This window comes from Ostrea edulis, chromosome 5 (assembly GCF_947568905.1).
Source record: "Ostrea edulis chromosome 5, xbOstEdul1.1, whole genome shotgun sequence".
Classification (NCBI taxonomy): domain Eukaryota; kingdom Metazoa; phylum Mollusca; class Bivalvia; order Ostreida; family Ostreidae; genus Ostrea; species Ostrea edulis.
The window spans coordinates 53,720,771-53,853,322 of NC_079168.1; the positions used below are offsets into that span (position 1 = coordinate 53,720,771).

General features: G+C 35.2%; 2 protein-coding genes across 4 annotated transcripts; both read left to right on the plus strand.

Annotated features, from left to right (window-relative positions):
• Positions 1–34,526: 34,526 nt before the first annotated feature.
• On the plus strand, positions 34,527–86,141 carry LOC125649695 (uncharacterized). The gene is made up of 17 exons (XM_056166101.1): positions 34,527–34,596; positions 37,809–38,009; positions 38,198–38,362; positions 38,569–38,897; positions 51,164–51,250; positions 51,355–51,738; positions 51,820–51,969; positions 52,116–52,334; positions 52,648–52,862; positions 67,267–67,645; positions 77,276–77,431; positions 78,479–78,665; positions 78,777–78,964; positions 79,129–79,377; positions 79,524–79,728; positions 80,107–80,201; positions 81,911–86,141. The coding sequence occupies exons 1-17, from the start codon at positions 34,527–34,529 to the stop codon at positions 82,106–82,108; spliced, it is 3,477 nt and encodes a 1,158-aa protein (XP_056022076.1). The 3' UTR covers positions 82,109–86,141.
• A 6,429-nt stretch (positions 86,142–92,570) lies between these two features.
• On the plus strand, positions 92,571–113,580 carry LOC125649699 (solute carrier family 28 member 3-like). Of its 3 annotated transcripts, none has more exons than XM_048877405.2 (11): positions 92,571–92,671; positions 102,112–102,503; positions 102,691–102,835; positions 103,073–103,264; positions 103,788–103,949; positions 105,265–105,390; positions 109,733–109,863; positions 110,616–110,799; positions 111,967–112,215; positions 113,197–113,377; positions 113,477–113,580. In XM_048877405.2, exons 1-11 carry the CDS (start codon positions 92,609–92,611, stop codon positions 113,491–113,493), a joined length of 1,842 nt encoding a protein of 613 aa, XP_048733362.2. In that variant the 5' UTR covers positions 92,571–92,608; the 3' UTR covers positions 113,494–113,580. The 3 variants fall into 3 exon arrangements, 2 of the variants coding, with proteins under 2 accessions (XP_048733362.2, XP_048733363.2); XM_048877406.2 differs by having other exon boundaries at positions 111,967–112,101; XR_008802883.1 differs by lacking the exon at positions 113,477–113,580 and having other exon boundaries at positions 111,967–112,783; positions 113,197–113,327.
• Positions 113,581–132,552: the final 18,972 nt, after the last annotated feature.

Genomic DNA, 132,552 nt, shown 5'->3' on the forward strand with positions numbered 1-132,552 from the left:
TGATCAGTATTTATTTTTACGTTAACGGGAGATAACTCGCGTTTGTTGATGGCATTAATCATCTACAGGTAAGACCGCGACGAGGACAGCGGGACCGCGGGGGCGCGGGATATGCAGGGTTACCTGAGATATACCGCGGTAGCTCTATCCCGCGGGGGGAGCGCGGAAAATACAGGATCCGCGTTGGCCGTACTGTACGTAAATGAATTAATAATAATCAAATGCCAAATCTTTCTGTGACACAAGAGGCGAGTATTGCTCGATTACACTATATAGGTAGATATACATGTACATTGTAATGGGAAATCAAAGTTGCTTGACCTACATTTCCCCCCATATTTCATAACCTACTTCTTAGTTTTATTTTCATTTACCGTGAAAAAGTGGAATAACACTGCAAATTTTGAGACGTTGACAGAGGTATATGTGAGTGTAAGAAACGATAAATCTGGATAGAGGTTGTGTTTATTAAAACAAACTTTAAATCCTCTTTACTCAAGGAGACCGCCGCGGTGGCCAAGAGGTTAGAGCGTTCGCCCCGCACCGCATGCGGAAGGCCGGGGTTCGAATCCCGGCCGCGACAGACCTAAGTCGTTAAAACAGGTAGTGACAGTTCCACTCGAGAATTTTTCACTCATATGGAGACGTCACCAAGACCGGTGACTGTAACAGTGGCAGTTCCACCGCTAAACGCTCGGCATCAGGTGTGAATGTCACGGGTCCTCGGAGATGACCTTAAAAACGGATGACCCGTGTCACAGTAGGTGTGGCACACTAAAGAACCCTCACTGTTCAATGGCCGTAAGCGCCGAGCATAGACCTAAATTTGAAGCCCTTCACCGGTCTTGGTGACGTCTCCATATGAGTGAAAAATTCTCGAGTGATACGTTAAGCAAGATACAATCAATTAATCAATCAATCTTTACTCAAGGATGATTTGTGCCAAGTTTGGTTGAAATAGGCAAAAATGCTATTTGTAATATAGATATTTTATTTTGAATAGAATAAAGTTTACTTGTGTCACAGAAATCCCAAAAGATTTGCCAAAGAGAATTTACATTGCAATTTTGAAAATGTAGACAAGGGAAATATGTATTTTTCTTTGTACAAAAGAAGACGGCTTTTGTTTTCGAAGGATTAAAATTTAACAGCCATTGTTTAGACCATCGTTCAAGCCGAAGTAAATCATTATTCAGCACGCATTGGATATCATAGATATTGGTAGAACAGTTCTGCAAAGAATTATCATCAGCGTAAAGCCTACATAAACTTGACATATTTTCAGCAACATCATTGACATATATCAAAAATAAAAGAGGAACTAATACGGACCCCTGAGGGACTCCAACATGAAAAGGTTTGAAATTAGACATTACATTTCTATGCAATACCCTTCGAGTTCTGAAATCTAAATATCTTTGAAACCATTGTAATAAGTTACCACCAACTCCATAAGTTTGTAGCTTAAAAAGAAGTCCCTTATGCCATACACGATCAAAGGCCTTTGACAAAACACCATACAGCAACATTTGCCCTCATCAACGGATTTTGCTATATGATCATATGTTTCAATAAGCTGATAGGCAGTTGAATGACCAGGTACAGAACCAGCTTGGTATTTGTAAAAAAGATCATTTGAGTGGAAATAATTGTATACATATTTAAAAATAACACGTTTTTAATATTCAGAAAGTGATGTGTCTACTTTGACTTTTAGTAATTTCCATTGTGGTATTTCAGAACATGATGGGGGTTTTACGATGTCCGTGGGTTAGTTAAAAACATGTACATGTTTTTTTTAACACGTAGACAGATTGGTTTTATACACATCTTGTTTTGTCATATAAATGTTCAAACTGCGGATGGAAAACGCAGTTAAATGCAGGATTGTTAAAATTAGCTTTCAATTGAACAATGTATTGTAAGATAAGTTTTATTTTACGTAGATAGAGAGGTGGTTCATTTGCCTCAACATTCAAACTATCGAAAAGCTCCAATGCACAGTCGAAGTCCTTAATGGTGGATTGCATCAAGGGCTTTGATAAAGGATGTTCTTGCAGGACCATATACTAGTCGTAGTACTATCTAATTGTAATTGAGGATCATCGTGGTATTTCCGTTTAGAACAGTCCATTACATATTATCCCTTTGAGTTATGTCTAGACAAAATTCAAAATTGGGCTGATGTAAATGGTTTTAAATTTTCCAGAATTAAAACCGCATGCATGCATTTCTGTTCTAAACGGAAATACCACGATGGTCCTCAATTGCAATGAGATAGTACAATAAAATGGATGGGTGTTCCAGTTTCAACTTCTTCTATTTTTTGTAATTTCATTATTTATTAGAAAGTATACATATTATTAGTTGGGATAAAATATCCTCGGATACTCCCGCATAATTCTCACCAATGGTGCCAGGGGCCTATTGGATTGAATGTATTTTATTATGATTATTATTTTATATAAGGCATATATATAATTTATATAAAAATACATAATATCACTATATGTATGATAACATACATCAAATATTTGTTACAAGTAGTTTTCAAAGTCATAGAAATATCATATACAACGTTGATGTAGATATAGCAACATTAAAATAACATAGAAATTAATTACTTAAGGAATAATGTATAAAGTATGTAGTCGTAAGTTGACCATATAGTTATAATGATAAATATTTAACGGATAATATATACTGGTCTCTTCACAGTTGCCAAATTACATTAATTTACAAAGATGTTCAAAACAGTTATGCTCTTTTGCAACTTCAGTGAATGCTGTCTTAATGTTTTATTTAAACTTAAAAACTTCATATAAAAATTCTTAAAAATCACTAGCTCCCATTCAATTTCCGTGGAATCTTGATCTAGTAAGCATAATACATGTATGATATATGGTGAAAATATGTTCAGCTTTTATATTCAAAGGTTGTATATAGTGAATTAAATCACCAAGAAAGACAACTCTCAGATATTTTTTGCGACGTTATGACATGAAAGTACCGTAGGAGTTGCATTTCTTCTTGATACAAGGGTTCGATGAAAACATTTGAAGAAAAAAATGTACAAAATATACACTGTTATTTAGGCCTAAAGTAAAATATACAAATTGGACCCCTTTTAAGAAGTTGGACCTCATCCAGTATGGGATGGGTTCCTTCTTGGAAAACAATTTTAGATCTGCGTATGTCTTCACATCACTATCTAATTTCTGGGAGTATTGCACCTCGGTTTTTCCAGATTAGAAAGGCCCAGTTTAACAAGTCATATCCATAAAGTCTATGATAGCAGAAGGTTTCACAGATACTTGAATATCCTTTGGCAAATCTAGAGGCGGGAGAGTAGGGTTAAGTTTTTCAATTGGAAATGTTTATCAGAAAAATTTGATTGAACTCATTTTCGATGTTGCAATCCCCCTTTTTGAATGGATAAAGCACCACAAGGTCGCAACACCCCCTCCCCCTCCACTTCAAAATTTTCTGGGCTTTCTCGGAAAATTCTTTACCACTTTTAAGCTCCATGTCAAATATTTACTCATGTGAATCAAATAATATAATATATATAACCCTGTTTGAAATATTGAACATAAAAAATTCCATGATTGTGACACAAATTAAAGATAATCACAAATGCAGCCATGGCAAACAAAATAACGACCACATTCTAACTGATTACCAAGAGCAAGAATCATAAACTCATTGATATGATTAGTGATACTACGCCATAATGATATCAGATAAAGGTTTCGAAAGGTCAAACAGCTGGAGTTCTACTGAATATTTGGAGTTTATAACTAAATATGGCAACCACATCCTCTAAGTTGGAATGTGTTATGGAGTCCGAACGATTTATAATTGAAGAGGTAAGCAGAATTATTGCATTGATGTGCGTTAATGAACATGCGTTGGCAGTAAAAAAAAAAAATTCCTGTTTTTTAAAATCTTCCCGCACGACGACACGTTTGGGACTTTCCTGAGAAATCATTTGTAAGGGAATGGATATGCAATGTAGTAACAAAAACTAAAAACAGTTCTAACAGTGTAGATTTAATGAAAAGTTTTATTGTTCTATAGTTTTATTGAAGAAATGGGATTTACTTTATAGATCATGAGGGGAAAAAACCCTCTAGGTTTCATAAGATTATCTAGGTTACTTAAGGTCAGAGTAATTATTTTCTGTTTTGCATCATGTGGGGCTTGAAAGACCTGTCAGTCAGCGAGAAAGAAAACCAAACCATTACAAAAACAAAAGATACAAAGAGATAAAATTATCAAGTCTCCTCAAACATTCTGAGTATGGCCATACACTTTCGTTCTTCATATTCAAACCATATTTTACTCATTAAATGAGCAGGATTTGGGCAACAAGCTACGTCATTCATATCACCCCCTCGTATTTGTTTTGCGCGATCTCGTAAGGATAACCGATATTCGGCGTCAGTTATCCGAATGTGAACGCAAATCACTAAAAAACCAACTCACTTTTTGAACAATCACGTGTAAAATCAACGGCAGATGGCGCTTCTGTTATTTGTATATGTAACGTAACGGTGGTATTCTCAGCCATTCTGTCTTAAAACGCAACGAAACAAACCTTTCCTGAAATGTGTGTATTAGTGTTCATATAAAAAGTTAGAACTGGCGCACTGTATGGTACATGTAAAGACCGGATACTATCCCGATGGACCTGTTTAAAATTCTTATGCTTTATCTAAATGGTGACGAAATTAATTTAGTGGGTACCACTAGTTGAAATAAAGCTATGAATGGCGACTACAGAAAACCAGCTTCCATCTCATATTAACCTAAGTTTGTTGGTAAAGAAAAATGAAAATATTATTCGATAAAAATCGGAAGGAAAGCGTGAAAGTTTTCATTAACGCTTTATATATGACGCGATAAAAATGAAATTGGTTTTTAGATGTATGTACAAGTGTAAATGGCATATTATCAAGACAGGTCATCTCTCCATTGCCCCCATCGGTCGGCTGGCCCCATTAACCTGCATGCAAATGTAAATAATTACCCAGAGGCCTTTTCGACACTTTCATTTCTTCTGAAGATGCCAACGGTGAACGAGACTCAGGTAATAACGTTTTTGTCACATTTTATCTGTTTGTGGTTAATTGTGTCATACACATGCGCATGAGATGTACATGTATGTACATCGATAACGACTAAAAATTCTCATTTTATTCTAGTATGAAAAAATAACCCACTGTCAATATCATAATACTAGTGAAAGGTCAACAGGTCACCATACAAGCTTATTAACATATTCATCATATCACAAAATTCCTCATTAAATTTACGATACATTTTGCAGTAATTTGTACTAGAGAATATCGCATGTTAATTGCTGCGATATTTGATCTCTTCCATTTGTATTCTATATTTGAACATTTGAATTATATATTATATATTTTCATTTTGCACTCTATAATTGTGAATTTGCATAATATATTTTCTATTTCTATTATATAATTTTCTATTTGTACTCTAAAATTGTCCATTTGTATTGTATATTTTCTATTTGTATACTGTAAATGTCTATTAGTATGGAATAGTTGTCTATTTGCATTGTGTAGTTGTTTATTAGTATTCTATAATTTCTATTTGTATTCTATATTTTCTATTCTTATTCTATAATTGTCTATTTGTATTGTATAATTGTCTATTTATATTCTATAATTGTCTATTTGTATTGTATAATTGTCTATTTGTATTCTATAATTGTCTATTTGCATTGTATAGTTACCTATTTGTATTGTATAATTGTCTATTTACATTGTATAGTTGTCTATTTGTATTGTATAATTGTCTATTTACATTGTATAGTTGTCTATTTGTATTCTATAATTGTCTATTTTTATTGTATAATTGTCTATTTGTTTTCTATAATTGTCTATTTGTATTGTATAATTGTCTATTTGTATTCTATAATTGTCTATTTACATTGTATAGTTGTCTATTTGTATTGTATAGTTGTCTATTTGTATTCTATAATTGTCTATTTGTATTGTATAATTGTCTATTTGTATTGTATAGTTGTCTATTTGTATTCTTTAATTGTCTATTTACATTGTATAGTTGTCTATTTGTATTGTATAATTGTCTATTTGTATTCTATAATTGTCTATTTGCATTGTATAGTTGTCTATTTGTATTGTATAGTTGTCTATTTGTATTCTATAATTATCTATTTACATTGAATAGTTGTCTATTTGTATTCTATAATTGCCTATTTGTATTGTATTGTTGTCTATTTGTATTGTATTGTTGTCTATTTGTATTGTATAGTTGTCTATTAGTATTCTATAATTGTTTATTTGTATTGTATAATTGTCTATTTATATTCCAGTTTTCGTTGTTTATATTTATGTTATTACAGTAGCAATATTCCATTCTCACCTACATATATTATTATGATGTTTATGTCTCTTTCCCGCTGTATGATACGTTATTATACAATAGAAATAACGAATATACTAGCAGAATTCAAAATCATATAACACAAATAGAAAATGTACAACACAAATGGACAGTTATGTAATACAAATAGAAAATTATATAACACAATTAGACGTTAAATACACAATACAAATATACAATTATAGAATGTAAACGGAATAGACGGAATATTGCAATACTAGTATATTACATGCCAAAAAAGAAGTGCATGAATGGTTTAGATTTAAAACTTGTAATTAAAAATGATATAATTATGTTTGACGTTATAATTATGCATATACTATTCATGTACATGATGTGGTACCTATCAATAGGTTGTCCCTAAAAACCAACCTCTGCATAGTTTTGAGGCCATTGGTTACCCCTTGTATAATTAATAAAGAAACCCACGAAGAGCAATGCATACTAAAGAAACCGCCATTGATCTTCTGGAGCAATCAGACACACAGCAATGGATGTAACTATCCACGGCTAGTTGTATTCGGCGCATCCGCGCGTTAATCATGGTCAATGTTTTCCAGTAGAATTTGCTGTGGTAATAAACACTCAAATGAGGTTGAATTTCTTTACTTTTTAGCTTTATCGTTTTTTTGTTTGTTTTTGCTTCTTTTTTTTTGGTTTTTTTTTTTTTCTTTTTTGTTTACGGAAATAGCTTACGCAAATATCGAGCCCAATCAAAGTTTTTTTTTTTCAAAGACAACAAATTAATGATATTAAGTGTCTTTTAGCTATAGATATATATTTTGCCTTGAACTGTTTATATCTATATGAGAATTCACAATTTTAGGAGCTAGGATACAACCCACAGTGGTTTCCACTTTTATGACAAATTATTTCTTAATAAACATTCATACCTGATGCTCACTACCTCATGTACCTGTTTTAACGATTTAGATCTGTCGCGGCCGGGATTTGAATCCCGACCTTCCGCATGCGGGGCGAACGCTCTACCTCTAGACCACCGTGGAGGTCGGGTAGGGATAGGAATGGATGGTGTCATCCAGGATTACTGAGTGAAAAATTTGAATTGGGTAACAAGATCTTTTAAATGACCATAAAATAATCATACATGTACTGAAAGGAAAGCCCTACTTGCTACATCTGCAACATCGTAAACCAAAAGTTCTGATTTTTCTTATTTTAGGGTACTCGGGTGACATTTAAGGCCCATTGACCTATTTTTGAAACCTGCTTTTTTGTATTTTTAGAAATTAACGAATGTACAAGTTCTCCTTGTGTACATGGCTCGTGTATTGATAAAATTGATGACTACTTTTGTGTGTGTGATTCGGGATACCACGGGAGAAAGTGCTCTGTTTGTAAGTATCGAAGTTTAAATACCCAGTTTGAAACATTAATTGCATGGGCATAGATTAAATTTTATACAAAATGATAGGAGGGATTGTCATACTATTGATATATGAATCGAATTTAATTTTTGTTTTAGCTCTATGGGATCTGTGGTTGTTGTAGGGACATGACAATATAACAGTGAAATTGATTTTTAATGCAAATTTTATTGAATATAACTTAGTTTGGTTATATCCAACCGTTTTTGTTGACCCTGAAGGTTTGCTATAACCGTGTTTTACTGTATGATGTACACACATTTTATATTATATTTTGTGCAATTCATATCTTTTTGTAACTGAGATGAGGAAGGACAGAGAAACATGTTTGTTCGTTTTAGCCCCCGGAAGCTCCTGGATTTTACAGATTTTATAGGGTTTGAAATATGTCTCCTATTTAAGTTATTTGTACTATTTTCTATCATTCTTAATAAGCACATATCTCGCCGATTTCCATGCACCTTACAGAAATTATACTGTATGTGAAGGATTTCGGTCCTTTTGCTTTACAAGGTAACAGAAGAAAGGTCGAGGTCACTGAAAGGGAAATATGTAGAGAACCCCCCCCCCCCCCCTCCGAAAAACAACATTTTATCCATTTCCCCCCAGACATACAGGTATGGTATAGAATTACTTATAACATATGTACATATGTACATAAATCTTTTGTACAGGTGATAAGTCACAATATTTGAATGGAAATACTCTGATGTATTTGATAATTTTAGATGTTTACGGTTTTCAGTTGAGTTCTCCTATTTGACACCGTTATGGGTGGGATTACTGGTTTTGCTTTTCACCATTATTCCATTGATTTTGTGGAAAAAATCCAAAAGGTATGCAAATTCAGTGTTTCATTTTAAATAATTCACAAGTACAGTAGCGATAATAGGTGATTTTTTCAAAATCTAGCTTTATCATGTTAAACGTAATTTTATGGAATACGGAGTATCGATATGTCTTTCGAACATGAAGTGACAAACTCGTTGAAATCCCTTATAATATGTACTTTTGTGAAATGTAGTCAGGAGAGCGAGAGGAGGACAGCATTAGGAATCATTCACTTTGATGACGTAACTCTGGGCGCCAGTAAGAAATCTTATCGTAATCAAGAACCTCTTGTATCCAACTTTCTGATGATTCGCGGTTTATTATCCTTAATATGGCAAAAAGACAAGTCATCTCGAAATCTGTGTCGTGGCCCGTAATGAGGTATTTTTAGAATTAAAAAAAGAGAAGATATTTTTTGAATTTCTTTTTATGTACCTGTTTTTAATTCACACTGTTATACCTTTCCTTCAATGTTACCATCTCTAGAACGTTTGAAGGATTATTTTTGTTCCAATTTTTCAAGGTATAATTACTTTCAAATCAAACATTTGTGCTAATTGATGCCTGCTCTTATAGTGAAATGTGAATAAAGGGACTGGTTTACGATTTCCCCCCAAATTTTGTTTTTTTTACTTTTAATGATCAAAATCTTTTGTCGAATATGTTTAAAAGAATTCACATAAAAAATAAGGTTAAACATTATCACTGAAGCTCATTTTAGAGAGTTCATTATTTGTTTGTAAACAAAAATTGCGGTATGGTATTGTTTACAAAATGTTCAAAAGAAATGGATATCAATCTAAGTTTATTATATCTTTCACATTTCAAGCATTCTTTGGGTAAAATGTGTCATCATCTAAATGATAAAATGTGTGACTATGCAAAATTAAGATGCTTTATATTACAATTTTTTAAAAATTTGTAATATTTATTCAACTATCACATTTTATATCAAATTCATATATCACATATTCATCTCCATACATATTCACATCTCCATACATATACGTACATGTACATATATATACACCAACACACACATAGAAGATATGTACACGCGTTAATGTGAAGTTTTAAATATAGAAGAAAAAAGAACAGAAAAAATAAGAATGGAAAGAAGAGAAGAGAAGAGAGAAAGTTAAATAAATGAAAAAATACATGTATTGGCAATCATAGAATTTGCGAAATACTGACTTTAAACGACACTGCTGAAACCCCTGCATCATCAACTTGTTTGTCAAGAGCCTGTCTTAATTTAAAAGCTGACCTTACGCAGAACAAGCTCTTGCGTATCGAATCAGTTGAGAGATGTAAACACCATATGTGATAATGGAATATTGCTACATAAATATGGGAAGTTGACGATGGAGAAGCTGAAATCATCCCGTTTATCATAAAGTTGAGTTGTTAGTTTGGTGTTAATGACTATTTTCAATAAAATATCGAAGTATGAAGCAGAAATGGACAACTCAGTGGGGTTTTTTTTATTTCAAGTTCACTGGGATATATCGATTCGACATATGAATGAAAATTATTATTGTTATTATATAAAACGTCGTCGATGTATGTAAATGTTGCATTGAAAGCCACAAGATTTTTCTTCTTCTCACGTGTAAGTTTTTGAATAAATTCTGTTTCATATGAATATAAAAGTAGGTCAGCTCACAAAGGAGCACAATTTGTGCCCTTGGGAATTCCAACAGACTGTATTAATATTATAGTGGAACATGAATATTGATCTTATAGTAGAATATGAATATTTACCTTATAATGGAATATGAATATGGATCTTATAGTGAAACATGAATATTGATTTTATAGTGGAACATGAATATTGATCTTATAGTGGAACATGAATATTGATCTTATAATGGAACATGAATATTGATTTTATAATGCAACATGAATATCAGAATCATAGTGGAATATGAATATTGATTGTATAGTGGAACATGAATATTGATCTTATAATGGAATATAGATATTGATCTTATAATGGAATATGAATTATACTGAACTTATTGTAGAATATAGATATTGTTCTTAACGTATTGTAGAATGTAGATATTGTTCTTGTCATAAAAGATGAATATTGATCGTATAGTGAAATATGAATTATGTTGTTCTAGTAGAATATGAATATTGATCTTAATTAAAGCAGAAAATGAAAATGAAAGTGAAAAATAAATATTGATCTTATAGTGAAACATGAATATAGATCTCATAGCTAAATGAAAGGTAAAGATAACGAACAGTGATCAATCTCATAACGCCTATAAGCATTACAAAATGAAAGGTGAAGATAACGAACTGTGATCAATCTCATAACTCCTATAACCAATACAAAATAGAGAGTTGGGCAAAAACAGACCCCTGGATATATCAGAGGTGGGATCAGGTGCCTAGGAGGAGTAAGCATCCCCTGTCGACCTGTCACACCCCGCCGTGAGCCCTATATCTTGATCAGGTAAACGGAATTATCCGTAGTCAAAATCATTGTGCCAAGAACGGTCTAACAATCGGCATGAAACACGTCAGACAGCATTTGAGGCAATGATAGGTTGTATTGGCAAACTAGATAATTGCATGTATAACGACCATAGAATGTGAGAAATGCTGACTTTAAACGAGACTGTTCGAACCCCTGCACAATCAACGTGTTTGTCAGTAGACTGCTTCGATTTAAAAACTGACCACAGGCAGAACAAACTCTTGCGTATCGAATCAGTTGAGAGATGTTAACACCATAAGCAAGTGATCATGGAATATTGCTACATAAATGTGGGAAGTTGACGATGGAGAAGCTGAAATCATCCCTTTTGTCATACAGTTGAGTTGTCAGTTTGCCGTTAATGTCTGCTTTCAATAAAATATCTAAGTATGAAGCAGAAGTGGACGACTATGTGATGTCTTTCATTTCGAGCTCACAGGGATATATAGAATCAACATGTGAATGAAAGTTATTATTGTTTTAATAAACAAAACGTTGTCGATATATTTAAATATCGAATTGAAGGCCACAACAAGAGATTTTTAGCTCTTCTGAGCCGAAGGCTCAAAGAGCGAATTATATGGTGTGCGTCAACTTTTTGAAAAAAGGGCTATATCTCAAGAACCCCTTGGACAATTTTTGCCAAATTTGTCACAGGGTATCCTTGGTCCAAGGGCTTTCATTGGGTTGTGACCCTTTAACAAGGGGAGATAATTAGGAAAATGCAAACAAAAGTAGTGGTTGCTAAAAACTCTTCTCAAGAACCACTGGGCAAATTATCACCAAACTTATGCATAAGGATGAGGATAGGTTGTAGATAAAAAAAATTGTTCAAGGCATCATCCTGGGGCAAAGGGTGTGGTCTCTAGGTCACTTCCAAGTTGACCTTAAATTTTGTTTTCTTAAAACTTTGATATTTTGCTTAGTATAAGGACTAGGATCATCAAATTTTGTCAGTTGATGCATTTTAGGATCTAATATCATGTTGTCTCAAAAGTAGGACATGGCGACATACTTTTTCAATTTCGCAGGTAATTATGATTAAATGGATTTTGATGCATATCTTGGACACTTTTGAGCCTATGATCATCAAAAGTTGTCAGTTGATGGATCATAGGACCTTGAAGTGCGACATGTAAAAAGTATGTCACCATGACCTACTTTCTGAATTTTATGGCTAATCATTTATGAATACATTTTGGGTTGTTATTTCAGATACCGAGAGGTTTAGAATCATCAAACCTTGTAAGTTGATGCGTATAGAGGCCTCGAAACATATTTATAAAAAATGTAGGTCACATTGACCTGCTTTTTGAATTTTGCGGACATTCAAATTTCACATTTTCAATTTTAGATCCATCCTTTGGACATTATGAAAGCTAGGATCATCAAACTTTGTCAGTTGATGCATCTTGAGTCTTCATAGTTTGGTGATCAAAAAGTAGGTCACCGTGACCTACTTTTGGAATTTGACGGCGATATTTTAATATTTCAGATACTATTTGACTTACAATTATCAAACTTTGTCATTTGATGCATGTTGAATCTTCAGAGTGTGTTGACTAAAAAGTAGGTCACCATGACCTATTTTTGGATTTTGACAGCTATATTTGAATATTTCAGATACTATATGATTTACAATCATCACACTTTGTCAGTTGATGGGTCTTGAGTCTTCAGAGTATGTCAACCAAAAAGTAGATCACTTTGACCTACTTTCAGAATTTAACGTTTATATCTGAATATTTCAGATAATATTTGACTTCAATTATCAAACTTTGTCAGTTGATGCATCTTGAGTCTTTGAAGTGTGTCGACCAAAAAGTAGGTCACTGTGGCCTTCTTTGGGAATTTGACGGCTATATTTGAATACTATTTGACTAGTCAGTTGATGCATCTTGAGTCTTCAGTGTGTCGACCAAAATAAGGTTACCGTGACCTACTTTTGGACATATACATTTAAATTTTCAGGTACCATTTGACTTAACATCATCAAACTTTGTTAGTTGATGAATCTTGGTTAGTGATAATTTTTGCCTGTTCTACAATGTATCAGAAGAGCGATTCTAGGCCCATGGGCCTCTTGTTTCTTCTCACGTAGAAGTTTTTGAATAAATTCTGCTTCATAGGAATATAAAAACAGGTCAGCTGATTAAGGAGCACAATTCGTGCCCATGGGAATTCCAACAGACTGTTGGAAGACCTGATCACCAAAGACCACGAAGATAATGTCAATGACATGATTACCCAAGCATAAAGATTGGACTTTGGGTGTACTAAGTGATTTGGCACGGGCAAAAATCTTTTGTTCGAGGTGTGAAACATGTACTAAGGTCGGTTGCATGGAATCATTCACCTATTCAACCGTGATATTGTCTATAAAAAGGCTTTGTCTATAAAAAGGCTCTTACACAAGTTCTCACTTCATTTTATAAAAGGAGGGAAATTGTTAGTTACGGTGAGGGTGTAGATACTGTTCTCAATGATATTATTTTGGGATGTAGAATCTGAGAGAAATTCAAGTACATCGTACACAGCAAAATTTGACCTGATAGAGATACATTTAATGAAGAATTGGTAATAGATTCAAACGGAGTTTTTAAATGATTCCAAGTAGAAAATACTAATACCTTTTTGAAAGAAAAAAGAGAATACTACTAACCTTGTTGTTACACCTTTTTCTGATACATCTTTGCCCCATCGCTTGAGGACCAAAACTAGCTAAGACGAATGATACACAGATAAGCCCATTGGAATTAACATAATTTCTTAAGTTGCGATAAGCATGCGTAAAACACTGGCTTAATGGGATTTTATTCTAATTCAATAAGAACAACTGCAGTCACTAAATTTCTGCTAACTGTCGGAACAATTTGTAGTGAAAAACCCCGTCGCTGTTCTGACAAGTAGCAGTGAACAGGATCAAGAAGTCAGTGACGTTATGCATGGGATTGATCGTACATGTAAAGTGCAACGTGTTTGAATGAACGTGATATAAGTAATACGCCAGTTCGAGATACGAACTCTATGTAGGAGGTGCATTTAGTGAAACTTTGAATGACAAAGTGGGACAGAGTAAACCTACAGTCAGCGAAGAAGACGATGAAATGCATTAAAAGCGGCTTCTCTTTTAATATGTAAATGTGGGAAATACAAAATTCTGTCGAAAGAAATGTTTTACTAAAGTGGAAACATAAAAACAATGTCATATTTGCAAGTACTATCTCAAATATGGTACTTATGACCAACGAAATAACGTGATATGATAAAAATTATATGTATTTAATTACTCCCTAAATACTTATAACTTACTTAGTTTGTGTATCAGTCGAATTCGGGTGATGTAACAGTGTATGAGAAACTTACTGAGTACAATGACTTACGCAGTGATGAAAATTAGTCCCACTCCCGCGTGTAAACAAATTGTTTCGCGCCTCACTATATACGAGAGTTCTCCAAAGGGAAATAACTCGGGTGTATCTCGAAACCGGCTTATTATGTGGATATATCAGCTTAGTATGTAATGCAAATCAAGAAAGATGTTTTTCTGTGTAATTTAAAATGTAACTAAATTTACATGCAATCTCGAGTTTTCTCGTTTGCAAGCTTTAATTAAACTAACGGTTAAATAGTTATCTATTCAACAGTAAACCGTTTACTATTCAACGGTTTAGTATTGAATAGTTAACTATTCAACAGATAAGTTTTGATTGAATATTCAATAGCTAAACACAACTAAATTTATTGATGTACTAATTATCGCCGACTTTCGATTGTCGGTCGCTATAACTGAAACGATGTGAATAATCGATTGTCATTTCGAAAATCGCCGCCGACGATATTTTTTAATAATACGAATATTCCTGCCGAGATTTAGCTAAAATCAAAATGGCTGACGAAACTGAATCATCCGTCAAGATTGAATTTGAATATTGTTTAATGTCCCGCTCGAGAACATTTCACTCATATGGAAACGTCACCATTGCCGGTGAAGGGCTGCAAAATTTAGGCCTATGTTCGGCGCTTTAATAGTCTTTGAGCAGGGAGGGATCTTTATATACCACACCTGCTGTGACACAGGGCCTCGGATTTTGCTTCTTACAACAAGCAAGACTCTATTCTAACCCGGATCCCACAAGAACAACAACAAAAGTCAAGAGATCAAGAGATATATCCCTATCCCGGGAAAACCAAATCAAAAGTATCGGATTATTAACTTCAAATTTCTAATGATTTTAGATATCTCCATTAGTGAGAAATTCGATCGAGAGAGACGTTAAACAAGATACGATCAATCAACCTGATGATTTTATTCTAATTAACTTAATATTTAGGGTAAAAAAGTAAATTCATATATTTATGCCATAAATTTGAAATGAATAAAATTCGATTATTTTTCGATTAATCAATCGAAAAGGTGGATCCGATTAATCCGATCATCGATTATTTTTTTATTCCCGATTGTACATCACTACAAATAATGACGTAAATTAAACTTCAAAGTACAATGACAAGAATTCAAGATATTCCGAATGTATACATGTAGTTGGTCTTGCGTTCACCGTGCGTTGACCGTTCAAGTGGGAAAGTAGAACATTTCAGGGACTATCTGTAGCGTTTAGCTATTCTATCACTTCTTCTGACTACGGAATTTCCTTGCTGGACTATTATAACACTTCTCTTGACTACAGAATGTCCTTGCTGGACTATTCTAACACTTCTCTTGACTACAGAATGTCCTTGCTGGACTATTCTAACATTTCTCTCGACTACAGAATGTCCTTGCTGGACTATTCTAACACTTCTCTTGACTACAGAATGTCCTTGGTGGACTATTCTAACACTTCTCTCGACTACAGAATGTCCTTGCTGGACTATTCTAACACTTCTCTTGACTACAGAATGTCCTTGCTGGACTATTCTAACACTTCTCTTGACTAAAGAATTTCCTTGCTGGACAATTCTAACACTTCTCTTGACTACCAAATTATCAATCTTGACTATTCTAACACTTCTCTTGACTACAGAATGTCCTTGCTCGACTATTCTAACACTTCTCTTGACTACAGAAGTTCCTTGCTGGACTATTCTCACACTTCTCTTGACTACAGAATGACCTTGCTGGACTATTCTAACACTTCTCGATGACAATCAGCAAGGTACACATTACCCCACACATTTTGTGTATTTGTGTCGAAAGAACCATGGGAACATTCCACAGACAAAAAATTAATATATATTCCATAACCCTTCTATTTCCGATTTTGGAAATGCAAAAAGAATGGAGACCTAACCAATATATGACCACGAAACAGCACATTTCGATTGTCAGTTTTTTTTCTGAATTGACAAAATTCCTGCAGCTGCTCTAAACTGAAGCCAAAGTTTAACTGCTCGTTCATAATGTCATTCAATATTCGAGAATGAGCCCCATTTTTGTTAGCTACGTAACACAAAACAAAAAACTGGGAAGCAGAATATTCCAAAGAGTTGAGCAGTGATTTTATGGGTCCTAATGCTACGACTATAATGCTTTCCTTCTAAAACATTTTGAGCAGCAGCATATCCAAGCAATTTACATCCCATCTAAAATTTATACAAAACAGAACCTAGATACATTTCACAATGCTGATAGCAATATACATGCATCATATTTTGCACTCTGCAAGTCCATATCACTTACAAAAAAGATTGTAATGTTGAATAGCTTCTGTTGATTTTATTTTGGACAAAGTATAAATAGCTCCAATATGACTTTCCTGCAGAACGCGCTGTCGAGTAAGAATGATAGTTAAATGTAGACGCAAAAGGCATTTCATCTCTATTTATTTTCAGACTTGGATTATCTTCGAGGAGACTGCTTTTTGTTTCTGTTTCTTTTATAGATTTGAGATGTATAAATTCACCGTGACATTTCTTGAGACAGAACTTTATCAGGTATACTCAACTGTTCTATTCAGTCAATAACATCATAGTTTTTAACATCCTTAAACTTTTCACGACGTGATACCCTCTCCACTATTGTTCCGATTGACTGACTGCTTTTAACTACAAAATATCTGTTCACATTGAACACCCATCAATGAATTACTAACACTATGCGTTGTGCAATATCAGATCATTAAAATGACACTATTATCACATGCACATCAAATCTTTTTAACTCGAATCACAAATTTGTAGATCACGCTTTTTTATGTTACATTGTATATGCATACCGGGTATTCTATTTATTTAAACATCCCTATTCGTGTGTATAGGGATGATTTTTAAATATGCCCCTTGACCATCTTTTCCATCCTTAGAAGCACGGTGATTTAAGAATAGGTCCCCGGTACTTGTCGTCAAAAGACGGGCCAAAAAACGAGAATTCAATATAACCAAGACACCTGTCATTTAGATCAATTAATCGGTAGTAACAATCTTTAAGAGCTTAGATTTAATAGCAATACATTGATTTATGCATTTAATGACGTGAACAGTGCTTTGTTTTGTTTTATTTTCCGTAAAACAACTCAGAATTAAACTGTGTAAGTTAATTGTGAAATTCCCGTTCGCCATTTTGACCAATTTAACACCATTTTCACGAAGACCGGCTAATTTTTGTTCGGATACAGCATACCAGAATTAGGTTAAAAACTGTGCTGGACCAAATGATAAATATTTACGTTAAAACCTATTTCCAGCGTCCTTTCTGAAAATCAGGACTGCGCCACTCTTAGATAAGCAATAACAACACAAAACCCGAAATGTTGTATAAGTAGGACATAGAGAACATTCCGCAGTATTTAGATGGCTCTTGGCCATGGGCTACGTCTTTATTATAGATCAGTAGTCTGGGGTCATAGAATGTGATGAGATAGATACAACTTGATATGGCAGTCCAAACGGTTTCTAAAAATCTCCTTAAAAGCACGGAACATCCATAATGGTGGAGAACAAACGCAAAGTCAAAAATATTTTTAAATATCCACGTGCTTATTGAGAATGCATACTGAATCATCCGTGTTATATAATGTTTCATATGTCCTTGGCACCATTGATTGTATTCTATTTACTGCCTGGTCGACGACAATTGAAGACGTCTGATTGGTCTTTGAGCACAGCTAGGAAGCAAAAGACGATTTACTATAAATGTGAAAACAACTTTTTAAAATTTATTTAACCACTGTTTTGAATGTTTGAGTTGTGTATTTTACTGAAAGCTGCTCGTCATTTTCTGACAACAGAGGATATGTGGAACAGTGTGATATATTTCACTTTCATTTCTACCATTTCACTCGTGGTACCTGCATCGGGTATGTTTCATTAATTGGTGTTTCATTTACGTTCAGTGTGCAATTTTATGCTTGTGTAAAGTTACAATTTTCCCAATGTATGTAATATAATACCTTGTGGTTGTGTTAACGCATGCATTCTGATTAATTACCTTTGCTTGTTTGTTGTCGTTTTAATTAATTAGATTTACGCTCTTAACAGAAGTTTACGCTACAACTTGCGCATGTCGTATACATTAATGTGTTTATCACAGTTTTGGAAGTTTTAGAAATTGCAGTATAATTCATAGGTGCTCGAGTCATGGATAATCTAAATAAAGACGATATAGCTAGAGAGAAAATTCGAACTATGATCATGAGATCTTTCTCCACTCGAAGATGCGGATATTTAGTTTTGCACATTATATACTAGTATGCTGCAAAAAATTAATTTTATAAACGTTTAAAAATTGACTTCACCCACAGTAACTAAAACTAAACAAAGCTTGTAATTACATGGCTTTACCTAAGTCCCCTTTCGTACCCCACGAGAAGTAATTCACCATGAAACCGACAAATTATTCGCTTATTCTTCGAAAAGTGAGACGTGTCCATTCAAAACTAAATGCTGTCCGAAGACAGTAATACCTGCACACATGTGTTTGCCACCCTCTGTCATAATTGTTGAATTATTGAAAACAATTGAGGTGATGACCCCTAAACCATATATATAATCCTGCTGCATTGAGTATTCTGATGGGGAAGTGCTCCAGGATCATCCCAACCCTCACCATTTGATTTTTGATTGTTCAAATATCTTTAAAATGGTTGAGATTTCAACCCTTAAAGCAAATATATTCTTGTTGCACATGATGCAATGCACTGGGCACCCGGTTTTTGTTTGTTGCTCTCCACCCCATTTGCCCCTGAAGGTAAAAATAAAATTCCAACAACTTATTGCACATCATAGAAAAACGTCGTTTTTAAACCTTGAATTGGCCTCCAGGGTGAAAATGAAAATTCTTAAACCTCATTGCACATCTATATGTCACCACCAATTATCTTCCAAAAGAAGATTTGGTTATTGCGTCAAATATGAGTTCTGGGAACCAGGGTTTTTTGTTGAAAAAAACTTCGTTATATAACCCCCATTTGGGCCCCAGGGTGAAAATAGTTGGTTCAACACATTTATTCAATTCTTTTAGTCAGGATTTTACAACTGCCCCTACATCCCAACCTGACCAGCGGGTATGGGGACTCAATGCTATTTACACAAACACTCACTTTCATACTAATGATAGGCTTTCATACCAAAGATAGAAGTAAAGAGTAAGAAGATAGAGGGAAAAGTTACTCTGGCTGCTGAACAAATACATAAAATAATGGGAAATAATTGCCAACATAGGTGATGTTGTTTTCTTTACCCTGTGCACAATCTAAAAGTCTGAACATTTTGGTATCAAAATCAGTAGAAATATATATTCATGCACAAATTATGTTGATGTAATGTAGCATCTATGCCTATAATATACTTATACACAATGTAATATAAAATCCTTCATTCAGTTTTTTAAACAATTTCCATTTCTCCTCAAATAGTTCTATACAACTCTTCTTAAGAGCTATGTGTCTTTCAATATGATATACATTTATCCAGATATTCTTAAATTTTACTAAAAGCAGTGGACTTTCTTTACATCGAGAAGAATATATATAATGTTTCAAATGAAAATTTATGATATTAATCAATTCATTCTCTGAACAGCCAAGTAAAAATGTTTTCTTATCTGTGACAATATCAAATGTAAAAGATTCAAAAAACCAATTATAAACAATACTTAAAAAATTCTGCACTTTTTCACACTCATATAGAATATGTTATAGTGTTTCTTTTTCTCTAACACAAAAACTGCACGTCATGATTGATTATTCTAATTTTTTTCAAAAAAGTATTTGTAGTTAATATTCTTTGGTTTATTCTATATTGTAACCACTGTATTTTTCTGTCATTTGTAAATTTAAAAACATTTAGATTAATTTTTTTCCATTCCTGGTCTGTAATTGTAAATTTTTTGTTCCATTTCTTTTGACCTGTTGGTGTTTCACCACTGTAATTGAAAATCTTGTATATTTTCTTATTTCCAGCATTAGCAAAGACAAATGGTAAAATATGTAATGGCATTATAGGTTCATCTTCTTTGCTCAAATGATTAAGAGTAACATTTTTACAATGTTTCTTAACTGCTTGTAATACACTAAAAAATTCTAAAAAGTTTGTATGCACCCCAACATAAATATTTGTAAATTGATCATATGATGAAAATGTTCCATTCTCATTTATCAATGAGTTTACCAAAAAAAATTTCATTTTCATACCATGATTTTAAAAAAAATAGGTTTATTATCTACTTGTATATTGTCATTATACCATATTACACTTTTACACATTTCTTTAGTAGCATTGTTTTTATCAAAACATATGCAGAGTTTTTTCCAGGATTTAAAAACATCCATCCAGAAATGATTGTTAAAGGTTTTAATGTTTTTTAATGCAAAGTTTGGTCCTAATTTAATTATTTTGTAAATATCTATGCTTGCTCCTAAAATCTTCTGCCACTTTGGTGTACTTGTAGTTTGTAACAGTTTTTTGATCCATGAAATTTTCATACTTGCATCAAAGTTTTCAATATCTACCATTTTTAAACCGCCATCTATGTATTCTTGAGTAACTACTTTTTTTTTTAAATCTTAGCCTTTTTTAAATTCTTGTAGTTTAATAGAAAAAGTTACCATAGAATGATCTGACCTGTAACTTGCTTCAACATAACAATCATGGACACTATTAAACAAGGAATTTGACACTAAAAACTAACCTAACCTCGCTAAATTTGTAGGATTCTTATGTCTCCATGTGTATCGCTGCCTTTCTGGATGCAATTCTCTAAAAATGTCTAAAATATCTAACTCCTCCATGGCTTCTATCATAGTTCTCCTCGCATTAGGATTGTTTATAGTATTTTCTTTGTAATGCTTACAGTCTAACTTTGGATTCATAACAAAATTAAAGTCACCACAAAAAATGTAATCGTCATTTTCAAAATCCTTTGCTTTTTCTACAACATTTTTAAAAAAATCCGGTGAATCTCTATTTGGCCCATATAAATTCACCAATGTTAATCTTTTATCTTCAATTGTCACATCTAATATAATAAAATTACCATTGATGTCTTTTTTTTTCTCTATGTAAAGTAAAATTAAATGAATAATTAAAAAGAATTGCAGTACCTCTTGCATTTGTTGCAAATGAACTGAAAAAACATTTGTCATAACCCCATTCTTGTTTTACAATATTATGAAGATCTTCAACAAAGTGGGTATCTTGTAAACAATATATATCATACTTTTTTGTTTTTAATAATTTCAAGACATCTCTCCTTTTTTCTTGACTACATAATCCTTGGCAATTTACTGACACAAATTTTATCTCATCCATTGACATTTAAAATACATCTACCATGACTAAATTTTTTTTAAAGGAAATTCAGTCAGAGTAAGAAAGAGCAAATAGTAAATAAGAAAGAGCAAAATACAAAAGTGACAAAAAACATTGTTCATAAACTTTAAAATTATGTGTTGTTTTAAACATGGCAATATTGTGGTGTATATATATGAAAAACCACTTACCGACAAAAAGGCTCATTTGTTTAAATATGTACATGCAATCCAATCATTTGGGAAAGTCAAGCCCGATTCTAAATTTTAGATATTGAGCCCCCTTGTCAGTATACATGTTTTATATATATAGGACAAGAACTAATGTATAACGTTGCATTAAGTAGAATGTAATGATTATAAATTATGAGTATAAAATCATATAAGTAAATATTACAAAGTTTTTCATCAGTTCCTGTGGCCATATATATATTTTATAGGGAGTCTTTGTGCATATGTGGTCGCCTCTCAAAGAGCCACACAGAAGGTGTAAATGTTACTGTATAAAAAGTTTGTTTAGTTCACATGTTTGAGAAGCACATTACCTTCTCTTATCTGATTCCTCCTGAATGCGTTGTTCAACATTGTCAAATAGATCGATTTTCAACTGGAGTCCTGATTTTGTTCTCCCATACACACAGGTGTTGTAATACCATGCCGATTCCATCTTTTCATTTTCACGAATGTTCTTCATCAGATCCAGATTTCGTTTTGTAACGTCATCTGCGAATCGAACACTGTTCTTCAGGTTTTTCTTCTGTCTCATTATCTTTTGTTTCACTTCAGCAGATGCAAAGCGCACAATGATGGGGTTATCTCGAAGATTTGGGGTTTTTGATGGAATCCTATGGATTGCTGAGATGTCCATGGGATCAAGTTGCAAATTAAGGTCACATTTTGCAAGGTTCACCAGGTCCTGTCGAAGATCCTGTCTTGATGTTGTCTTTAGGTTGAAGATTTTAATGTTGTTCTTTCTAGAATACTGTTCAATGAAATTGGCAGCCTTTATTGCTTCCTGGGAAGTTGCCTTATTTGTATTCACTTCTCTTTTTAGTTTCTGATTCGTATCTCTCACTAATTTGAGTTCCTTTGCTAAGCTATCATTTTCCATCTCTAGTGCCTGTATTTTATTCTGATAGTCCTCTCTCAGATCTTCTATCCTTCTATCCACTTTTTCATGCAATCTTTTTTCAAATGTTGTAAGTACTCCTTTCACAATATCTGTAACCAATGACTTTAACTCATCTTTCCATACTAATGATTCCCTCAAAGAACCAATGTCTTTTTTCGTTGGAAGGTCAAGTAATTGGCTTTTTATAGAGACCAATTCTTCTATAAGGTGTCCTGAGTCAAAATTTGTTTCACTTATGCTGGACACATCAGAGAGGGCATGCTTGACTGATTTCTCACTGACCTGTGTTGTTGAGGTTTTTCTTGAAGAGTGAGTACTTCTAACACTTCCTGACTGTGTGACTGTTGTTTTTTCTTTCCCTCCAGGCATAACTCAAGATTTGGATAAAATAATATTAGAAAATCCCTTAAATGCACCTTTTTTTCCTCAAAGTTTGAATTTCCAATTGGATAAAGCTGAAGACTAAACCTTCTCAATCTCCTAACACTAGAAACATTGAATTTTGGAATCACAGAAACTCCCTTTTTCACCACATTATATCACCCAGCAAGTTTACTCTGTTGACTGCTCGGCGGCCATATTTAATCCAAATATGAAAATGAAAATAGTTCTAAAACCTTATTGCACATATACAGGACACCACCAATCGTCTATCAACATGATTTAACTACTGCGTAAAATGAAAGAGGAGTTCTGGGAACTAGGTTTTTGTACAAAAACGTTTTTCGACCCACATTTTGTCCCCAGGGTAAAATTGAAGCTCCCCAGAGTGAAAATTCAATTTCCGAAACTTGATTACACTTCTACAGGACAGCACCAGTCATCTTCCACAAGATTGATTGATTACTCTTTAAATAAGAGAGGAGTTTGGGTAGGAAGAAAATGTGACAGACGGACAAACAGACGGAGGGACGGACCAGGCTAAGGCCAAAAGATATCTATGTTTACAGTCACCCGACCGTATGGGATATGCTACGCAGGTGACCGTTAAGGTCTGTGGGTCTCTTGTTAATGAAAGGTGTTGTAATTTAGATTGTCGATATATTAGAGGACTCTCTACCGATCTGTGTGGTTAAAATCACCTAACAACACGAGCAAGCATGTGTTGTAAATTTTGAATAGATGGTCAAAATCACTTTTTTCAACGCGCATACACGTCCCCATAATTTTGATTGGATGATGCTTAAACGTAGAATTTTATACCATTTGATTTATTGATTTTACATCGGCAAACTTGGGTACCCTATATTTAGAGATCTATACCTTTACTTTTCAATAGTAAATTCGAACCCAAGTGATACAATTGCCTCTCTGACGTGTTTCGTACATATACCAATTGTTTAATGTTGTACAGTTACTCGCCAGCTGAGTAAGTTTAGGTGTCATCTGCTGAACTGTAGATCGCGGGTTGGAGTGAAGCACTGGTTAAAAAAAATTAGATTACTTTCTACGAAACTGGATTTTTTTTACTAAATAAAGAAAATTTGAAAGTTTTTGATTTCAAAATACTGTTGTACATAGCATCCACTTTTCATCCATATCAAAAATCTTTGATGTAGTATTCTTCCTTAAAAACCGAAAAATATTTAAAAGTTTGGTACTTCATCGAAAACCTCGTAGATAAAATGAATGAATTGTTTGGAAAGTACCATAAACATTTTTGATTAACAGACAAGCTTTCTTTCACCTACGCCTGTATTCTATTGTTGTTGATATGACGTCAGAGTGCACTGTTTACGTCGACTAAATGATATTTTCCGCGTTAAATGAATAGGAGGAACAAATGTTGAATGTTGTAAGATTTTAATCATCCGTTTTTTAAATGTACCGAAACATCTAAACAAGCAATTTCAAACTGTAACATCACATACTTTAAGCATCTCCTCAAATTTCAGTGGACTTAACACAAAAACCAAAGCAACTTACGGCCTCTAAGCAGGGAAGGATCTTTATCGTGCCACACCTGCTGTGACTGGGGGCCTCAGTTTTTGCGGTCTCATCCAAAGAACTGCCCCATTTAGTCGCCCTTACACCAAGCAAGAGTTACTGAGGACCTATTCTAAGACGGATTCTCACAGGAATATTAGAATGAGTATATATCTATCTTCTCATTTGTTATTTGCGACCCTGCATGACGCAAACATCCGTTAAAATACTGTCCATCTACCGTGAACCTTACGCGTATAATCTGTGCGCATGTGATATTTTGCGAATTCTAGATATATTTTCATAATATCACCCGTTGTCAAGTATTGTTTCTAGATATTATCACCCTGAAAAACGTGGTTTCTTTTAACAGATCTAGAGGGTAACAATATATTTTTCGAATTATTTCTAGACCACTCAAATTCGACTAAGTTACATGAAAGTATAATAAACATGTAAACAATCTAGTCGGCCTCCGTTTATGTAATTTTCTGCATTGTCATACATTGCGACCATGGCGCCTGGGTCAAGGATATTGGACTATAACCTATGTGAAAATAATGTCCCTGGGGTCATGATTTTAACAAACTTTAATCTGCACTATGTCAGGAAGCTTTTAGGTAAATGTAAACTTTTCTGGCTCAGTGGTTCTTGAGAAGATTTTTAAAGATTTCCCCTAAATATCCTCATATAAATCTCTGATTTCACATTGTGACCAATGACTGTAACGTCATAGTTACGTTTGTGTAGAAATAGCAATTGACTCTGATGGCGTCGATCTACATACGAAGTTCATTTGCGGTTGCGGAAATAGCCGAGTAGTTATGATTGATATAAGGTATATGTTCTGTGTGACCTTGGCCTTTACAAGATGACTTTGAGTGACCTTTGCCGGAAAGCCATTTGCCTGTTACTTATTTGTGTGATATATGATCAATAAGGAACTTTTATATGTTCTGAGTGACTTTGACCTTTCCAAAATGACTTTGAAAAAGATGGTCCTGATGTTTTTGTCGAAAGGAACATTTGTGATCAATTATGATCAGTTTCTGATGGAAGGTTTAGGATATATGAGCTTGGACGGACAGACTTGACGGCGACTCTATGCTCCCCCGAAATTTTCCGGGGGGGGGGGGCATAACAGTGAAATTTATTCTTTATATTTACATTCTAATTTAATTCCTGTCGAATTCCAAGCCGTTAAAATAGGCGTACTATATTTGTCAAGTTTCATACGCATATTGTTCACATATGCATCGCATTCATGAGGAAATGTATCTAAGGCAAAAACACTGGAAATGTACATACATGTTCAAGTTTATTCACACACAAATGTTCGGATGTGCGACCCGCGGTTCTCTTGTTTATAATTTGCAGTCAGGATTGAGCATTTTTGGTTGATACTAATTAATATAATTAGGCAGTAATAAAATTTAGAAATTCATTTAAAATTAAGGATTATCTCCCTCATGCATAGCTCTTATCCTTAGACGAATTTGGCTCCGCTTTTTTGGCACGCTGTTTTTGGCTATATTTAGCTCTAAAACTTCATAGGTATTTCGGAATTCAAACATTTCGGTTGAGCATCACTGAAGAGACATTATTTGTCGAAATGCGCATCTGGTGCATCAAAATTGGTACCGTATAAGTTTTACATCATATTGATGGTAATGATAAAATATGCAGATTCTGCACTGCATGATAAGAGTAACGTCACAATAGCCGATATCAACGACTGGTCCCAAAACCTATATCACAAATCAGACTGGTGTGCAAAAATGCATATCAAGCCGGAAATTACGCATTCACTCGTAATAATCAGTGTATCAAAGTTTTTACCATAGTAAATCAATGAAGGCAATGTATCATATATTTCTTAATCTATCTCATAGTCTTTAAAATGCAATAAATTAGCAAGCATGCAATAAAAAGAATAGTACCTAAATGTAAAATTAGCCCTCGAACCCATATATCAGATTACCCCCACCCTCTCAAAAACACTATACTGTATGTACAGTATACAAGATTTATTAATAAATATAAAAAATGTGCAGTATATGATAAATAGAATATCACAGGCTAAAATCCATATTATATGTCATATCAGCCCTCTGGCCCCATATCAACCCTCGGGCCTTTGGCCCTCAGGCTGATATGGGAGAACTCGGGCTGATATGACATACGATATGTATTTAGCATGTAATATTACTGTATATCGGCTGATATTAGCGTCGGGAATATTTAGCGGATTTTCCACTCAATACTGAATAGGTGTTTAAATCTTGGCGCTTTAATTTTTGGCGCATTTTCATTTAACTAGTGTATCATTTATAAAAATATAAATTTGGGCGCTTTCGTTTTTGGAGAAATTTCTCATTCGTCAAAAAGGCAACATTTCCGGTGCGCCAAAATTATCCGATATACGGTAATTGATTCAAGATTATTTAAAGGGATGTCACCGAATATTCGAATATTTTGAGTACCATCGACTAATTTTTTTTATTCAAATAGTCGGTAAAACATTTTTTGTCTGCAGGCTTAGTCGTATCAGGACTATTCAATCGTCTGCAGTGGATGAAATTATTTTTGTTGAAGAAAAAGTCTGTATAACACAGTTAACAATTATGTTCTTTCTAAATGATCTGTATATGTGTTGTAATGGGTGAGGGTATTCAAAATGCCATACTTTTGCATTTACCTGTAATTTGAAATAACACACTAAAACAATGAATGTATATATACAAAAATGACATGCAAATAAAAATGTACACCAAGTACTTCTTTTAATCAAATATGAATTATTGACATAGCACAAGTGAAAGTGTTGTAATATTTTAAGTCAACATGATGCTAATATTGACCCTAATATAAAGGACAACAGATGATTTTTTATCAAAACAATCAAAGATTTCACTAATCCTAGATTGAATTTTCTCACTTGACCAGTGTAAGTTATATATATGTTTAGTAAACCTACTGAGTTTGGTGAAATTATCCAGTTTGTCATACAGTTGAGTTGTCAGATTGCCGTTAATGTCTACTTTCAATAAAATATCTAAGTATGAAGCAGAAGTGGACGACTCTGTGGTGTCTTTTATTTCGAGCTCACAGGGATATATCGAATCGACATATGAATGAAAGTTATTATTGTTAATAGACAAAACGTCGTCGATATATCTAAATGTCGAAATGAAGGCCACAGCAAGAGATGTTTTCTTCTCACGTAGAAGTTTTTGAATAAATTCTGCTTTATATGAATATAGAAACAGGTCAGCTAACAAAGGAGCACAATTCGTGCCCATGGGAATTCCAACAGACTGTTGGAAGATCTGATCACAAAAGACCACGAATATATTGTCAATGAGGAACTCTAGTATATCTTTTATTTCAACTTCAGAGTACTTGTCCGTGGAATCAGAGTGGTGTTCAACAAAATACATTGAAACATTGTATTGCAATTCTCACCACTAGCTTGGTAATATGAAAGCACATACATAAAATACATATACTGTGACATTACACAATGCATGTAATTAAGAACTACACCCTACTACACAATGACATGATTACCCAAGCATAAAGATTCGACTTTGGGTGTACTAAGTGATTTGGCACGGGCAAAAATCTTTTGTTCGACGTGTGAAACATGTACTAAGGTCTGTTGCATGGCATCATTCACCTATTCAACCGTGATATTGTCTATAAAAAGGCTCTTACACAAGTTCTCACTTCATTTTATAAAAGGAGGGAAATTATTAGTTACGGTGAGGATGTAGATACTGTTCTCAATGATATTATTTTGGGATGTAGAATCTGAGAGAAATTCAAGTACATCGATCGTGTACAGCAAACTTTGACCTGATAGTGATACATTTAATGAATAGATTCAAACGGAGTTTTAAATGATTCCAAGTATAAAATACTACTACCTTTTTGAAAGAAAAAAAGAGAATACTAGTAACTTTGTTGTTACACCTTTTTCTGATACATCTTTGCCCCCTCGCTTGAGGACGAAAACTAGCTAAGACGAATGATACACAGATAAGCCCATTGGAATTAACATAATTTCTTAAGTTGAGATAAGCATGCGTAAAACACTGGCTTAATGGGATTTTTTTTATAATTCACTAAGAACAACTGCATTCACTAGATTTCCGCTAACTGTCGGAACAATTTGTAGTGAAAAAACCCGTCGCTGTTCTGACAAGTAGCAGTGAACAGGATCAAGAAGTCAGTGATGTTATGCATGGGATTGATCGTACATGTAAAATGTAACGTGCTTGAATGAACGTGATATAAGTAATTATGTGGATATATCAGCTTAGTATGTAATGCAAATCAAGAAAGATGTTTTTCTGTGTAATTTAAAATGTAACTAAATTTACATGCAATCTTTAGTTTTTTCTTGTTTGCAAGCTTTAATTAAACCAACAGTTAAATAGTTTTCTATTTAACAGTAAACCGTTTACTATTCAACGGTTTAGTATTGAATAGTTAACTATTCAACGGGTAAGTTTTGATTGAATATTCAAACTATTCAATAGCTAAACACAAATAATGACGTAAATTAAACTTCAAAGTACAATGAAAGGAATTAATTCAAGATATTCCGAATATATAGTTGGTCTTGCGTTCACCGTGCGTTCACCGTTCAAGTGGGAAAGTCGAACATTTCAGGGACAATTTGTAGCGTTTAACTAATCTAACACTTCCCTTGACTACAGAATTATCTATCTGGACTATTCTAACACTTCTTTTGACTACAGAATGTCCTTGATGGACTATTCTAACACTTCTCTTGACTACATAATTTCCTTGCTGGACTATTCTAACACTTCTCTTGACTACAGAATCTCCTTGCTGGACAATTCTAACACTTCTTTTGTCTACAGAATTTCCTTGCTGGACTATTCTAACACTTCTCTTGACTACAGAATGTCCTTGCTGGATTAATCTAGCACTTCGCTTACCTACAGAATATCCTTACTGGACTATTCTAACACTTCTCTTGACTAAAGAATTTCCTTGCTGGACTATTCTAACACTTCTCATGACTACAGAATGTCCTTGCTGAACTATTCTAACACTTCTCTTGACTACAGAATTTCCTTGCTGGACTATTCTAACACTTCTCTTGAATACAGAATTATCTATCTGGACTATTCTAACATTTCTATTGTCTACAGAATGTCCTTGCTGGACTATTCTAACACTTCTCTTACCTACAGAATTTCCTTACTGGACTATTCTAACACTTCTCTTGACTACAGAATGTCTTTGCTGGACTATTCTAACACTTCTCTTGACTATAGTATTTCCTTGCTGGACTATTCTAGCACAGCACTTCTCTTGACTAAATAATTCTCTTGCTGGACTATTCTAACACTTCTCTTGACTATAGAATGTCCTTGCTGGACTATTCTAGCACTTCTCTTGACTACAGAATGTCCTTGCTGGACTATTCGAACACTTCTCTTGACTACAGAATTTCCTTGCTGGACTATTCTAACACTTCTCTTGACTACAGAATTATCTATCTGGACTATTCTAACACTTCTCTTGACTATTCTAACACTTCTCTTGACTATTCTAACACTTCTCTTGACTACAATATTTCCTCGCTGGACTATTCTAACACTTCTCTTGACTACAGAATTATCTATCTGGACTATTCTAACACTTCTCTTGACCACAAAATTTCCTTGCTGGACTATTCTAACACTTCTCTTGAATACAGAATGTCCTTGCTGGACTATTCTAACACTTCTCTTGACTACAGAATGTCCTTGCTGGACTATTCTAACACTTCTCGTGACTATTCTAACACTTCTCTTGAATACAGAATGTCCTTGCTGGATTATTCTAACACTTCTCTTGACTACATATTTTCCTTGCTGGACTATTCGAACACTTCTCTTGACTACAGAATTTCCTTGCTGGACTATTCTAACACTTCTCGATGACAATCAGCAAGGTACACATTACCCCACACATTTTGTGTATTTGTGTCGAAAGAACCATGGGAACATTCCACAGACATAAAATCAATATATATTCCATAACCCTTCTATTTCCGATTTTGGAAATGCAAAAAGAAAGGAGACCTAACCAATATATGACCACGAAACAGCACATTTCGATTGTCAGTTTCTTTTCTGAATTGACAAAATTCCTGCAGCTGCTCTAAACTGAGTTTAACTGCTCATTCATAATGTCATTCAATATTCGAGAATGAGCCCCATTTTTCTTAGCTACGTAACACAAAACAAAAAACTGGGAATCAGAATATTCCAGAGAGTTGAGCAATGATTTTATGGGTCCTAATGCTACGACTATAATGCTTTCCTTCTAAAACATTTTGAGCAGCAGTATATCCAAGCAATTCACAGTCCATCTAAAATTTATACAAAACAGAACCTAGATACATTTCACAATGCTGATAGAAATATACATGCGTCATATTTTGCACTCTGCAAGTCCATATCACCTACAAAAAAGATTGTAATGTTGAATAGCTTCTGTTGATTTTATTTTGGACAAAGTATAAATAGCTCGAATATGACTTTCCTGGAGAACGGACTGTTGAGGAAGAGTGATAGTTAAATATAGACGCAAAAGGCATTTCATGCAAGGTGAAGATAACGAACAGTGATCAATCTCATAACTTCTACAAGCAATACAAAATAGATAGTTGGGCAAACACGGACCCCTGGACACACCAGAGGTGGGATCAGGTGCCTAGGAGGAGTAAGCATCCCCTGTTGACCGGTCACACCCGCCGTGAGCCCCATATCCTGATCAGGTAAACGGAGTTATCCGCAGTCAAATCAGTGTGCCAAGAACGGCTTAACAATCGGTATGAAACACGTCAGATAGCATTTGACCCAATGCGAGGTTGTATTGACTAAGTAGATCGTTATAACGACCATAGAATGTGCGAAATGCTGACTTCAATCGAGACTGTTGAAATCCCTGTACCATCAACTTGTTTGTCAGTAGTTTACTTCGATTTAAAAACTGACTATACCCAGAACAAGCTCTTGCATATCGAATCAGTTGAGATATATAAACACCATATGTATCTCTATTTATTTTCAGACTTGGATTATCTTCGAGGACACTGCTTTTTGTTTCTGTTTCTTTTATAGATTTGAGATGTATAAATTCACTGTAACATTCCCTATGACAGAACTCTATCAGGTATACTCAACTGCTCTATTCCGTCAATAACACCATAGTTTTTAACATCCTTAAACTTTTCACGACGTGATACCCTCTCCACTAATGTTCCGATTGACTGACTGCTTTTAACTACAAAATGTCTGTTCACATTGGACACCCATCAATGAATTACTAATACTATGCGTTGTGCAATATCAGATCATTAAAATGACACTATTATCACATGCACAATAGCACATCAAATGTTTTTAACTCGAATCACAAATTTGTAGATCACGCTTTTTTATGTTACATTGTATATGCATACCGGGTATTCTATTTATTTAAACATCCCTATTCGTGTGTATAGGTATGATTTTCAAATATGCCCCTTGACCATCTTTTGCATCCTTAGACGCACGGTGATATAAGAACAGGTCCCCGGTACTTGTCGTCAAAAGACGGGCCAAAAAACGAGAATTCAATATAACCAAGACACCTGTCATTTAGAACAATTAATCGGTAGTAACAATTTTTATGAGCTTAGATTTAATATCAAAACATTGATTTATTCATTTAATGACGTGAACAGTGCTTTGTTTTGTTTTATTTTCCGTAAAACAACTCAGAATTAAACTGTGTAAGTTAATTGTGAAATTCCCGTTCGCCATTTTGACCAATTTAACACCATTTTCACGAAGACCGGCTAATTTTTGTTCGGATACAGCATACCAGAATTAGGTTAAAAACTGTGCTGGACCAAATGATAAATATATGCGTTAAAACCTATTTCCAGCGTCCTTTCTGAAAATCAGGACTGGGCCACTCTTAGATAAGCAATAACAACACAAAACCCGAAATGTTGTATAAGTAGGACATAGAGAACATTCCGCAGTATTTAGATGGCTCTTGGCCATGGGCTACGTCTTTATTATAGATCAGTAGTCTGGGGTCATAGAATGTGATGAGATAGATACAACTTGATATGGCAGTCCAAACAGTTTCTAAAAATCTCCTTAAAAGCACGGAACATCCATAATGGTGGAGAACAAACACAAAGTCAAAAATATTTTTAAATATCCACGTGCTTATTGAGAATGCATACTGAATCATCCGTGTTATATAATGTTTCATATGTCCTTGGCACCATTGGTTGTATTCTATTTACTGCCTGGTCGACGACAATTGAAGACGTCTGATTGGCCTTTGAGCACAGCTAGGAAGCAAAAGACGATTTACTATAAATGTGAAAACAACATTTTAAAATTTATTTAACCACTGTTTTGAATGTTTGAGTTAACACATTTTTCTGAAAGTTGTTCGTCATTTTCTGACAACAGAGGATATGTGGAACAGTGTGATATATTTCACTTTCATTTCTACCATTTCACTCGTGGTACCTGCATCAGGTATGTTTTATTAATTGGTGTTTCATTTACGTTCAGTGTGCAATTTTATGTTTGTGAAAAGTTACAATTTTCCCAATGTATGCAATATATAATACCTTGTGGTTGTGTTAACGCATGCATTCTGATTAATTACCATTGCTTGTTTGTTGTCGTTTTAATTAATTAGATTTACGCTCTTAACAAAAGTTTACGCTACAACTTGCGCATGTCGTATAATTTTACTGTGTTTATCACAGTTTTAGAAGTTTTAGAAATTGCAGTATAATTCATAGGTGCTCGAGTCATGGATAATCTAAATAAAGACGATATAGCTAGAGAGAAAATACGAACTATGATCGTCACATATTTAGTTTGCACATTATATACTGGTTGAATTATTGAAAACAATTGAGGTGATGACCCCTAAACCATATATATAATCCTGCTGCATTGAGTATTCTGATGGGGAAGTGCTCCAGGGTCATCCTAACCCTCACCATTTGAATTTTTGATTGTTCAAATATCTTTAAAATGGTTGAGATTTCAACCCTTAAAGCAAATATATTCTTGTTGCACATGATGCAATGCACTGAGCACCCGGTTTTTGTTTGTTGCTTTCCACCCCATTTGCCCCTGAAGGTAAAAATAAAATTCCAACAACTTACTGCACATCAAAAGGACACCACCAATCATCTCCCAAAAGATGATTTGGCTACTGCATAATATGTAACAGGAGTGCTTGGAATGAGGTTTTTCTATAGAAAAACGTCGTTTTTAAACCTTGAATTAGCCCCCATGGTGAAAATGAAAATTCTTAAACCTCATTGCACATCTATATGTCACTACCAATTATCTTCCAAAAGAAGATTTGGCTATTGCGTCAAATATGAGTTCTGCGTTTTTTGTTGAAAAACTTTATTTAACCCCCATTTGGGCCCCAGGGTGAAAATAGTTCTAAAACCTTATTGGACATATACAGGACACCACCAATCGTCTATCAACATGATTTAACTACTGCGTAAAATGAAAGAGGAGTTCTGGGAACTAGGTTTTTGTACAAAAACGTTTTTCGACCCACATTTTGCCCCCCAGGGTAAAATTGAAGCTCCCCAGAGTGAAAATTCAATTTCCGAAAATTAATTACACTTCTACAGGACAACACCAGTCATCTTCCAAAAGATTAATTGATTACTGCTTTAAATAAGAAAGGAGTTTGGGTAAGAAGAAAATGTGACAGACGGACAAACAGACGGACGGACGGACCAGGCTAAGGCCAAAAAATATCTATGTTTACAGTCACCCGACCGTATGGGATATGATACTCAGGTGACCCTTAAGGCCTGTGGGCCTCTTGTTAATGAAAGGTAATTTAGATTGTCGATATATTAGAGGACTGCTGAACTGTAGATCGCGGGTTGGAGTGAAGCACTGGTTTAAAAAAAAATTCAGATTACTTTCTACGAAACTGCATTTTTTTTTTACTATATAAAGAAAATTTGAAAGTTTTTGATTTCAAAATACTGTTGTACATAGCATCCACTTTTCATCCATATCAAATTTCTTTGATGTAGTACTTCTCCTTAAAAACCGAAAAATATTTAAGAGTTCAGTACTTCATCGAAAACCTCGTAGATAAAATGAATGAATTGTTTGGAAAGTACCACAAACATTTTTGATTAACAGACAAGCTTTCTTTCACCTACGCCTGTATTCTAGTGTTGTTGATATGACGTCACAATGCACTGTTTACGTCGACTAAATATTTTTCGCGTTAAATGAATAGGAAGAACAAATGCTGAATGTTGTAAGATCATCTCCTCAAACTTCAGTGGACGTAACACAAAAACCAAAACAACTTATGGCCTCTAATCAGGAAGCGACCTTTATCGTGCCACACCTGCTGTGACAGGGGGCCTCAGTTTTCGCGGTCTCATCCAAAGAACTGCCCCATTTAGTCGCCCTTATACCAAGCAAGAGTTACTGAGGACCTATTCTAACACGGATTCCCACAGGAATATTAGAATGAGTATATATCTTCTCATTTGTTATTTGCGACCCTCCATGATGCAAACATCCGTTAAAATACTGTCCATCTACCGTGCACCTTACGCGCACAATCTCTGCGCATGTGATATTTTGCAAATTCTAGATATATTTTCATAATATCACCCGTTGTCAAGTATTGTTTCTAGATATTATCACCCTGAAAAACGTGGTTTCTATTAACAGATCTAGAGGGTAACAATATATTTTTCGAATTGTTTCTAGACCACTCAAATTCGACTAAGTTACATGAAAGTATAATAAACATGTAAACAATCTAGTCGGACTCCGTTTATGTAATATTCTGCATTGTCATGCATTGCGACCATAGGCGCCTGGGTCAAGGATATTGGACTATAACCTATATGTAAACAATATCCCTGGGGGTCATGATTTTAGCAAACTTTAATCTGCACTATGTCAGGAAGCTTTTATGTAAATGTAAACTTTTCTGGCTCAGTTGTTCTTCAGAAGATTTTTAAAGATTTCCCCTAAATATCCTCATATAAATCTCCGATTTCACATTGTGACCAACGACTGTAACGTCATGCTTACGTTTGTGTACAAATAGCAATTGACTCTGATGGCGTCGATCTACATACGAAGTTCATTTGCGGTGGCGGAAATAACCGAGTTGTTACGATTGATATACGGTATATATTCTGTGTGACCTTGACCTTTACAAGATGTCTTTGAGTGACCTTTGCCGGAAAGCCATTTGCCTGTTACTTATTTGTGTGATATATGATCAATATTTGTTGGAAAACTGTTGAAATAAGGAACTTTTATATGTTCTGAGTGACTGTAACCTTTCCAAAATGACTTTGAGAGACATTGGTCCTGACGTTTTTGTCGAAAGGAACATTTGTGATCAATTTCTGATGGAAGGTTTAGGATATATGAGCTTGGACGGACTGACTTGACGGCGACTCTATGCTCCCCCGAAATTTTTCGGGGGGGGGGGGGGGCGCATAACAGTGAAATTTATTCTTTATATTTACATTCTAATTTAATTCCTGTCGAATTCCAAGCCGTTAAAATAGGCGTACTATATTTGTCAAGTTTCATACGCATATCGTTCACATATGCATCGCATTCATGAGGAAATGTATCTAAAGCAAAAACACTGGAAATGTACATACATGTTCAAGTTTATTCACACGCAGATGTTCGGATGTGCGACCCGTGGTTCTCTTGTTTATAGTTTGCAGTCAGGATTAAGCATTTTTGGTGGATACTATTATAATTAGGCAGTATATTAAGATTAATACTGTAGTTACTGTTCTTCTTACAGCATATTACTGTTTATCATATACTTGGTAATGATTCTGCACTGCATGATACGAGTATCGTCACAATAGCCGATATCAACGATCGGTCCGAAAACCTATATCACAAATCAGACCGGCGAGCAAAAATGCTTATGAAGCTGGAAATTACGTATTCACTTGTAATAATCAGCGTATCAAAGTTTTTACCATAGTAAATCAAGGTAGGCAATGTATCATATATTTCTTAATCTATCTTTAAAATGCAATAAATTAGCACACATGTAGTAAAAAGAATAGTACCTAAATGTAAAATCCGCCCTCGAATCCATATATCAAATTACCCCCACCCCCTCAAAAACACTATACTGTATGTATAGTAGGTCTATACAAGATTTATTAATAAGTATAAATATTGTGCAGTATATGATAAATAGAATATTACATGCTAAAATCATTATATGTCATATGGGGCCACTCGGGCTGATATGACATACGATATGGATTATAGCATGTAATATTTTCTATATATCGGCTGATATTGGCGTCGGGAATATTTAGCGGATTTTTCTCTTAATACTGAATAGTAGCTGCAGAACTGTAGCTCTCTGAAAAAATATTTTGACGGAACAGAGAGCTGCAGTTCCACCCCTAATAAAAACCTTCGATTTACGGCGCACAAAATGCTGCGCACGGTTGAGACCTGATATCGTTGTATTCTTGTGTTGCTGTCTCATAAATTTAATATAAAAAAATTCTTAACATATTTTCTTACTATAGTTGTGTCCAAACATACCTTCAAACAGTCATTAAAGCCCCATACGACCCGAAAAATCAGAGCTTCAAATGAATTCGTGTGTTCATTGTACAAAGGAACATCGACGGAACAGTGGTTAAAAAAGTTCGAATAATCGAATATTCTTCGACTAAAGCTATCAAATAATCGACTAAGAGATTTACTCATTTTGACATCCCTAATTATTTACCATTCTAGGTCAATGCAATAGCTACATCCTACAATCAAATCAATATAAGAGGTCCTCTGGATACCAGCTTACTTCTTCAGACACAGCGATATCAGACAACTTTCTGACCGAAGGATGGTACCGCTTCCAGAGTGGAGCTGGAAATGATATTGTTAGAAGTCCTCCCTCGCTAAGTAAATGTGGTACAATTTACCCAGTGTGGCTCTTTGGTATGTTTATTCACCTAAACGTTCGTTTAAAAAACACAAGTATCCATTAAAAAAAAAGAAGTAAAACGTTCACTTACTTTTATAATAATACAGTTGAATTATTGTATTTTCCTTTTCAAACCTGTTTAAATTTATATTTCGATTTTATTGTTAACAGTTATGATGAATTATTTATATCTTTTGTGCAGGGGATTTGCCCAGCCAAGCAGATGGTGTTGTTCGCAGGAATGCATGTGTTGTTGATGTTTTAAGCAACTGTAGGTCAACCATATCCATTCAAATTGCAAACTGTGGGACCTTTAATGTGTATTATCTGAGGAAGACACCCTCTCCAGTGACCGGTTACTGTTTTGGTAAATCGTTGTCTAATATTTGGTTACTAGTTCTTTCTGATGAATCGTTTTGAAATTTGTTATTTTACTGGTTAATGTGTTGTGATGTCGCTATCATTAATATCAATTTAATGTGGTTGAAATAAGAGCAATGTACTTTTTCATATGCCCAATTTTCCATCAAATTAGTCCATTCAACGCATTAAAGAAAAGTTTATATCATGTAGGAGAGGAAGTCAAATGTCCGGACGGACAAGGATCAGAGAATGGTTTCACACCAGGCTGCCAGACACTTCCGTCCATACCTGTCTTCCCAACTGTAATCGCAGATTTAGCGACAGGTCCTGCAATTCTTCCAGATCCGTTTGGTCCATCTGTCTCGAGTTTTTTTGAGTGCTACTTTGATAGTCCATCCATCAGTCCTTGTTACTTCGACATAGCTTGGTACATAAATGGCGATGCCGTTAGAGGATTGAAAAATGTGGAATACGGAAATCTTTCTACGACTAGATTACTACCAGAACACTGGAATGATCGATATCATTTCAACATGGTGGTAAGGGACACGATGCTGTAAAGGAAATAGCAATTTACTGTTGAATTTTTAAGATCAGACAGGATAGTGGCAGGAAAAAATTATATGCCATAGAATTATTCTCACACTTGGTAAAATCTTAGTCTAGGGGATTCTGAATAGAAATATCCCGTGGGGATCCGGGTTAGAATACATATAGGTCCTCATTACACCTTGCTTGTCGTAAGAAGCGACTAAATGGGGACGGTCCTTCGGATGAGACCGCAAAAGCCGAGGCCCCGTGTCACAGAAGATGTGGCACTATAAAGATCCCTCCCTGCTCAAAGGCCGTAGGCGCTGAGCAAACCTGGAATGGTGACGTCTTCATATGAGTAAAACATTATCGAGAGGGACGTTAAACAATATACAATCAATCAAATGTTATAGCCAAAGTTACAGTTTTTCCAGAGTATGTGAAACTCCAAGGTCAAGGTGAGAAAGTCAAAATATTTGGAACCAAAAGAAAGGTCTTTTCACAAGGAATACACATGTGAAATATGAAAACCCTAACACCATTTATTCGAAAGTTTTTGTGGGCAAACAGACAGACGGACCGACCAAAAACTATATGCCCTCGAATCTTCCATTACGGGGGCATGAAAAAGTATTGAACAAGTATTGAAAGGTGTCCATATCCTATAGTCTGTTAATTTCAGAAGGAAACAAGAAACACTGGTGCAAGCATCAAATATATGGGCCAGAAATGTTTTGGGAAGTGTGCGAACTAATTAATTTCAGAAAAGGTGTTTCAAAGAATTCCCTTGTTTAATCAAAAGCTCGAGAAAATTACAACGCTACGGCTTGTAGAATCCGGAGATGAACGAACTAAGTGAAAATACTCGTTATTTATATGACATAACTATTTATTGATAGCTCAGTAATGCAACTAGTCTTATATAAGATTTTGACAAAGCTAGTTTACGCCTGTCCGATCGATCGGTACAATGTACAAAAGTACGTTTGTCGTCTTTCTCTTGTTTGTTCGACTAAGTATAACTTTTTTTTCTGTGACGTTGCATGTGAAATTTTCTGATCTTGGCAGTTTCCGTAAAGTCACATGGTAAAAATTCTTACATTTGAATAAAAGACCTCTAAATAGGATACATATTTCACAATGTAGCGCGAGTTATTTCCCCCTGAATACAAATTCATAGCACCAAAATAAGGATTTACTATATCTGATTGTAATTAAGTGCCAGTTAAGGGATTTTTCTGTAATTGATAAACGAATAATGTAACTGCAAAATAATTTTAGTCACTGATTATGCCACCCTTCAAAGAAAAGGAGTATATTGCTTTGCACCTGTCGGTTGGTCGGTCGGTAGACCATATGTTGTCCGTTTATTATCTTGAGAACCATTCACTTGATCATTATGATATTTCACATGTGGGTTTGTTATGAATGGAAGAGGACCCCTATCGATTTTTAGGTCCAAAGGTCAATTGTCAATCCACTCTGGACATAGGAAGACACTGTCCGCTCAATATCACGAGAACCCTTTGCTTGACAGACATTAAACTTGGTGCTCTGGTACACCCTTAGGAGTAAATGACCCTATTGATTTTGAGGTCACATGGTCAAAGGTCAAACCGGACATAGAAATATGACCGCTCAATGTCTAGATAACCTTTTGCTTGACAGACATTAAACTTGGTACACTGGTGCATCTCCAGAAGAAGATTACCCTATTGATTTTGAGGTCACATAGTCAAACGTCAAGGGTCAAATTGGACATAGGAATATACTGTCCGTTCAATATTTGGATAACTCTTTACTTGACAGACATCAAACATGGTACACTGGTATATCTCAAGGAGTATATGAACCCTATTGATTTTGAAGTCACCTGGTCAAAGGTCAAGGATTAAACTGGACATAGAAATATATTGTCTCCTATATTTAAAGAATCATTTCCTTGATTCACACCAAACATGGTACATTGGTAAAGCATAAGGGGTACATCTTCAGGAGAAGTTGGCCCCTATTGAATTTGAGGTCACATGGTCAAAGGTCAAGTGTCATACCAGACATAGGAATTTACTGTCTACTCAATATCTGAAGAACCCTTTGCTTGACAGACATCAAACTTGGTACACTGGTACATCTTCAGGAGAAGATGACCCCTAATGATTTTGAAATCACATGGTCAAAGGTCAAGGGTTAAACTGGACATATTAATATATTGTCTCCTATATTTTAAGAATCACTTGCTAATTGACACCAAACTTGTACACTGGTACAGTATAAGGAATAGATGACCCCGGTTGATTTTTAGGTCACATGGTCAATCCATTCTGGACATAGGAAGATATTGTCTGCTCAATAATTTGAAATGGTGATACTACTATCAATTAAATGATGTATGTGTATAGCCCTTTTCAATTTTGCACCTTGGGGGGAAATACATGTTTTACAAACATTTCTTGTTTTATTTACGTGTCCATTGTGTGATTTTTTCGCAGAGAATGTTGGGTCATGATGTAACAAATTCTGTAAATATTAGTCCGCTACTTGTTTAGATCAGGACCAAGATATCTTTAGCATATCATCAATTCCTCTTTATTAACTTTAATCAATATTTTGGACGAACAAAACATAATATGTGGAAAAGACATGTGCATCCAACGCATGTACATTACATTGGCGGATTTAGAAAGGTGTGTGTGTGTGTGGGGGGGGGGGGGGGGGTTACGGAGGTTGCAACACACAAACACGCTCCCTTTTTTTATTTTGGTCTAATAAAGAGAGTGTGAAAGAAAGAAAGAAAGAAAGAGAGATATCAGATATCAGAATATGGTAGTTATATTTTTCCGGGAACATCATTTCTGCATTGATTGTAGGATAATAAAAAAAATCTAATGTAATATATTCAAGTAGTTAGGGGAGGGGTAAAACTTCCGTAAGATTATGCCATCCGACATCGAATTTCACACACTAATCATTATTATTTTCAACATTCATTAAATTTAGTTTGAAGGGGGGGGGGGTGATGAAAACTTTGTGAATTTAGTTTTTTTGTCAGACATTGAACTTTTGATCACACCCGTTAGTAATAAACGTTGTAAATTCATTTGTCATTTTAAATTCTTTTTGAAAGAGTGTTTTTATTTGGTAGGTAGCGTATAAAACCCAATGCAGGCGATAAAAAATACAATTTGTGATAGCAACAACGTAATCCTCTTTTTCACACACACCCCCTATAACATTTTCTAGGTCCGCGCCTGGACAATGTTAATTACATGTACATGTATAGTGAATCCGTATCTAATGTAATATTCTGTTGAAATCTGGGTTAATCATGACCCCTCCCCCCTCCCCCTTCAAAGAAGAGGGGCATATTGGTTTGCACCTGTCGGTCGGTCGGTCGGTAGACCACGTGTTGTCCGCTCAATATCTTGAGAACCTTTGACTTGATGATAATGACATTTCATATGTGGGTTGGTTATGAGTAGAAGAGGACCCCTATTGTTTTTCAGGTCAAAGGTCAAGGGTCAATCTACTCTGGACATAGGAATATAATGTCCGCTCAATATCTTGAGAACCCTTTGCTTGAAAGACATCAAACTTGGCACACTGGTACATCCTAAGGAGTCGATGACCCCTATCGATTTTGAGGTCATATGGTTAAAGGTTAAGGGTCAAACTGGACATAGGAATATACTGACCATTCAATGTCTAGAGAACCCTTTGCTGGACAGACATCAAACTTGGTACACCAGTACATCTTCAGAAGAAGATGACCCCTATCGATTTTAAGGTCACGTGTTCAAAGGTCAAGAGTCAAACTGGACATAGGAATATACTGTCCGTTTAATATCTTGAGAACCCTTTGCTTGACAGACATCAAACTTATTACACTGGTATGTCTTCAGGAAAAGTAGATTTGATTTTGAAGTCACGTGGTCAAAGGTCAAGAATCAAAATTTCATTTTAATATAATGTCCTCTTAATATCTTGAAAACCCTTTGCTTGACAGACATCAAACTTAGTACACTAGTATATCTTTAGAAGAAGATGACCCCTATTGATTTTGAGGTCACATGGTCAAAGGTCAAGGGTCAAACTAAACATAGGAATATACTGTCTGCTCAGTATCTTGAGAACCCTTTTCTTGACAGACATCAAACTTGGTACACTGATACGTCTTCAGGCGAAGATGACCCCTGTTGATTTTGAGGTCACATGGTCAAAGGTCAAGGGTCACACTGGACGTAGGAATATACTGTCCGTTCAATATCTTGAAAACCCTTTGCTTGACAGACATCACACTTCGTACACTGATACGTCTTCAGGAGAAGATGACCCATATTGATTTTGAGGACACATGTTTAAAGATCAAGGGTCAAACTGGACATTGGAATATACTGTGTGCTCAATATCTTGAGAACCCTTTGCTTGACAGACACCAAACTTGGTACACTGGTACATCTTCAGGAGAAGATGACCCCTATTGATCTTGAGGTCACATGGTCAAAGGTCAAGGGTCACACTGGACGTAGGAATATATTGTCCGTTCAATATCTTGAAAACCCTTTGCTTGACAGACATCACACTTGGTACACTGATACGTCTTCAGGAGAAGATGACCCATATTGATTTTGAGGACACATGTTTAAAGATCAAGGGTCAAACTGGACATTGGAATATACTGTGTGCTCAATATCTTGAGAACCCTTTGCTTGACAGACATCAAACTTGGTACACTGGTACATCTTCAGGAGAAGATTACCCCTATTGATTTTGAGGTCAAAGGTCAAACAGGACATAGGAATATACTGTCTGTTCAATATCTTGAGAACCCTTTGCTTGATAGACATCAAACTTGGTACACTGGTACATTCTCAGAAGAAGATGATCCCTATTGATTTTGAGGTCACATGTTTAAAGATCAAGTGTTAACCTTGACATTGTAATATACTGTCAACTCAATATCTTGAGAACCCTTTGCTTGGCAGACATCAAACTTGGTACACTGGTGTATATTCAGGAGAAGATGACTCCTATTGATTTTGAGGTCACAAGGTCAAGGGTCAAACTGGACATATAATATACTGTCCACTTAATATCTTGATAAACCTTTTGCTTGACAGACATCAAACTTAGTACACTGGTACATCTTCAGGAGAAGATGACCCATATTGATTTTGAGGTCAAAAGTCAATAGTTGAACTGGACATAGTAATATATTGTCTCCTATATTTTAAGAATTATTTGCTTGATTGACACCAAACTTGGTACATTGGTATAGCATAAGGAGTAGATGACCCTATTGATTTTTAGGTCACATGGTCAATTCACTCTTGACATAGGAAGATATTGTCTGCTTAATATTTTGAATTGATGATACTACTATCAATTAAATGATGTGTGTGTATAACCCTTTTCAATTTTGCACCATGGGGGGCATATGTGTTTCACAAACATCTTTTGTTTTGGTTTTTCACGTGCGATTCAATATTTTGAAAATAATTTTTGTTTATTAAAATCAACTTTTAATATATCAAACAGCTCGACCTGCATTGAGTTACGTAGCATTAGGGAGTGGAGGTGGATACTAACCCCACACTTTTTTCAATATCGTTCTTTTTCCACTATTACAAATGTATTACAGGCGAAGTTGGCCATTTTGATAGTTCGATCTACACAGGCTGTTCCTGACCGCCTTTTTCTTAGACAGTAGTAGTGAACTGCAGAGGAAATAAAATCAAATTAAATGAATTGAAATAGAGGATCAACCCTTGTGCCATTACCCCAAAAGGATTTAGAGCTTTGATTTCATTTTCAAATTTTGCAAGATAAGAATAATCAGACAATTGTGAAACCAACTTCTTTTCCGGCTGCCCCCCCCCCCCTCCCGATAAAAAACGATGCAATGCAACGTGCCCGAATATATATATATATATATATATATATATATATATATATATATATATATATATCATCACATAATTTCATCGTGCTTTTCTTTTCAGGTGTCTGTTGTTTTTCTTTTCTTTTCAAATACCATCAGTCTGAGGGCTATGTTTTATTAAAACTATTAAATGAAAACCTGAAATAAAATGAATTATTAGAAATACGTTTAAATATGACCATGAATATCACAATTACATATAATTAAAGTTATAATGAATAATTACCAAACACCGGTACATATATTTTTAGTATATGAAATATGAAAACTCGAATGCTAGGTAGCTTAACGTCTGTTCTCTTCAAAGGTAGCGCCGAGAGTGCGGTCCCTGGGTTAGTAAAAGTGAGTGAGTATTAATATTAGACACCAGTTAAACAAGTATAGGGGAGTCCAGTGGTCAGTTATAAACACCCACATGTGTTCTGTCACACTTGAGCGCAGAAATAAAACACATTTACACTTATGCAACAATGAGAAATAAATGATTAATGATAATTTATTTACAGAGGTTACATATTCGCCCCTTGTTTTAAATGGCTCCTGACATTTGCTTAAATATCCCATATTAGGTAAAATTTAAACCTGGATTTACTTATTTCAACAACTCAAATTTTCCACCTCCCAATCCATATCACTGGGAAAAATAACCAAAAAAAAAAAAAAAATAAAATAAAATAAAATAAAATTTTGACACATGATAAAAACAAATGCATCGATCAACATTCAAAGACATTGATTAATAACTCAATGTAACCTGAGCAATCCACAACCCGAAAATGCTCTCACAAATGCATTAAATCAGTCAACCTTGATTACCTTCCTTATCACCAATAAATTAATCACACAGTAATCACGGCTCAACCAAAATCTTTACTGCTGAAAATGGAGTTACTCGTCAACAGTTGATTACTGCAGAATTTGCAAAAATACAATTGCAAATTCAATGATTATTAGTTAAAATAACAACTCAAATAATACAATCAGGAGCTACATATTCAAGCACACTTTATATCAAGATAATAAAAAAATAAAAAAACAACAAATAGTCTGACATCATGTTATTACTTCGCAAAATGTTCATTTTTCACATCACTCTACCCATTCACCATAACGATCTGGTGGCTTTCTACATCTGGTAGACCTCCTGTATTCTGGCTGAGGTTGATCAATCTGCGTTGGTTCCGTTTGATTCCGACATATTGCCTCCTCTGATTCTGCACAGTAATAAATTCCAGATAAAGGATCCTCTCCCAGTGATCTACCATCATCCATCAACAGTGATTCATCCATAAGCACCTGATCATCATCCTGTAACGACAAACATTCTGAATTATCAGTAACATCAGTTTTCAAAAAATCAATCTTTGATACTTTAGGCTGAATCTTTCTCCATATGACGAGTTCATCTACCTCTGAATCCGATGATGGTGAAGAGGACTGGAAAGATTCATCGGTCATTGCTCCTGTAATCCTGTTTCTTCTATCTGTCTTTTTCTTCTTTGTTGGAGCATCCATATCCTTCCCCTCTGAAAAACCAGAATATGACAATAGCATATTTCTATGCAGAGTTCCTATTCTGCATCCAACCTCACTTTTCATCTTGTATACAGACAATCCTGGTCTTTGTTCCAAAACTATATAAACCTCTTCATCCCATTTATCTGCTAGTTTGTTTTTACCTTTCAACATTCCTCACCAAAACTCTATCTCCTACCTCCAACTTAACATCTTTAACCTTGGCATCATATCAGTACTTGTTCTTGTTCGTAATTTTCTTCGACTCTGCTGAAGCAATCTTATGTACTGCCTCTGTCCGTTTCTGTAATTCACTTGCATGCCTATCCGCAGTGGGTTTGGTCTCTCTCATTTCCAGGATCCAATCCTAAAAAAAACAATCTATTGGCAGTCTGGGTTCCATCCAAACATCAAATAGCGCGGTGCATATCCAGTTGCGTCACTCTTTGTAGCATTGTATGCTTGAACCAACGGAGCGACATAGGTTTTCCAATCTGCTTTCTGGTCCTTTTCCAAAGTACTCAGTATCTTTATTAGAGTTTTGTTGAAACTTCGGCGACATGTTTCCAATAGGATGGTATAGTGTTGTCCTCGTTTTCTTTATGCCTACCACCTTACACAATTCTTTTAAGACTCTGGACTCAAAATTTCTACCTTGGCCACTATGTAATTTTTCTGGAAACCCATAATGCAAGAAGAAATTTTCATAGAGGGCTTTAGAGGTTGTCATAGCTGTCTGATTCTTTCAGGGAATAGCTTAAGATAATCTTGTAAAATGGTCAGTTATAACCAAAATAGTCTCAAATCCACCCTTGCATCTTTCAAGACTCAGAAATCTATACACACCAATTCCATTGGATGTGTAGTTTCAATAGAAAATAGTTCTGCTGTTGGCTTGACAGGTGTCTTGCTTCTGATACAGTGTGGCAAGGAACATGTCATAGCTTGGCATATGACTTTCACTTCCTCATTGAATACCACTGGCTTCCTTGATAATCCATCCGCATCTCCATTCATCTGTTCAGACCTATACGTGATGGAAAAAGCATAGCTGGCTAAAGCAGCAATCCACTTTTGACTGGTAGCATCCAGTTTGACTTTAGAGAGCACATATGTAAGTGGATTATTGTCTGTGACTACTTGGGATTGAGTTCCATAAAGATAGTCATGAAACTTGTCACAAACGGACCATTTTAGTGCAAGAAATTTTAATTTATGAGCTGTATAATTCTTTTCACCCTGTCCGAGACCTCTGTTGGCATAGGCAATTACCCTTTTCTTTCCTTCCTGTAATTGATACAGTACTGCCCCTAATCCTGTACTGCTAGCGTCTGTATGCACTATAAGTGGCAATTGGTAGTTTGGATAACCAAGAAAAGGGGGTTCCAGCAGTTTCTGTTTGATGGCTAGAAAAGATTCTTCCTCTGCTCCTGCCCAAGTCCAGTTGAATGATTAGGCTTTCCTTTTCTTTCTTTCTTCGTTGTATTGGTTCCATGTCCTTTAAGAAGAGCATTTAAAGGGGCTACAATCCTGACAAAGTTTTCTGAATCCGTTTCTATTCCCTTTTCTAAAATGATATGCCCTAAATATGTTACCGACTGTTTAAATAATTCGCATTTGGAAGGTTTTAATTTCAATCCATATTCAGATAATTTCAGGTATACATTCTTTAACCTTTCACAATGTTCATCAAAAGTAGTAGAAAAAATCAAATCGTCGTCCAGAAAAATAAGAAATTCCTTCAAATGCTTATCTCCCAAGCACTTTTCCAGGAGTCTCTGAAATGTCGTTGGAGCATTTGTGAGACCAAAGTTCATTCTGTTACATTCATAAAAACCCAAATTACCTACCGAAAATGCAGTCTTATGCTTGTCTTTCTCATCTATTTCAACTTGCCAGTACCCCGATCTCAAGTCAAGTTTGCTGAAAAATATAACGTATAACGTGTCGATCACATCATCGAATCGTGGTAGCATATAGCAATCTTTCCAGGTTTTCGAATTCAATAATCGCATGTCAAGACAAAACCGCAATGACCCATCTGATTTCCGACAAAGTACCACATTTGAGGAATAGTTACTGTTCGATTCTCTTATCCTTTATATGTTGTCTAACTTCTTCATACATTCCCGGTGGTATTCTGCGGTAGGGTTGCTTAAATAGTGTATTGTCTTTTGACTCAATAGAATGCTTTACAAGATTGGTTTTACCGAGGTCTAATGGAGCTGTAGAAAACACATGACTAAACTGTTTAGGAAAGCGTTCACAGTATCAATCTGTTTTGTACTCAACTCAGTGGAATCAACTTTGACTCCTAGCTCAACAGAGTCACTCATTCTTGGAGTGTAGTGCAGTTACTGCATCATTATTTGCAATCTTAACCTCTTGGAGACAGGTGCCATGCTTGATCGATGTGGGTTTGGCAGATATATTGAATATCTTAACCTGCACTGTGGGTTTAGTAGTATGTGCAGACAACTTAACTACTCTAGGACAAACTACTAGTATGATCATGATCATAACTTTCAGTCACTAATGTCAGATCATCTTTGGTAGGTACACCTTTGGTACGCCCCTTAATGACAACAGATTCATTTGGTTCAACATTAAGTGTTTTCTTACATATTGATTTCACACTAAGTTTGATACTTCATAGTGTCTAAAGCTATTTTTCAAGCATTGGGCATCTGATAAGTATAAGTACATGTACTATCACTTAAGAACTCTCTACAAATACTAAGTACATTGGTACCTATAATTACAAGGCAGTTTTGTTGAACTCTGTGTCTTGTACTATCAATACAGGGACAAATACCTCTAAATTCATACATGACACCTGCAAAGTACATTCAATATATCCTCTGTAATCTAATAATGAATAATCTGCAAAAGTCACCTCTAAACCTAAGTTTGATAACTCCTTCAATTCAGGTTTGTTTTGCAAACAGTTATAATCTGATATAAACAGTGTAGTAACCATTGATCCACTGTCAATAAAAGCTTTAAACTATTCATTTTGTACCACAACAATGCCTTCATTTGACTCACCTATCAATTTACAATTCAACATTTGGCCTTGTGTAAAACCTTTGGTCCCTGGTCGGCCCTCATCTCTTTTGGGTTACCAGAATTGATCTTGTTCTCCTGTCCTTGACCTTTACCCTTATTGTCATGAAATTTTCCTTTGTACTGTTTGTAACCTTTCTTATATCCTTACCTATGTTCTGACTGTAAGCACCTCTTGCTTGACCATTCTCTGCTCTTTGCTTATTCCATTCTATCAGTATGTAATTGGCAAATGATTTCTCCGCATTTATTTCATAATAAACTGCAACTACTTGCATCCACTTGCAAGTATGCAATAAAAGCTATTTTTCTTATTTTGGTCTAAATTATCTAAACTTTCAGAATGTTTCACTAATATACAATATATATTTTGTAATTTTTAGCAATGTATGATGTTTCAAAACGTGATTTTATTTACTTCTCATTCCCTATACATTACTCTCGGAGTTGTGCACCGGTCAAGTCCAGCTAAAATATCACTCAGGTGTGGCAATCACATTCGGAGTATATATGGGTAGAGTAAATTAGCTACCTGGAAGATATATGGCGGATAAGATGAGAAATGTGTTTGTATTTATTAATTCATGACAGCTTTAATGTAATGGTCCAGTTTGACATCAGTTCTCGTGCAATCCTGATGGTATGGCACACACCACTTGTCAAACACTTGATTTCTGTCTTCTAAGTATAGAATGCCTCGGCAGTGAAAAGGTCTTGACATTTAAAAAGTTTTACATATACCATGATTTTTTGGGTCATAAAATGCGATATATAACCCTTGTCCCCCCCCCCCCCCCCCAATTAGATAGATAATAGATGTCATTCTTTATTAGAACGCTTCCGCAGTAACAGACACCTGTCCCGCAGAAACGCATGCGACTTCTCTAATCTTATATCATAGAATGGGCCGACTCGTGCTGGTCCATAATTAATTCTGGGAAAGTTTAACGGGGCCATAACGTAAAGGTAATCAGTTGTTGACAATGATTTTCAGAGAAAATAACTCGCTATAGTGACAAGAACTTCCATATGATTTGGACATATTTGTATTGATTGTACATAAATTATATTGTTTAACGTCCCTCACGAGAATTTTTCACTCATATGGAGACGTCACCATTGAAGGGCTGCAAAATTTAGGCCTTTGCTCGGCGCATACGGCCGTTGAGCAGGGAGGGATCTTCATAGTAACATACCTACTGTGACACGGGGCCTCGGCTTTTACGGTCTCATCAGTGGGACCGCCAGTTGTCATTTTGACATCCCAACAGCTAAATGGAAGACACCAGGGCCGTAAATTACATGGAGGCGGAGGAGGCAGCTGCCTCCTCCAACTTTTGAGCCAAAAAAAATTAAAATTCAAAGTTCATTAGAATTTATGTTGTTTCCAATAACTAAGAACATGATACCTCCCTTAAAAAGCATTCCAAATCTTTCTTTTAGAATGAGTTAGTCAAGTAACATCTTAGAAGGCCCTAGAATCAAGGATTTTGCACGAAACGTGTTCAGTGTGCACAAAATGTGCTCAGCGTCTGGGGGCCTGGGCGGGCCCCAGACCCCCGCCTAATTTCCTGCCTCCTCCAAATTGAAGGTTAATTTACGGCCCTGAGACACCCAATATCATAACCTGGAGTCTCTTGACATGACATTTCAACTGAGTGAACAGTGTCCTGCCTATCCGTAATCGCATGATCCGCAGACATTGACAATTTAGTGATAAAATATTACATTACTATTTTTCATGAATCATCTCAGGTGAAATGTTCAGTCAGAGTAAGAGCGACCTCAGGGGGAACTCCAAGCAACGAAGTATTTAGCAACGATTACCAGGCTGGCTTATTTGTAAGTAGAAAATATAATAATAAATGTGAATCTGCTATATTGTAAATAGGTTGTTTTTTTAAAAATCGGAATTTGTATTGATTGTTACTATCTGATATTTACAGCCCGAGTCTTATGTGTATCATATCAATGAAGGCCAGACAATATCCATACCATTCAGAGTAACGTATCCTGTAGGCTGTATATCTACCACGCATGAAAATAAATCGTGCATCACGACTGTCTACTTGGTCACACCCAAATACCAGCCGACACGGGAAACATGCGAAACTGTTCAGATAACCGACCCTATTCTTTTTGAAAATAACCAATGCGGGATTTCCATCTCCAGTCGCTCGTGGCGCGAGTCGAAATCACTAACAGTGACGGGGAATGTCGATAACCTTATCAATGTGGCAGACAGGGACATCTTCATAAGACTGGGAATCTTAGGAGAGAGTGGAGATCTCTCTGACGCATGGCACAACACGACAGTCCCGGACATAAAGGTCTGCATTTGATAGATAGGAAGCCAGAGATATCTACGGGAATGCTTAGGTCTATTGTGATGATGTTTTGTTTTCTTGTAGATATACATTAGCGATGTAGATGGTGCTATATCAAACAGAATATGTACACTCCAAACAGATCCCAGATTTTGGACGTTTGATAACTATCAACATGATATCTACATGGCTGGAGAATACGTATTATATCTTAATAAAAAGAGGGAGATTTCGGTATGTTTATAACGTACAGTACATGTTAGTTGCTCAGTTTAAAACTAAGAATCTTTCTTTCGCATTCTGCAGTGCATTTCAAAGTAGATTCATTTTCATAGTTAAACTACACATGCAAAATATTTATTCAAAATGTCACTTTATAGATCCACGCCTTATTCACCTCATGCAGCGGGGTTGGGGGAAATCTGGGAGCTGCGTGTAGTTGTGGAATCGCTGTCAGAGTGGAAGATTCTCTCTACGTATATCGTACGTGTGATGTTGTATCCTACCAATATGTTAGCCTTCTAGCTCATCACTCGACGATATACGAAGTCTGTGATGATAAACACATGGTCATTACGAAAGAATCAAATTACACACATGTAAGTAAAGGTGTTTTATTTGCCACATGCAGTTGAGCTGTGATTATACATGCACATAAATGAAAACAAAAGTTGGAACACTTAAACGTCATTTTTGAATTACTAGTATATCTACTTGAAGGAATGTGAGGTACATGTATCATATTCTATCGAGAATATTTGCTAACTGTATAGATAACAGACTTAAAAAGTTTTTTTAATATGATATTACGCTTGATTTCCTGATTAGTAAAATATCATTGTATTTAAAAGGGGGGATTACATAGCATAAATTGACATCTTCTAATCGCAATTTTGTTTAATGATATGATAGATAGCATTGCCGACTGGGACGAAGGTGAAATTCAATGTATATCGTAATTGGATTCAGCATCTGCATATCATTCCCTCTGTTTTCGATATTGGTAATATGGAAGGAATATGTGGAAACGCAAATGGAAATGAAAGCGATGATTTTGTGTCTCCTGATGGAAGTACACCAACACGGTTAGAAAGAGATGAAATAGACCAAATCATCAGCACATGGAGGTAGATACATTATGTTTCTTTCTCGGAATTTTCTGAGTCATGGTTTTGAATCGCAACAATTGAAAATTATATACATGTACATGTAATATAGTTCAACTGACTTTAACACTAAATTGTAGGTTTTCTGATTGAATTCTTTCATGTAAATATAAATGTGTCTGTATACTGCATATTGCATTCACCTTTACTGTCGTCATCCGTTGATAATTGAATATTTTTAACTTTTCAGCTCACCTGAGCCGAAGGCTCAAGTGAGCTTTTCTTATCAAAATTTGTCCGCTGTCTGTCGTCGTTGTAAACTTTTCACATTTTCATCTTTTTCTCCAGAACCATTGGGCCAATTTCAAACAAACTTGGCACAAAGCATCCTTGGGTGAGGGGCTTTCAAGTTTGGTCAAATGCAGGGTCATGCCTCCTTCAAATGGGAGATAATTTTAAAAAAATGCAAAAATAGGGTGGGGTCATTTAAAAATCTTCTCAAGAACCACTTGGTCAGAGGAGCTGAAATTTACACGAAAATTTCCTGATGTAGTGCAAATTCACGTTTGTTAAAATCATGGCCCCTGGGGGTAGGATGCTCGGAGCTGCAATAGGGGATCAAGATTTTACAGGGGAATAAATAGGGGAAATGTTTAAAAATCTTCTTAAGAACCGCTGAGGCAGAAGAGCTGATATTTACATGAAAGCTTACTGACATAGTGCAGATTCAAGTTTATTAAAATTATACCCCCTGGGGTTAGGATGACACCACAATAGGGGATCAAAGTTTAACATAAAATATCCGGGAAATCATTAAAAATCTTCTTTTCAAGAACTCACTGGATCAGGAAAGTAGAAATTTACCTGAAAGCATCCTGACATTGTGCAGATTCAAGATTGTTCAAAGTATGGCCCCCGGGGGTAGGATGGGACCACAATAGGGGATCACAGTTTTACATACAAATATATAGGGAGAAAACCTTTCAGAATCTTCTTCTCAAGAACCACTAGACTAGCAAAGTACAAATTTACACGAAAGCTTCCTGACATAGTGCAGATTCAAGTTTGTTAAAATCATGGGGTAGGATGGAGCCACAGTAGGGGATCAAAATTTTACATAAAAATATAGAGGGAAAGGTATTAAAATTCTTTTTCTGAAGAATCACTGGGCCAGTCAAGTTTACATTTACAAGAAAGCTTCCTGACATAGTGCAGATTCAAATTTGTTCATATCATGACCCCCACGGGTAGGATGGGGCAACAATAGAGGATCAAAATTTTACATACTAATATATAGAAAAAAAACTTTAACAATCTTCTTCTCAAGAACCATTGGGCCAAAGAAGTTTACATTTACATGAAAACTTTCTGACATAGTGGAAATTCAAGTTTGTAAAAATCGTGGTCCCCGGGGGTAGGTTAGGACCACAATAGGGACCAAAGTTTTATATGCAAATATATATGGATTGATTGAATATTGTTTAACGTCCCTCTTGAGAATCTTTCACTCATATGAAGACGTCACCATTGCCGGTGAATGGCTGCAAAATTTAGGTCCATGCTCGGCGCTTACGGCCATTGAGCAAGGAGGAATCTTTATCGTGCCACACCTGCTGTGACACGGGACCTCGGGTTTTACGGTCTCATCCGAAGGACCGCCCCATTTAGTCGCCTCTTACGACAAGCAAGGGGTACTGAGGACCTATTCTAACCCGGATTCCCACGGGACCAAATATATATGGAAAATCGTTAGATATGCTGTTGTATTTTTAAAAGAAGAAGAAGAGTTTTTCAATCTTTATTCGCATGAAAATATTGAACCCATATTGTGGCCCAAACTTAGCCCCAATGGGTTACAACATAACTATGATACAAGATCATGGTATGAAACACAAGATCTTGTCATAAGGAATCTATATACAAAATACTGAAATAGGTCAGGGGATATAACCTAGTAGCTGCAATAATATAGCCCTATCCGATTTTTTTTATTATGACGTTTTCGGGATAGGGCTACAATTCCATAGGATCTCCGTAATGGTGCAAAATAATTTTATGAATAACCGATAATAAACTCCAATAATATTAGTCCAAAATGTTGTTTACACCAAAAGGAGTACCAACTTTGTGCTCGGACATGTCTAATAAAGGTGTTTTTCATACCTTTATTAGACATGTCCGAGCTGTACAAAATGTATAGTCTAGGTCACATACACGTTTGTCAATGCACTGTTCTACGAGACAAACGTCTAGGAGCATTCTACGATAAACATTTACACTCCATAATGAGGCTTATCCGAATTCTGATAAAGCAGCTGATTGGTTGATCAATGCATAACGATGACGGACGCAGTCGAATAGATGATAATCAAAGCTTTATCAGATTTTTAAAAAATCGAATTCTCGCTGAAACCTTTACAGAAAGAGTGTTTACTTAAATTAGCAAATTACCAAACAGGCTATAGGAAATCTCTATTGTATACGATTCTACCGCAATTAATGTTTGAAGAAGACCTGCATAGTAATACTAGTTCTCGTAATGTCAGCATACTTCTGGTCATATCGCCACTGGTTTCTCTAAGGACCAAGTTTCGAACTTGCAGAAATACAACGTGGAGTATGTATATCTTGAAGATGATCACAATGAAGGTTTGTTGTAATCCAATTATTATTATTAGTCCGAATTTACTTGCTTTGATTGTGTACAAATCGAATTTCACTAAATGAAATAACTCCAGAACTGTAGCTCTCTGCAAAAATATTATGACGGAACATAGTAATTTTTGAAAGAGCTACAGTTTTGCAGTTATGAGCGATTTTTCATGCATTTCCTCTACATTCTCCACCCTCGTAAAGTATAATTCAAATTTACACATCCCACTTGCAAACTTCTAACAATAGGAGAGAGTCTTTGTTTAATGTCTACAGTTTTGTACAGTTGTGTTTTTCTTCGGGAACTTAATGTATATTGGGGTGATGGAGTAGGCAAACTGCATTGTACTTCTTTGTCAGATGTCAGTGAAAAATAATCTTGGAAACTATCATACATGTTGGAGTCAACACAGCTTTCAACATGCTGAAACTTTAATTTAATACTATCATTTCATATGCATATGTAAATACAAGTAAATATATTTGATATGTACCTGTGATATCAAACCGTATGTACGCAATTTGGTATTACATACAACATTGATTAAATATAATTATAGCACTTTAAATTTGTTGCGGAATTCAAAATATTCATGTACTCTGGCATGATTTACATTATCAGGGTTGCATAGTACTTTACAACAGTTTTTCTTTGATATATCATTATCTGAATTGTAGATGTTCAAAGAGTAGTATTTCTTTTTTATATCTTTAAACATGAAGCAGAAATAAAACCATTATGTAATAAATAACACAACACCCCCCCCTAACAACCGATTTTGAATTAAGAATTCTAATATGTAATTTCTGCAATAAATTGTACATTATTATTATAAAGTATATAATTATAAAGTGCTTCAATGGGATATATTTTAGCTAAATTTAACCATTCGGCGCACGCATGACATGTACATGTAAATAATAAACAAAGTTTAAATTGCAATACCCGGAGAGTATGTCAATATGGCCCTTTTTATTTCTGTTGTTTGGGGTGAGTTCTATCAGTCTTTTCCGAGATACCCGAATGCTCTTTTTTGGTGATTTGAGGTTGACCTTCTGGACGAGCTTTTGTGTCTGCTCCTCCATGTGCAGAATACGCTACAGCAACCGTTTGCATCCAATGCACAAGAAACTGCCATTATTTCCATCAGAATTAAATGAAACATGGTAAAATTTCCACTAGTTCACAGCTCGGACCATCCGAACCATTTTTACCTTTTATATAGTAACGCTGTTTGCTTTCTTGAGAACAAGCGACACATAAACTGACATTTGGAACAACAGCTGTGGTGTTTTTTTTCTTCGGTGTCGCCATTTAAAATTGATTTTTCGTTCTTCGATAGCGCCCCTCGTAGTGTAATATTTTTAAATAGAACGCTCCAAGGAAGTCAAACGGCTTACGTGACCTACATGTACGCTACATGCAAAATTCTTCGTCTGCTCCGCCATGCTTGTTATCGCGAGATCTCGTAGGTAAATCTACTGAAAAACCCTAAACATTGACAATCAGCACGAAAATTTAGTTGCTCGAGCCATTTCGGCAAAGAAAGGAAAAGCATACAGTTGCAGAAAGAATTTACACTCTGCTGTTCGGTTTTTAACTTGATATTAAATTCAAACCTTTTCAATACCGACGAAATAGCTTTCTCCTCCGTACTCGTCCATTAATGTAATTACTACCTTATATGGCATATGCAAATGACTTGACGATCGGAAGTTGAAACTTCAGTACATCAAACATGGCGCACAAATATGAATCGAGAAATTTGAATTTATCGAAATTGTTCAAAACGATAGAATAGAGCCTCACAAATCGTAAGTTGCATGTTGTAAATTTATATATTGACTAAGAAACATAGAATGTCATTTTATTTACGTAAAGAAAGTCAGCAAATGTTTAGAATGATCGAAACTGTTGCGGGGGTGAATCATTCCCGCATTTGCACCATTACGGAGATCCTAAAGAGTTGTAGCCCCCCCCCCCTCCTAAAAATAAATAAATAAATAAATCGGAGAGGGCTACATTATTGCAGTTAATTGCCTAGGTGAGGTTTTCAGAAAAATAAGTCAAACTCAATGATCATAATGTCAAACACTTTGCTCTCAATAAAGGGCCTTATTACAAGGAATGAACGTATGAAATAAAGCCTTATCATTCACCATACAAAAGTTATGAGATAGGATAAAACAATACAAGCTGTAACTGACGGGTACCTGTAAAGTGCGAAACGAAACGAAATCTACCGAAGGAAACGAAATCTACCGAAAGGAAACCCACCGAAACGAAATGAACCCTGCCGAAACGAAACAAAACCTACCGAAACGAAACAGATTGTATAACCGAACTCTTTTAATTATGATAATTTAAAATGGTATCTTGGGCTTTTGTGAAAGTTACCCCATATAAATAAAATTCGCCTTCCCTTTGATGTAGGGTTTCGGCTTGACTGATACAAAGTTTTAAAAGTTGGAAGGGGGGTGAGTAAGCACAAAGTACATATCCGAAGTGGGTGAAATACCGTGCGCAATTAGTTTCGGATCCATAAATTTCAGAACGGAGGGTTACAGTCTCACAGGTCAGAAGTCTGGGAAACACACTACACGAGGGGTGGGATCGCCGGCGTTGGATCCGCCTTTGGGCATAAATACATGTACATGTTTCAGTATTTTTTGCTCTAAAGACAAATCTATGTACATGTGGATATTGTGTATTTGTATGTAGAATGTCAAACGGTGGATTCTGAGTATGTCCTCTCGTTCTCTTTGTAACTTCTGCTTCCCTTGCTCATAAGCCTTTTGATTTTACAAAATGCTGACCTCCTCTTGATATTATTGCATTAAAAAAATTCCATTTTCCGTCCCGTTTTCAATTCCTTGTCTTAGCAACACCCCAAATGTATAGAGTTATATTTAGACTCGCTACATATCAATGATAATTTTTCATAATACACACATATATATATGTATATATATCTTACCGAATTGCATTCATATAATATGGTATACTATTTAATTTTTTCCATCATTGAAAGTACTCGCACCTCAACAGTTAGAGATAAAATAAGAGGTTGAGAGCTCTTCCTGCTTTCAACTTTCTCAGACACCAGCTTCTTCAAACAATGTATCTATGCCCAAAGGCGGATCCAACGCCGGCGACCCGAACCCTCGTTTAGTGTGTTTCCCCAGACCTTTGAGACTGTAACCATTCGTTCTGAAATGTATGGATCCGAAACTAATTGTACATGGTATTTATGTACTTGGTGCTTACTCACCCCCTTCCAACTTTTAAACTTTGTATCAGTCAAGCCGAAAGCCTACATCAAAGGGGAGGCGAATTTTATTTATATGTGGTAACTTTCACAGGGGCCTAAGATAGCATTTTTAACCATTATAATTAAAAGAGTTCAGTTATACAATCTGTCTCGTTTCGTTTCGATAGGTTTCGTTTCGTTGGGTTTCGTTTATACACAAGAACATTAATTGCTAGAACCGGCCGAAGTTGAAAGTAAATTTCCAGACACGACTGTTGTGAGATTCGGTGAAAGCGACCCAGTTTTAAAACTACAAGGGGAGTTAAAAGGACATACCATGTACTCACTTTATAATATGTCCTCAAAATTGTCTAAGTTCAACAATGTGTAATTTTCTCAAAAATTTAAGAATATCAAAATATTTCCCACATGCACATCTTCAATGCTTATACAAACACTGTAAAATAAGTAGGGACTCGCTTGTTAGACAGGCAAATCATATACTCTTTATATAATACTGTATTTCCTCAAAACTGACCAAGTTCAACAACGTGTAGTTTTCTCAAAAATTGAAGAAAATCAATGTTCTTGCCACATGCACATGGTCAATACCCATACAAACACTCTGTAAAACAAGAAAGTCCTGAAAACTGTGGAAGAATTTAGCCGAACAAATTATGTACCTTGCATATCACATTGATTTTTAAATAAAGGGGCAAAACTCCTGCAAGAGAAATCGGAATGGATGAAAATTGGAACATGATCTAGAGTGACCTACAAAGAAGCTACATAGCAGCTTTCAGCTTGATATGCAACAGAGAAATGAAAATAGAAACAAAAAACCACGAATGAATGGACAGACGTCCAGACATCGCAGAACCACAATACGTTCTGTATAAAAACGGGTGTATAAAGATATGGTAGATTCCATAGCCCTTGCACTATGTTAGGAAACTTTCATGTAAATTTCCACTTTCTTGGTCCAGTAGTTTTTGAGAAACTTTTTAAAGGTTTTCCCTATATATTTAATGTAAAACTTTGATCCCCCCTTGTGGCCCCATCCTATCCCCGGAGGTCATGAATCTTCTCGGGAACCACTGGGCCAGAAAAGCTGAGATTGACTTGAAAGCTTCTTGACATAACGCAGATTCAAGTTTCTTCAAGTCATGGCCCCGGGGGTTGGATGGGGCCACAATAGGGGATCAAAATTTTACATATAAATATATAGGAAAAATCTTTAAAAATATGACATAATGCAAATTCAAGTTTCTTCAAATTATGGCCCCCGGGGGTATGATGGGGCCACAATGGGGATCTAAGTTTTTTTTATACAAATATATAGGGGAAATCTTTAAAAATATTCTTCTCAAGAACCATTGAGTGAGAAAAGCTGATATTTACATGAAAGCGTTCTAACATATTTCAGGATTTAAGTTTGCTAAAACCATGCCTCCGGGGGTAGGATGGTGCTACAAGGGAGATCAAAGTTTTACATACAAATATATAGGGAAAATCTTTAAAATTCTTCTTCTCAAAAACTACTGAGCCAGTAAAGTTGAAATTTATATGAAAGCTTCCTGACCTAGTCCAGATTCAATTTAAAAAAAAAAATATGATGACCCCTGAGAGTAGGTTGAGGTCACAATACGGATCAAAATTTTACATGCGAATATATAGGAAAAATCTTTAAATATGAGCCAAGGTGACTCAGGTGAGCGATGTGGCCCATGGGTCTCTTGTTTTGAATTAAAGTTATCATTTGGCCTAATTAGAGCACACTGTTAGAAGATCATCGTTTGAATCAATCTCTATCTCAATCTCTCTCCAATCCCATACACTCGTACAGTGTTGTACATGTACATATGTACAATTTATGTATACCGAATATACAAATATAGATGCATGCGCAATTTATGTACCTAAACGATTTCCCGATTTACAAACCTGCAACACTCTGACCAGTAAATCATTCATGCACAAAACAGGGTAAATATTCTACTTTGATACTTCCCCTGATTGAAGATAGCTGATCGGCATAGGCTAAGTGTGTCACGGTCTGTACAACGGTGTTTACTGTAGGGATAGAAATGGAGTTTTTTGTTTTGTTTCATGGATTATGCAAATAAAATAGCTTACTACTACTGAGGGTATTTTCGACAAGTGTACACATACAACTGCGGTACAGATATTACGAATAGACCCAGGTAAATAGTCGTCCGCGTTCCATGCATTTTCATGGCGAGCATACATTTGCATAAGTACAGTAGTATTTATGTATTTGCATTTGGCTTGAAGTGACAGTAAATGAAATAACTTTTATGATCTTTGCTTATTCCATTCTATCAATAGATAATAGAAAACATATTTCGCGTTTTTGTATAGTTTTGACATTTTTACTGCACCTGTACGAACATGCATGTAAAGAAAACCATTCTATATAAATTTATTTATTCAAAACTATTAGAATGATTATTACTACTGTTTGGTATTTGTATTGTAATTTGTGGTCAGTGCATGATGTTCCAAAACGTGGTTTTATTTCTTTTTGATGTCTTATAACTCTGTATCGGAGATGTACGTGTTACCTTTTGAAGTTACCCGCACAGGTAAATCGAAAACACTGATGTGAAGTGAAGCGTAGCAAAACTCGTCCCCTTATATACCATGCGAACCCATATACATATAACAATATAAAAAAATCCGTCTGATATGGCGGATTAGCAGAGAAATATGGCGGACATAAAGAATTCTACTATATTTATTAATTCATGTCAGCTTTAATGATACAACTTGTATCATTAGCGGCTTGGACTGCAAATTTGTGGTTGTATCATTAAGTGTTGCAACCGCACTGCAGGTGGAACTCTTAATGATACCATTGTATCATTAGGGGGAATCGTATCATTAACGATTTATACTGTAGACCGTTAATGCGATAATTTGTATCATTAAGCGTTGCAACATAAATGTATTATGCAATGTTCAGGGTTTTGATAGGCAATATTAATTTTACCAAATACTGTGTTACAGTACATAACTGGGATTTGCCAGCAGAAACAGTCTATTTTATCTCTCTCCCAGGGGTTTATTTTAAATCATGAACAATTAATGTCCTGTAATAGGGTTTTGGTATGTTTAGCACAGAAAGGAAAAGCCGCATACCCAAATTAAAGATTGTGCACAAATATTTTTGATGATTCCTTTTTCAGATCTCATGTGCTCGATCTCAAAATGTTTTGTTAAAAATTGTAAAACTTGAGATATATTGATGACTAGAATGTTATTAGAGGGCGAAGTTCTCTCACGGCGCGAAGGGACGTGAGAGCGGAGCTCTCTATAGGTAACACGTATATACATGTTTAAAAGGAAAATATTGGAAAATAATGAAAAATTAAACCATACCTATGGAACTTGAAAATTTTGGTACTAATGGCGTCGATTCGAATATTATTTACTTGCAATCTCACCGGACGTAGTTTCTGTACCAAAACCTTTGATAATTTGACTTGTACATCTTCTAACGTTGTCTACGCTATTAAGTGTAACCTCTGTATGTCGGGGGAAACTAAGGGTTCACTTAATAAAAGAATATCAGGAAACAAATTTCAAATAAATAATGGTGGCAACTGGCAAATAAATTTGAGTGGTTGTTATTTAAACAGAGGCTTGTATTTTCTGTTCAGTAGAATAAACTCCTGATTTAGATCCGCCAATGCCACAATTTGTTTTATGACGTCAAAACATAGACATGACGTTACATATCGTATCACCCTGCCTTTCATCACAGTGCACTTCATTAAACATTAGGCCTAATGATGCACTGTATTTTGGAGCTAGGAGACACAAGATTGGGATTATAATCCACGTAAGTTCACAATCTTAGATAAAGGTGTGACTTTGCGAAACATCCGCCATTTTTATGAGAGACTTTTGGTATTAGTGACCAAAAAATTTATTGACAAAGTACAGCTCACATACTTTTTCACGCGCTTTAGTCATTAGAACTCGCAGTACGAGAAGTGCTGGTTCGCTATAAGGGAGCATATACAGTTACCACAACATTAAGATAAAGTTGAAGCAGCGAGCAGCGTGACATTTAATGCAATTGTAACCAGGGGCAGATCCAGGAAATGCGGTTACAGGGGACGCCACTGTATGAGGCAGGGAATTACATTTCAATATAATTTTATGTAAATCGATAAATTCAACACTATTGCACATACATGTACATGCGCGGACACTCCCTTCTGCGTAGCTATCTAATTTTTAAAAAATGAAAGTCATATAACAATCCCCTTATAGCAATGACATGTTTCAGAAGCGAAAATTAGAACAATATTCATAACATTGTACATGAACCTAGTTGTAACACAATGATGAAATATTTTAGCATTCGCATATAATTATTGAATAAATTGCAACATATTTGAGCTTCACAAAACTAGAATTAATTAAATGTTAGGCGTACCTACATATCACTCATACATCCGAGGCTAGATATGGGGTACCGTAATCTGCTAAAGTTTGCGAAATGCCACGTAAGTTAACAATCTTAGTCCAAGATGTGACTTAGCGAGATCTCAGCTATTTTTGACAAGTGACTCTGGGATTGGCGTAAAAAAAATCTTGTTACAGGTTTAGATTTGACTTGGATTATTTCGCGCGCTTTAGTCATTCTTTGCACTGGCTCACTATTATCAATTTCTACACAAAAGGAAACAAAACGAAAAAAATAGGTATCATAGTGCTTGTTAGCGAGCTACAATGTGATAAACTGGACATTTTTGCTCGTAAACTATACTTTTCAATTATTCGCAAGTTTGGTTGTTGGGTTGCATAATGTTTAACACAAAACTGATCCATACGTTCGAACGCATGGACCAGTTTTGTAAGTTGGTATCAACACAAAATAAGCAACAAAAATTAATCAGTACACTTATGTCGTCTAGCAACATCAATGTGATTGAAAATAGATAATAATTTTTATGCCCCCCTTTGAAAAAGAGGGGGCATATTGTTTTGCACCTGTCGGTCTGTCGGTCGGTCGGTCGGTCTGTAGGTCGGTCGGTCGGTCTGTAGACCATGTGTTGTCCGCTCAATATCTTGAGAACCATTCACTTGATGATAATGATATTTCATATGTGGGTTAGTTATGAGTAGAAGAGGATCCCTATTGTTTTTCAGGTCCAAAGGTCAAGGGTCAATCTACTCTGGACATAGGAATATAATGTCCGCTCAATATCTTGAGAACCCTTTGCTTGAAAGACATCAAACTTGGCACACTGGTACATCCTAAGGAGTAGATGACCCCTATTGATTTTGAGGTCATATAGTCAAAGGTCAAGGGTCAAACTGGGCATAGGAATATACTGACCATTCAATGTCTAGAGAACCCTTTGCTTGACAGACATCAAACTTGGTACGCCAGTACATCTTCAGAAGAAGATGACCCCCATTGATTTTGAGGTCACATGGTCAAAGGTCAAACTGGACATAAGAATATACTGTCCATCAAATATCTCGAGAACCCTTTGCTTGACAGACATCAAACTTGATACACTGGTACATCTTCAAGAGAAGATGACCCCTATTGATTTTGAGGTCACATGGTCAAAGGTCAAACTTGACATGGGAATATACTGTCTGCTCAGTATCTTGAGAACCCTTTTCTTGACAGACATCAAACTTGGTACACTGATACGACTTCAGGAGAAGACGACCACTATTGATTTTGAGGTCACATGGTCAAAGGTCAAGGGTCACACTAAACAGGAATATACTGTCCGTTCAATATTTTGAGAACCCTTCGCTTGACAGACATCAAACTTGGTACACTGGTACATCTTCAGGAGAAAATTACCCCTATTTGTTTTGAGGTCACATGTTTAAAGGTCAAGGGTCAAACTGGACATAGGAATATACTGTCCGTTCAATATCTTGAGAACCCTTTGCTTGACAGACATCAAACGTGGTACACTGGTACGTCTTCAGGAGAAGACGACCCCTATTGATTTTCAGATCACATGGTCAAAGGTCAAGGGTCAAACTGGACATTGGAATATACTGTCTGCTCCATATCTTGAGAACCCTTTGCTTGACAGACATTAAACTTGGTACACTGGTACATCTTCAGGAGAAGATGACACCTATTGATTTTGAGGTTGCGTGGTCAAAGGTCAAGGGTTAAACTGTACATAGGAATATACTGTCCGCTCAATATCTTGAGAACCCTTTGCTTGACAGACATCAAACTTGGTACACTGGTACATCTTCAGGAGAAGATGACTACTAATTATTTTAAGGTCACATGGTCAAAAGTCAAGGGTCAAATTGGACATAGGAATATACTGTCCGTTCAATATCTTGAGAACCCTTTGCTTGACAGACATCAAACTTGGTACACTGGTACATCTTCAGGAGTTGATGACCCCTATTGATTTTTAGGTCACATGGTCAATCCACTCTTGACATAGGAAGATATTGTCTGCTCAATATTTTGAATTGATGATACTACTCTCAATTAAATGATGTGTGTGTGTATAATCCTTTTTAATTTTGCACCATGGGGGGCATATGTGTTTTACAAACATCTCTTGTTTGCACTTAAAGTACGCAAACATTCATCGTATAAAATGTAAGCGTTTAAAAGAAGAATCTAGGAGTATTTTCAGTGTCTTTCCTCAAACATTTAGATAGAACATGAAAATGTAGGGGGTTAAATACGACATTTTTAAATTATTGACCAGAATTCTGAATTAAGTGCTAATGACTTTTTGAGATTTGTAGCTTTTATATTGGGAAAAATATATTAACAAAATTAATGAATTGACAACACTTGAGTCTCTAATACCTGCATCATAAGTTTTAAAATTTAAATACACATGTAGGGGCATAAATTTTTACAATTTTATAACTGAATAATTACGAGTTTTCTGATTGGATGAGACCCAGCAAGCTAATATAAATAGAACGTTATGTTCATCATTCTCTACCCAGAGTTCCATGCGCTCCTCGCACTATACTTCTGGTCAACGTCTTTTTACAGAAATCTTGTAAAAGTTTCTAATATCCAACATTTATGTTTTTGATTAAATATTTAGTCATACTATGAAATTTTTTGGTGCAATTAAATTGACGCTTACTGTAAATTGTTTAAAATCGCCGTTTCCTGATCCTAAATTTGGAACTACTTCGTAATGTGCTTATGAATGTAGGACATCCATGTGGTGAAGATTTGAATGTAAACATGGAATCAAAAGTAAGAAAGGCTGTAAAAATACGGTAAAACTTGTGAAATAAGAGACAAACAGCTAAATGATAAATATGTACTTAAATTGCCAGTGGGCTATGAAAAGAGCCTGATGTCATCACTTGTTACCAGAACTTTTAAACGGAAAGGAAACCGAGAATTATTGATTTTATCATGTGATTATGTTGTCACGTGATTCCAAGCGTGGACAGAGGTGTTGATTGATTGATTGAATATTGTTTTACGGGACTCTCGAGAATATTTCACTCATATGGAGACGTCACCACTGCCGGTGAAGGGCTTCAAAATTTCGGCCTATGCTCGGCGCTTATGGCCATTCAGAGGGGAGGGATCTTTATCGTGCCACACCTTCTGCGACACGGGACCTCGGTTTTTGCGGTCTCACCCGAAGGACCGCCCCATTTAGTCGCCTCTTACGACAAGCAAGGGGGTACTGAGGACCTATTCTAACCCGGATCCCCACGGGAGTGACAGAGGTGTATGTGAAGCTTGCGTAACGCGCTCTCTGGTGAGAGACTGTATGTTCATATGTCTTCGAGGTGAATATAACGTAGGATTTTCCAGCACCGGACCAAAAATAAAGTTAGAGTTTCTGAATTGGTACTTTTTGGTCGTCCAATGAAACTTTGCGTTTCTAATCACTTTCGGCTAGATTTTGTACTCCAGCTGTAAACGAAGATTACCATTCATTTTGCAAGCTCAAGTAGCCAGTTTAGATGTTCTTAGATGCTTTAGCTACCTCGAATTGCAATATTCACTGAACCCTCTTGGCTAGGTGAAATATCGTTTTTCAAGTAGCTAACGCATCGCATTGACCTGAAAAATGCCAACAATTGCATGATATTGACAATATATTAAAAGTAATATAAATGGTAAATAAAATCAAGCAGATCAATGAGGTTTTACTTAATACTTATACAAATCCGCCCGCCATAAAATATACATGTAGTTCTTTTCAAACCATTTGTAGATTCTGATTGATAAAAATATTCCAACAGGATAGAGTTAAACAACAATTTAATAAATACTTGGGTCAATATAATAAGTATGACAGAAACACCTACACTTTAAAGAATATAGTACAGTTGTGCTCAAAAGCTGAGGAGATAACTTCCTTAATGTTCTATATGACAAAACAGAAAAAGGTTGTAGCAATATATCCATTAGAGAACAAATTGTATTCCAATTCTTAACAAACAAAATACATACTATTTTGATTAGATAATAATGAATATATTTATTTGTGTTTCAGAATTGATCAAACATCATCGAATAGTCTGTTTTCTGCCAATCCTGCTCTTGTGAATAATGGACATGATTTGCAGAAGTATTGCTCTTGTGCATCTGAGGCCGAGGGATCAGAATATTTAGGACATATAGCTGGCCATAACACTGCTAATTGTGATATAACCACAACGCTCGTTGATTGTTCCCAACAACAAACTACTTCATCGTTACTCACCACATGTAACAGAATAGACAACAGTGCTAGAAAAAGACGGGATCTGTCTGAGGAAGGATACGGCGAGCGTACCAAACGTGTTCGCAGGAGTACCACTGATTCTGATGATGTCATTGACTTTGTACCTTTGACGTATGATTCTTCGTTCGACCCAACGTACATTCCTCCGGTAATTGCAATTATTCGATCTGTTATATTATTCTCTCGCAACAAAGTTCTCGAGATATATAGTAACTTGCCGTTTTTCGCAAGTACGTTCCGTTAGGATTTCAAGGCAACAGATAACAGCAACAGGTCAAAGTCGCAGAGAGGAAAACTTCCGAATTCCTTTTGCGCAAGATTTTAGCTACATATTAGCTTAGTTTACCTGATCAAGACATCGAGCTCACGGCGGGTGTGACCGGTCGACAGGAGATGCTTACTCCTCCTAGGCACGTGATCCCAACTCTGTTATGTCCAGGAGTCCCTGTTTTCCCAATTCTTTATTTTGTATTCCTTATAAATAGGAGTTATGAGATTGATTTAAAGATTTTATTTAAAGTCAGAAAAGCTCACTTAAGCTAATAATCGAAAGTATTTTCCGACTTTAAATAAAAATTACTTACTTACTTACTTACTTATTGATCACTGTTCGTTATCTTCACCTTTAATTAGCCAAATTTAATTAAACTGATGCCATGGAAAATGCCTTGGTTCCTATTGGTTTTCAAGGATGCAGATGAAAGGGCAAAGTCACTGACAAAGAATTGTATGAGATTTAAAAAACATTTTACAGGAAGACTTGTAGGAATGGCAACTTGTATAAAAATCTTGGATCTTTTTGGTTTGCAATATTACTTATGTGAAGGTCACTGGAATCGATATTCCAAAGTTCTTTGGGTACGATATTTAACTTTTCTTTCCTAATTTGTAATTCACATAAAGATCATAGTTTCTATTGATTTTCAATGATCAAAATCAGTGAAAGGGAAAGTTTGAAATTTCCGTATACAATTTTTATTAAGAGTTTGATAGACTTGGAGGTATTACGTATTGTATATATATAGGGTTTCAATGTTACAGATAAAAGGTCTGTATCACTGTAACGTGATTGATAGCACAAGATGATGATTCACAACTGCTCTATCTAATTATAGGTCAGCATAATTTGATGACGTAAAACACAAAGCAAGTGTTATCGTTCTTAATCAATAATTTACATGATAATATAATCTAATATCTTCCTTCCGAGTTAACTGCATGGATGTTAGTTTTACAAAGTTGCATTACCACTAAATGAACACATTTTAAGGTTGAATTACAAATAATTGAATATGGCATTTTTTTAACACCAAAAATATAATTGCAGTAAATTAATGAACTAATTAAAAGTTTAAACATTAAATGTCAGAAATAATCGTGTGTTTATTATTTCATCAGTCATTAGAAATAGTACCCCAGCATGCTAGAAGTTCACGGCGAGATACTTTTGACGTGGCGCCGCTTAACCTCTAGCATCCATTGTAAAAATTCTCGCCGCTGAAAAGGTAAGAGTGGTAATGGATTGCTTAATAAACATTCAAAGCGTTGTCATTAACGAATGCCCATTACCTATCAAATATTCATTATTCATACTAAAATGCACCTTCAAAAAGAGAGCTATTCTGTTACATTAATGATTAATCCGATGTTTCAAAATCGAATTTGAAAAAAAGATGATTGAGGTGAAGGTTGTCCTTTAAAATTACAGAACGGAATTGAGATGTTTTTACAAAACGAAATTAATATCACGAGTACTATACTTGTTTTGCGTAATGTTGGCATAATACATGTACGTAGTTTCATAGGTGTGAATCATTAATGAAAAAAATTTAGACGAGGTTAAATAAATTGATTACTCAGGATTTTTTTTGCCTTTCTTCATTGTGTCATTTTTATAAAATACCACAATTTTAGAAATATTGAAAATGTTTAAGAAATGATTTAACAAGGATAAGATATGTTGAAATTTTATTCCCCCCCCCCCCCCCCCCCCCCGCTATATGCAAATACTGTCATACTGCTTTATGATGATGCAATACTTTCGATTATTAGCTTAAGTGAGCTTTTCTGATCGCCTGTTGTCCATCGTCTATTTGTAAACTCTTCTCCAGAACCACTGGGCCAATTTCAACCAAACGTAGCAAAAAACATCCTCCTGTGAAGGGCGTTTACGTTTGTTCAAATGAAGGGACATGCATCCTTCGAAGGCGAGATAATCATAAAAATGCAAAAATAAGGTGGGACCATTAAAACATCTTCTCAAGAACCACTGAGCCAGAAAACCTGACATTTATCTGAAAGCTTCTTGACATAGTGTAGACTCAAGTTTGTTAAAAGTATGGACCCTGGAGTTAGGATGGGGTCACAATAGGGGATCAAAGTTTTATATGCAAATATACAGGGAAAATCATTAAAAACCTTCTGAAGAATCACGGTGCCAGAAAAGTTTACATTGGAATGAAATCGTACAGGTTCAAGTTTGTTAAAATCATGCCCCACAGGGGTAGGATGGGACCACAAAAGGGGACCAAAGTTTTACAAATATATAGAGAACAGCTTTAAAAATCTTCTCAAGAACCATTGGGCTGAAGAAGTTTACATCTACAAGAAAGCTTCCTGACATAATGCAGATTCAAGTTTGTAAAAATCATGGCCCTTGGGGGTAGGTTGGGGCCACAATAGGGATAAAAGTTTTACATGTAAACATGTAGAGAAAATCTTTAAATGTGGGTCAAGAAGATTCAGGTGAGTGTTGTGGCCCATGAGCCTCTTATTTGAAAAACGATCCGCAAAATAATTATGAAGTGAAATGAAAACAGATTCTGGTTAAAGGCTTCAACAATGATGGATTTGATTAATGAACGCAGATGCATACGGATCAACGTAGATTACACGTTTTCCGTTGGCCTTTTTGCCTCCTGGAAATACGTATATTTCTAATAATTACTTGTTGACTAATATTTTCGCTCAAATTATGTTCCGACCGAAATTCAGTTGGAACCAGCTTGTTAAAAATTAGGTTCGGGTGTTACAGACCGAAGTATATGAGGGATGTTAACCGAGGCTCTAACTTGTTCGAACATAAAACATTTGTCACTCTCACCAATCGGAATGATGGTTTTACAACGCGACCACTTGCTGTAGTATTTGTGGTTGTTACACGTAAAAGGTCTCACTCTTGATTTGATTCATCAAAATCATCCATATCCAGACGAGTTTGTATAATAATAATGTCCGTCGCCTTCATACTATCTCTCCGATTCCTCCTTAAGGTAGTTCCTCTCTGCTTTGCGAAGCATTATCTTGATGTTTCCGCCTTGCCTACGATATTTCCTGCTGATTTGATGGGTTGACCCATGTGTTCTAACTCATTCATATTCACCGTTCTGAAGTGATTTCATTAGCTTTACTCTGCAGTCATAGTGAGGGGTGAAAATAAGGAACAGAGATCAATCTCATAACTCTTACAAGCAACACAAAATAGAGAGTTGGGCAAACACGGACCCCTGGATATACCAGATGTGGGATCAGGTGCCTAGGAGGATTAAGTATCCCCTGTAGACTGGTCACACCCGCTATGAGCCCTATATCTTGATCAGGTAAGCAGAGTTATCCGTAGTCAAAATCAGTGTGCGAAGAATGGCCTAACAATCGGTATGGAACACGTCAGACAATATTTGACCCAATGATAGGTTGTATTGGCAAACTAAATCGTTATAACGACCAAAGAATTTGCAAAATTCTGCCTTTTAACGAGACCGTTGAAACCCCTACACCTTCAACATATTTGGCTATAGGCTGCCTCGATTTAAAAAACTGATCATACGCAGAACAAGCTCTTGCGTATCGAATCAGTTGAGAGATCTAATAACAATATATTACAGTTATAATGGACTATTACTACATAAATATACCTTTTGGAATTCCTTGTTGTTCTGCAATTTCCGGAATCATATGTTCTTAAGAGAGCAAAGATTCGATTTCACTGTATTTATGGGTTGTAGTGGTCCTTCCAAGTAGAAGTTGTGCTTGTGAAAGTTTCACACTCGATATTTTTGGTTCTAAAAGAGCTAAGTAAGAATATTTGTTGTCTTGCTTTGCTTTCCTGAACAGATGCACCGTCTGAATCGCACCCTCTGTTGAAACGTTGCTTTTCGAGAATCTGGGTGAAGATGTTGTATGTAGAAATTTATACCTTTTGGGCAATTTCTTTGAATTTCCAATTTGCGAATTTTGGTCCTTATCGTTGATTATTTTTCCACTGGGATTCCATATCGAGCAAACCATTTAAGATCACTGAGATGTGATTTCTTGACGTCACGACATGGTAGTCAGGCCTTGGTTGGAATGTTCAAAATATCGCTAAAATACGTCCTCTGTTGGATTGTTGCGAGGGATGAGAAGGAAACCCATTTCTGAACTTAACCGTTTCGGAGAATAGGTTTGTTTCGGTGAATTTAATAATAATCAGACTCGAATCGAGGAAGGGGGCAAAATTTCGTTGCACACCTGGTGTATTTATATAGATAGTGTTTTTTCTTTTTCTATTTATATCTATTCATTGATTAAAATTCAGATACCTTTGGACAGACCTAAGTTGTTAAAACAGGTAGTGACAGTTCTATCGCCAAACGCTTGGCATCAGATGTGAATGTCTCGAGTCCTCGGAGATGACCTTAAAAACGGATGTCCCGTGTCATAGGTGTGACATGCTAAGAACTAGCCGCAGTAATGTAGCGCTTTCCGATTTGTTTTTTTTTTGGGGAGAGGGCTACAACTCCTTAGGATCTCCGTAATGGTGCAAATGCGGCAGTGATTTACTCCCGCAACATTTTCGATCATTCTAAACATTTGCTGACTTTCTTTACGTAAATAAAATGATATTTCTATATTTCTTAGTCAATAGATAAATCTATAACCCGTAACTTACGATTTGTGAGGCTTTATTCTACCGTTTTCAACAATTTCGATATATTTCAATTTCTCGATCCATATTTGTGCGCCATGTTTTATGCACTGAAGTTTCAACTTCTAATGTCAAGTTATTTGCATATGCCATATTAGGTAGTATTTACAGCAATGGACAAGTACGGAGGCGAAAGCTATTTCGTCGGTATTAAAAAGGTTTAGATTTAATATCAAGTTAAAAAAGGAACAACAGAGTGTAAATTATTTTTGCAACCATATACTTTCCCTTTCTTTGTCGGAGTGGCTCGAGTAACTACATTTTCCCGCAGATTGTCAATGTTTACGTTTTTCAGTAGATCCACCTACGAGATCTCGCGATAACAAGCATGGCGGAGCAGACGAAGAAGTTTGCGTGCTGTTCATGATGTTTAAAGAAAAACACCTTTATTAGACATGCATAAAGTTGGTACTCCTTTTTGTATAAACAACATTTGGGACTAATATACGGAGCTTATTATCGGTTATTCATAAAATTATTTTGCACCATTACGGAGATCCTATGGAATTGTAGCCCTATCCCGAAAACGTCATAATAAAAAAATCGGATAGGGCTACATTATTGTAGCTAGCTAAGAACCCTTACTGCTCAATGGTCGTAAGCGCCGAGTATAGGCCTAGACTTGAAGCCCTTCACCGATATTGGTGACGTTTCCTTAGGAATAAAAAATTATCAAGAGTGACGTTAAGCAAGATAAAATCATAATCATAATCAGCCTAAGTGCGAGATGCATAGGCTACAGGCTGCTCCTTCTGAGGTACATAATTAATTAGAATTTTTCACGCATACTGGGACGTTACCAGGTGTAGGTGAAGTACCACAAATTTAGACCTCAGGATCGTAGAAGTGCGGGTTCTTTATCGTGCCAACGCCTGCCGCGACACGGTTCCTCCATTTTTAAAGTCACATTCGAAAAGGTCTTTCGATTGATTCTCACTTCTAAATGCCAAGCGTTAGGCGAAAGAGCAATCGCTACTTATTTCAACATATTAGGTTTGACACAGTCATGACAAAAGCGGGGCTCAAAATCACGGTCTCCCGGTTACAAAGATGCGCCAAGTCTATATGATAAGGCATCCACAGACAATTTGATGTCATTATTGACGTCAAAATATTTCAAAGTCAGTGCCATTGTTATAGCTGGGTTTTTTTAAAAAGATTATTAAAGGGTTGGTCCAATGCCATGCAACATCTTATTCAAGAAGTTCTCCCAATGATTTGTTTCTTGACGACATATTTGTAATGATTTTCCCTAGGTAGATGCTCATTCCCATGAATCTCATAAGTTCCTTTCTGTTTTCGGGTACTGTCATTGATGTAATCGCTTTCATTTAACTGTCACTAGGCCTCACATCTCCTCTACTAAAGACATGACCAACATATTTGGCTTCAGATTTGTTCATTTTACCCTGTCCAACTTCTGCGTTTTGAAGTACATTGTACTTGGTAAAGTTTTTAAACATGACTATGCTAACTGTCTAACCAAATCAAAATGTTGTCCACAAGGTAAATTTTCGAATAATTGTGCCATTGCTCTCAGAAAACCTTCCGGCGCTGAGAAAATTCCAAAGAGTGGGCGTTTAAACTTGTACCTCCCAAAGGACATGTTGTACCTTCCAAAAGGTATGTTGAAGGTCGTAAGCCATGAACTTTCTTCTGTAAGCTGAATTAGATAAAAACCTGACGATGCATTAAAGTTGTGACATTTTTTGCATGTCGGAGACTTGCTGCTTCTTCCTAAACAGTTTTCAGTGGATAATGCTCACGTAATATGCCTTTATTTTGAGTTCCCTTGGATCTGAGCAGATACCCACTCTGTCACTTGACTTCACAATAACAGAATGGGTTGACCCATTTTGTTGGTTGCTCAACTTAAGACATTATGTCCAATTCCTTTATTCTCTTCAGCTCGTCCTGTACCTTTAAAGCATTTGGTAGTTTCTGAGGTGATACAGTAGTGTCTGTCTTAATGTCATATATTCCAGGCAACCAACTGGTGTTCATACTCGTACATCAGGCCATGGATACGTTCCGCACTTGGATTGTTGTTCACTTTGTAAACACGATTCACCAAGTTCATGTCAATGCTAGATTTCAGCCTAGGAACAGCAGGAACATTGCTGTCGACATTCTACATCTCTAGTACTTTGTATTGTACGGTAGTCTAAAATTTTCCACAGGCTTTCAACTCGTAGCCAGAAAAGAAAATCAATTTACTTGTGCTTCGAAATAACTGTACCATAGCAATGTTCACTTGTTTACACATTTTGAGACACTCGTCACATTGCACTGAGCACCTTTATCAATTTTAAAATAGATGGTTTTGGTGTCATTCACAAATAGCTTTACTTTCCAGACATCATCTAGGTTGCTATTTCTTGATGAATCGACGGTATATATGGAGAAATTGTCGATATCACGATCCGATTCCTAAGATGCACATGTTTCTTCTATGAGACAAACATACTTGTGTAGTGTGGCTGGAGTAGTGAGACATTTACACATAGCAGGAAAATGGCTTTTCTGTAGACATTTCTTGCAGGTGTTACCAAAAGCAGGATAATGGTTGCCTCCCTTCGAGTGTTTTTTTTTTTTACCAAAGTAAGTCCACTGTATGACTGTATGTCAACGGTAGGTTTATGGTCCTTATGTTTAGGTTTCTCGTACTTCTTTTCTTCTTCTTAATACATGAATACTTTTCTCTTTGCCCATTTTTCAACTGTGATTCTGATTCTTCGGCTGTTCTACAAATGTCTATTGCACATTGTAGAGTAAGGTCACGTTCTCTCAAAAGTCCCGTTCTCATTGTGTCACTATGTATGTCACACAGGATTCTATCTCTGGTAAGCGAATCTTTTAATTCACCGAATTCACAAAGGCTACCTTTCTGTTTAAGTTCCATGACAAATACATCAGTTGATTTTCCCTCCTTTTGAGATCGAGTGTTAAAACCATGCCGCTCATCTATTATATTTTTCATGAGTTGCAGTATTTCATTTTTTTCTTAATGTCCAACACTTTCGACATATCATTGTCTCCCCACACAAATGTATTATACACCTCAATAGCGTCCGCTCCAAGCACGTGGAATAAGGTCATGCCTTGAATTCTCTTATCTTTCTCGGTCACTCCGCTTGCTACAGCGTAATTATATTGCTATTCAAATTTCCTCCAATTTTCTGTAAATTACCAGTTGAAGGTGTTCCATTTCTTAGTTTTCTTCTGACACCATGTGACATAACTGATAACACAAGATAGTGATTCACAACTGCTGTATCTAATTACAAGTCAGCATCTTTTGATGACGTAACACTCAAAGCAAGAGTTATCTTTCTTAATCCATAATCCACATAACATGATATAACAGTCACTAAAAGGAAGGTTTCGAAATATTTCTTTTTTGTAATATTTAAATTCCAATTCTCACCCAATTTGTTATTCATTTTTCATGAAACTCAAGACAGGATTTAGGTACCTACAGGTATTCAAGTCATTTTGTAAACATAGCACTGGAAATAATTCAAAATATGCCAGAACTAGCTAATGTAGGCCGTTTTCCTTAAGCCATCAGTTAGATTGTAGAACTTGACTTACGGTATTATCAGTCATATCATTAAGCTGCGAAATACTTTCTTTTGCATCGTATGAATAAAAGGTCATAGCTTAAACACTCTGATAAAAGGTAGATGGACAGACCAAGAGTTCTCTTTGTAAAACATCTCCCTAAACATTTCTAAGTGGAACAACTTGTAATGTTTTTCAGATATCAATGAAGTTTTTTGAGAATTAAATACAATTGAAACATCTTCAATTGCAAGTTGTGTACAATGACTTTATTTATAAACAAAAATAGACAAACCATATATCAACTTTGTAATATTTACCCTAAACTGACTAAGTTCAAGAATCTGTAATTTTCTCAAAAATTGAAGAAACTCAAAATGCCTGCCACATGCACATCTTCAATACCCATACAAATACTGTGGTTGGTTGTATAGTGTTTAACTCTCCACTCGAGCATTTTTCACTCATATGGAGACGTCGCCATTACTGGTGAAGGGCTGTAACGTTTAGGCCTATGCTCGACACTTACGGCTTTTAAGCAGGGAGGGATTTTTATCGTGCCACACCTCTGTGACACGGGATCTCGGTTTTTGCGGTCTCATCCGAAGGACCGTCCCATTTAGTCGCCTCTTACGACAAGCAAGGGGAATGAGGACCTACAGTGTATTCTAACCCGGATATCTAAGAAATCAAGCACTATGTAATAAGAACGTCCTCACTTGAAAAGTGTGAGAGGAGAGTTTAGATGGACAAATTATGTACAACAATATGACATTAAATTTCAAATAAAGAGGCGAAAATCCTGCAAGAGAGGTCGAAATGGATCAATTTAGAGTAACCTTCAATAAAAATAGACAGCTATCTTGAAATAAAAATAAAATCAGAAAATCCGAATGTAAGGATATGCCAACGTCGCTGTACGTTCCGTCTAAAGGCGAGCATATGCCAATCACTGAAAGGGTAATCTTGTGAACTAGTTTTTGTTGTGTAGTTTGTGTTTGATTTCACAAGCACGGATACTTATCATACACCAAGGTCTCAGGAATCTTACGGATTTTCATGTTTTAACATAGTCAAGGTCACTGGAATGAAATGCACTTACAGAAATGATATGTCATTACCAAATGTGTACATTATGTTTTGTATATATTATTCAATGCGTCAGTAATCGATATGTAGTCATTTTACAATATCTTCTTTTGTATTGTTTTTGTAAATGAGAATACATTGTGCCTTCATTCCTACAAGGTTCCAACATGGAGGAATGGCTGGACTGAATCTACTGCAAGAGCAGAGTGTGAGACGAGCATCAACAACGACCCAGTGAAACTGGAGTGTGAGAAATACATACAAATTGAGGAATTGGTCAATAATTCTATATCTGCTTGCATTTTAGATATAAGGGTAAGTTTTACTATATTTAAGTTTATGAAAAGTGAAGATTACGAACAGTGATGAATTTCATAAATCCCATAAATAACACAGAATTAAGAGTAGAGCAAACGCGGACCCTTGAATATACCAGAGGTGGGATAAGGTGCCAAGAAGGAATAAGCATCCCCTGTTGACTGATCACACCCGCCATGGACCCTTTTCCTTGATCAGGTAAACGGAGTAACCCGTAGTCAAAATCTGACAGTATGGAAAGAATGGCCTAACAATTGGTATGAAACACGTCCAACGACACTCGACCTAACGACAGGTGGTATTGGCAAATAATGTCATATCGTAATTTTTGAATTTACTGTGTGAATACAAAAATTATAAGTTGTCATGTTGAAATACTTGTATTTACACCCATCCATTACAATATGACAATGAGATCATTATAACCACCACAGAATTTGCGCAGTGATGACTTCATATATAGTGCAATATCAATACTATATCCCTCAACCACCAAAGTTTGGTTGTATTTTGGTTTTACGTAGTCCGTCTGTTTCTTGGAGGCTGTTGATATTTGTTGTATACGGCGTAAAACTGTGCATCTAGTAATTTTAGATTAATTCGTTTTAGTCTTAAAAAGTTGTGGTCATTTGTTGTTATTTTTTCATATTTCTGTATATTCTTTCAGTATCCTTCCCTACAAACAACTTTTTGGGAATGTATTGATTTCACGAAGTCTGTATATCTGTCTTAAAGTTTTCACCCATCCATCTTTTATTGGGGCAATTGATTGGGTTCTGTTACTCTGTGTATGTCTGGTCTTCGTTCATCCATATGATTTCTCGTTTTCCACAAATTCTGTTTAAAATATACATTTATATGAATAAGCCACGCTGATGTATTTGTCCCATTAGGCCATGCCTAGTTTGTTTTTAAAAAAAATTGAGAATTAAAAGTAAAACAGTTTGGTGAGGACTTTCCGGGATAGCAAATTCTTTGCAATGTAATTTGCTTTATGACTACAATTATATTTTGATATTGTATTGTCGGTGGCGTTTCTTTTAGGATTCTGCAACTACTGATTGGATTGCGGGAACGGTAGATGCACTGAAAAGTTACTGCTTAACAATGATCGCAAAATACGAAAAGTTCCATATCACAAACACCACAAATGAAATGTCTGTTGTTCAAATATTCAATTCAGTGACTTGTGTCAACAACTGCAGCAATCATGGTTCATGTACAGTTAAAGGCAAGTAGGAAAATCAGAAAGGAGAACGAATAGTACCTGCATGTGGTTTGTCGTTTCATAGTTTGTTGTGTATATTTGCTGGCCTAAGATGAAAATTGATTCTTATTGTAGGAAAATGTGCATGTGACGGTGGTTTTATTGGAATTGATTGTTCTCGCCCTAAAAGCAGTCCCCCAGCAAATGCAGTTCTTCCCGAAGAGGGGTTGTGTCGGAAGTCAAAGCGACAATGTGCTAAAACTAACATTGTTGGGGATTTCCTTTCGGATACAACCATATACGTTCAAATTAAGGAATACATGGTATGAGAGATGAAACCCAGTTATTTAAACCTTTTCATTCATATGTATTGTAATTTTCAATTTTTAAGCATCGATAGATTATTTTTTGCTTGTAATCTAAACTTTGTAATGCATTCTTTAACACGTGTTACTAGACGTTATATATCTTATTCATATTTGAATAGATATCAAACTCGAAGGGGCAAGTAAGGAACACATTTAATACTACCGCCCAATGGAGAGCACCGAATCTGATTACTGTGGTAATTCCATCTTCAACAAGGAAAAAACGTTCCACAACAGAACAATACGGAACTGGATACGACATCAGTTTATCTTACGATGGCAGCAACTTTGGAGATGAATTATCGCTCGTTGTTTATGATGACACATGTTTTAACTGCAACGCAACAACGATTAGTTGTACTATACTGGTAATAAATTTAACTTACCAATATTTCAATTTCTGTTTAATTAAAATAATGGAGAAAATTGATTTTAAAAATCATATAGCAATTTTAGGAATATTAAAAAGTACATACATGCATGCCAGTAATATTATTATAATATCAATATTTAGGAATCGTGCATTAATAATGCGACAAAGACTACCGACTCTGATGCAACAACAACAAAAGCTACAACGTTAGTATCGTCAACCCAGAGTTCAACTACAAAAGCGGATTTACTTCCAGTGAGCTCAACAAGCACCCCCAGTTCTACATCGTCATTGTTGCTGTCATCATCACCATCAGTTCCAAGACATCATGAAGAAGAAACAAATGGTAACTAAGTTTAATCAAATATCATTTTTTTACTCTTTCTTATTTGCATGGAAAAATTATATAACAGATAGGTGCATTTAGGAGATATATTCTGAACAGAACAATGATAAAAAAGTATGTATAGCAATACTTTAAGGATATCAAATGAAGTTTCTGACCGCCGCCTTATAAATTACATGCATCTGGTAGCTGTCATATAAGAACATGTACCTGGCGGCCGCCAGCTTATTTTATGTGGCGACCGCTAGATTATTTAATTATTTGGTGGCTGCCAGATAAAATACATGTATTTTTCTCAACTGGTACCAATCGAGTTCCGTGGATTTTGATTTAGCTGAAGCAAAATTTAATATCTTTAAAATGTAACCTTTTTTTCAGATGACAAACGAATTATAATTATTGCATCTGTCTGTTCAGTAGCGGTGATATTGGGCATTGGTCTATTCGTAAAATCCAAACAAAATCTCCAAAAGGTATGTCAACATTTTGAATATTTAGAGGTGTACAGTGTGTTTTATACTTACAGAAACGTATTTACCTTTTCCAATATCTCTGAAAAAAAGGTGAAGTTAATGAAGAATGACCAATCTAGGAGAGACACCGCAAAATCACATATAAATCATGGCTTCAGTGCGTAGTTTGTGGACCAAGCGGCATTGAATTTTAACTTTTTACGCTTAATTTCAATCTAAAGTTTTTCAATTTTGCCATTGTAGTAATATGTACTAAACCATAGAGTAAAGGTATAATATCAAATTGATTTTTTAACCATATCTCAATGATGATTGTTAGTGACCTTTTGCACTAAAAAAATGAATTATTTTTCTTTTCATAAAAACTTAATCAACTTTTTATACTTATGATAAATAGGTTGGTGATAAATAGGAACCATAGTGTTCGATTGTCCCACGATTTGTCCGAACCATAATTTTGTTACCGAGAGACGTTAGAAGCTCATACATAGCACAAAGATTACTTGTGGCAAAATGATGTGTTATGACCCTAATCAAGGGTCTTGATCATTTGACAAAAGTCAGGGTTTGATACAATGGTTGGTTATGACAAAATGGTGTGCGAGGACCATGACCGAGTGCCAAGCTTTTGAAGAAACGTTTGATTTTTTGTTTTAGAATGGGCTTCGCTAGTCAAGGGTCCCAATTATTATTTTGGTTTTGACCATTGTCTAGATCAGGAAAAGGATAAAAGGTTTGAAAATTTTGCTAAGGTCACATTTTTGCATTGGAGAAATATTAGAAACACATATTAGACAAAGATTGGCAATGTTCTGGTAGTGTGTTATGTCTCTGAACAAAAGACATTTCTCCACAGTCAAGGTCACTGTTAGAACAGAGAGAGAGAGAGAGAGAGTAAACTCTTTGTTCGGTCCATTACTTTGCAATGTAGAAACATTAGAATTAGAAGCAAAACGTTGTTTATGAACATATGGTGTGATATGACGGGTAGCAAAGTCATCTGGTCTAAGCGAAAGTCACAGGTAAAACAATGCGGACGTTTTTGTCTAGGCCTTAACGTTGTAATAGAAAGACATTAAATGTTCATATTTGGCACAAAGGCAGCTGATAATGCTTTGATCCATGATCAACCTGAAAATATTTTTTTTCATCACATGATCCTTCATAAAGATAATATACAGCTGGTAAAGATCACAGAAATTAGAATCAATCTGGACTGTATGTTTTAAAATGGAGGCAATTTACATTGTCATATCCTCAAAATTAAAAATAATTTAAAACTCTTATTCCAAATATCTTTTCTTTTTCAGTCACTAAACAAAACTCAATGCGTAGAGTATTTAAAAAGTTAATTTTTTACCTATCATATAAAAAGAACTGAAAAAAGAAGGCAAACTCAAAGAAATGAAGTTTTGCATATTTTGTCTGTACTAAGTGATGAGCACACATTCTGACACATGTGTCAAAAAATACTGACATACACAAACAAAATTTTTAAGACTAATAATAATTATAATAGAATTCTGATAAACCTTTAGATATGCAAAGACGTAATCAGCTTGTACATGAAGTGGAAGTCGCATACTCCCTTACAGATACATGAAGACTAAAACTAAACAGTATCTTAGAAAATGGTATATCATATTCCGAAATATAGATTCTTGATCATTTTTCGACAAATGGGTATACATTGTGTATTTTTTTTTCAGAAGCATTCCTATGCTGTGCAGAAGACATTTCATGACAGACCACTGTCACCCCCTCCCTCATACCAAGAATCCTTCAAAACAAATCGGCTCCACAGCTCATCCAGTATCAGAGCCACCTCTGATGATTATAACCCAAAGCCAAACAATGTTTTCAGTCTTGAATTACAGAATCCGGGTTTTAAAACTATTTTTGAGTGAATAAGTAAAAGTTCAATTACAAATTGATTAAGATCCTTGTTTTAGAGTTGCTGTAATCTTTTACATTGCAGTATACTGAAATGCAATGATTTTATTTCAATGAAATTGAATGCTAACTTTATTGTAAACTGATTTAGGAATAATGTTTGGAGTGCATCTGTACATGTAAGAAGGTATTGTACATTTATAGCATAATGTGTTAAAATTAACAAATTTAAAAAAGAATTCTTTTCTATAACTGCATATATTTAAGAACAACTAAATACATAGTCATTTAGAACAAGAAGACCTATACCAAAAAGTGTAATTTTTATGATCCCTGGGATAGAGGTTCTGACCCCAGGGCGGGGTCAAACTTGGTATATAGTGTAAAACTTTTAAATACCATATAAGTTTTGAATTTCTACAAGTTGCATGATTGGAAGAGTTAGTGGTTTCCATGGTAACAAATACATTATCACTCATTTAATTTTAGAAACTAATATCTTAAAAATGACTTCAGATTGTCCCGAATCTCAGAAACTACACACGAGATTAAAATTAGACCTTTTTAGGATAATGGTACATACACGTATATTACATTTGTAGATGTGCGGAAGAAATGTTGTTTTAAAATCTCCAATGTATGAGAATACAGAATCATGTGTGAACATAACATTAATATAAGACAAGTTGGTTTTACTGTTTAAACGGAGCCCGCCCCCGCCAGGAATACCCTCTCACCTTTTTTATTTTTTATCTTCAGTAATGATGTAGAAATAGATCTTTAGCAGTTTATAAATAAATTACCGTCAATGAAAATACACCATTTGTTAATTTTACATGTAAGAATGTCTGTCAAATTGAACAAAATTGTGTTGTCAAAACAAGAACATACTGTATTTGCTTTGTTTAGAAGTGGTGTCCTACTAATTCGTATAGAAACCGGTCAAGTTACCAGAACTAACCTGCATCTTCTGTGCTAGTGTGGATATTGAGGACGAAAAATACTTTTTACTTTGTGTTGTATATGAAAATATTAGACACCAATATTTATAGATATTCGAGTAACTGTTATGTACATCGAATATTCAGAGGACTTGTTCATAATTACCAAATTGAAATAGCGAAAGTTTTAATTACGCATTCTTGTAGAGAAAAATATATTGTCAATGCGTATGATTTGAAATTAGAAATATCATATTAACAAAGTGACTTATTATATTGTCAAAGGATTTTAGTTGGTTTTTTTCATCGTATACCATATGCCATATCGTCGATATGAAAATCTTTTCATATGTAATGTTTCCAAAATGACTTTAATTACTGAGATTTTGTTTCCAAACAATTTTGGCCGAGTTGCACAACTTGTTCGGCTTATAGTACGATGAATGGCGGGTTGGTTGGCGGGCGTCCCTGTAATAGGGTACTTACTTCGTGTAGTGAACTCCTCTTACACCTCTGACTTCACATTCCTCAAACTTTGTACAGTTGTTATGGACACATTAAAGATGTGCAAGTGTCTTTTGAAAGTGATAAGACATTTTTCGAAAAATTTCATGTAGTTTGAACATTGTAATTTCTAAGCATGTCTTAAATAGACGGTATCTATTTTTGTAATCAACCTCTCTTATCATGGAAACATTGAAGATGTGTCATTTTTTAAAGCATGGTACCTACTTGGTGTTACCAACTCCTCTCACAGCATTTACTTGACATTTTTCAGACCATGTACATTATAGTTGTTATAAAAACATTGATGATATACATGTGACATTTTAAAAGTGCTTCTGGGTTTTTTCTTCTAATTCTACATTTAATATGTCATTTTTCCAGTATGTTTTGTACTGCTGCCTCTATGATAGATTACCTATTTTAAATCAATCCGGTCATTTCTGTTCTTGAATCGATTTTTTCATCAAAGAATTTTTATCATTGATATTTTCCATTCATGTATTATTTTGCTATTCATAGATTTAGTCCTGCATGTTGCAAATTCATTTAATTCGTGGAACATATAAAAACATTTAGGATTACTTTTTAGTTAAGATCCCAGCTGATTTGAATACATTAATAGCACAATTTAAAAAGGCTTATCAAAGATTAGGTCTTCTAAACAAGTTTAAATTTATCTTTTGCAGAAATACACTCTAAATGTACATTGCTCTTCTATTGTTTGATTTGGGTGTCCATTACAATATGGATTTCCCATTACATCAAGAGAGTCACTATATCTAGAGACAGGTCTGGACCTTCTTCCAGAAAGGCATAATGTGGGAAAACTAAACACCATGTTTAAAGTACATAACGATTTAGTTCCTGATTATCTCAAGGTACGTAGCTCATTACACCAAAATTTTATTTAATGGTTTATTAAAACATTTCTTTTGAAGTATGATTTCACCATTGAAAGAGTAATACAACTTCTCAATGATTTTATATGAATCTTTTGTGATTTTTCCCGGAATGATAAAAAATGTGTTTTGTTTGCAAATAAGAGATTATAGAGTCCAACTTTCGCTGTAATTTGGTGCGTGATATGAATATCTAATAAAACATAGATATAAACATTTTTTAAAAATTTAGAAAAAAAATGTTTATAAAAATTAGAAAGGTTTATTTGTTAATATTTTGGTTTCAATCTACAGATAAAATCTTCAAAAATCATGTCGGTTAGAAAAGAGATATATCGAAGAAATATGTTTTAAAAAGAAATTGAATCGAAATGACAAATTTAGATATATGTCACTATATTCAAACGAGAGAAAATAGTACCGCTTCCGATCAAAATTGATAGAAATTACTAAAATAATCATATTTTTGCTAATCATATGCACTTTTCATCAAGAAATTGGTTTCCTTTATAAATTCATTCAATTTGTAAACCATTTTACATCAAGGGACTGTAGATTTTTTTATTGCAATGTTCTCTATGACTTTTTCATAATTCCGATCGGGCTCGGTTCAAATTTGAAAAATCGTAATATTTCTGAATCTTGACCATTTCATTTTAATTTCTATTTAGAATATATTTTTCTGATGTTATCTTTTTTATAATTGACATGCTTTTTGAAGATTTTATCCGTAGTTTTAAAAAATATTAACAAATAACATTTTCAATTTTCATAAATATTTTTAATAAAAAAATTAGAAAGTCTATCTGAGTCATTCAAGCATTTTTTCTTAGATATCCATACATATGTATTATTCATCAAATCACAACAAAATGTGGACTCTATAGAGTATCTTACTTGCAAACAAAGCACCTTTTTTATCATTCCGGGATAAATCACAAAAATTTCATATAAAATACTTGAGACCTTGTATCACTCTTCATATGAGGTGTTTTAACGAGCCATTAGATAAAATTTTAGTGTAATGAGCTACCTTAAAAACGTATTTCCTTCAGAAGAGAATCAAGTTAACAGGGAGGATTGCTCTTCCTAAATGTAGATTTTCAAGAATTTTTTTTATTCCATTCATAGTAAACCAATGGAACAATGTCTACATATCAACCAGAAACAACCCATCTTTCAGTATCTTCAAAAACAGTATTGAAAAAATCCATTCTAAACCTCCATCTTATTAGGAAACTAAACATTTTCCACACTTATATGATCTATTTCGAAGAAATATAGTTAGAAGTCCCATTTGCTCCTGTGGTTTACCAGAGGACTCTTTCTTATCATGCCAGAAGCGAATTATTCATAAGTATTTTTAATTTTACTCGAATAACTATTATTGGTTGTTATTTACTGGGGAGACGAAGCATAACATGTTGATATTGAATAATTCATTGTTGCTTCTTTTGTACAAAATTCATTCGGGATTCTGTTTGGTAGATTTAGTGATATTACTACTTAAATTCTTGTTTGATTCAATCAATATATTTGTTTACCATGTATAATGCATAATATAATGTGATTTAGCGTGCTTGTTTTCCATTATAACTACTATATTGACAGATGTATTTAAGATGAAAACCATGTAAGTTGATTGATCTTCTCTGTTTAAACCTGTTGTATATTTATGCAATAAAACATATTCAAATCTGTACTTTTAATAAACTTTCAGGACATTTATTATATCTAGTTGTGGCTTGAGATTGTTCCCCTTGTAAAGTTCTTTAACGTTTTTAAAATAATCCTCATTCCAGTTTTTGAAATATATTTACCGCTGTATTTCGGTCGGTGTTCGATTTACATACGTTAATTTAAAGCACACAAAAACCGAGTTAACTGCTTGAGTATACAAAAGTTTGGTAGAGTTATATACAAATGTACTACTAACCCATTAATAGTGACTGGCTACTTAAAACGAGAAACGTCTGTTACTTGTGACTGACTACTTAAAAAGAGTAAAGTTTGTAACTGGTGATTGGCTACTTAAAAAGAGTAAAGTTTGTTACTGGAGACTGACTACTTAAAAAGAGTAAAATTTGTTACTGGTGACTGGCTACTTAAAACGAGTAAACTTTGTTACTGGTGACTGACTACTTAAAAAGAATAAAGTTTGTTACTGGTGAGTGGCTACTTAAAAAGAGTAAAGTTTGTTACTGGCGACTGGCTACTTAACAAGAGTAAAGTTTGTTACTAATAACTAGCTACTTCAATGAATAAGGGCTATGAATATTGAGTCAGTTCCAAGAAACAGGAAACTGGGTTTGAATATAATTACCTATATCAGGTTTAGTTAGATGTCTACAAACAGACGAACATGCTGATTCCAATATTTTCCCTAAACTTCGTTTGCGGGGGTATAATTATCAAAATATAGAAAACTTTGATAAAATGGTGGTATTTTTTTTTTAAAGAAAAGGTGAAGATAACGAACATTTAACAATCTCATACTCCCTACAAAGAATACAAATTCAAGAGTAGGACAAACACGAACCCCTTGATATGAAAGAGGTGCGACAAGGAGCTTAACAGGGGCAAGCATCCCCGTAGTCAGCATCAATGTAAAGATTGGCCCAACAATAGGTATGAAACATGTCAGGCAGCATTTGACCCAATGACAGGTTGTATTGGTAAATCAAATTCTTATAACGACCATAGAATTTAAAGAAATGTTGACTTTAAACTGGATTGGTGAAACTCCTGTAACATCAACTTATTTGTCAGTTGCCTGTCTCGATTTAAAACAGATCATAAGCAAAACGCGCCCTTGCGTATTGAATCAGTTGAGAGACATAGGGATAATGGAATATTGCTACATAAATATGGGAAGTTGATGATGGAAACGCTCCTGTTTGCCATACAGTTGAGCTGTTAGTTTGCCGTTAACATCTATGTTCAATAAAATATTTAAGTATGAAGCAGATGTGGAAGACTGGTGTCTTTTATTTCACTGGGGTATATCGAATCGACATATGAATGAAAATGATTATTGTTAATTGATAAAACGTCGTCGATTTATTTAAATGTCGAGGTGAAAACCACAACATGATTTTTAAAAGTAAATTATGCCTCGTAAGAATATAAAAACAGGTCAGCTAATAAAGGAGCACAATTCGTGTCCATGGCAATTTCAACAGACCTGATCACCATAGACTACGAAGATAGTGTCAATGAGAAACTCTAGGAACTTTTGGATATTAACTTCAGAATATTCGGTCGCAGAATCACAGCGCTAATATGACTAGCACGACCTTTCTGTTCTGGAGAAAAAAACTTTTCTTCCCTACATACATGCATTATGTAAATTTGATCCACCCTAATCCCAGGATCTACATAACTTAGAAACATTTGAATTTTGATATGATTTCATTCGGTCCTGCTACTCTTAACAACAATTTGTTCTAAGCGATTCCTGTATATTCCCATATAAAATTTGATCTCTTATTGTGACCGCACCATACCCTTGAATTGAACAAAATTGAATTTGAACTAACTGAAATTGTTTACATATTTATATGACTAATCATGGCCCTGCTGTTGTTGAGATGAAGATGTTTCCCTATATATATGTTTATGTAAAACTTTGACCCCCTAGTGTTGCTCCAACGTCCCCCAGGGAGTTCAGATTTTTCGAAGATGATTCCCTATATACAACCCTAAATCCCCTCATGTGGTACCACCCAACTTCCGGGGCCCCAGTTTGCAGAAACTTAACTATGTCCTACTTGTGGATACTTGCGAATTAATATTACTAATCATCGCCCTGCTGTTCTTCAGGAGAGTTTTCCATATCTATCCCCATGTCAAATTTTGATCCTATATTGTTGCCCAACCTTACATCCGGAATTCACATTTGACGGAACTTGAATCTGCACTATCTGTGGAAAGTTACATATTAATAATCATGGCACTGTTCTTGAGAAAAAATTTCCAATATATTACAATTTATATATTTGATCCTTTCCACTGTTGTGACCCCTTCCTACTGCCGGGGCCATAATTGATGTAACTTTAATCTGCACTTCCAGGAGACGTTTGGATATTAGCATGACTAATCATGGCCCTGTTGTTCTTGAGATTGTTTTTTAGATATTGTCCCTTACTATATGCATGTAATCCTCTATTGTGTCCCTACCCTACTTCCGGGGACTACAATTTGAACAAAATTGAATCTGCACTACTCGGGGATGTTCGCATATTAATATGACTAATTGTTGTTCTTGTCTTGTTGTTCGTGAGAATATTTTCCCTATATATATGTATGTAAAATTTGATCCCTTATTGTGAAACCACCTTACCCCCAGGGACATGATTTCAACAAACTTGAATGTTCACTTTGTCAGGAAGCCTACAAGTAAATTTCCACTTTTCTGACCCAGAGGTTCTTGATAGGAATTTAAAACAGTCTCATCCTTTTCAAGTGTTCTTGATCATCTCCTCTTGCAAGGCAGCACGACCCTTTATTTGCATTCTCTACCCAGAGTTATCGGTTCTTACACTCACATACACTTCGTCTCGCGATTTTTTAAAGATTCTTCTAAAACGGCAAATATGCTCAAATAAAATATGGTTTCAACTTTAGTTGCAAAAATATACGTAAATGAATTAATATTAATCAGATGCCAAATCTTTCTGTGACACAAGAGGTGGATATTCCTCGATTACACTACATAGGTAGATATACATGTACATTGTAATGGTCCCTGTCCTCACCTTAGGGGCCATAGTTTGACCTACATTTACCCCGATATTTCATAAACTACTTCTTAGTTTTAGAAAAAGTGGAATAACACTGTTGATTTTGAGACGTTGACAGAGGTATATGTGAGTGTCAGAAACGATAACTCTGGGTAGAGATTGTGTTTATCAAAACAAACTTTAAATCCTCTTTACTCAAGGATACCGCCGAGAGATTAGAGCGTTGGCCCCGCACCGCATGCGGAAGGTTCGAATCCCGGCCGCGATAGACCTAAGTCGTTAAAACGGGTCGTGGCAGTTCCACCGCTAAACGCTCGGCATCAGGTGTAAATGTCACGGGTCCTCGGAGATGACCTTAAAAACGGATGACCCGTGTCACAGTTGGTGTGGCACGCTAAAGAACCCTCACTGTTCAATGGCCGTAAGCGCCGAGCATAGGCCTAAATTTGAAGCCCTTCACCGGTCTTGGTGACGTCTCCATATGAGTGAAAAATTCTCGAGCGAGACGTTAAGCCAGATACAATCAATCAATCAATCTTTACTCAAGGGTTTGGTTAAAATAGGCGAAAATGCGATTTGTAATATAGATATTTTATTTTGAAAAGAATAAAGTTTACTTGTGTCACAGAAATCCCAAAAGATTTGCCAAAGAGAATTTACATTGCAATTTTGAAAATGTAGACAAGGGAAATATGTATTTTTCTTTGTACAAAAGAAGACGGCTTTTGTTTTCGAAGGATCAAATTTTAACAGCCATTGTTTAAACCATCGTTAAAGCCGAAGTAAATCATTATTCAGCACGCATTGGCTATTATAGATATTGGTAGAACAGTTCTGCAAAGAATTATCATCAGCGTAAAGCCTACATAAACTTGACATATTTTCAGCAACATCATTGACATATATCAAAAATAAAAGAGGACCTAATACGGACCCTTGAAGGACTCCAACATGTAAAGGTTTGAAATTAGACATTACATTTCTATGCTATACCCTTTGAGTTATGAAATTTAAATAGCTTTGAAACCATTGTAATAAGTTACCACTCACTCCATAAGTTTGTAGCTTAAAAGGAAGTCCCTTATGCCATACACGATCAAAGGCCGTTGACAAAACACCATACAGCAACATTTTCCCTCATCTATGGATTTTGCTATATGATCATATGATTCAATAAGCTGATAGGCAGTTGAATGACCAGGTACAAAAAAAAAACAGCTTGGTATTTGTAAAAAAGATCATTTGAGTGAAAATAATTGTATACATATTTAGAAATAACACGTTTTTAATATTCAGAAAGTGATGTGTCTACCTTGACTTTTAGTAATTTCCATTGTGGTATTTCAGAACATGATGAGGATTTTACGGTGTCTGAAGGTTAGTTAGAAACATGTATATGTTTTATTTAAACACGTAGACCGATTGGTTTTATACACACCTTGCTTTGTCATATAAATGTTCAAACTGCGGATGGAAAACGCAGTTAAATGCAGGATTGTTAAAATTAGCTTTCAATTGTAAGATAAGATTTATCTTACGTAGATAGAGAGGTGGTTCATTTGCCTCAACATTCAAACTATCTACAAGAGAGGTTCGAAAAGCTCCAATGCACAGTCGAAGTCATTGATGGTGGATTGCATCAAGGGCCTTGATAAAGGATGTTCTTGCAGCACCATATACTAGTCGTAGTACTATCTAATTGTAATTGAGGATCATCGTGGTATTTCAGTTTAGAACAGTCCATTAAATATTATCCCTTTGAGTTATGCCTAGACAAAATTCAAAATTGGGCCGATGTAAATGCTTTTAAATTTTCCAGAATTAAAACCGCATGCATGCATATCTGTTCTAGACGGAAACACCACGATGATCCTCAATTGCAATTAGATAGTACAATAAAAATGGATGGGTGTTCCAGTTTCAACTTCTTCTATTTTTTGTAATGTCATTATTTATTAGAAAGTATACATATTATTAGTTGGGATAAAATATCCTTGGATACTCCCGCATAATTCTCACCAATGGTGCCAGGGGCCCATTGGATTGAATGTATTTTATTATGATTATTATCTTATATAAGGCATATATATGATTTATATAAAAATACATAATACCACTATATGTATGATAACATACATCAAATATTTGTGACAAGTATTTTTCAAAGTCATAGAAATATCATATACAACGTTGATGTAGATATAGCAACAGTAGAATAACATAGAAATTAATTACTTAAGAATTATGTATAAACAATGTAGTCGTAAGTTGACCATATAGTTATAATGATAAATATTTAAAGGATAATATATAATGATCTCTTCACATTTGTCAATTTACATTAATTTACAAAGATGTTCAAAACATTTATGCTCTTTTGCAACTTCAGTGAATGTTGTCTTAATGTTTTATATAAACTTAAAAACTTCATATGAAAATTCTTAAAAATCACTAGCTCCCATTCAATTTCCGTGGAATCTTGATCTAGTAAGCATAATACATGTACGATATATGGTGAAAATATGTTTAGCTTTTATGTTCAAAGGTTGTATACAGTGAATTGAATCATCAAGAAAGACAACTCTCAGATATTTTTTTGCGACGTTATGACATGAAAGTACCGTAGGAGTTGCATTTCTTCATGATACAAGGGTTCGATGAAAACATTTAAAGAAAAAAAATGTACAAAGTATACACTGTTATTTAGGCCTAAAGTAAAATATACAAATTGGACCCCTTTTAAGAAGTTGGACCTTATCCAGTATGGGATGGGTTCCTTCTTGGAAAACAATTCTAGATCCGCGTATGTCTTCACATCACTATCACTATCTAATTTCTGGGAGTATTGCACTTCGGTTTTTCCAGATTAGAAAGGCTCAGTTTAACAAGTCATATCCATAAAAGTTATGATAGCAGAAGGTTTCACAGATACATGAATATCCTTTTGCAAATCTAGAGGCGGGAGGGTAGGGTTCAGTTTTTCAATTGAAAATGTTTATCAGAAAATTTTGATTGAACTCATTTTTGATGTTGCAATCCCCCTTTTTGAATGGAAAAAGTACCACAAGGTCGCAACACCCCCTCCCCCTTCACTTCAAAATTTTCTGGGCTTTCTCGGAAAATTCTTTACCACTTTTAAGCTCCATGTCAAATATTTACTCATGTGAATCAAATAATATAATATATATAACCCTGTTTGAAATATTGAACATAAAAAATTCCATGATTGTGACACAAATTAAAGATAATCACAAATGCAGCCATGGCAAACAAAATAACGACCACATTCTAACTGATTACCAAGAGCAAGAATCATAAACTCATTGATATGATTAGTGATAATACGCCATAATGATATCAGATAAAGGTTTCGAAAGGTCAAACAGCTGGAGTTCTACTGAATATTTGGAGTTTATAACTAAATATGGCAACCACATCCTCTAAGTTGGAATGTGTTATGGAGTCCGAACGATTTATAAATGAAGAGGTAAGCAGAATTATTGCATTGATGTGCGTTAATGAATATGCGTTGTCAGTAAAAAAAAAAGTTCCTGTTTTTCAAAATCTTCCCGCACGGTGACACGTTTGGGACTTTCCTGAGAAATCATTTGTAAGGGAATGGATATGCAATGTAGTAACAAAAACTAAAAACAGTTCTAACAGTGTAGATTTAATGAAAAGTTTTATTGTTCTATAGTTTTATTGAAGAAATGGGATTTACTTTATAGATCATGAGAAAAAAAACCTCTAGGTTTCATAAGATTATCTAGGTTACTTAAGGTCAGAGTAATTATTTTCTGTTTTGCATCATGTGGGGCTTGAAAGACCTGTCAGTAAGCGAGAAAGAAAACCAAACCATTACAAAAACAAAAGATACAAAGAGATAAAATTATCAAGTCTCCTCAAACATTCTGAGTATGGCCATACACTTTCGTTCTTCATATTCAAACCATATTTTACTCATTAAATGAGCAGGATTGGGCAACAAGCTACGTCATTCATATCACCCCCTCGTATTTGTTTTGCGCAATCTCGTAAGGATAACCGATATTCGTCGTCAGTTACCCGCATGTGAACGCAAATCAGTAAAAAACCAACTCACTTTTTGAACAATCACGTGTAAAATCAACGGCAGATGGCGCTTCTGTTATTTGTACATGTAACGTAACGGTGATATTCTCAGCCATTCTGTCTTAAAACGCAACGAAACAAACCTTTCCGGAAATGTGTGTATTAGTGTCCATATAAAAAGTTAGAACTAGCGCACTGTATGATACATGTAAAGACCGGATACTATCCCGATGGACCTGTTTAAAATTCTTATGCTTTATCTAAATGGTGACGAAATTAATTTAGTGGGTACCACTAGTTGAAATAAAGCTATAAATGGCGACTAGAGAAAACAACTGTTTGCTTCCATCTCTTATTAACCAAAGAAAACGAAAATATTCGATAAAAATCGGAAGGAAAGCGTGAATGTTTTCATTAACAGTTATATATGACACGATAAAAAGGAAATTGGTTTCTAGATGTATGTACAAGTGTAAATAGCATATTATCAAGACAGGTCATCTCTCCATTGCCCCCATCGGTCGGCTGGCCCCATTAACCTGCATGCAAATGTAAATAATTACCCAGAGGCCTTTTCGACACTTTCATTTCTTCTGAAGATGCCAACGGTGAACGAGACTCAGGTAATAACGTTTTTGTCACATTTTATCTGTTTGTGGTTAATTGTGTCATACACATGCGCATGAGATGTACATGTATGTACATCGATAACGACTAAAAATTCTCATTTTATTCCAGTATGAAAAAATAACCCACTGTCAATATCATAATACTAGTGAAAGGTCAACAGGTCACCATACAAGCTTATTAACATATTCATCATATCACAAAATTCCTCATTAAATTTACGATACATTTTGCAGTAATTTGTACTAGAGAATATCGCATGTTAATTGCTGTGATATTTGATCTCTTCCATTTGTATTCTATATTTGAACATTTGAATTATATATTATATATTTTTATTTTGCATTCTATAATTGTGAATTTGCATAATATATTTTCTATTTCTATTATATAATTTTCTATTTGTACTCTAAAATTGTCCATTTGTATTGTATATTTTCTATTTGTATACTGTAAATGTCTATTAGTATGGTATAGTTGTCTATTTGCATTGTGTAGTTGTTTATTAGTATTCTATATTTTCTATTTGTATTCTATATTTTCTATTCTTATTCTATAATTGTCTATTTGTATTGTATAATTGTCTATTTGTATTCTATAATTGTCTATTTGTATTGTATAATTGTCTATTTGTATTCTATAATTGTCTATTTGTATTGTATAATTGACTATTTGTATTGTGTAGTTGTCTATTCGTATTGTATAGTTGGCTATTTACATTGTATAGTTGTCTATTTGTATTCTATAATTGTTTATTTTTATTGTATAATTGTCTATTTGCATTGTATAGTAACCTATTTGTATTCTATAATTGTCTATTTGTATTCTATAATTGTCTATTTACATTGTATAGTTGTCTATTTGTATTCTATAATTGTCTATTTGTATTTTATAATTGTCTATTTACATTGTATAGTTGTCTATTTGTATTGTATAGTTATCTATTTGTATTCTATAATTGTCTATTTTTATTGTACAATTGTCTATTTGTATTCTATAATTGTCTATTTGTATTGTATAGTTGTCATTTTGTATTCTATAATTGTCTATTTGCATTGTATAGTTACGTATTTGTATTGTATAATTGTCTATTTATATTGTATAGTTGTCTATTTGTATTCTATAATTGTCTATTTTTATTGTATAATTCTCTATTTGTATTCTATAATTGTCTATTTGTATTCTATAATTGTCTATTTGTATTGTATAGTTGTCTATTTGTATTCTATAATTGTCTATTTGCATTGTATAGTTACCTATTTGTATTGTATAATTGTATATTTACATTGTATAGTTGTCTATTTGTATTCTATAATTGTCTATTTTTATTGTATAATTGTCTATTTGTATTCTATAATTGTCTATTTGTATTGTATAATTGTCTATTTGTATTCTATAATTGTCTATTTACATTGTATAGTTGTCTATTTACATTGTATAATTGTCTATTTGTATTGTATAGTTGTCTATTTGTATTCTATAATTGTATATTTGTATTGTATAATTGTCTATTTGTATTCTATAATTGTCTATTTGCATTGTATAGTTGTCTATTTGTATTGTATAGTTGTCTATTTGTATTCTATAATTGTCTATTTACATTGTATAGTTGTCTATTTGTATTCTATAATTGTCTATTTGTATTCTATAATTGCCTATTTGTATTGTATTGTTGTCTATTTGTATCGTATAATTGTCAATTTGTATTGTATAGTTTTCTATTTGTATCCTGCAATTTTCTATCTGTATTCTATAGTTTTCTATTTGCATTGTATAATTGTCTATTTATATTCCATTTTTTTGTTTATATTTATGTTATTACAGTAGCAATATTCCATTCTCACCTACATATATCATTATGATGTTTATGTCTCTTTCCCGCTGTATGATACGTTATTATACAATAGAAATAACGAATATACTAGCAGAATTCAAAATCATATAACACAAATAGAAAACATACAATACAAATGGACAGTTATGTAATACAAATAGAAAATTATATAACACAATTAGACGTTAAATACACAATGCAAATATACAATTATAGAATGTAAACGGAATAGACGGAATATTGCAATACTAGTATATTACATGCCAAAAAAGAAGTGCATGAATGGTTTATATTTAAAACTTGTAATTACAAATGATATAATTAAGTTTGACGTTATAATTATGCATATACAATTCATGTACATGATGTGGTACCTATCAATAGGTTGTCCCTAAAAACCAACCACTGCACAGTTTTGAGGTAATTGGTTACCCCTTGTATAATTAATAAAGAAACTAACGAAGAGCAATGCATACTAAAGAAACCGCCATTGATCTTCTGAAGCAATCAGACACACAACAATGGATGTAACTATCCACAGCTAGTTGTATTCGGCGCATCCGCGCGTCAATCATGGTCAATGTTTTCCAGTAGAATTTGCTGTGGTAATAAACACTCAAATGAGCTTGATTTTCTTTACTTTTTAGCGTTAACGCTTTTTTTTTATGGAAATAGCTTACGCAAATATCGAGCCCAATCAAAGTTTTTTTTCAAAGACAACAAATTAATGATATTAAGTGTCTTTTAGCTATCGATATATATTTTGCCCTAAACTGTTTATATCTATATGAGAATTCACAATTTTAGGACCTAGGATACAACCCAGTGGTTTCCACTTTTACGACAAATTGTTTCTTAATAAATAAATAAGAGTCCCTCCCCCTCCCCAGTGTCTAAATATTAATCAGCCGTCAGACTTTTATCCATTGTTATGTACATAATTCCTACTCAAATTGTCAATATCATATTTTTCAATATATTTACCTCGCCTGTGCCCATATGAAGCCCCCCCCCCCCCCCCCCCCCCTTCATCAGCACTCCAAATTCCATGCGAAACTGTGCATATACATGTAAGACCCTAATTGGTACTTGATTTATTTGGAAGGAAGTGATAAAATTTCAGATAAACTGGCCAGTATTTGCATTACATATGAGAATGGATTTGATTTATACATTGACATACAGTTCTTTAGAATAAATCATTTTTGAACCACAGACCTTCGGGCATGAATTATGCACCCCCCTAATTTTTTTCTGATCTGGGGTCGACACATTTATTTTCTTTTTATACTTATGTTTTGTAAATATACATTAAAGATTATCGAAATGTCTTTTACGTATAAGTAAAAACCCCGTTATCAGTAATATTTCTTCTTGATTTAGTACATTTTTAGATGATATTTAAGGTATATTTACAATGCATAAGTTAAAAAGGTGTGTAGAAGGTTAAGGGGGAGGCGTGTTGCATGATCCATCATACCTCAAATGTTCGTGTATATATCAAAACTACCCATATTGTGACCTCACCACGCAATCGGAATTCCTCGAATGTCTGCGCACTCGACATACTGGCAATGCATTAAATTCACTCATGGATGGCATCGTATTACATCCGAGATCTATGTCGAGTGCGCGAGACATTCGAGGAGTTCCGATTGCCTCACCACGTGCGACTTCTGGTGAAATATCGAGCCCGAAACGGACGATAAAGAATAAGCGATTAATTTTCTTTAGAAAAATTCTGACGCGCGGGCGCGCCAAATACAACTTGCCCTATCCACCGCTACTTTATTTTTCTCCCAATGACCTTGTTCATATGACCTTAATTAAGAAATATGAAAACACAATCCTCCAGAAATGAACTCCGTTTAAAATATTGTTTTATACACTGTACATAGCTTTTTGAAGTCCAAGTCGTCACAGTATATTACTAACTAGTATGCATAGAATTAAGCACAATCGGAAATTTGTTTGAAAAGGACCACTTTATATAGAAAGTAAGGCTGATTCTTTTTGAACTTTGTCTCTCAATGACCTTGTCCATACGACCTTACTCCAGAAATCTGATTGATTAATTGTATATTGTTTAACGTCACTCTCGAGAATTTTTCACTCACATAGAGATGTCATCATTGCCGGTGAAAGGCTGCAAAAATTAGGCCTATACTCGGCGCTTATGGCCTTTGAGCACGGAGGGAACTTTATCGTGCCACACCTGCTGTGACACGGGACCTCGGTTTTTGCGGTCTCATCCGAAGGACCGCCCCATTGGACTTTTGCGAGAACGACTGACTTTCACGGTCAATGGCTGACTTGGACATTTAAACCTGAGTATTGTATGGAAGCACGATATCGTTAAATATATGTAAAGTCGAATTGTTGGAAAGTATATAGGGAACTTCTGCCTCGCTCTTGAGCTAGCTTGTTTAGTGATTTCTCTTGAGCACGCAAGTTAAGGAAAGGCGAGCGTGTTCAAACCTCTGCACGTTACAAAATGGTGACAGTGTAGTGACTCTGGTGTTTGGCTGTACAGAGGCTTGCTTCAGGTATAGCCTGGTGCCCTGGCCTTCCCATAATGCTCCGCAAACGAATGCTTCATTTGCGGAGCATTATGGGAAGGCCAGGGCACCAGGCTAGCTTCAGGTAAAGTACGTTTGGAACTCAGGGACTGTGTGTCCTTATACGCACGTTGTTTCGTCCTGGGACGACGACGGTTGTCGTCGTGAACGGCAGATGCTTTTGCTGAAGAGGTGCCAAAAATAAGAGAAGACCCATGCTAAGCTTCGGGACGAAGCCTCCCTGAACGGGGGAAGTGTAGCACACAGTATGTAGGGAATTTCTACGGCCTTGATGGTGAGCTAGCTTTTCTAGTGATATGGTAGAGTATCTCTCTAAGCAACGACGAGCGTGTTCAGATCGCTGCATGTTACAATATTATTACGGTAGGCCTGTTACGTTTCAAACCATTTGAACTTCTGTCATCTATCTGACAATTATCAAAACATAATTCTTTATTTTTTCCTTAAGCTATACAGCTCATCGGTTATAAATACAAAATATTTACAAATATATACAAATAATACAGTAGAGGGTGAGTAGACATACAGATACAATTTTGAGGATATAAAATCAATGAATTTCAACATACATATAACAATACACGTGAATAATATGTCGAAGCAAGTACAGAATTCATAAGTTACATGAAGATCGAAACTTTGTAGCCTGTTGTAGGAACTTTCCTAAATTATTGAGTTCTTTTGTATTATTTACACTAAGAAGCTTTACTAATTTGAAGACACTGGGTTTCTTGTAATAAAATGTTTTGATATATTTAATTCTTAAACATAAAACCACAAGGCTATTGATTCATGCATGCATACCTGGGTGTAAAATCTTAACTCGCACAGATACCTTGATTCATTGTTTAAACTTTACAAAAAGTCATTGCATCGTGATAAATCGAATGTAAATTTATTATGCAGGAGTTTTGCGTTTTATTTTATAAAAATGTACGAAGGTGTTATACAGCTTTATTCAATCAAACACACACAAGTACAACACAGAACATGATAAACATTCGGAATTACATGTGCATCTGCACTTATGCACATCTGCAGCTCTCTGGGAATATATGTGGACATACCAGAGAGCTACAGATCCACCCATTATATAAACCTTCGATTTACGGCGCAGGTCGATGTATTCTTGCATCATAATATAAAAAAATTCCTAACATATTTTCCCAGTATATTTCTTAAAGCCGCATGTGAACCGAAAACTCATATCTTCAATTGATTCCGTTTGTAGAGATAGCCATGTTAGGTAGCAGTCAATTCGAACCCCGTTGATTTTTATATCTATTCATTCTATCCAATATGAAGTACGTAAATATTGAAAAGTAACCCTAGTACGTTATGAAAGCCATGAGTCTGGTCCCCGTCTCCGATTAATCTTTTCAATACTGACATATAAAAACAGGGCTTGGCAGGGATGGAACTGGAATTGTTTCATCTAAAATATTTAACTAACAAGAGGCCCACGACATAGCATTGAAGGAGATCTATGCTATTTAAATGGTTTAAACATAAATACTAATTCCTAGTTTGGCCCCATCCTGGAGTCAGAACGTCTACCCCGGATATCATGAAATTTACAATTTCGGTAGAGGCTTTCCAGCTCTACGTGACCAGATCTATGTATTCAGTTTTTCTTACGGATGTAAGGAAGATTTATTAACATTGGTTAATTTTTGCTCCAACCTTAAGACCCCGGGGGTGCAGAAGCCCTGCAATTTATACTTTATACCCCCTTGTCCCAAAGATGCTTCATACCAAATTTGAAAAAAGGCAGTTATCAGGAAGAAGTTAAGAATGGTCAAGTGTTTGCGCACGACGACGGATGCTGACCAAATGCATTAGGTCAGGTGACCTAAAATATTTATAGGGATATTAGGTCACACGGAATTTGCTGTTTTAGAGAGTGAGCGAGTATGGAAATGAACCGGAACAACTCTATAATACATGTATTTGTACAATTTGACCATTTCTGTACATTGCATCAGTTCATCACTTATTCATGTATACAGATATGTCACGAAAAGGTTTCCGTATTATATGCTCGTGTCAAAGTCAGCCGTTGACTGTAAAAGTCAGCCCATCTCGCAAAAGTCCATTTAGAAGCCTCATACGACAAGCAAAGGGGAACTGAGGACCTATTCTAACTCCGATCCCCACGGGATCTCCAGAAATCTAACATACCTCTCTGTTTTAAGGAACATGTATATCAAGAGTGGGCATTTTATTTCTGTTACAAAGACAGGGTCAGAAGAAACTTCTTCATTGTTTTCGGTACTGACTAGAACTCGGTCCCGGTCTTCGGTCCCGTGACTAAAACCCGGTCTTTGGTCCCGTGCATTTAGCATTGTTTTTATTTGTCGGTCCCTACGGTCCCGGAGTTTTCATATATTATATTAGCAAAGAGGAAAATGATATGATCAATCAACTATCAGAATGCAGGCATGAGAAGCCATGCCTAAGTTAACGAGTAATGGGACTCAAATATCCTGATATATTCTGTTTTTATCGAATATAAAAAATCGGGGATCGGGACTGGGTTTTAGTCACGGGACCGAGACCGAAGACCGGGACCGAGTTTTAGTCAGTACCATCTTTTTCTCATCACTTAGCCTTGAATTAGAGTCGTGACACACCTTCATGTCACAAACAAAAATTTCAATGTGATTTTGTCAGTTGTTGAGATGCATAGGAGATACAGAGATCACAATTCTTTGTTATGTAAACAAGGCTCGTGCCATGTTTTTGTTTACATATGTTAAATAAACGTTTCGTTTAAAGCAGATTTTCTTGGTTCAATTTACAAGTTAATTATGAACATAATTGAATAGTTTCTAGTGTTTGGGACATCTTATTTTGTTTTAAACATGATGTTTTCTATTAAGCAATCTTATGTAAACAAAATCACTGCACGGGCCTTGTTTACATAACGAAGAATTGTGAGTGCTGTAACTCACTTGTAGCTCAACAACTGATATTGAAATTTTGGTTGACCATAAGAAATACTTTAGTTAAGCATTGTAACAATAAAAATGGAAAAATAAAATTTGAAAATGTTCAGCTCAAATCGTGTCCATGTCCCTTTAAAAGCGAAAGTACGATAAAGAATCCCATCACGGCCTTAATTACAATGCATTGGTCAAATTGTTGGCACTTCAATTACAGCTGGCGACGTCCCCAATATAAGTGAGTGAAAAATTCCCTAAAGGAACGTAACATTAACAACGTAATGACACAAGCACGAATTTTAAATGGTTTCCTGCCGGTGACCTTTACCTTCACTAAATGACTTTCGGAAAAGGTTATGCCACATCTTCAAGTCATAATCAATCTTTGTGTATAGTGTTAAACATATACTTTATTTTAAAATTCATGACGCGAACATGATTGCACAGATAGACGAAGGGCTCCTATAAACTCCCAAATAGTGAAATGAATATTTGAATTTTTGTTCCCTTCAAAATAGACAAATATACACTTTCAAAGAAAATAAAAACAAGCATTAACAAGATGTGTTTGTGAAACACTGATGCCCCCGATCACAAGTGGAACTAGGTTAAAGTTAAAGTAACAAGGTCAACAATGTTGGTGTCAATGGAAAGGTCTTGCCACAAGAAATACAGACACCAAATATGAAAGCTCTACCTCTGATGGTGTAAACGATATGACTAAGGTTAAAGTTGGGGGTTTTTTTTGGTCAAAGACAGATTCCAGGGGTATAAAAATCTGTTTTGATCTAAAATTTAAATTTTCAATGAAAATATTTCTAAGTTAATACATTGTATAATATAAGTTATATGCCTGCAATCTCCATTATAGGCTCCAAACAACAGTACACCAGAATCCACATCTGTAATTGTGTCATACCAGTACGTTCCTCCGGAATGTTTGAAAAACTGTTCTCATCTCAATCCAGTGGTCAGCGTTCGAAAATCCTTAGACAGACTGGTAAAGAAACACCGAAAAAAGATCAAAATGTGCTTCCGAATGTTTCTTATTTTAGGATATTTTGCATATTTCATTGGAGCAATGATTTATCGTTTCGGTGACGAGGGTTCGATTCGTTTACTTGTTGTAACAACCGTTGTTATATCTTGTTATGCAATGCATGTGATAAAAAATCAGTGCGGAAGTCGAGTGGAAGCTATCATGAACAATACTAGTAAAAATCACAACTTTCCGAGTGAAAGAACAAGGCATATTTTGAAAAGGTAATTTTTTTCTTCTGCAAACAGTGTATACATGTATGTATTAATTTGATATTTTAAATTACCTAGATATGTACCCATGAACGCCAACAAAGAATTTATGTGAAATACATGTATATAACTTTTGGAGTATTGTTAACAGAATATAAATTCTAAAAATAGTAACTATGAAACAATTAATAATTGACAGGATATTGACAGTCTACGTCATCTGCGTCATCGTCATTTATATCACCACAACAGTCTTTCTGACGGATCCTTCCCGCCTTATACCTGTCGCCGGTTTACTCATTTTCACGTTCGTGCTGTTTTTCTTTTCAAAAGATCCCGAACAGGTATAAGTAGTCATGCATAATATCTCAGTTTTTAACAACTTTATGAAAAGGAACAGACGGATAATTACAGATATTTCGTTTAGATTTACCTACCTTTAGCAAAGAAAATATAAATATCAATGTAGCAATTATACAAACAAAAAGATCCTTTTGTTACCAAAAATGTAGCTTGGCAGACTTAGTGTCATACACGTTTTCTTCATGGCACCTTACACATAGTTTGGTATCTTATGCTAGGTTTCGTGGCGGCCTGTATTGTGGGGGTTTCTGCTGCAAATGATCTTTGCCTTGATAGTTCTCCGGACCAGCTGGGGCTATGGTGCATTTGACTGGCTGGGGAAAAGAGTCACAGAATTTCTCGATCATACAGATAATGGCGCCAGATTTGTGTTTGGGGATGGTTTTATGGAACACTTTTTTGCATTTAAGGTAAATGCATTGCAACTGAAAGGTAAAGCACTTGTAGAGTTTTATTTTGAAACAAGACTTCGTATGAACTGCGTGAAAACTTATAATAATCTGAAGTTTTGTACGAACTCATGATCTTTCATGCGTCCTTTTGAAACAGGAATGAAGTCACATGTTAAGGTAATTCCACCCCTCCAATTGTATGATATCTAACAAGCTAAGATGAATGTTATTTCAAGGTTTATGAATACATGTGCATCCAATAAAATATGAAACGTAGGAATAGAACTTAAATAAAGCTTCAACAACTTTACTTCAGTAACTAAATGTTTGTATCAGTACCCTGTTTTGTGTAGTGGGGGGCTATTGTTATATTCTCAATGCACTAACTTTTCCATTGTCGCTAGACACGCTTACTGAGTCCGCGAGTCCCTACCATTATACTGTGAACGAAGAAAATAGGCGTGGTTTGCGACGATGCAATGTTTCGGACATTCACACTCGGCATCTTTAACTGATACTCCATTTTTATTTTTCCATACAGGTGATGTCAGTTATATTTTTCTTCAGCGCAGTCATATCTATTCTGTACTATATTGGATGGATGCAAATTCTGATAGAAAAGATGGCCTGGGTAATGCAGTACAGCTTGGAAACTTCCGCCATGGAATCCCTCCACGCCGCCGTCAACGTCTTTGTTGGATGGGTGAGTCATCTACACCCTGAAAATGGAAATTTGGACTTATTCCAATGGACGAAGTGAAATGATTGTATATTGTTTTACTTCCCTCTCGAGAATCTTTCACTCATATGGAGACGTCACCATTGCTGGTGAAGGGATGCAATATTTAGGCCTACAGTGTATGCTCGGCGCTTAAGGTCATTGAGCAGGGAGGGATCTTTATCGTGTCACACCTGCTGTCACACCTCGGTTTTTGCAGTCTCACCCGAAGGACCGCCCCATTTAGTCGCCTTTTACGACAAGCAAGGGGTATTGAGGACCTATTCTAACCTGAATCCCCACGGGATATTTTCCGATCACCAATAATTGGAATACTAGTAACCATTCTAGAAATAGGTTAATTAATCTCCATCTATTAACAATCAGAACTCCTTGAATGTCTCACGCACTCGACATAGACACATGCCGAGTGCTCGAGGCATTCGGGGACTTCGATTGCATTTATTAAATATATTCTAATAATTGAACTAAAATTGGATTTTGGAGGGAAATCTATCCTGGGGCCATTTTTCTTCAATCTAACCTGAATCCGTTTTTCTTTGGGGAATTGTGACTCAGACTAGTCTTTATGGGGCTAAATACTATACGAGTGAAATTCTGTGTTACAAACTGGTTTGCATTGGGTTAAGGTAACCCGGATTAACAGAACCACAAAGTATAGACTGCATCGCATTCATGCTGAAGTTTTCAAGTGGGTTGACTGAACCTGACTGAAATATACTGCCACAAATACCTGCAAATATTTCGAAGTTGTATTTACCTGTTTAAGGTTGGAAAAGCTTGTCATATCTGAATGCTTTTTTCCCCTTCAAAATCCAGCTTTCATTTGTGAGCTAGTTCGATCATCAATTTTAGTAACTAGAGTTGAACCAAAGTACGACCAAACTGCCTTTGGTTGAAACCAGAGGGGTGTCACTGCGCAATGTCTGGTCTACCATACAGCAACCTTTGCTTACAGAATGTTGAACTTTAGTAAACAGACATGCGCACTGAAGGTCTGGAAGCAAGCCGGACATGCGCAATGAAGTTTCGAAAGTAATCTAGACAACTACTATGGTTGATGATCGAATTAGATCACACGTGCCAACTTCGCATTCACACTGCACTTGATCCGGTTAACATGTTACAGTCACCTTGGCCCACTTCTAAAGTAGGTTAGTTACCCAATTTAAAGGCATTGTGAGTTAACATACTATGACAACTTGTGTTCAGCAGTATTAACTTTGTAATGTGGACTGGTTCTTAATCGTAGTAACATTACTAACAGAATTTGTTTTAGGCCGAAACTACGACGATAATCAAGCCTCTTTTTGACAAGATGACCCTCTCGGAACTTCATACCGTGATGACGAATGGATTTGCAACAGTGGCCGGAAGCACATTAGTAATCTACATCCTTTTTGGGGTATGGACAACCGCTAGCTGTGTTTCTTTCCCCTAACCCGGAAACCATGAAATATTTCACCCCATACCGTAAATAAATGTTTCCGGATGAAATATCAAATACAATTTGAGCCACAGTCTATATACAAATAATAACTCCACATGAAGAGATCCCGATGACCAAGGGACGACATTTGCTGGTTTTAAAAATCATCACCTACGAACCTTCAGAGATATAGTTTCTATGACCCTATTATTCCAGGTCAAAGTTTAAGGTAACAAGGTCATATGTGCATGTGGTGAGATATTTACAGTTTCTGGGTATCGTAATATACGCAATTTGAAATTTAGCTATGTAAAATTACCCGGCATCATCATGTTATTCGCTCCGCAGAGCGAATTAGCATGTATTCTACGTACTTAAATACACAAATGTAGCATTTATTCCGTAAATGTGAATGAATGATTTTTGCTTTTATAAACGGAATAAATAGCATGATTATAAAACGTCAATAGTTAACACGTATAAACCAAACATGTCAAACTAATTCACCCCGCGGAGCGAATAACATGATTATGCCTCAACGTGCAAACACCTGCTGCGACACGGAACCACCGTTTTTAGGGTCATATCCAAAAGACGCGTGATTCTCGCTTCAAAATGTCGAGCGTTTGACGAAAGAACAGTCACTACCTATGTTTCCATCTTAGGTTTGACGCTGCCATGGCAGGATTGGGCTCGAACTCACGACCCTCCGATCATAATGACGAACGTTCTATCACTGAGCTACCGCGACAGGTCGCATGGTGAGATACTGATATGCTGTCCTACTATCTCAAATGCAATGTTGAGTTTTACATGTAGAAATACACACATTGCTTCACATGAATGGTCCCTATCAATCTTCTTTTCAACACCAGGTCAAATGCATATTAGTAAGATAGGTTTCAAATGTGGTTAGACATTGATCAATGCAACTTCATATGAAGGTTTCTATGAGAATACAGTTTTGAAGGTTACGGTCGCGATATCAAAGTTAACCAAATTGATTTTCAATGTATACCTCCTTTCAACAATTATAAGATGTGATGAATCGTTACGAAAGCTATACAGCGAATGATAGCGAAATTGGATCCACAATAGTTCAAGGTCATTGTTTACAGTTAAATATTTGCTTTTAACTTTTTTTGGAAAGTCCATTTGAACTGAAGCAGGTGTCGCTTGATTATCCCTCTTTGATGTAAATGTGTATTTAATTAAGAAAAAAAAATTCATTGTTGAAAATACATGAGAGCATGAAGTTCGAAGTTTCACGTCGGCATGAAACGCGGAGGTGAAGTTTATTTCTTATATTTACATTCTACTTTCATTTCTGTCAGAATCCCAGCCGTTAAAATGGATGTACTATATTTATCTGAATAATACGCGCATTCTTTACAACTGTATCGTCGTATACTAAGAATTACAATAACATAAGGCACTTCATTAGCTTGAAATTACACCGAACAACACCCTTCCAATAATGCAGATCATTTGCGCTTCCAGGGAATATGCAATGCTGTGTCATGTTTTGTCGTTGTTTTCGGAGATAAGAGATTAATAGAATCCTTCATTAGTACGAGTGTGAGATAGGGAAATTCCACCGAGGGGACAAGATTCGCAGTCTTGGACGAGGCTTTGCCGAGTCCTAGACAGCGAATCTTGTTCCAGAGGTGGAATTTCCCTATCCCACACGAGTAAATAATGAAGGATTATTTTTCTCACATTTTAACTACAGTTTAGTGCATAAAAGTAGGAGCTTTCAGAAAATTTTAGATTATCAAAATCCTCATTTGAACTTCGATGCAAAAACTAATTAGATAGGCAGAAAGAGCATACCCGAAAATGGTTTACACTGTAAGTGTAAACTAAAAAACCCAAGGTTGTCCACCAGAAAGCTATACTACATTAAAATTTAAAGATAACAATGCAAAATATTTTTACTTCACTGTGTAACGTAAATCTTCACCGTGTAACGTAAATCATAGAAAATATATGACGTCACAATCAAATGACGTCGCAGCAGTGTGAGACATATAGAATATCACACTCTAATGTTGATCTCGGACCTGGGATTGGCCCCGAGAGTTGATCTCGGCCCGAGCCCGTAGGGCGAGGGCCGAGATCACTCGAGGGGCAATCCCAGGTCCGAGATCAACATTAGAGTGTGATATTGTTTATATCATATACCTAAAACACAACAAGTTGATAAACATTTTTTTTTTTAATTGGGGGGGGGGGGGGGGGGGGGGTCATTGACCCAAACATAAATACATGGTATACTGTACAACGATATTTGACTATTTCATTCCTTCAGAGAGTTTACTTTAATGGTTACGTTTCCAGTACTATTGACATTGTGAAACATGCTAAAGTCTGGGTTTTGTAGCTTTATTCCATTGCTGATTTTTATTTATTTTTTCGGATTTACCAAACTCGCCCGTTTTCAATATTTCATATAATTTGTAAGAGTTGTAGAACTTTGTTTACGTGGCGTCATCGTATGAACGGGAATGTTTACAGATCTGATGCTGCTATTTCTTTGCTTAAGAAATGTTACCTGATACTGAAGTAAGTTTTTTTTACCGTTTCCCATCTGTTTAGCATCTATAAGTCGTTGAAATACGTCGGAAGATAATGGTTCTACTTTTCTCGTTTTATTGCCAAGTCCTCGGGATTTTAGATTTCAGAAATCGTTTTAAAACAGTTTTCTACATCAAAATTGCTGTAAATTAACAGTTTTTCTCCATTAGGACCGGGGATTTCTGAAAATGCTTCAGTATCACCCTCCATAATCCTCCTACTGTTTTCTGTCACCTAGAACGTTGAATGTTTTGAAATGAAGTTAAACGTGTTATTGTTCTAAATAAACAATTGTTACTTGGGTTACCCCCTTTGCTTAGATACTCGCTACAATTTAGCGCTGTTTTCAAAAACGTTTTTATTTAATTTTTCTGCTTAAATTAAATTTTGTCGTGGAAGAAAGTATTATATATGAAAAAAATTGTGTCTAACATCATTTTTTCATGTAGTTATGTTAGATTTCAAAAGATTAAAGAAGAAATAGCCATTTGAAATTTGAGGGCGAGACAGCCCCTTGACAACGGGCCGAGACAGAGATATCTCGGCCCTTAGAGCGAGACAGCCCTACCTACTTGCAGCTGTCTCACCCTAGCCAAGATAGGTGTATCAGGGCTGATACACTACTAGGTATATGATATAGAAAAATCTCACATGGCTGTCTCACATGGGTAAAGTCGATCTCACACTGGTGATAATGTGAGAAAATGAATGCATCCGTGCAATTGTGCCACACAATGATCATAGAAGGGAAGGGTAGTAAAATTCAATATTTTAGCATTGCATATTCCTTGAAAACGCAAATGACCAGCATTCTCAGGAAGGTGTAATATTGTGTAAAGACTTCTTAACTTTATTTACAGAAATAAGACTGTCCCTGAAGTGCAATAAAAATTTCAATATTTCATAAGTCATGATTAATATCAATTTTAAGATTTTGATTTCAATATTATATCATACAATTAAAAGAATATATGCAATATAAAAAACACAAATAAAAAAAAAAAACCATTTAGGATATACATGTAACCATAGTAAGTTTATACTGAGAGCAATAATAATAGCACCACAATAATGTTACATTAAATATAATAATAGCACCACAATAATGTTACATTAAATAATAATAGCACCACAATAATGTTACATTAAATAATAATAGCACCACAATAATGTTACATTAAATATAATAATAGCACCACAATAATGTTACATTAAATATAATAATAGCACCACAATAATGTTACATTAAATAATAATAGCACCACAATAATGTTACATTAAATATAATAATAGCACCACAATAATGTTACATTAAATAATAATAGCACCACAATAATGTTACATTAAATATAATAATAGCACCACAATAATGTTACATTAAATAATAATAGCACCACAATAATGTTACATTAAATAATAATAGCACCACAATAATGTTACATTAAATATAATAATAGCACCACAATAATGTTACATTAAATAATAATAGCACCACAATAATGTTACATTAAATAATAATAGCACCACAATAATGTTACATAAATATTTTCATCGTCGCTAGCCACGGTTACCGAGTCCTCGAGTACCCTATCCTATCTCAGAAGGTTATGACGTAGTGTGAACGGAGACAATAAGGCGTGGTTGTTGACAATGGGATATTCTATGATTTTGTGAATGTAAATCACCTAATTGAATAGGTGTCATAGTAAATTACATGTATGTGTGGTTTTATTTGATACAGGCTCCCGCCAATCACTTGATATCGGCCAGTGTTATGTCAGCACCAGCAGCACTCGGAATATCCAAGTTATTTTGGCCGGAAACCAAAGAGAGCAGAAGAGATACATCAAACGACGCATGTGTAATAAAAAGGTACCCAATTCAAAATGAACTTTGAATACAGTGTAGATATCATTATCTAAATTAGTATCACTGTGGACACACGTATATCTTATTAGGAGGTGCTTTTTATACGTTTGTGTTCTCACTAAATATGGAATCTGTAATTGGCTTATTAAGAGTACTGTGGAATCATTAGAATTCATGGTGGCTCAATTTTCGTGGAATTCGTGGGTACCCCTCACCCACGAATTTACATCCTCAAAGAATAAAGACATCCCACAGTTATCTTTCTTACACATATATAAATCCACGAAATTACATCCGCACGAACCCGTAAAAATTCAGCAATCCACGAAAATTGGCCCCACGAATTTAAATGATTCATTGGCCCCCACGAATTTAAATGATTCTACAGTAGATGTTCTTTGTTTTGACACCTGTGCTTTTAGTTGATATCCGTTATAGCAGTTCGTAATATGTCATTATTCAGTCTAATTTTCCATTTTGAAAAATGCAGGTAAAGAAGCAATTTCAATACAAATTTTGTTTTAGACAAAATTAAGGACATGGCTTAATCAAACGTGAATACATTCTGAAATCAATATTTCCTGTGATTAACTTTTCATGGCTACCACGTGTTCTTGAACGTACACTACCAACGAATCATACGTACAAGTGAGCCTCAAACTCTCCCAGAAATGTAACGGAGTTCTCGAGTGTAAAGGAAAAATATATTCTCTACGAAAGTAACCAATTCATAATAAAATAAAAATAATATTTAGGGAGGGAAGAAATATTATGGACGCAGCATCTATCGGAGCCATCACTGCCCTTCCGATTGTGGCCTATATTCTAGCCAGTGTCATCGCCTTTTTCTCCCTCTTGGGATTTGTTAATTCTACCTTGGTGTGGCTGGGAGAGAGGATCGGGCTCATCCTTCCTGATTATCCACCGCTAACCTTTCAGGTAATTTGTTGTTTGGTACAACAGAATTTAAAAACGAGAAAGTACATCATTATACGGAATTATTGTTAAATCAGAAACATTTACTTGCGCCTCTAATTGACAATGTTCAATATTCTGTCTAATATCCTTTAGAAATTCACCCTTTTAAGTCACCTGAGTCGCTCAGGTGACCTAATGCAATTAATCTGCATCCGTCAGCTTCCATCGTACTTTAACATTTGACAATTTTTTTAATTTCTTGGTAACCATCCTTCCAATTCGTTTCAATTTTGTTATGACGCATCTTTGGGACAAGGGGAAAAATATACATTTTAAATTGCAGGACTCCTGCATCCCCGGGGCCTTAGGGGTGGCACAACAACTGCTAAAAATTGACGAAATTTCAAAAATGTTCTTCTCTACAACCGCATATCTGTATGAAAAACTAAATGCATAGTGATGTAGAGCAGAAAGGCCTCTAAAAAAAATTGTAAATTTTATGGTCCTCGGGGTAGAGATTCTGACAGCAGGTGGGGCAAAACTTGGTATATACTGCTTATGTGTAAAACGTTTAAATAGCATCTTCTTTAATGCTATTGATACTAAATTGAAACTAAATAGATGTTTACAGGGAGCAGATAGCCCTTCACCAAATCAAGAATTTCATGATCCCAGGGGTGAGAGTTTTGATTCCAGGGTGGGGCCAACATTATCATAGTGACTATCATCTACATGTATATCATTGTAAGACTTCATTAATTTTGCTGATACTGTATAAAACTAAATGCATATTTAGGAAACGCAGAAAAGGATCTACCAAAGTGAATTTTGCAACCCCAGGGTTTTGACTGTAGGGCGGATCCAAAAATACAACATACAGTATATTATATCATGTAAAGTATTTCATCAGTATGGGCACTTTCGGGGGCTTTTTGCGTGTTTAAAAAGAACCCATGTTGTTTTATACTGCTGCTGAATATTAGAATTTAACTTAGATATGTAGAACGGGAAAATTATTCGATATTTCATAGCCCTTGGGGCAAGTGATACTTTTAAGTAATACTCAGATGACTGATAAGGCCTGTGGGCCTCTTGTGGAAATATTTCATTCTAAATATGTACCAGAATGATATTATCAGAAAAGATTACTACTTGTATGCACTTAAGAGGAATTATTCATTTTTACAGCTCATATGCTCTTACCTATTCTGGCCATTAGTTTTTCTGATGGGTGTAGAATCACGTGACTGTTGTGTTGTCGCACGAATGGTAGGAATCAAGACCTTCATCAATGAATTTCTAGCGTACGAAGATTTGGGAAAGGTAAGGAAAAATAATGACGTATTCGACTCTTACACGGGTCAATGGACGATGACGGCCAGCTGTGATGTATTTTTGGTGGATCGAAATGAAACCCTTAAAGGAGGAGTTCTCACAGTAAGTATTTCACACGCTGTCTCATTTTGTTTGTTTTTGCTGTTTGGTTTGTATGTTGGTTTTGTTATTTGGTTTGTATGTTGTTTTGTGGTGATTTTGTTGTTTGTTTTGTTTATTGTTTTGAGTTGGTTTGGCTTTTGTTTTGTGTTGGATTTGGTTTTTTTGGTCTGTATGTTTTGTATTGGTTTTGTTGTTTAGTTTGTATGTCGTTTTGTGTTGATTTTTAGTGTTTAGTTTGTATGTTGTTTTGTGTTCGTTTTGTTCTTTTGTTCGTATGTTGTTTCACCGTGGTTTTGTTGTTTGGTTTGTATGTTGTTTTGTGTTCGTTTTGTTGTTTGGTTTGTATGTTTTGTGTTGGTTTTGTTGTTTCGTTTGTATATTGTTTTTTGTTGGATTTGCTGTTTAGTTTGTATGTTGCTTTACGTATTATTCGAGAATTTCACTCATATAGGTAAGCCATCATCAGATTTAGATACCAAAAAGTTTGGATCAATGCAGTCGTGGCCGTAGCAGTGAGGGGCCAATATTGTCTCAACGCTTAAAGCGACATGGGACCTCTGTTTATAAGGTCATATCGTAAAGATCTGTGACTTTCACTTGTATTGCCGAGGGAAATACTTATATTAAACAGTTTTGCTTTGCTCGAGAATTTCGAAGCGAGCGGCTTAACCACTAGGCTAAGATGACCAGTCTTTACCTATCTAATAAATACTATATCACTAATACCGGACCTGGAAGTTAGAGTGCACTTTATCTTACATTTGTGATCGTTTTATAAAATTTTCATCGACGTTCTAGCTGTTTACTTTGATTAATACGTATATTCTGTATTTTGATGAAATGTTTCCAGAGAAAGTAAACACACTATAAAATACTTAGATATAAATTCAAAATCGTTAACTAAGCACATTCTCTTTCTTCAGATCTTAACATAAATCAAGTTATTTTTAATCTAGAGTATTGTGTTAAATTTGATCATAGGAACATTCAGTGGTTATTGCTACGTATGCCCTTTGTGGATTTGCCAACCTGACAGCCCTAGGGATCATGATAGGAGCACTCACCGCCATAGCACCGGACCGGAAAGAAGACATAGTTCGAGTTTCCTTCCGCGCTATGATTTCTGGGTGTTTTGCCTGCTTCATGACTGCATGCATAGCAGGTGAGTTATTCTTTGTGTATTTGTGAAGAATTTTAAAACTAATCTGCATTTTCCACTTTGCAAATTTAAATTTTCATTTTTTTTTTTTATTGCTTTCAGGAATACTTTCTGCATAGAAGCTTGAAATCCGAGGAGAAGGCATATATATATGTATCTATTTTCTACATACTTGTCTGTATTAAAACAATATAATCCAATATCAACAACGATTTCTTGCATTTGTCTTCCTTGTTCTCTAAACGTTTTAACATTGTTACACCTTTTACTACTTATTATCGTTTATTTTTTAACTGTATCAAAATGCTCAACACAGCATATAATGTTGAACAAATCTTGAGTAACCCTCCTTTCTATCTGATTTTTGAAAATATTATATGGAAGAACAAAAAGGGATCATTTGATATGTGTTACAGTTTTATCGCCAAAAATGGAACAAACCAGAGAGTGAATGGAAAGTTATTTTAGTTTTACAATTTAATCAGGACAGGTGGAAGAAGCACAACCAGTATTACTTCAGTTGTGCAGTTAAGGTGGTTTCAGTATCGCATACAACATCCCTTTACTCAGAGAAAATCGAATTTGTAAATTTAGATTTATGTACTATTTGCAATATCCATTCCGAAACACTAACCCACTTATTTTGGAGATGTATCTATATACATGTAGAGGAACCATGAGATAAAGTTGTAGCTTGTTAAACAACACTCTGATTCCACCTACAAGTACTCTGAAGTTAAAATTTAAAAAAAAACATACTGGAGTTCCTCATTGACAATATCTTCCTAGTCTTTAATCAGGCCGTCCAACAGTCTGTTGGAAAACCCACGGGCACACACTGTACTCCTCTGTTAGCTGACCTGTTTTTATATTCTTACGAAGAAGAGTTTATTCAAAAGTTTGAGAAGAAAATTATCTTGCTGTGGTCTTCAACACGACATATAAAATATCTGCTTCATACTCTAAATGAATATTAACGGCAAACTAACAACTTAACGTTATGACAAACTGGATGATTTCATCTTCTCCATCGTCAACTTCCCATATTTATCTAGCATATACCATTATCACCTACATAGGGTGTTTATATCTCTCAACTGATACGATATGCAAGAGCTTGTTCTGCGTATGATCAGTCTATAAATCGAGGTAGACTACTGACAAACAAGTTGATGTTACAGGTGTTTCAACAGTCTCGTTTAAAGAAAGCATTTCGCAAATTATATGGCTGTTATAATGATCTAGTTTGCCAATACAACCGATCGGTTCGTAAAGTGCTCTCTGACATATTTCATATCGATTGTTAGGCCGTTCTTGGCATATTGATTTTAACTACAGATTACTTCTTTTACCTGATCAAGATATAAGGTTCAAGGCGGGTGTGATCGGTCGACAGGGGATGCTTATTCCTTCTAGGCACCTGACCCCCATCTCTGGTATATCTAGGGGTCCTTCTTTGTATATGAACAAAGATCATTCTGTTGTTTTAAGACATGTATTTGCTGGGAATCTGCTGACTGTAATTTCTTCAAAACAAATGCCATATATCTGTAGTACTATATCAGGCGGCATCGTCGCTTATTGCCTCCGTTTACACTACGTCAAATGCCGTGGCTGTATGATTTTAGAAAAATCCTCGACTTCTTGAATATCTATGTTCTCTAGTGAACCAATCTGAGCTTCTATGATTTTTTTTATGGAAAGAAAATCATTCGGAGGTTGCTGCGTGCTTGTAGCGAAATAGTTCGAGGATTGCCGATTGAGAGCAAACTGGACACCTTTTTAGCTGTCGTAACTAATGGACACTTTTTTGTTGACTTCACCGGTGTAATAAATTCAATGTATAATATGCATAACCTCGCTGCTCTCTTTAGATAATTGTCCGATCAACTCTAGTCTTTCAGATTTCAACACATCCACTTCACCCCGAATTTTCTCATCAATTTTGAGGATACGATTAAGTTTATTAAAACAGAATTTACAAGCGTAACCACTGCTGTTAATGCAAATTTCGTTTACTTATAAATTTTAATTGCTTCTGTAAACAGGGATCTGTAGCCCCTTTTAGTCCGTTACTTCTTGTTAACAAATACTGCACGTTTTAGTTGTGGACGCAGTCATTAAAATATCGGAAATGTTATTGTGACTGTGATTGGTCAAAAACAATAACTGTCATTTTATAAATATTCATGAAAATCGAGGGTTTCGCTGATCATGCAGCCCCGGTTTGAGGTAGGGTAGGTACTACCAGACTGAGTAACCGTGCCTAGCGACGATGATCTGACGGTAGCGTTTTTGTTACAAGTGACAGTAATCCTCTGAAACTATAAACTCACATTAACATTTTATTGTATATTACTAAATTCGGTCATGATATATTTATAATTTTCTCTTGGCGTTAACCATTTATTCTTAATTAGGTTTCTTTCTTTGCAAAAAAAAAAAAAAATGAAAGTCTTGACGGTATTTCGGTTTAAGATGTGTTATCCACGCATGCACATCAAATCGAAAAACGTCGCTTTATATGAAGTTAAAGTCTGACACCCCCCCCCCCCCCACAAGTATAAACCCTTTATTTTGTTACTAGATCAGGGTTAGTTGGTTGTTTATTGTTTTCCGGGTTTGAATAGGTCCTCAGTACCCCCTTGCTTGTCGTAAGAGGCGACTTAATTGGGCGGTCCTTCGGATGAGACCGCCAAAACTGAGGCCTCATGTCACAGCAGGTGTGGCTCGATAAAGATTATCCCTGCTCAACGGTCGAAAGCGCCGAGGATTCAGCATAGGTCTTAATTTTGCAGCCTTTCACCGACAATGGTGACGTTTCCCTATGAGTGAAAAATTCTCGAGTATGACGTAAAAACAATATCAAAATAAAAATTACGTCCCATTCGAGAATTTTTCACTCATAAGACGTCACCACTGCCGGTGAAGAGCTTCAAATTTAGGCATATTCGCGGCGTTTAAGGCCTTGGGGCAGGGAGGATCTTTATCGTGAAAGATGACACGAAGCCTCTGTTTTTAAAGTATCATCCGAAGGACCGCCCCATTTAGTCATCTCTTACGACAAGCAAGGGATACTGAGCAACTCTTCTAACCCGGGTCCCCACGGAAACTAGAACATGGGTTTTTAGATATAATACAGTCAGTTAAGGTATTACCAAACACCTGTAGAATCAGTTTTCATTTGTATGTTCTTAAATTCATTAAAATAAATGGAATCTCAATAATACTAATATTCAATGATGTTCTGAACAAACTAATATAATCTATGGCATGTATTCTGAAAAATATAGAAGACATCTAATACATTGGAGGTTTGGGAGAAATTTATTTCATCTTTGTGAGATTTTAATTGCTTTTATAAAATAACGGGTAGCTTTTGTTTTGTACCTAGTAGAGGCCGATGGACTGTCCCATTTAGTCGCATCTTACGACAAGCAAGGGTACTGAGGAACTATTCTAACCGGGGTTAGACTTAATCTATTTTTCACAGACATGGTGCATATGTGATTAGCTCAAGATGTGGTCGTAAATCATAAATGGACAAGGTCTGAATTTCAACGGTTTCGTTCTTTTGTATTCATCTTACTAAGGTAGGCTGGCAATCACATCCCTTGATTTCCATCAAAATGAACTTCAAACTTATTTATTGACTTATTTATATCATACAGTTTTCATACGGAAAATTACGTTAATTCTCTCTGTAATACATATCTGAAATCATATTACGGATTTAACCATGTCCTACATAAAGTATACACAAGTCGTCTGCTTAGACTGAAGTTTCATTGATCTTTGCATATCGATAGATGACGTAACTGTCCAAATTAGTGCCTGGTAATGACAGCGCCTATTGTTTGGAGATAGATAATAGGTTGAATTCTTCCAATAATTGAAAAAGGTTTTAAGCTTTCTACAGCTCAGCTAAATTTTATGGAGAATTGCACAGTTGATGTATCATAAATGAAAGACGGTTCATATATGGACACATAAGGACAGGGGCACCTGAAGTATGGATACTAATTACCCCCTTTTTGATAATTATTTTTGCAGCGATAATTTCTCCAAAATGATGGATTCCCTGTTTCTCTCACCCCTCTTTCTATTTATGCAATCGTTTCACCGTTTTTGTAAGCTTTAGAGATTGACCTTCTACCGGTATAATAAAATGCACAGGATAATAACCAAAAATTTGTAAACAAACAGGGGTCCCTGCTTCGGAGCACATTTTCCAAGTAATTGCAGCTTTACATAAGGGATTTTAACGAGCGGCAGGTCAAGGAGATGGCATACTACAAGTCTCCTTCTCATCCCTTTTTGTCACATTCTTGCGTGCATTGATCGGAAAAGGCTTCTTTTCTTCCAGTGGCAGCCAAAGAGGTCACAGAGTATGAAATGAGTTACGCGTCATGTGATTGGTTCGCACTGACACTTGTTCAGTCTCGGAATTCTCGCGGACCAATCACACAACGCGTCATAATCTTTGTCACAATCTTGCGTGCATTGATCGGACAGGGTTTCTTTTCTTTCAAAGAGGAGGTCACAGAGTATGAAATAAGTTACGCGTCGTGTGATTGGTCGGCACTGACACTTGTTTAGTCCCGAGATTTTCACGGACCAGTCAGAAGACGCGTATCTCATTTCACACTTTGTATCAGACTGCGATTATTAAACAGGAGCATTATAGCAGGATTAACATAATAAGGACAATTGAAATCCTTGTATATTGTAACACACGGTATAAACACGCCCTGTTTAGGTGAATAGCAAATGACGCTTGGGTTTTATGACGAGTGGGAAATACCCAATAGATCCATTCCAAGGCCACATTGATCGTTGACAAATACACCTTTAAATCCATTTTTAGCTGAATAAGGAAGAGAATTTTGCAATATACAGAGAAAGAACTGAAGTGTTTATTCTTTTTCTGAAAGAATAGAAAGAAAAAACTTTACAATTTTTTGTTCCATATTGAACATGGTGATTAAAGTGAGTATAGAGTGCATCGTAGAGGAGCACAATTTACAAGTCAACTATTACTACAATGTTATCATATCTAGTATATGCGATTATAAAGGAAAATGGTTGAATTCCTCCCTTGTACAGGCAATTATATCGCTTGGGTTCGTAAATACTACGGTATTTGCATTGACAAGTAAAGGTATAGAATTCTAGATATAGGGTACACAAGTTCGCCGATGTAAAAAGAAACCAAATAGTATAAAATTTTACTCTATATTCTAATAATCATATTCATACATAATCAATCTACATTACTACCAAAGTTCATCCCGAAATTCCGTATACTTCCCAAGATATGCAGACATGAATTCGGAAAAATGCCTATTATTTTTTTTGGGTCGAATTTTAACTGGGCCCTGGCACTATACCATTAGACAGAATGTTTGAGCATTGCAACAAGCTATTACATAGACATGCATGACACAGGTTTTTGTTTTCGGTCAAAACTTTTCGATCACCTAAATATTGTCGAATGTTTTCTGCTTCTATTGCACGTAGAACTACCATGTGTTCCTGAGAAAATAGGTCAAATTGTGATATAAGTTAATTGATAATAAAAGGTATTACTATTCGTTTGAATTTTCTATCGTGTTGACTTTCGTCGTTATTTTCCGGGGTAAAAGGTTATGTCAAAGTCATGTGATTCGCCACCGTGATTTGAACCAATGACATGTTGTATTGAGAAAGTAGATCGTTATTACTACCACAGAATTTGGGAAATGCTGACTTTGATTTGAACATATTTTATAGTCTTACATGTTATAACAAAAGGATTGAGCACAAGTTCTTAAAACTTAGAACGCCTTCTCCTATATGACAATTGATCACATAAGATAATATTCAAGAAATGAAACAAAAGGTATCAAAGGTCAAAAAATCATTTGCTTTCATAAAGCAATTATATAATAAATCATATCTGTAGATATGTATGTACAATTGATTAATATATGCATGTAGTACGGACAAAGTAATCGCTATGAAAATTCCATTAACTCAAAAACGACCAGATTCTGAATATAGGAAAACAATTTTTCATTTACTGTGGTACTGATTGCGTTATCTCCCCATAACAAAACATGCTTGTTACTATCTGCAAATTATCCATTCTAAAAATAGCATTAAATATGTCATTTCTTGGAGCGTTGTATTTTGCATTTGATAAAACGAAATGGTAAGCATCAGTAGTATAACGCGCCTTGATAGGGGGTTCAACTGAGTGCAGTTTTGAGTGCGGGCCGATAGGGGGTTCAGCAGAGTGCAGTTTTGAGTGTAGTTTGGAGTGCGGGGTTTTATAGACGGGTCAAGCAGTTGACCAGGTGGCCGGGGCCACCTGGCGCGGTCAAGCGGGGTTGGGGCGGTCAAGCTGGGCAGGTGGGGAGAGGTGGCGATGTGTAGCAGGCGAGGTGTGGGGGGATAGCGTGTGAGCGTTTTGTATTCCTGGTGTATTCCTTTATGTTAAATTTTCAAATAAAAAGAATTAAAGAACAATGGTTAAAGTTTACACATTTATTCAATGAACAAATTTACACATAATTTACTGGTCCGTAGTATTGCATCATGTCTAGAAAAATAGATAGGCGAAAGGTTTCGTTTTCATTTCTCGGAAACGCGGCTATTTCTGAAAATCGCTATGACTCAGCAGGGCTTTCAACAAATTTAAAAGTAGGAGGCTGAAATGAAAGAGTAGAAGGCAATCCAATGCGAACGGCACAGCCGTATCGCACGCCGAGCTATGGGGTAAATGACGCAAAATCCTGCATTCTGGCGGTTTCCTGGCACTTAAATGCAGCTTTGAAATTGTCATTTTTTTTGCCTGAAATTTTTACTTTTGCCATGAATTTATTGTTTCATATGTGAAATTTTCTGTTCATGCAAAGACTTAAAAAAATTCAACATTGCAAAGTACTAATTTTGATGCAAAATGAAAAATAAAGTGCATCAAGATAACTACATGTAATTATTTTTTGCAATGCTGTATCAATTAATTTTTAAGTGTCTTTGCTTGAACAGAAACTTTCACTTTTATTTCTACATTTGTACTGAAAGTTTATAAGACTGAATTGTTTTGTAAGAAACAATAAAACCCAAACAATCTTTATTACAAATTAATAAGTAACATTTTAATGACCTATAATTTTATTTTTCCACAAATTCAAGTTAACAGCTACAGATTTGTTGGTAACAGCGAATTTGTGCTGAAAAATTCTACTTTCGTTTTTATTTAATACCACGTGGGCATTTGCAAATTAAAAAGAATAGCAAGTCTGAAATCTTTCCTGATTAAATTCTGTTTTCGCTTTAAAATTGTTGATTGATATTATACTTGTGTCACTTTCGCTTCTGGCCTTTTTAAAGCCGAAACTGAACAGGGTATTTGTTCTCTTCATTCCGTCAACATCATTGATTTTTACGTTGAGGACTTGTTGTTATCTTTCGGAACTTCTCGTCTGTGTTGTCACGAATTGGGTAAATCCGAGGCTTTCCGACTATTGCAATTGACGTATTATTTCAATCTGATTAAAATAAGATCTTTGATCCGCTCCGTTATTGTGTGTAGCGACATAACAATAACGGAGCGGATCAAAGATCTTATTTTAATCAGATTGCGTATTATTTTCTACACCAACAGACGACCAATCAGGTGCCGATATTTACCTGAACTAAATTTAGCGCAAGTAAACACGTTTGATACGGCCGCGATTTCTGAGTCTACTAAAGTTTGGAAGATGTTTAAAGTTTTATGAAAGTTTTTTTCATTGGACATACATTTTTGTCACTAAAGTAGCCGGCACCTAATGTTACTATAGGCGGCGGAAATCCGCCGGCTACCGGCTACTTTTGAAAGTCATTGACTTTGTTTTGTAAACAATGAGCTCAGCTATTCGGTAGTTCTATAAAACTGAATTCGGTTAACATGCAAAGAGTTTCATCATATGTTCACTATATTGTGTGGTTTGAGTCAGATCTTTCTGCAGGAGAGGTCATTACTGCCCGTGAAGGACTGCAAAATTTAGGCCTATGCTCGGCGCTTACGGCCTTTGAGCAGGGAGGGATCTTTATCGTGCCACACCTGCCGTGACACGAGACGTCGGTTTTTGCGATCTCATCCGAAAGACCGCCCCATATAGTCGCATCTGACGACAAGCAAGGGGAAGTGAGGACTTATTCTAACCCGGATCCCATATAGTTTTACGCAATATATTTAAAAATAATTCATTTTACTCTAAAAGTACTTTGGACCTAAACTCTAGTATGGATATAGCAGAACAGTTTTATAGTATATAAAAACAACTCTCTGTGCACTTCGCACCCTATGAGATCACAACAAAAAAGTACGTCACGACGTACATCTTACAATTCATGTCTATATGGTGTCGTTCTATTGATAGGCTTTATCAAGTGATAAGCCGTATACGTGAAAAAATTTCTTGTCAAATAATATATTATTTCAATTTCGTATAAAATCACTTAACATTTTTTATATTTGCGCGAAGGTCATAATTCACATTGTGACCTTGAAATCGCCCCTCTATTTTCTCCCGATCCCGATCATCACTACGTTATGTAAGAAAATCTAATTTACATAATGGTTGCGAGCAGAGTGTAAAGAAGTGACGATATACGGTTTATGGTGGTGTATAAAGTGTATATATATTTATATTCCTGTTACCAAAGGAAAAGTTAGGACACACTTCTGACACATAAAGAAACCCCCCTTTCCGCATTTGATTATGTCTGGCATACTCTTGAAAATGAAAAAAAGAGAATCCTGCATTAGCTGCATTTTAAATTTCCCTTTATCGGAGCACTTGGTCTCTCTATAGATCTGGGTTTTTACTATATCAACTATAGGAAGTCTCATAATTGTTCATGGAAAAAGTGAAGATAATGAACAATCTTATAATAATTACACAATTGAGAGTAGGGTAAACACGGATCCTTGTTAAAGTAAATATGAGTGGTGGCAACTGCTATGCATTATTTTTGTATGGGGACGCCTTAATTCAATGAGAAACAATTTCTCGGAATTAGTCAAAGATAAACCAATTTGTATATTTTACATTTTATTGAACATGCAATTTTTAAAACCATTATAAGAACACATGGACACAAGTAAAATATGTTCAAATCAAAATCAAAATCAACGCGCGTGGGAAATACCCAACCATTCCAAGGCCACATTGATCGTTGACAAATACACCTTTAAATGCATTTTGCCTGATTTAAGGAGAAAGTTTTGCAATTATATGCAAACAAAGAACTGGGGTGTTTATTCTTTTTTTACTGAAAAAATATAAAGGACAAAAGTCCTTTAAATTTTTTGTACCGTATTGGACGTGACTATTAAGAACAGATTTTCATTTTTTTTAAAAACTTGGGTCAAAAAGTGTGTATAGAGTGTACATGTATCGTAGAAGAGCGGAGTTTACAAGTCAAATCATATCTTTAGACTAGTAGATGTAATTTAAACAATAAAGAAAACTGGAGGTGTACTGGATAGCCCACTTGTAAAGAGCGATGGTCATGGTTTTTCAGGTGTTTTCCTGTGCAATTCTCACAATATTTGGGTGTCCATACTTCAAAATTACAGGCTTGTTTAGCAGACAACAAAGAGATGCCCTTGCACCTGATCGTAATAAAGGTGATCTGTCTTCAAATGAAAATGTACACATGTATTGTCATTAAAACAGAAATAATTTCAGCATATCATATAAATAGATTTTGAGGAAATATTACTTTGGCTTTATATGATGTACATTAAATGAAGAGTAAAATTATTTTCATATAAATATTTAAATGACGGGCTATAAATGTATTGGTTATCAAGCTAACGAAAAATCACCGATGGTGTTCACGGCTTCCAAATTGCCATCTATTTTGCTGAACATGAAGTCACTTCCAGTATCTCTGGCGGAATGATGAATATTTACATAATATCAAGTCACACCAGCAACGAAATCTCGCGGACCACTGTGTAGGCCTATTAGATTGGGCCATCTATATACATGTAAAATGACATTATTCATAAACTCCAATTTGATGGGTCAATTTCCACCAAGTTATCGTTTTATATAAACTCTAATACTTTTAAATTTTACTTCGATAAGAGAGTTGTGGATCAAATAATATAAAGCAAATTAAAGTAATGCTCAGAATCTACATGTTCGAGGTTATCCGTTACAAACTCTTCATTGTATGCGCACTGATTACTAATCGATTGAGATAGGACCTGAATTTGAATAGGAAGAACGGGAGTATTAAGAATTAACTTCTTATGTTGATTTAAATAGGTCTCAAGATTATAGATTGTGTCGCTGTATAGCTCGTTTCACCTAAATTAAAACCCAGCTGAACGTATATAAACGTTTGGGTTATTAATTGAGCGGTGGAATTTAACACCGGCTGTTTGGTTTTAGAAATACCCTATTATTCACGGTGTCCTAACACCAAGTCTTGTCAAACTGCTTATCAAGGACACATCTTGAATTAATTTCCAAATTCAGTTAACCCATACAGTTTAAAAGGTTCAAATCCAAACCAATAGATGTTCAGAAATACTCGGAGAGGGATTATATTTGTCCCTTTTTCCCTACAGAATGTTAAATATAATTATTTATTTCCATAAATTCTTTCATTCTTTAAGAACCCTAAAGCATATTTTTTTTTAATACACATGCATGGTCTTTTCCTATCCCAGTGCCACACGGGTAAACGCGTTATCGGCGATTCGGTTGTTATCGGACATTCGGTTGAAATTGGTTTCTGACTGGTAAGTTTATTTGCTTAAAATCATTGTGATTGACGTTCTTTTAGGGCATGACAACCGGTTTGCTTTGTACCGTAAATATTAAAATTCAAGAAATTGCGCGGATGTATTCTATAGTTTTGATGAAGAATAGAAAGTTTACAAAAGTCGAATTTACCAATTTCATTAGGCATTTTGGTCACAATTTTTATTGTATGTAAATGCAACCCGACATTTTCTACAATTTATCAACCATTTCTTACTGTCAACAATATAGCATATGGTCAGTGTCGTTGAAACAAGTTTTGTCAATCTACAAGCAATGGTTTAGATTTTAATTCGTTATCGGAAATCCGGTTGATTGTTTTGAATGTTATCGGAAACTCCGGTTTTGGTTATCGGTAATAAGGTTGATATTAATGTAGAGAATAGAAGAATCACACGAATTACGCAGCATTGACCATTTAATGAGTTGTATATGAAATAAAATATAAGGTATAAAGACTTCTCTTCTAATAAAAAGTGCAATTAATTACCGTTTTTTGTTTGTTTGTTTTTGCTTTTATAAAGAAGTTGTATGATCTCTTCATCGGACTTTGCTTATTTTCTATGTGTGTTAGTATAAATATGAATTTCTATATGTATTTATTCGTTTTGATATTTTTCATTGATCGTTTTGCTAAATACAATCTTAAAATTCACTTTACCGTAAGTTTAATTGCGCATCTGGATTGAGTTGGCTGAGTAAAGTTTTATTCTGTTATTTCATTGGTTCTTTGATTTCATAGGTCATTTCATATTTCTTTATCCAATAATAGTATTTCAGTATATGTACATGTAATACGTTTTGAAGAGTTACAACCAGCTGATATCTTCCGCATCTTATGGTATGTTATTTCTATATTAAAGTATATGTTTCATTTCCATATGAAGATAAGATCAAATAAAACCAACACCTGCCTTCCTGCTCGGTTACATCTGTATATTACATGAAAGTTAGATTAAAAATAACTATCAGATACAAAATACTTGGAGTTTTGCATCTTTTAACAGAGACATAGAATACTCTCACAGTCCGGTTATGGTGACAAACAAAATCAAGCTCCAATTGCAATATATTTGAATTCATGTACGTACAAGTATATGTGGTGTGAAATTGAAAGAATGCAATGAAAATGAGAAATGTGTCGAAAGAGACAAATAAAAAATCGGGCAAGAACCAGCCCTATAGCATAATAACAAATGGACAGTGAATAAATGTGTTAAGTGCATGACGGAAAGTCTTTTCTGCATAATTAAAGACTAAATTGCCTTGGCAACAAATTGCATGTTATGCATGATCGGAAAACATGCCCTCATCTGACAGAAAATGAATGTACCATCAAGTTAGGGTTTGGTTACAATGGACAAAGGGGCGTGTATTTATCCCTGTCCATCCATTTCGATTGAGTTTTAAGTTTGTGCGTTTTTGTTGCTTGTGTCAGCCAAGTTTTGTCAATCTACAAGCCGTGGTTTTGATTTTAATTCGTTATCGGAAATCCGGTTGATTGTTCTCGGCACACTGGTTTTAACTACGGATAATTCCGTTTACCTGATCAAGACATAGGACTCACGGCGGCTGTGACCGGTCGATAGGGGATGCTTACTCCTCCTAGGGACCTGATCCCACCTCTGGTATATCCAGGGGTCCGTGTTTGCCCAACTCTATTTTGTATTGCTTATAGGAATTATGAGATTGATTACTGCTCTATATCTTCACCTTTCATTGTACACTTTACGCAGAGCGACGACCTTCCTCCAGCAAAAGATTATTAATTTGATTGTTTGATTGATTATATGTTCTTCAACGTCTCTCTCGAGAAGTTTTCATTCATATGGAGACGTCAACATTGCCGGTGAAGGGCTTCAAAATTTAGGCCTATGCTCGGCGCTTACGGCCCTTGAGCAGGGATGGATCTTTATCGTGCTGCGACACGGGACCTCGATTTATGCGGTCTACTTTGAAGTACCGCCCCATATAGTCGCCTCTTATGACAAGCAAGGGGTACTGAGGACCTATTCTAACCCGGATCTACACGGGATTCCAGCAAAAGATAAAGCATAAAGAACCGCTAGTTTTATATGTGAATTCTATGTTAGTTGTGTTGACAGTTCAAATCAAAAGATACATGTTTGCAATCGAAGAATCAATCGGTCAACGATGATAACAGCGACATTTGCGTCGTGCTAGCATTAAGTTCAAATTCAGTCTATTCTCTCATACTATTAATGGTATATGAAAGGTGAAGATAACGAACAGTGATCAATCTTATAAAAAATTAAGAGTTGGACAAACACGGGTTCCTGGACATACCAGAGGTGGGATCAGGTTCCTACGAAGAGTATACATTTCCTGTCGACCGGTCATACCCGCCTTGAGCCTTGAGCCCTATGTCTTGATCAGCAAACTGAGTAATCCGTAGTCAAAATCAATGTGTCAGGAACGGTCTAACAATCGGTATAACATTTGACCTAATGATAGGTTGTTTTGCCAAACTAGATCATTATAACGAACATAGAATGTGCGAAATGCTAACTTTAAACGAGACTGTTGAAACCCCTGTAATATCATCTTGTTTGTCAGTAGCCTGCCTCGATTTAAAAACTGATCATACGTGGAACACGCTTTTGAGTGTTGAGAGATATAAACACCATATGCGGATGATAATGGAATATTGTTACATAAATATGGAAAGTTAACGATGGTGACGCTGATCATCTCATTTATCATAAAGTTGAGTTGTTAATTTGTTAGTTTACCGTTAACATTCATTTTCAATGAAATCTCCAAGTACGAAGCAGATGCGGAGGACTCTATGGTGTCTTTTATCTCAAGTTCACGGGGATGTATCGAATCAAAACAACTATAATAACATATCCACATTAATGACTGATTGCTTGATTGACTATTGTTTAACGTCCCTCTCGAGAATCTTTCACTCAAATGGAGACGTCAGCATTGCCGTCGAAGGGTGCAAAAGTTAGGCCTATGCTCGGCGCTTACGGCCTTTGAGCAGTGAGGGGTTTTTATCGTGCCACATTTGATGTGATACGGGACCTCGGTCTCTGTGACCTCATCCAAAGGACTGCCCCATTTAGTCGCCTCTTACGACAAGCAAGGGGTACTGGGGACCTATTCTAACCCGGATCCCCACGGGACTGTACATTAATGAAAAAAGTAGTCAGAGGTACAATATATGAAAAGAGAGATGACAAAAAGTAAATATAGATTTGGGAATCAAGGAGGACAGACAGCATAAGAAATTTTCAAATGAGCATACAGAGTTTTTACTGCATTGTGTTTTGATTGAAATTAGATTGATTGATTTCATATTGTTTAACGTCCGGACTTCTCTTACGACAAGTAAGGGGTACTGAGGACCTACTCTAACCTGGATCTGACATTATATCCCATTCGATTAAACTACATGTACAGTAATTGAATTGAAATTAGTATGCATCACCACATTCATTTTATTTTAGTGTGGAAACAACCCGAGGAAATCAGTCAGTATGAAAATGTGATTTCTTTGAGGAACGAATTAGACAGAAATCAATTTACAGGAGGCAAGGAACACACACGACTAGAAGACAATGTACATGTACTTTGACCGAGTCGAAACATCCATAGAACTTGAACATTCCATTACCTTTTTTTGTTGTTGTAGTTTTGAGGTTTTTATGATTGAGACTTTTGAGAATTATTGAACAAATGAGAACAATTTGAGAACTATTTTGAAGATATGAGAACTATTTGCAAATCTATGAACCTGAGATTAGAATAGATGGGAATTATTTGAACTTTTGAGAGTTTGATAAATCTTTATTGAGGTTTCATGACTTAAATGTCATATGGTTGAGAAGTTGACATTAGTTGTATATCCGAGGTAATTTGAATATATATATATATATATATATATATATATATATATATATATATGAACAAACACGACTAACACACTCTAGCTGAGTCAAAATATCTTCTGAAAACTTGAACATTCCATTAATGATTTTTCAAGATATACGGTTTATGATTGAGAACTCTAATATTTCAGCAATTAGAATATATGAGAATTTGTTGTTGTTTGAAAGGTGAAGGTAACGAAGTGATCAATCTCCTAAATCCCAAAAGCACTACACAATAGATAGACAAACACGGACCCCTGGACACACCAGGAGGAGTAAGCATCCCCTGTTGACCGGTCACACCCGCCGTGAGCCCTATATCTTGATCAAGTTAACGGTGTTATCCGTATGAGATTCATAATCTTTTAAGAACTATTTCAAACATATGAAGCATATTTGAGATATCTTTTGAGAACTTTATCAATCTCTATAATTATTTCTCGAATAACTGAGAACAATTTGAAGATTAAAAATCCATATGAGAATATTTTTAACACATGATTAGTGACACATTTGAAATATCTTTTGGAAAATAGTATAGTCAGCATTTCGCAAATTCTATGGTCGTTATAACGATCTAGTTCGTCAATACAATCTCGCATTGGGTCAAATGCTGTCTGACGTGTTTCATACCGATTGTTAAGCCGTTCTTGGCACACTGATTTTGACTGCGGATAACTCCGTTTACCTGATCAGGATATGGGGCTCACGGCGGGTGTGACCGGTCAACAGGGGATGCTTACTCCTCCTAGGCACCTGATCCCACCTCTGGTGTGTCCAGGGGTCCGTGTTTGCCCAACTATCTATTTTGTATTGCTTGTAGGAGTTATGAGATTGATCACTGTTCGTTATCTTCACCTTGCATAAATGTGATATTCATTTGCCCATTCCATACATACTGATACACAATAAAATCTACTTATCTGGTAATGAGGTTCTGAAATTAAAAAAAAAAGTTTATTATCTTGACCTGTAATTAAAAAAAAACAAACATCTATGTATCTTCTGAGTTTGAGTACATTTAATATCCCCTATCATGTCAACAGTCAATAAACAACATGAATATTCATATATTTTAGATATTTTAAACCAGTACCTTCTAATTAAACATGATTAAATAGTTGAGTTCTGCTGGATCCCAAGCCATATTAGTATCCCTGGCAACACCAAAGCGGCCAAAAATGCACTTCACGATTGCACACTTTAAATTTCTTACACTGATTTAAAATATTTCAAAAAAATACTTGTAAATTCTCTTTGCAAATGTATTGGGATTTCTGTTACACAAGTAAACTTTATTCTATTCAAAACAAAGTAACCAAACCGTGTAAGATCGTAATGAAACGCCAGGACGAAGTGATTATTTCAAGAATACGCATCGCACATCGAAAATTTACTCATTCTTACCTACTAAACATAGAACTTCAGTCTGAATGTATATTTTGTGACTGTTTATTAGTTATATATCACATTCTTCTAGAATACAGTGATTTTACGCCCATACGGAGTAGACTTCTTGGTAATGTGCAATCAATGCAAGAACGTTTTAGAAATATTGATATATGGAGCTATGAGATTGATCACTGTTCGTTATCTTCGCCTTTCATATTTACAAGAATGCGATTTTTACAGAAAAAATTGAATACTTTTATAATACAACTGTTCATATACACGAAATGATAGGTGAAGATAATGAACAGTGATCAATCTCATAATCTGTATTTTTTACCTGTTAGTTTAACTTTTATGTCTGTCGGATGGGATATTAAAAGGTGTCCCGTGTCAAGGATTACAACCCCCTTGTCACGCAAAAGACCGTTATCCTGATTTTCGGGGGGGGGGGGGGGGGTAGCCTCACTTAAAACACTCACAACCAAACATATTTCGATTAGTTAACCGCCGTAAAATGGCTGAAATATTGCCGAAACAGAGTAAAATTGCAATCAATCTTCTGAGTTTGATATTTAGGATTTTGAATGACTCATGGATATTTCAAAATGGACACGGACTATAAAACCATTCTTCGTTTTACAGGTGATCATTCTTAAAGTTCTGAAATATTCCCTATAAGCTCATATCAAGAGGAAAACAGTGCATGGATATGATTTTCATGTTCTTTCTATTCTCTCATCAGAAAACAAATATCTCATTTACCGGCGTGATCTTAGGGTACCTCATTACATCAAAATTTTATTTAATGGCTCGTTAAAACACTTCTTATGAAGTATGATTTCACCATCGAAAGAATGATACAAGCTCTCAATTAGTTTATATGAATTTTTTGTGATTTTTCCCAGAATGATAAAAAAAGGATATTTTGTTTGCAAATAAGAGATTCTAGAGTCCAAATTTCGTTGTGATTTGATGAATGATATGAATATCTAATAAAACATACATAAAAGACTCGGATGTAAACGTTCTAATTCTTTTTAGAAAAAAGTATTTATGAAAATTGAACACGTTTTGGTGGATCTAAGCCAGTTTTCTCTTTTTTTAAATGACAACTTTTAAAAGATAATGCGATATGAACTATCTATCTATTGCCCAACTATCTATTTTGTATTCCTTATGGGATTTATGAGATTGATCACTGTTCGTTATCTTCACCTTTCATGAAGTAATAATCCATTGTTTATCGATGCTTGATTTTGATCTTACAAAGGAATAAGTTTGGATAATTGTTGAATAAATGAAATATACATCTTCGTTTAATCCGTGATTTTAGTCTTGAATCAGCCATTTGGAAATTTCCAGAACGAGTCAACATTATAGACGCTTAAGTCTACAACCAATCGCACATTTTCGGGCCTTTCCGACAAGCCGAGAAATTGCAATTGGTTTTCAACATGATCAGCATAAAACTGTGTAGGTGTTCAGTATTAGTTTTACTATATTTGTTTTGACTAGGCCCATATTTATCATTTTATGAAAGGTTTATAATTATATCACCTATATACATTCCATTCAACGCAGGACACCCCCCCCCCCTCCCGAGACCAACAACACATCGATAACGATAAACCTCGTATGACATTCATCTGATATTTTCGATGTTAATTATTTTTTCCGTGATTATAGAAGTAACTGTTACGACTTTTTGTTATAATTTATTAACAGATACTGATATGTTCAAACACATGGATGAACACAAAAAAGTTTTTATTTTGGTTGAACGTGTTTTGTGATGACACAGATCTTGAAAGTAAGTAATAAGTCAAAACCTGTCCAATATGTCAGATATCGAATGGTCCGGGACTATTCTGTGGAAGTTTGCGCCGTATAATTTTAAAGTTAAAACATTTTACCGAAATTAGGTTGTACACTACCTGACAATGTCCAAGAAATCAGGCCACTGTATACAATATAGCAGTTTTTCTGTTTGTCATTCATATAGTGCATTATGTTTTCGATTTTGTGTTTGACGAGAAGAAAACGACCTGTATTCATGATTTTGTCCTTGAATTGTCGCACTGGACAAAACTATCATTATACATACATTCGCAATACCGAGTTTCAAATTTTGAAATTATGAACGACCGTTCATTATGTCTTTGGTCAACTATTCGGCATGATAGATTACAATTACTGCAATTGTAAAACTATTATCTAATTTTCAATATGGAGAGAGATTATTTATGTTACATAAGGAACATTTGTAAAATATGTAGCTCCAAGTGACTTCCTAATAATCAAGTTTTATTTACTGTATATGATATACATAAATATAACATAACTAATGCACGCAATTATTAAAAAAAAATCTTAAATTCGTTTGAATTAAAAATACCGTTCATTCAATTCATGTGCGCAACAATTCAAACAGGCATTAAAAAGAACTTCCTCTATGCAATATTATTTAATTGTGATTCTCCGCGCTTGCGTGGGGTTTTCATCTAGTAATTAAGAGCCATTCTCTGTAACCACTTAAAAAAATTCGGCACGCATAGTCACCGATTTTCACGAAACTCACCTGAATGAAACATCTATATAACATATTCAAGAAAATATATTTAAAAATTAGATAGTGATCATGGTTGCTATGGAAACAGGTACAATTTTATCAAGTTTGGCCATTTTCTAGAATTTGGTAGTTTTGGCACAAAAGTTGAATATAAAACATTATGAATAGTCTTAAAATTCTAATTTTCATATTAAATGATAAAACAGATCCCATATTTGTCATTTAAGAAAAAAAATGAATAATGGACAATCCTAAGTGATTTTTATAATTGAACAAATCTGTAAAATTGTGTTTAAATTCAATGGTTTTTATGTCTTCATAACTTTTATTCGCATCCACCTCAAAATAAAGTGACACAAGTTTTTAAAACAACTAATCTATGTTCTTCATAAATCTAAACTAAAACTTTTGGGAATCTGCCTATTTCATACAATTTGAAGTGAATGATTTATGGGGGGGGGGGGGGGGGGGGGGGGATAGTTATTCCCCTTTGAAACTCTTCAA

Coding starts and splice junctions, on each gene's coding strand:
- LOC125649695 (XM_056166101.1), top strand. CDS start 34,527: ATGAAAGAGGAGTTCTGGGAACTAGGTTTTTGTACAAAAACGTTTTTC. Junction 51,251..51,354: donor ATTACCAGGCTGGCTTATTT/GTAAGTAGAAAA, acceptor TGATATTTACAG/CCCGAGTCTTATGTGTATCA. Junction 79,378..79,523: donor CGATTAGTTGTACTATACTG/GTAATAAATTTA, acceptor ATCAATATTTAG/GAATCGTGCATTAATAATGC.
- LOC125649699 (XM_048877405.2), top strand. CDS start 92,609: ATGGCAACCACATCCTCTAAGTTGGAATGTGTTATGGAGTCCGAACGA. Junction 103,265..103,787: donor AACACTTTTTTGCATTTAAG/GTAAATGCATTG, acceptor TTTTCCATACAG/GTGATGTCAGTTATATTTTT. Junction 109,864..110,615: donor GACGCATGTGTAATAAAAAG/GTACCCAATTCA, acceptor AATAATATTTAG/GGAGGGAAGAAATATTATGG.